This window comes from Sarcophilus harrisii, chromosome 2 (assembly GCF_902635505.1).
Source record: "Sarcophilus harrisii chromosome 2, mSarHar1.11, whole genome shotgun sequence".
NCBI lineage: Eukaryota > Metazoa > Chordata > Mammalia > Dasyuromorphia > Dasyuridae > Sarcophilus > Sarcophilus harrisii.
In genome coordinates this window covers 288318985-288463163 of record NC_045427.1, presented here as the reverse complement: position 1 = coordinate 288463163, position 144179 = coordinate 288318985, and the positions used below count along the sequence as shown (strand labels likewise).

General features: G+C 35.3%; 1 protein-coding gene across 2 annotated transcripts; it reads right to left on the bottom strand.

Moving 5' to 3' along the window:
• Positions 1-58488: 58488 nt before the first annotated feature.
• GALC (galactosylceramidase) lies at positions 58489-122776 on the bottom strand. 2 transcript variants are annotated; one of them, XM_003758827.4, is made up of 17 exons: positions 122478-122776; positions 113911-113979; positions 113590-113653; positions 109158-109271; positions 104388-104527; positions 103560-103598; positions 95024-95154; positions 88316-88471; positions 87620-87744; positions 83783-83910; positions 79445-79534; positions 77669-77761; positions 75973-76117; positions 73586-73766; positions 63978-64141; positions 61726-61802; positions 58489-59012 (listed from the first exon to the last, which is right to left on the bottom strand). In XM_003758827.4, the coding sequence occupies exons 1-17, from the start codon at positions 122703-122705 to the stop codon at positions 58857-58859; spliced, it is 2100 nt and encodes a 699-aa protein (XP_003758875.1). In that variant the 5' UTR covers positions 122706-122776; the 3' UTR covers positions 58489-58856. The 2 variants fall into 2 exon arrangements, with proteins under 2 accessions (XP_003758875.1, XP_031808267.1); XM_031952407.1 differs by lacking the exon at positions 122478-122776 and adding an exon at positions 114638-114714.
• Between the last annotated feature and the right edge of the window lie 21403 nt (positions 122777-144179).

Genomic DNA, 144179 nt, shown 5'->3' with positions numbered 1-144179 from the left:
TCTCTTCTCCCCATCCCTTCCCCTAAACAGTGAGTAATCCAGTATATGTTAAACATGTGTAGTTCTTCTATACATATTTCCACAATTATCATGCTGCACAAAATAAATCAGATCAAAAAGGAAAAAAAATGAGAAAGAAAACAAAATGCAAGCAAACAATAACAAACATGAAAACACTATGTTGTGATCCACACTCAGTCTCCACGATCCTCTCTTTGGGTGCAGATGATTCTCCTCATCACAAGACCATTGGAACTTGCCTGAATAATTTCATTGTTGGAAAGAGTCATGTCCATCGGAATTGATCATTGAATAATTTTGTTGTTGCTCTGTACAATGATCTCCTGGTTCTGCTCACTTCGCTTAGCATAAGTTTTTATGTAAGTCTCTCCAGGCCTCTCTGAAATTATCCTGCTAATCATTTCTTATAAAACAATAATATTCCATAACATTCTTATACTGTAACTTATTCAGCCATTCTCCAACTGATGGGCATCCATTCACTCAGTTACCAGGTCCTTGCCACTACAAAAAGGGCTACTACAAACATTTTTGCACATGTGGGTCCTTTTACCTTTTTTATTATCTTTTTGGGATACAAACCCAATAGACACACTGCTAGATAAAAGGGTGTACACAGTTTGATAGTTCTTTGATCATAGTTCTATAATGCCTCTCCAGAATGATTGGATCAGTTTACAACTCTACCAACCAATGCATTAGTGTCCCAGTTTTCCTATATCCTCTCCAACATTCACCATTATCTTTTCATTTTATTCAATCTGAGAGGTATTCAGTGGTACATAAGAGTTGTCCCAATTTTCATTTCTCTGATCAATAGTGATTTAGAGCATTTTTTCCATCAATATTCACTTTTATAAGATTATAATTTCCAAATTTTTTTCCCTTCCTTCCTCCTCCCCAAGATGACAACCTATCTTATACAGGATATACATGTCCAATGAGATTAAACATATTTCTATAATAGTCATGTTGTGAGAGAAGAAACAGAACAAAAGGGAAAAGCCACCCCAAAAAAATATTCAAAGTGAAAACATGCTTCTGATGGGAAACGGGATTTGAACCTCAAAATATATTGGGTTCCCTGACTCTCCTCACACAGGCCACCAATAATGTGGTGAAGGATTGAACCAAAAAATATATTGAAGTTTGGGGCTGGTGTTGCAAGGTATCTCAGAAGAATCTGTAAGCCTAAACCATTTCCAAATAAAGAGGCCCAGATTCTATTACACTTTGGGCAGTGGGATAAATTCCAAAAGGGAATTAGCAATTAACAAGAAGATCATGGCTAAGTTCCCTAGTGGAACTTGTTGCCATAAGGCAGCAATGACCCATGATGTCTAATAAGTGGGCTAAATTCTTAAAAGAAGTTATTAAAAAGGTGGAGTATCTGTAGGTTCTTTTATAGGAGAAAAATAACACTGGGGGTTAACAGTAATAGCTTGACCTTCTATTTGGAAAGAATAACTATGGGGTCATGATAATTTTGTCAATGTAAAATTCAACAAAGGCTCATTGCAGCAAAGGTCCACTTAAGGGCAAGGTAATCCCATTGATGCTCCTTCCTGCTTGCCTCAGGAAATAGCTTTAGGAATTCAACCAGAGTCCACAGCCACATAGGCCCACTTAAATTCAACGAAAGCCATCTTTAGTCAATTGCCCCTCTCTATGGCTCACTTACCTACCAAGGACCTAGAGCCTTTTTGCTAAGGTCTTATTTATTCTGCTCTCAGATTCATTTCAATCTGCTTTCAGATTCCATGATCCTTTCTCTGGATATGTAGCATTTTCTATCACAAGTCTTTTAGAATCATCTTAAATCATTGATCTCCCCTCTCCTCACATCTTCCCCTTTTAGAAATAAGCTCTTTGAGGACAGGGACTGTGTTTTTACTAATTTTCTTTTTTACTCTCTAATTCTTAATATAATACTTAACACATTTTTATTGTTGTTGAGTTTTTCAGTCATATCTGACTCTTTATGACCCCATTTGAGGTTTTCGTGGCAAAAATATTGAAGTGATTTGCCATTTCCTTCTTCAATTCATTTTACAGTTGAGGAATAGAGACAAACAAGAGTTAAGTTTCTTGTCCAGGATCACATAGCCATAAACTCTAAGACCAAATTTGAACTGAAAAAGATGAGTCTTCCTGATTCCAGTCCCAACACTACATCCTAACCACTTTGAGATACAATAGGTACTTAATGTTTGTTGATTCCCTTTTCAGTAGCATAAAAACTTTCTGAAGTTCTGGGGTACCCTTCCTCCTGACTACCACCTCCCATTTACTCTAGATGCAAAAATTGCTAGATTTTTTTCTAGATATTGCTGGATACATATTAGTAGATATTCTTGCTGGACTTCAGTCCCAGGCTTATAATAAGAGGAGGAGATCTGGCCTGTGTAAGAGAGTGTGATTCAATCACCTTTACCATGGAAAACATTGAAGAAATACTGACATTATAAGTGGCATTATCTTCATATACTGAGGCTAACATTTTGGTTGTGATTACTAGACTCTTTCAAAAATCCTTATCAACATTTGCTATTATACTCTCTGAGCTCTGGGAGGCTTTTTAACCACTGGTCAGTCCACAGGGAATAGTATGCTTAACACAGCTAGTCAAGCTGTCACCTTCCCCAAAGCACTAAAGAACAACTCAAGGAAGAATAATGAACCAAGAGCAGCCTGGAAAGCCCTTCCCATGTGAGCCCTTACAGTCCCAGATATGGTCATGCTTGGTGTGTGGCAAGGGCCACAGGCTGCTAGAGGACTGTAGTTCAAACGCAGACAAAAGCAAAATAAAGACTCGTAGATGAACAAATTGACCTGCACAGAGATTATATAGAAGACACACCACCAAAGATGACCTGGAAGATAAAGTTCACAAGCAACCGAACTCAGCCATTCCACCTATCTCAAAGTTATTGCTTGTGAATCAGATAAAGATGAGAATGGGGGCCTGCAGTAGGTCGTGCGTGAAAGCAGCAAGATGAGGTTTGTATTTGTCTGACATTTAAGAGGTAGCTAGAATTCGACCACTTACCATCTGCTTCTGGCAGATAGGAGATGGCAGCTCAGTGAAGATAATAGGGAAGAGATTTAAAAAAAAAAAAAAAAAAAAGAATGTGAGAGAGAGGGAAAGAGACGGAGACAGAAAGAGGAGAGAAAAGAGGAGGGGAGGGAGGGAGGGAGAAGAAAAAGAGGAGTGGAGAAGAAGAAGAGGAGACACATAGACCTGGAACTGATGAAAACCTTGGTGCAATAAACAAAGTTACTTCATAGCCTAATGATAGATTTTAAGGGCTGGAACAGAAAGCACATAAAAACCATGTCACATGAAGAAAGAAAGAGAAAGAAACAAACAAACAAACAAAGGAAGAAAGAAAGAAAGGAACGAAGAAGGGAAGAAAGAAAGGAATGAAGAAGGGAAGAAAGAGAAAGGAGGGAAGAAAAGAGGGAGGGAAAAAAGGAAGTAGGGAAGGAGGGAATAAAGGAGGAAAGAGATAAGAAAGGAAGAAAGAAAGGAGTGGAGAAGGAAGGAATGTAATGCCAGAGAAATTGAGGCAAGACAGAGATTAGTTTTTAATATTTTAATTATGGAGAGCTTTAGACTAATCAAGTTTTGGGCTAGCCTGCTGTATGGGACTCTTGTCCAAAGCATTCAAGAGTGAGCAATTAAGGCAGGGAACTTATACAGCTACAATCTTATAGGGGAAACAAAGGCAGATAAGGAGAGTGAGGTTACTGGATGAGGGGACAAGCCTTAAGTCCAGGAAAGGATCAGAACTTAGTCCTGACAGGATAAAGATCAAGATAAGAAGATAAAGGGCAGGAGACAGCAAGGCAAGAGGCAATACTCAAATGGAGGGGGAATTATCCCAGCAAGGATTGAGATAAGACACCTGGAGTTTTATGACTATGGTCATAAACCACAACAATGGTATGTTGACGCTTCTTTTCTGACTCAATTCTCCCAGTCCTAAAAGCAAGGAAAAGGGGAGGTTATAATAATTTTATTCAGGGCATTATAGAAGGGAAGAAAGAAAGGAGGCAGGGAGGAAAGAAGAAAGGAAAGGAGAGAGGGAGGAAGGAAGAAAGGAAAGAAGGAAAGGAGGGAGGGAGGGAGGGAGAAAAAAGGGGGAAAAGAAAAGAAAAAGATTATTATTATTAACTAATGGGAAAATGATTACAGGGTAAATGGAAATTCTCAGGAAAATTGAAAAGAATATGTATCATTATGGCAAGGAGAAAGTTATTTTGGCCAAAAGCCTTATAAAATAAAAAGTAGAAAGATTGATGGAATGATACAAAATATTCTCAATAAGATACAGTGTTTGGCTGCTGTCACCATTTCACAAATGGATAAATTCAGTTTTGCTTGATAAATATCTATTCAGTTGTAGCTACCCTGCATGATTAGACATAGAGAAATAAAGAACCTTCTCATGAAGATTCTATCATTTACATTTAATTTTTTGAATGAAGGATCTTGGGCATAGAAGTAGCCTGTTGTAGAAAGAGATATATGGGGCAGCTAGGTGGCACAATGGATAGAACACCAGCCTGAAGTCAGAAAGACCTGAGTTCAAATCTGGTCTTAGATACTTAATACTTCCAAGCTGTGTGACCCTGGGCAAGTCACTTAACCCCAATTACCTCAGCAAAAAGGAAAAAAAAAAAGAGATACATGAAGATCTGAATATGTTTATAATATGAGGATGAATTAAACAAAAGTTTTGATGAAGGGCAGAACAGAGAATATTTGGAATGCATACTATTTTCTGCCTTCCCAATCAGTCTCATCTCCAGAATCCTCGAATGAAATCAGATCTCACCCTCAAACTATTTCTTACATCTACTAATCTACTTGAAAACTGAAAACTTAAAAATACTTCCCAAAGGATACTAGAAAATCTAAAAGGAAAATATATCATATAAAACCATATGCCCTGAAGTCAGGAGGACCTGAGTTCAAATCTGGCCTCAGAAACTTAAAACTTCCTAGTTGTGCTGACCCTGGGCAAATCACTTAACCCAAGTATCTCAGGGAAAAAAAAAAAAAAAAAAAAAACATCATGTACCCTGGCAATGTCTTATACATATTTATTGACCCAATGACAAATGATTTCAAGGATTATTTTCCCCTTAGCAAGAGGCTGTTTGGAATCTATATGTGTTTTCTTATATGCAGAGGGAATTTTGTCAGAAATAGATGGAACCCTTAAAAGTCATGGCAAAAACACTTCAATGCAGTTTGCCAAGAGTTGATCATATTTGTGATACTCATTTGCCCAGTTTGGATGTAGTGCCCAGTTTCAAGCACAACAGGTGATATTTTCACCTGCCATTGATATTTGTAGTCTGTCTAATGTGATTTTATTGGGAAATGCAATTTAATATGTTTATAGGTTAGTTCCATAATAAATATCTAATCCATTTGAGTATTGGAATGTCAGTGAAACATGCAAGTTGTAATTTTTAGTGTACTTCACTTTAAAGCCATCTTAATTAAGTATATACAGGTTAGATTTGAGAACTAGTTATGTTCTTTATGATCATGACCATGTCACTTTTCTTCTCTGGGTCTTGGTTTCCTCATCTGTAAAATAAAGAGATTTCACTGTTTGTCTTCTAAGATCCTTTCTCATTATGTCTATGATATTATAACCTAATGATCTTATGCACCAGGCAATGTGGTAGCCCCAGAGAATACAAAAATGAAAATAAAACAGTCCCTCAAGGAATTTATATTCGATCCAGGGCAGTATGTACACAAATAAGAATACAAAATAAATTTTTAAAAGAACCAATGAAAAGTATTTTGGGTTAGAAAACATGCAGATGAGAGGAATTAGGAACTCTTCATAGAGCTGATGACACTTGGACTAGATTTAAAGGAAAATACATATCCTAAGAAGCACAGATAAAGGGGAAGGGCATTTCAAGGATGGAGAAAAGTCTGCAAAGACATAGAAAAACAGCTTAACTTAAAATAATGACCTGGTAAGACTATTTCAAGGCCTATCATCTGAAAGAAGGATTGAAGTTGTTCTCTTTAGGCCTAGAGAAGAGAAATTGGACAAAAAGATCAAATTAAGAGGGAGGAAATTTTGACTCTATATAAGTAGAATAATTGGAACTCTCAACAAATGAAATGGATTACTCTGGAAACTAGTGAGTTTTCCATCACTGGATGTTTGTGGGGTTTTTGTGGGGGGGGGGTTGTTTTTTTATTTTTTTTGTCTTTAAAATCCCTTTAAAAACATATTTTATTTTTTCCCCAAACACATAAAAAGATAATTTTTAACATTCCTTTTTTCACTTCTGATTTTTTGAGTGTCTTTCCTTGATCATCAGAGATTTCGTTTTTATTATTGAAACTTTTTATTTTCAAAACATATGCAAGGATAATTTTTCACTATTGACCCTTGCAAAACCTTGTATTGCAATTTCCCCACACACACACCTTTTCCTACCTCCTCCCTTAGATGGCAAGTAATCCAATATATGTTAAACATTGTAAAAAATATGTGTAAATCCAATATAGGCATATATATTTGTACAAATATCTTGCTGCAAAAAAAAAATAATAATAAGATCAAAAAGGAAAGAAATTAAGAAAGAAAAGAAAATTCAGGAATGTTGTGATCCACACTCAGTTCCCAAATGTCTGGGATATAGATATAGATGGATATAGATGGCTCTCTTCATCACAAGATCATTGGAACTGGCCTAATCATCTCATTTTTTTAAAAGAGCCATTTCCATCAGAATTGATCATTGCATAATCTTGCTGTTGCCCTGTCTGCTCATTTCAATTAGTATCAGTTCATGTAAGTCTCTCCAGGCCTTTCTGAAATTATCCTGGTTCTTGTTTCTTACAGAACAATCATATTCCATAACAGTAATATACCATAACTTATTCAGCCATTCTCCAACTGATGGGCAGCTGCTCAGTTTCCAGTTTCTTGCCACTACAAAAAGAGCTGCCACAAACATTTTTGCACATGTGGGTCCTTTTCCCTCTTTTAAGATATTTTTGAGATATAAGCCTAGTAGAAACACAACTGGATCATAGGGTATGCAGTTTGAGAGCCCTTTGGACATAGTTCCAAATTGCTCTCCAGAATGGCTGGATCAGTTCACAACTCCACCAACAATGTATTATTGTCCCAGTTTTCCCACATCCCCTCCAATATTTGCCTTTTTCTTTTCCTCTCATCTTAACCAACCTGAGAGGTATGTAGCATCACTGGACATTTTCAAGAGCAATCAAGATGACCATGTGCCATGGGATAATTAGTTGATGACACTGGAGAATTTATATAAGGAGGAAGAATTATTTTACTTGTCTGATACTAGTGGAATTATTACAAAGGCAAACCCCAAGGTCGTTTGTCTGTATATGCAACTCAAAAGTGCTATGAATCTTTTCCAGTGGGTAGTTCTTTCTTGAAAAGCACAAGATCAGAGGCTTTGAGGATTTGGATTTAAAATGGACTTTAGAAAACTACCTATCCAACTTTTTATTCATACATAATAGTCATGGAATATATAAGTTGTTCAGTTGTTTTATAGTTATCTAATGCTCCATGACTCCATTTGGGGTTTTCATGGCAGTGATACTTAAGTGGTTTATCATTTTCTTCTCCAGATCATTTTACAGATAAGGAAACTGAGGCAAACAGGGTTAAGTGACTTGGTCAGGCCCACACAATTAGAAAGTCTCTTACACCAGAAACTGACCATACAGGTACAAGCACATAATTCTCACTAGTCCATGCAACATAACAATGTCAATCATAGGATATAACGAAACCCTATTGTAAAATCATTAAACCTGTGCTAACACTGACTGGCTAATGGTAACTGGTTGGAAACTAAATATCCCCTGTGATTTTTTTTCACTTTAGGTCATGTTTTCACCAAACTGGTAAATAATGTTATTAGATCAGATACACACATACTTGAGCAGATTAGTGAAGGCAGTTTTCCTCTTCTTGAATTGAAATTGTTAAACTATTCCTCCAGGTGATGATTTCCAATTCCTTTATCAGTGATACAATGCAAAGAGCAATGAACCTGGAGTAAAGAGCAATCAACCAGGAAAACCTGGGTTGAAGGTCCAGTTCTATCACATAGTGCCTGAACATCTTAGATAAATTAGTTATCTGCTCTGAAACTCAATTTCCTAGGAAATTTGTAACACTGTTTTGGAGATTGTAACATTTTCACTCCCTACCTCAAGGAGTGGACTCTAAGGATCAAATGAGATAATTTGTATAAAATGTTCTGGCACTGAAAGCACAATATATTTCATTACTATATTCAACAAATATTTCCAAACTGCTTAGGATGTGCCTAGAACAGTAATAGGTGCTGTGAAATATTTTAAGAAGTAAATTCAGATTCTCTGATTAGTATAAATTTATAATCTAGTTGGAGAAATAAAATAGACATGAGAAGTTGAAAAATCCAAGTGCCATTTTATTTAATACTTTTGAAAAGTCATTCAAATATGGAAATATGTCTAGAAGAATTGCACATGTTTAACCTACCTGTATTGAATTGCTTGCTATCTTGGGGAGGAAGGAGAGGGGGACAGAAGAAGAAAAATTTGGAACACAAGGTTTTGCAAAGATGAATGTTGCAAACTACATTTGCATGTATTTGAAAAAAATAAAATACTATTAAAATCAAAAAAGAAAAGAAAAGTCATTGTTGATATTTCCAGATTTTTTTTATATATTATTCTCCCCCCCCCCAAGCCTGGTCATACTGGTTTTCCTGCTTTTCCTAATACTCTATCTCCCTTTACCATGATTGTACATCATGTTTTGACTACTTCTCTTCCATCTCTTGGACAACTTCTCACGTGTCACTTTCTCCAAGAGAAGCTAGTTGGTTTAATAGATAGAACACTGGTTCTAGAGTCAGAAAGATCTGAGTTCAAATTTTAGCTTCAATTACTGCTGCATACTAAGCAAACTATTTAACTGTTGTCTGCTTCAGTTTCCTCATTTGCAAAATGGTTATAATAATAGCACCTATCTCCTTGGGTGGTTAAAAGAATAAAATGATATAATATTTGTAAAGCATAATGCTTAGCACATAGTAGGTACTTATAAATAGTTGTTTCTTTCCTTCCAGAAGGAAGAGAACCCTCATGCAAATTCTTTTCCCCTAGACCAAATAGTTTTGTATTTATTTGTATACATGTTTTCTTTGATTGAGACCTTAAAATACTGGCAGGCAGGAACTGTTTTCACATTTTTTCTTTGTATTCCCCAGCAATAAGAAACCTCTTTGTGTAGTAGATAGAAAGCTGATCTTATAGCCAAAAATACTTTAGTTTAAGCTCTGCCTCTGACAGATACTAGCTATATGAGTGAAAAAGTTTCAGGTTTCAGTCTTTAGTCCATTGTTGTCAAATATGCAGTTTGCAGTCCAAAACACTCGAAGGTGTGCCTGAAAGAAAGGGAAATTTAATTAGGAAATATTTAACAAAATTAAAAATATAAAACATTTATAACATTAATATGTAATTTTCCTTTTTTAGAGACAATTAGGCTTACATGACTTGCCCAGGGACATACAGCTAGTAAGTCTCAAATACTTAGTTTGAACTCAGATCCTCCTAACACTAGGGCCAATGCTCCATCCTCAGTACCACTTAGCTGTCACTTAATATATGATTTTCTAAGCCAATGTGTGCCTACAGAGATCTCTTCGTATAGTGTAGTGATCAGTGGCCCCATTTCTATTTGAATTTTATATCACTGCTTTAGGCAATTAGAAAATTGCAAACTAAGATTATCAATCTTAAAGGAGGTGCCAACCTGAGGAGTTTCATTACCAGAGTTCCCCATACTGGTAAAATCACAGTTCTAGTGCTTATCCCTCATCCTCAATGCCTAACATGGTGCTATGTACACTTATTGTAGTTATCACCTTTATTCAGTCATTTTCTGATTCATGACTCCATTTGGGGTTTTCTTGGCAAAGATATTGGAGAGGTTTACTGTTTCCCTCTCCACCTCATTTTACAAATTAGGAAACTGAGGCAAATGAGGTTAAGGAACTTTGCCCAGAGTCACATTGCCTCTAAGTGCCTGAGGCCAGATTTGAAATCATACTTTCCTGATTCTAGGCCTGGTACTCTACCCACTGTGCCACCAAGCTGCTTGCTTGTTACAATGTAGATGCTTAATAAATTCTTACAAATAGCTTGATTACTCCTTTCATTGATGTTGATTATGTCCTCACTACTCTTTCATAAACAGTTTTCATGAATTGCTATGATCAAAAATTCAAAATCTGTCACAAGGCAGTCCATGGCAAATGCCCAATGAGTGCCCCTAAGAATAAATACCATTTCAGAGGAAGGAAGGAGCAAAATAGATGAAAGAAGATGACTACACTTTTACTAAGCTACAAACTTTAATTACACATCTGGAATTATCCATGTAAAGGGAGACCAGAAAGACAATGCTCCCTTCAGAAGAAAATAAATCACTGCAGAACATGAGAAAGAAGAAGCTTTTGATTTGCTATTTCTTCAGGGAGAGAAAAGCCCATATGAAGAGCTAATATTCTTGGCTAAGGCCGCTACAAGAATATCTTCAACAAAACCAACAGAGCCAAAGGGTAAGCCTTTTATAAACCTTTGTCAAGCACATATTTGAGAGAATAGCAACACAGCAAATATAGTCTTTTATGGTCTCCAAGATTTTCTGCTATATTCCCAGCTAATGAGCATACATGCATAGCTACTACTTTTAATTAACCAAAAGACAGAGCTATTTGACCTATCTTCTGTTAGTGAAAACATTACAAATGCAAGGCTCAGGGTCAAGGTCCTTGGATTGCTTGACTGCATTGAATATTATGTCCCTCCAGCATGAATGACTAGTATAATGAAAAGGTTATAGGAATATGGAATCAGGCAACTTGGGATGGAATCCTAGCTCTCTCTGCTACTTAGTACACAAATGTCCTTGAGAAAGTTATTTAACTCTCAGACTCCATTTCACATTTGCAAATAAGGAGGCTGAATTAGATGATCTCTAAGCTCTCTCCCTGTTACTTTTGTCTATTATCATGCCCATATTTTGCATGAAATGTTCCTTCATTTCATTAGTTTTCTTGAAGAAGTCGTGCATTCCTGTTCTATTGTTTTCTTCTATTTCTTTGAATTGAATGAAAAAAAACTTTTGAAGGTGAAAAAGGAGAGTGTAAAAACTGGCTTGAAGCTTAACATCAAAAAAGAAGAAAGAAAAAGAAAGGAAGGAAGGAAGGAAGGAAGGAAGGAAGGAAGGAAGGAAGGAAGGAAGGAAGGGAGGGAGGGAGGGAGAGAGGGAAGAAAGGAGGAAGGGAGGAAGGGAGGGAGGGAGGGAGGGAAGGAAGGAAAGAAGGAAAGAAGGAAAAATTAAAGTTAAGATCTTGGCAGGTGATCCCATTACTTCCCAGCAAATAGAGGGAGAAGAAATGGAAGCAGTATTAGATTTTATATTCTCAGGCTGAGATACTGCAGACAACGATTATAGCCATGAAATTAAAAGACACTTGTTGGAAGAAAAGCTATGGCAAATCTGGACAGCATACTAAAAAGCAGAAACATCACCTTGCTGACAAGGTCCATATAGTCAATGCTATATTTTTTCCAGTAACAATGTATGGCTTTGGGAGCTGGACCCTTATGAAAACCAAATGTTGCAGAATAGATGTTTTTAAATTGTGGTACTGGGGAAGACTTTTGAAAGCCTTGGACAGCAAGGAGATCAAATCAATCAGTACTTTTAAAAATTAGTTCAGGTTATTCACTAAAAGGCCAAATTCTGAAGTTGAAACTTAAATACTTTGGCCACATAAAAAGAGGATTCATTGGAAAAGACCATATGTTGGGAAAAATCAAAGGCAAAAGGAGGAAAGGGATAATAATTAATAAATTCTTACAAATAGCTTGATTACTCCTTTCATTGATGTTATGTCCTCACTACTCTTTCATAAACAGTTTTTTTCAGAAAATGAGATGGACAGATAATGTCATGGAAAAATGAACATGAAGTTGGACAGACTTCAAGAGATACTGCTCCATGGGGTCACAAACAGTCAATATGACTGAATGACTGGACAAAAAATCTTTTCCAGTTTTAACTCAAATAATCCATCTTCACATCAACATGTCTAAAACTAAACTCACTATCCTCACTCTTTCTTTCCCACCACATACTCTGCGGGTGAGTTATGCTGACCTCTTTGCTGTTCCTTAAACATTTCCAACTCTAGGGATTTTCGCCAGCTATCCCCCTTGGCTGGAAAGCTCTCCTTGCCTCATCTCTGCCTCCATGATATCCTGGTATGTTTCCATTCCCAACCACAATTCTACCTTCTACAAAAAGTATTGCCTGATCCACCTTAATGTCTTCCCTCTATTGAGTACCTCCAATTTATCTTGTGGAGAGACTGGTTGTACTTAGTTATTTTTATTCATCTCCTTCATGAGATTTTAGGATACTTGAAGGTAGGATCTGTTTTTTGCCTTTCTTTGTATATCTAACACTTTAGCACAGTGTCTGGCATACAGTAGGTGCTTAATAAATGCCTGACAATTGGCTGACAAAGTGTTTTATACCTAGAGTTGGATGAAAAATACCTAAACTTGTAGCATCATTCTGTTATTTATAATTAATATTCACAGCTGTGGTGCCTTCCCCACCATCACCACTTTTTCTAACAGCATAGAATACTAAAGTGAAAGGAAAATAATTTTAGAATAAATTTCTAAGTGCTGCTGAAGGCAAGTTATGATCCTAGGAGACCTAGACACCAAAAGTAAAAATGATTTCCCCCTCAATATATGGTCTCAATAAATGCTTCTTCAAAAAATAGCCCAATCTTCCCGTTCAGTGCAACCTTCCAAGTTCAGAATGAAGAAGAACTCATTTAAGAGCAGTTGAAAAATTGTAAACAATAGTTAAGCACTGTTCATTTTACTCCCAAAGTACCTTACTACTTTTCTGCTCCTTTTTCTAAGCCTTTATATCACCAGGAACAAGAACAAGTTTATTAAGTAGGGGCAATTAGTTAAGAGTCCAGGACCTGGAATCAGGAATATCTGAATTCAAATACTGCCTTATTATACTTAGTAACCATAACAATTCACAAGTCATTTAACTTCCTTGTGCCTAGTTTTTTTTTCATCTATAATATGGAGGTGATAATAATAGCACTGACTTCACAGAGTTGTGAAAATAAAATGAAATAATATTTGAAAGACCTAATCATGCAGTATAAATGCTAGTTATTATTTGTATATTATGTATGTTATATATATATATTGATGCTGTTCATAAAGACACTTATTGAAAGTTTATAGACTGATTAATAAACTGATTGAATTACCCCCAAAGGCTGAAAAAAGTTAGGGAAAAGGACAAAAAGTAAAGAGAATGGTGACCTAGTAAACAAGCCATCTGGATAGAATTTATTGCAGATATTCCCAAGTCAAAAAATTTCTGTTATCAAGGAGCAAAGAATCTCTTTAGTTTTGTTAGATACATATAAAGTGCTAGGCTGCCATTTCTCAATATTGACACACTAAACACCCACATGCCACCAATTTGTAGCTTCATAAGCCCCAGGAGGGAAAAAGTGAGTCAAAAGCAGTTTTGTTTTGTTTTTTCTTTTGAAAAATTACTCAGTGTTTCTTTTTGTTTTTTAAAAACAAATTTTTATTGATGGGGGGGGTGTTAATCACATTTCCTCCCATGTCCTTTGCCTTTCTTCTCATAGAGCACCATCCCACATAACAAATGGTATTTTAAAACACAAAATCATAAAAAATTTTATAAAAAGGGAAAGAATTGACACACCTGATCAATAAAGTGAAAAAAAATCTGAAAACATATACACACATGAAAACATGTACAAAGCCTCTAAACCTCCCACCTCCAAGCAGTGGTAAGTTGAGAGTATCCTGTCCTATTTCTTCTTTTGAGACAGGTTTGATGTTTATCATTTTGCTGTCTTCATTTTTGACTTTTTGATTTTGTGTGTGTATGGTTATTCTTTCCATTTACATTGCTGTAATCATTAAGTATATGCATTATGTATTTTCTTTGCTCTGTTTTACCAAGTATTTCTTTCAAAAGCAGTTCACAGATGATTTAGTAATACAAAAAAAAAAAGGAACTTCAAATTGATGGACTACCATTTTCAAGAAACAATTATATTTACTCAAAGAAATTGAAGGAAAATAGAAATAGTTCTTTTTCTTCATTTCTGAACAAAAGACATTTTTTCCTTCTAAATAAATTTGTTTAATAATGACAACAGCATTACATCAACATCCAGGAGAACCATACCTAAAGTTCTACACAAAGCCCAGTTTTGATTTGTTGTGGCTATCACAGTGGGTAGAGTCACATCAATACCTCTGCCTCCTGAGTCAGAATCCTAACCTATAGAATAACATGCAAGAGAAGTACTTAAAGGGCAGATAAGTGGCATAATGCTCTGAAATCAGAAAGATTTGTGCTGAAATCCAGCCTCAGACATTTACTAGTTGTGTGATCCTGAACAAGTCATTTAATCCTAATTGGAGAGACAGAGACAGAGATAGAAGGGAGGGAGGGACAGGAAGAAGAGGGGAGAGAAAAGCAATATGAAAGATATCTTTAGAGATCTGTGACTGATGGAAAAGCAGTTAACCAATCAATCAGTTGACAAGGAGAGATGAGCATTCTGTGTTAGTATTCCCTACTAGCAGTGTAATATCATGAGATCCGGAAAACAGAATACAGGGACTTTCCTCCAAAAACCCTGTGGAGGATTTGTGGAAGAGTATATTTGATATTTCTAAGAGACTTAGGGGACCTGGACATGTTTCTTTCTGATCTATACACTAAGCCATTAAAAACCACCCAAAGAACTCAGTATTATTTCCTGAGTTTGCTCTCCCCATTCAGTGGCTATGTTTTAAGTCTATAGTTGCTACCTCCCTGGTGACTGAGGAATCAACCTTTCTTTCTAGGAGCTTGTAGATAAGATTTTTCTGAGACAGTTAGGCCTTTAATGCTGATACTGCATCTGTAGGAGATTTTTGCCCTCTCTCTCTTAGAAGATGTTAGTTTCAAATATAAAAATTTCCATACATACAGTAAAACATGTTTAAGCATTTAATAGAGAAACAAAGACTAATTCAAAAAGTCACTAAATTGGATATACCCTTTGACCTAGTGATATTACTGCTAGGCCTATCCCCCAGAGATAATAAAAAAGGAAAGGAATCATCTATATGCAGCTCATTTTTGTGGTGCCAAATAACTGGAAACTAAAGACTGTACATCAATTGGGAGAGTGATTTTAAAAATCCTTGCATATGAATGTAATAGAGCATTATTGTACCACAAGAAATCATGAAAGGAATTGTTCAGAGAAATTTGGCAAGACTTGTATGAATTGATGAACAGTAAGGAAAACAATCTATACAATAACAATAACGTAATGACAAAAATCTTTGAAAAAACTTAAGAATTCTGATTGATGCAATGATCAAGCATGATTGGTTGACAGAGAACTAGCAATAAAACATGCTACCCATCTCCTGACAGAGAAGTGAAAGACTAGAGATGCAAACAGATACAAGGTTTCAAAATTTTAAGCTGTTAAATCTTAAACCTTCACTAAAATTTTTGGGACAACCTGTATTTTTTAGACAATAATTAGACAAGAATTGTTTAGACATAAACAATGAAGAAATTTGTTTTCTACGTCAGGCATGTTTATTACAACAGATGATTTCTAATGGGGTGGGCAAGAAAAATAAATATTTGCTAATTTTAAAAATATTTTTTCCAAAATAAATGTGTTAATAATAGAATGATCAAATGTCAGGCAGTAGAGGTCTTTGGAAATGTGTTTTAATAAGTAAAATAGAATGATTATTATTATTAACTTGTAAATAGATGTTCCTAAAAGCATTCAAAACAACTTTTCCTCATACATAGGTTAAATAGGTACCATATGTTTTTTTTTCATTGTTTTTAATCACATATAAAGCAAAAGAACATTTCAAGCCAACTACTATCTGAATTTTTGCAAAGAATTTTTGCAAATTTTGTATTAAGTATGAATTAATGGATTCTTGCTATAATGTGAGATCTATATATTTCATATCTGAAGAAAAATAAAATATTATTTTCTGAAGTTGAAATAGAAAAGGCAATATAGTTGTTCTATAGTGGAATGATGAGGTGACAGTTATTTCAATAGATAAGTCTACTTGTTTTTCCATCCCTACAGAGACAAGTTTCATTGGGTTATATAAGGAAATAAGTAAATTGTAGCATTTGCTAAAATGAAAGTCATAAATCTGTTGTTGCTAAGTCAGCACATGCAAAGAAAACATCGCTTCTGAAATCAAAAATCCCCTTCGATCACTTAATCTCTGGGAAACTGTGGCCAATTCTGGTTTATTGTTCAGTTGTAGCTGACTCTTCGTGACCCATTGACCATACTGTCCATTCTTGGCAAAGTCACTAACAAAGTGGTTTGTCATTTTCTTCTCCAGTACATTAAGACAAACAGACATTAAATGACTTGGCCAGGATTACACAGCTAGTAAGTGTCTGAGGTCAAATTTGAAGTCAGAGCTATCCTGACTTGAGGCCCCAAATGTACTGCATGGTTTACTCATCTGTAAAATGAGGGATTGAGATGCTATACCTCCTCAGATCTCTTCCAGTTCTAAATTTATGAGCCTCTTAGGAAGGAAGGTACTAGAACAAAACCCAGGAGCAATTCTAATGAGCAACTGAATTATGGTCTTCAAACTACCACAATCTTCAAGCCAACTTTGAAATCAGAAAAACATGCATTTTAATCCTGCTTCTGATTCAAAGTACTGTATGACTCTAACCAAGTCGCTCAACCACTCTGTCACCCTAGCAAATTTTTAAAGATTTAAGTTATAGGCAAATTGCCTGACTATATCAGTGGAAGGATTTTCCATGCTGGGAATTTCCAACATGAATGAAATCACAAATGAAGACCATTAAAAACTCTGGAAAGGAAGAATTATCTTGTGAGGGAAAAAACTTATATGACATAGAGGTCAATAATGTATTACATTACAGAATTAATTACAACTGCTTCCAGACTGCTGAATCTTTCAGAGCAGATTTCTTAGAGGAAGAATATTTTTATGAGAAATGATTTGAAGAAGAAAGTGATGTGACAAGTGAATAAACTAATTATAAGTATGAGACCACATGGAAGAGTGGATAAATATAGGACAGAGAGGAGGAAATGAAAGATAAAAGATGTGGTTGATTTAAACAGGAAAATAAATAGAATATAAGTTAAAAAAGAAGGAGGTTAGGAAGGGAATGAGCATTTATTATAATGGCAGCTAGGTGACACAGCAGGAAGAGCACCTGGAGTCAGAGAGACCTGAGTTCAAATTTAACCTCAGATACTTACTGTGTGACCCTGGAGTAAATTATATGATCTCTGTTTGCTTCAGTTTCCTCATCTATAAAATAGAGACAATAATAGCACCTACCTCCCAGGTCTGTTGTAAATATCCAAAAACATAATAATTGTTAATTATTGGCCTAGAACACTGGAAGATTAAGTGAGATGCTCAGTGTCGTACAGCCAATATGTGTCCAAAATAGTTTTTGAGTTCAGTTTCGTTCCAAGACCAACTTTCCCTTCATCCCACTTGCCATTCCTTTTGGTCCAGTTATCAATGAACTGAATTTTGGAAAGTGATACAGACTCTTATTTCTATTTTACCCTCAGAAAAATTGAGGCACAATTTCCAAAATTCAATTCATTGATGATTGGACCAATAAGAAGGGCAACTTAAAAAACACAAATCAAAAGCTTTGGGTTTCGGTATTGTTGGGGTTTTTTTTTTTTAACATTTTTTACATTATTCTCATCCCAGATATAAAATACTGTTTTGAATTTTAAGATGATTGTGTCTTGTGTTTTCATACAATAGTATTTTGTATGGTAACATTAAATAGCATGATTGACATAGCTAAAGTTGCTAAATGTATTTTTAAAGGAAGGAAGGAAGGAAGGAAGGAAGGAAGGAAGGAAGGAAGCATTTATTAAATGTCTACTATTTGCCAAGCATTGTGCTAAACTAAATGCTTTACAAATATTACATTATTTGATCCTCACAACAGCCAACTACCCTAGGAAATAGGTGCTATTATTATCCCTAGTTTATTGTTAAAGAAACTGAGAGTCAGAATTTAAGTGACTTGCACAGAATCACACAGCTAGGAAGTATACAAGATTGGACTTGAACTCAGGACTTTCCAATTCCAGGTTCAACAGTTCCTTGCTCTGTCTAGCTCTCTCCCCACCCTTCAAATGATTAACTATATTCCTCAAATCCAAAGAAAATATTTGACAATGAGATATCATTGGCCCTCCCTGCCCCCCCCCAAAAAAAAAGAGGAAGAGAAAGATTATTTAATCCATAAAATCCTGGATGGGTAGATCTATTAGAAAAAGATTCACATAATTGTGATGAATAAATAAAGAATAGAAAAAGAACTCATTTGGCAGTCTCGCTGATCAAGAAAACCAAGATGGACTACATCTTTTTTTTTCATAAAGAGAAGAAAAGTACTCAACTGGTAGAAGAAATCTAATATGATTACAATTTCTACACTGATTCAGTGCTAACTCTAGGCCAGAAAATTCTGAGGCACCTTAGAAATCTATCCAATAAACTTCTAGACAGAAAAAGATTCAACCTCCTGTCCTCAGTGCCATTGCTGTTAATCACTCGAATCTGACTCTTCATGGTCCCATTTGGCGTTTTCTTGGCAAAAATATGGAATGGTTTGCCATTTTACAGCTCATTTTACAGATGAGCAACTAAGGCAGAAGAAAGGGTTTGTCTTGTCCAGGGTCACACAGCTATTGGGCCCGGAGCTCTGTCTACTGTGAAGCTATTATTAATATTCCTTTCTGCAACAGGTTATCCCACCTTCTCAGCCTTTTAAGGCCAACACTGCATCTACTGTATTCCCAAGTTGCTCCTAATATTAGATGTCCTCAATATTGCTACAAATGGTTATTCTTTTTCGGGGTTTTCCTAGGATAGAAAATTTTATTTTTTCATTAAAGCTTTTAATTTTCAAAACATATACACAGACAATTTTCCAACATTGACCCTTACTAAAACTTGTGTTACAAATTTTCCCCTCCTTTCCCCAGCACCTCCCCTAGATGGCAAGTAATCCAATATATGTATACATATTTACATAATTATCTTGCTGTACACAAAAAAATCAAATCAAAAAAGGGAAAAATGAGAAAAAAATGCAAGCAAACAACAACAGAAAGAGTGAGAATGCTGTGTTGTGATCCACACTCATTTTCCACAGTTCTCTCTCTGGGTGTAGATGGATCTCTTCATCACAAGATCACTGGAACTGGCCTCAATCAGGTTAGGAAATTGTAAACCTTAGCATAACCAGAGCCTTCATAGCAGGTGGTATTTGATAAGATTTGGACAGTTCCTCCAATTGAAGATCAATGATTCTGTAAAAAGTTTGGAACTTCCTGTTCCTCACCCCCTACACACACACACACACACACACACACACACACACACAGTTCAGTTCCCACCAACACTGATCAAATGAACACACCTTTCTACTTACCATGGACATCACAGTTGAAAGAATCATTTGGCAAAGAAAATGCCTGAGAGCAAAGAACTTTCCACTGTTCTCTGATGTCAGAAGATTTATTGTGCTGAGGTGAATTCTTGAAAAATTTTGATGTATTTATGGCTCCATTCTTTTGTATTATGTCTTCAAAGAATGTGATGACCAAATGTCACTAGGTCTCCTCAAAAAAATGTTCCATGGACCCAATAAATACATAAATAACCTGACATTTGCTTGATGTTTATGACTTCCTAGAGTTTCATAGTATATGAAATATACTCTCTTAAATTTTAAATAGTATCTACCTAAATTTATGTTGTTTATATTTGTGCTGGATATTTGTTATTTTTAAAAGACTTTATACATATTTCCTAAATCTAATAAATTTAGGACAAATATGAACTTTTACAGATGGCAAGAGACAGGTCTGTCAGAAAAATCAGTGTATATCCTTAGGTTCCATGCTAAGATGTATGTAGAACAAATATTGCCAAAATTTTGTTGCATGCAAACCCAGTAAGATTGAATTTTATATAAAGTAAGCAATTTCTTAAAAACAGTCTAAGAGTGTACTAGTAGGTATCAACTCAGAACACATAGGATGCAAGTGTTTTCCCATGAAACTACCTGTTTCAATATATTATGTCAAATCCCCATGGAAATATATCAGGTGATACTGATTTATCAGGTGACTTGTTGGTATTTACAATTTGTTTATTTTTTTCTGTCTTCTAAAAACATGATTTCATATCTCAGGAAGACAGGACTTTGGTTCAAAGGACCATGGTTTTCATTAAAGAGCTTAGCAAATATCATTTGTAATTGTAACCAGGTTGCCAAAGAATGAATTAAAAAGCATTTGCAGTTATGCCTTCCATATCAAGACTTTTCCCATTGAGATTTTGATACATTATGAGTTGGCATAAGAAATTAAATAGGAATTTTGTGGGAATTTTGCAGAAACTGTAGATGAAACACAAAGGCCAGCAGATGACACAGAAAATATTTAGAAACTCAGAAATGCATAAAATATATGTATATTATTGCATAATAGCAATATATTTTACTTTTAAATACTATAACAATTCAGACTTTTTCTCTGGTATGGAGGGCCAAAAATTTTATTCATATTTTTCAGATTTCAGGGGCACCATAATCCTAACCCCTATGATATAGAAGGGATAACTGTCTTAAGTATTTATCTTGTTCCACAGTATTCTGCTAGTGTTAGAGATACAAATACCAAAAAAGTTATCTCCTGCCCTCAAGGAAAGTGTTTTCTAATAGGAGAAGATAAAATAAACAGGGGGCTATTGCCTAGGGAGGAGTATTTGGGTTTGGGAAGTCACAGTCTGGTTGAATTAAGAGTCCATGTTATAAATATGGGCTAGGATTAACAAAATTTTGGATAAGATCAGAAAAACTAGAGTGAAACCTCACTATTCAGAAGTCTAGAAACCTAGGACAGAGTTAGAGGACTGGATTTAAAAATGGAGACCAGAATTCAGAAGAAGGGCTATAGTGCCTTTAACAAAGGTAAGCATCCCTATAAAACAATGGCTTCATAAAATGATCACAACCTGACCCTGTGTTGTAAATGCTTATCCCTAAAAGTCTGTATTAGATTAAAATGCCATGGGGACAATACTGATGTAATGTTTCAGAATCATAAATGTGGGAGGAGGGATTTGAAAGTTGGATAATGGCAAGTGTGGAATAACTCAATAAAAGTCTTGCTCAAACACGGACTTGGTACTATTTGATTTATCACTTTAATAAAATACTGTAAAGGCCATGTTTGAATAGAAGGCCGTATTTTATTTATCTAATTTGTTCTGATACAAAATTTTGTTGGGTGTTGTTTAAAAACAGCCTTGTGTTCATGACAGTGCAGTTGAAGAAGTTTGAAGTAGGTGGTCCATTAATTGCTGCAAGAATGTAGAAAATTAAAGCATAGTGTGAGCAGAGATAAAGGGTTGTCTCTGAAGGTCCAAAGGATGCGCTACCTTTGAAAATGAATTTTATAATTTCACACCTATACTATGATTTCTAGAGCACATTATTTTGTTCTCAGGACATTTTCTTCTATCCCTTATATATACAGCATCAAGGATGCTTTTATTTATAGTTATGAGAATTTAAAGGATGCTGAGTAAATTCCTCAAAGCTATTCTGAGTTTATACTTTGGTAACTCTTTGGTAACATTACCTGTTACATAGGAGTGCAATTCTGTAGAGGTAGGTGAGTCATAGGATCATAGAATCATAGATTTCGAGCTAATAACTATTAACATTTATATAGTACCACTATATGCTAGCCTGGGCAACTTAGGTGGTACAGTGGGTAGAGTACTAAGTCTTTAGTCAGAAACACATCTTCTTTCTGAGTTCAAACCCAGTCTGAGAAATTTAGCAGCTATTTGATTTTGGGCAAGTAATTTAAGTTTATCTACCTCAGTTTCCTCAACTGTAAAATGAGCTGGAGAAGGAAATAATAAATCATTCCAGTAATTTTACCAAAAACAAAAACAAAAAACCCAAATGGGGTCATGAAGAGTTGGACACTACTGAATAACAACTCTTCTCTTTCAGATTGTCTCTGTTTTACTCACGTGTTAAATCTCACCTTCCCTACTATAGCAAAGGACTATTCACTGTGGTACTATGAGTAAAGCAATGAATTTGGAAACACAAGATCTGAGTTCAAAGCACAGCTCTGAAATTTATGTGACTTTAAGTAAGTCACTTAACCTCTCTAAACCTCAACTTTCCCATCTGTAAAATGAAGAGGCTGGATCAAATCACTTCTAAGATCTATTACCGTTGCAGATCTACAATTTTATGATTCTGTGACCCCTTTATCCACCTACTTCCTCGGTTATTATGAGAATCAGATGAAATATTTGTAAAGCATTTAGCATAGTATCTGGGCACATTGTAGATACTGTATAAATGCTAGCTATTAAACCTATTACATCTATTATTATTATTATTAAATGATGCATAATGTTTTGTGTGATATGCACACACACACACACACACACGCCTCATTTCCCCAATTACTGAGTCCAGGCTAATCCCATTGATAATCCCCCTTCAGTCTGCTTTTCAACTGTTGAGACTCCTAGGAAGAAAATATATTAAGACCTTTATGTCTTAATATGAATGAGTTCTTAGTTCAGTTTTCTAAAGGAAAGAAGAGTAACATGAGAATACCAGAACCTTGGGAGAAAAAGATTTGTTTTGATAGGGAGCAGAGAAAGTAAAAGCCAGGTTTGTAAAGACAATCTTTACATCCTATGTCATTTCAAACTGGGCTATCCTAGTGAATGTTTTTATAAGAAAACTAGGTATCTAGGAGTTATCAAACATGGATATTAATAAATCAATGCACTGTTAGGATGATTTTTGGTCATTCAGAATGGAAAGAAATTCAAACTCACTCTTTGGAGCTTTCTAATTATTATGGGACACCATTACAAATAATGAGAAGGGAGGTTAAGATTATAAACTATCATAGCAATGATGGTGGTCGTGGTAATGATGGTGATGGTGATGTGTTCATGTACATTTGGTTTCTCAGAGAGAAATTTGGGATCATTAAATTCACAACATTGATTCTATAACTTCCAAAGGTAATTTTTCATGCCTTTTTCCTCCAGATCAATTTTGAGTCCATTGTATTGTTGATCCAAAATAGATAAGACAAATTCTGTGTATTACCTTTCCTTCCTATCAAAATTTAATCCAGTGGTCTCCAAAACTTTTTGATTGCATGCCTCAACAGCAAAGAAAAAATTTAATCCCATTCAGTTTATAATCATAAGCATATATTAAATGCTTATGAGCTAGTTTGAAGCTGAGTCCTACAGATACAAATACAAACTGTTTCTTCCCTAAAGGATAGCTCCTTTTAGGAGCTCCATATTTTAGAGTGGCGAAACAACATCAAAAAAGGAACAGAAGAATAATAGGAAGAGAGGGAAAGAAGATATATGTTCCAACTTGGTGCTCAAGTCCAAAATGTCAGAAGCACAGCCAGAGGAGGGTGGTGAAGCATTTACTTAGTAAAAAGTAAATATGGCAGAGGGGCCTTTGAAATAATTTGAACTGATGTAAATAGAAATTTGATTTTTAAGAGAGAAAGAGACAGAGAAAGAGAAACGGAAACAAAGAGAATGAATGAGGGTGATTTCTGGAGTTACTCAAAATCCTAGCATTCCAAGTAGATTCAGTACTATAAGTATACAGCAATTCCCACTATTTCCTTGGTGTGTTCAACTTATTTATACACCTAAGAGAAAGGATCACTGAATATTCATTTTAAGCAAATAGAAGAGTAAGGAAGGAAATAAGCATTTATGAAGCCCCTAATATATACGAGGCATTGAGTTAAGTGATACTTTACAAATATTATTTCATTTAATCTTCACAACAATCCTTTAAATAAGTATCATTATCATTCCCATTTTTACAGGTTAGGAAACTGAGGCAGACAGAAGTTAAGTGATTTATCTAGGATCATTTAGCTAGTTAGTTCCTGAGGCCAAATTTGAACTCAACTCTTCCCTAGCTCTAGGTCTATCACACTATTCACTGAGCTATCCAGCTGCCTTTATAGAGTTCTATAGAAGAATTTACCCTATTCAATCTATTCAATCATCCCTTAAACTGTTTCTTTTCCTTTCATAGACATGGCTATTTTAAGAAAAAGAATTTTAATATGGGTGTGTAAGTCAGTGGTCTTTAATAGCCACCTTAATATCAATTAATTATGATAGCTACTGATATGGTAATTTAAGACAATTTGCCTTTTTTATAATAATGATATCTTACAATAATTTAAAGTTTCACATATTTCAAAACATTCTCATTTGAGCTTTGTGCCTGAATTTAAAAAAAAGCATTTATTAAGTATTTATTAAATGTCAGGCACTGTGATAAGCACCAATCATGCAAACCAAGTAGGTATGTTAGTCTCTGCCTAAAGGAACTGACATTCTGTTGGGAAAGGCCAATACTTGGAAGAAATCTAGTCTTGGAAAGAGGCAAAAGCGGCAGTGAAATGTGGAAGCTACTCAAACAGAGCCCAGGATCCATGGGACTCTTCACTCTGAGAAGTCAAGGAATAGATATTTTATAAAGACTATGAAGCCTGAAATGTGATTTGTCCAAGTAAGTAAGAGAAACTGTAATGTAACTCAAATTTTCTGACTCCCAGTTCCATGATCTTCCCCTCTACTATTTTTCTTTGATACTATTCTTTATAGTCCTTGATTTAAGCCCATTTCATGTCATTGGGGGGCAGGAGGGAAAGGATGCCCTAAATCTTCAAAAAATTAATTCCTCTTTTCCTCTCCCCCAATCAAAAAGATTACAATTCCCCATATATGAAGTCTCATCGCCTACTCTTTTATAAGAGGTTTTATCCCAACAAGTAACTCTCCTTATCTCCTAAGAAACAGGTACCTCTCTCAAGTAAATTCCTTCACTATATAAACTATAAAGTTCTCTTAAAGATTGAAGCCACAGAAATAGCAAATGCTCTACCACACTGCCAAGCCTGTAAGAATTAGAAATCATATCCTTGCTGTTATCTTTGCTTATTGAGGCTCTCCCTCATAATTCACTGACTTAAAAGGTGTCTGTAAATAAACACAGCCCTTCAAAGGAGCCAAAAGAGGCCCTAGGACCTCACAGCTTTGCAATTCTGCATTCCTACTTTACCCAACTGTCTTACACCTGGGGGGTACCCTCAAATCACTGTATGGAAAATGGAAAAAACCCCGTAGGATTTGGATATCATTCCAACCTATCTCTGTTTAAAGAAATTGGTTTTGGCCTATTCCTTGTATATGCAGAACCTGGAAGGAGAATATAATCATTGGGCAAAGTCTTTTGTAGTTTAAACTGCCACAAACTATGGATGAAAGCAAGTGATGGGCTGGAATGGGATGAAGGGAGGAAAGACTACAGCAAAGGAACGCATGCCATCAGAGAAGACAACAGCACTGTCTAATCAAAAAACAATTCAGTGGATTTCATTGAGGTTCCACATTAAAGAAAAATAAGCAAAGAATTAATATTAGGAATTTGTCGAGTCCTTTTAAGCATGTCTGAGCCTTTGTGACTGCATTTAGAATGGTTTGACATGTCCTTCTCTAGCTCATTTTGTAGATGAGAAACCAAGGAAAACAGTATTAAATGACTAGGCCAGGCCAGAGTCACACAGTTAAGTAAGAATCTGAACTTAGATTTGAAATCAGGTCCCCCTCACTGCAAGACCCATACTCTATCCACTCCACTACCTAGTTGCCCTGAATACAGTGCTCACCTACACCAAACTCATATTCTAATAAGAAAGTAAGCATAAATATAGTCACATATGTATAAGATATACACATATGTACTTTTATGTACATGCATGTATACATGAACTGAGACGTATGTACACGTGTGCATATAATATATGTGAAAAGTATGTACATTTATGAATTATACACACATGTATATTATGTATATAGTATATGCAATATGTGTGTGTATTTTTATATACCCATTGAGAAGAATGCTTTTTTTTTCTTTCTGGAGAAATTCAAGGGAAAAGTCAATCAGAATCATTTAACACAATGTCTCAAGGTATATAAAACTTCCAAATAAAGGTGTCTCCTTTTAGAAGAGAAAGTTGGATGTTGTTACTTCCACTTCTGGAAGTAGTGGAAAACTATATTAATAGTTTTTAATTGTGTCCTACTCTTTGTGAACCTATTTGGAGTTTTCTTGGCAAAGGTACTTTAGTGGTTTGCCATGTCCTTCTGCAGTTCATTTTTAGAGATAAGGAAACTGAAGCAAGTTAAGTACTTGTTTAAGGAACAAGTCAGTTAAGTGACTTAACCAGTGTCACACAGTAAATGTCTGAGACCAGATTTTAATGCAAGATTAGTCTTCCTGACTTCAACCTAAGCCACTATACCACCTGCCCAACCTAATTGTACTCTTCATATTTCACTCAGTTCCTCTATGTTTTCATTTCTCTCTCTCTTTTTTTTTTTTTTTTTTTTTTTTTTTTTTTTTTTTTTTTTTTTTTTTTTTGCTAAGAAATAATAGAATCCTTGCACTTTAAAAAACTGAAGGCATTTTATATATTAAAACCCTTCTACAACATTTCCAGGAAATCAACCAACCTTTGTTTGAAACCCTCGTGATGGGGTGCTTCCTTTTTGACATTACCATCCTTCACCTCATGAGGCAGCCCATTCTTATTAAGTATACCTCTAATTTTTAAAAATTTCTCCCTTTTATAGAATTGAAATCTGCTTCTTTATAACTTTTCTCCACTGATTCTAACTCTCCCCTCTGAGGCCAAGTAAAATAAATCTAATACTTCTTCTAAAAGATCCTCTTTCAAATCATCAAAGGTAGTAACCATGCCTTTTCTACAATGTCTTTTCTCCAAGTGCAAATTCTCAATTCTTCTGATAAATGTTCATGTGACATGATTTTAAGTCCCCACAACATTATGGCCCATTTTCTCCTTTGAAAATGCTGCAGTTAATCAATGCCCAAACTTATATGAAGGGTCCAGAAGTTTAAAGTAGTGTTAAAGTAGTGTTAACTTAAAGTAAAGTTAAAGTACACTCTTTGTACGTGAAGAGGACCAAAATAACAATGTCAGTCAAGGTACAGTATGGGTCTGACTGTGGTTGAAAGACCAATACAAGTTCAGAGGGCTCTATCACAGGTCAAGCACAAATAGTCCAAATGAACATCTGGAGTGAAGATATCTAAATTTTCACATCTCATGTTTCTTTTCAATTACTGCAATTCTGCTTTGCTCATAGAGCACAGCACCTTTTTGATGAGGACATGCGATATTGGTCCCCAGGGTGTCCCCCATCTCCCAATCAATTCCAAAGTTCTTCAGAGAGACCTTGACTTGGACAGCTAGGTAAATAGAGTCCTGAGCTTGGAATTAGGAAGAAATTAGAACGACTCAACTTCATAAGTTCAAATCCAGCCTCAGATACTTATTAACTGTGAAACCCTGGACAATTCACTTAACTGTTTGTCTCAGTTTCCTCAGATGTAAATGAAATCTGTAAAATAAGCTGGAGAGGTATATGGCAAACCACTCTATTGATTTTGCCAAGAAAACCCCTAATGAGTTCACAAAAAGTCAGACATGGCAGTTTTTTAAATGTAGTGTAGTATGGTGGACAAAAACTTGAATTTGAAGTCAGAGGACTTCAATCCTGTCTCTACCACTTAATATTTGTGCAACCCTGAATAAATCACAACCTTTTGGGGTCTCAGTTTTCTCATCTGTAAAGTGAAGTTTATAAACTAGATCGAAGGTGTCAAATATGATTGTCTGTATTGCTCCCAAGTACAACCCAAAACAAATTAAAATGTAATTGTGAATAATTTAACAAAAAAAGAACATAGATGATATTAACATGTAATGATTTTCTAAGTCAATATATAGTTCATGATATTCAATTTTAAAGGTGCAAATTGCTTAATTTTCAGACTATACAGTAAAAAAAAAAGTTTATTGGGTTTATAATAACACATAAAGACAAACTAGATTCTATCTTTTTCCCTACTTGTCACTCTTTACCTTCACACATGCAAATCAGGCAAATATTCTCACATACAAAACTCTCCTCCCCCTAACCAAAATTGAAAGTAAGCATTCCAAAGAGAAGATTTTGAGGAATTATCTGGTGAATTGTGGGTCCTGAATATAGAACCCTGAGCTGGCCTGAATTAACCAGATTGTTTGTCTCTGTGTCTTGACTGGATATATCCTAAAGCTGACAGATGGTATCAATAGTTAGTTGATAGCAATGGTAGTAGTCTTGGGACCTAATGGGCAGGCCTGGCCTCACTCATGATAATCCTGGGATTGGGAAAGGGGCCAAGACTGTTTGTCTTACTTTCATTTCTTTTGCTCTTTTCTACTGATCCCAGTTATATCTGGAAAAATTTTTCTCAGATGATCAAATAAAAAATAGCACTTAAAATCCTTATTTTATACCTTCCAAAAGAAAATACATAAATATATACAATACATATATTGTATGATATGTATATGTGTGTGGAAAGGCTTAACACATAAGGACCCAATGATTGACTGTTGGAGCTAAAACTGGAGAGGTTCATCACTAGAAGGCTAATTGGTTACCAAGTGAAGCCAAAGTCAACAAGCATTTATTAATTGATTTTTATGTGCCAGGCAGGAGATAATTTTTTTTAATCATACCCTTTGAAAAAAAGAATTTTAACAAAATATGGCAGCATTTTATGTATATAAGTAGGATTGTTCACACCAACGAAACTACTCATTTTTTTTTAATATCTACTCACCTAAAAAATAGGGTATAATCATGGCTGACTAGGCAGATTAGGCCAATTTTTAATCATAGAAGATAAACAGAATTTTATAATATTGTATCATTAAGTTTTTACTGTTTTGCTGTTGTTTGCTTATATCTGACTCTTTGTGATCCTGTTTAGGATTTTCTCGGGAGAGGTATGAGAGTGGTTTGTCATTTTCTTTTCCAGCTCATTTTACAGATGAGGAAACTAAGGCAAATGGAATTCAGTGACTTGTCCAGGGTCAAACAACTAGTAAGTGCCTGAAGCTATATTTAAAATCAGAAAGATGAGTCTTCCTGACTCCAATCCAGGCACTCTTATCAACTCTGCCCGTGTCATTAAGTAAACAACATTAAAAATTACCCCTGATTGAATTTACTGGTAAATGAATAAAATTTAAGCCAATATAATTTACTTTCACTTGTACCTGCTTTAAATTAATGTTTTAGACGCCATGTAGATTACAATGATGAGAAAGATGAAAACAGTACCCCTCATCTATTTAGAAAGTAGTTTCCTGCTCACAAAACCTTTTGAATTTTACTTCTAATTATCATAACCAATGCCATTAACTTTTCATTTCTTCAAATCTTAGCTCTTTTGTTTTAAACATAATAATACTGCCATCTCGTGGGCATCTCTTAAAGCTGTAGTTATTCTGTTTTAACATGATGGGGGTGGGGGAAGGAAGATTAGCCCTAACCATTGGTGTCAAATCTCTATTATTCTTTAGCAGACCAATCTTTCTGGTGCCTCCATAGATTTTTCTGATTGCAAATCAGAATTGCAGTAATGAGACTTTGTTTTGTTTTATAGCCTGAAGTATGAACAAACCCTCTCGTCTGACTTAGTCGAATGGTATTTTCAAATATTGTGTCAGTCACACTCAATGAGCTGGAAGAGTATTTTTGTTTATCTGCTTCTGGTTAGGGCTAAAGAGCTCCGTACAAGGGGAAAATGTATTTCTTTGAAAATGCATGCTGTTAGATAAGCAGCAACCTGCCTTTTGTTTAGTTTAATTGATGTGTCTTTGAGAATGAGACCCTAAATTGGAATATAATAGCCAAGAGCTTCTTGCTCTTTTTTTTTTTTCATTATTTTGTATATGTATGTGTGTTATTCTAAAACATCCAGGTGCAAATCTGTGTAATACTCAATGACTGAAGGGAGAAGATTTTATTTTTCTTTATTCACAAACATAATAACTCTATTTCCTATTAGTTACTGACATAATTAAAAAGACAGTGGGGAGAAGGGAAGGAGAGGAGGGTGGAAGGCAGATCTTACTCTGTGCTGAACTTCAGCTTGTACTGTCTATATCACTCACCTGGTGATTAATTAATATTAATTATTATTAATCACATATTTCCTTGTGACATCTTTTATATATTGTCTCTGGGTCATTTGACTCATCTTTTCCTAAATTTGTCATTTTTCCCTCAGAGAAGCAGTGCTCTATAGAGATTATACCACTGGATTTGGGACTGGGAGAAAGCTGTATTCAAAATTAAGGTGTACGTTTACTTGTGACTGTTTCTTCTCAATTTCTTCATCTGTATAGTAGGAATAATAATACTTGTTCTACCTACTCTAGCTCTATGGGCTGGCCCTGAGTCAGGGTGGGAAAAGATAGAGAGTTCATAAAAGAATCAGAATACCACCACATATAATACTACATAGATTTAGAACTGGAAAGCGCCTATCATATATTAAGATCCAAAATGCTAATTTTATAGAAGAGGACTCATATAGAGAGACTAGTTAAAGTAGAAAGGTATTAGATGCTAAATTTTCTACTTCCAAATCCTAGGTGAGTTCTTGCCATTCTACTTATCCCTCCTCCCTAATATAGTTTTCTTCTTAGTAGTGGTCCCAGGATCCCATGATCTCAGCCCACATAGACTTTCCTTAGTCCCCTTCCCATTTCATCTGATTTTGGCCTTATAATTCTGTCACTGAATATCCCAAACCCCTTCTTTGAAACTCATTGAAGATACAATGGCCTCTACATTCCCAAAAATCCATACAACCTTAAATAAATTAGTGAAAAAGCATTTATTAGGTACTTATGATGTGCCAAGTACTGTGCTAAATGCTGAGGGTACAAATAAAATATCAAGGCCTCCCTTCAAGGAGCTCATATTCTAACTGAGAAGACACATTTAGTAAGATTCAGTTATATGGCAACGGAAAGGCTCAGTAGTCCTTGGAGTGTGTGAATTCTGGTAACAAATGACCAGAGTCACAGAGGTTTTGCAAGCACTGTTAACTCCAAAAATACCAGAATTCACACAGGTTATAAGCAAAATTGGGGAAGGAAAATTAGATACATGTGTTGTAGAGTCCTCCTCTAGTAGAAAACTCCATTGGGAAGGAAAATTAGATACATGTGTAGGGCCCTCTTCTAGTAGAAGACATGAGGCAATGGGTTTAAACCTTGATTTATATCTTTGTGGCTAGACAAATGTGACTCTGGACAAGTCATTTAATCTCAATTTACATCAGTTTCCTAATATGTAAAATAGAGATAATAATATCACCTACCTTATATAGGGTTATTATGAGAATCAAGTAAGATAATAATTATAAGACAATGAACACAATGCTTATAAAAGAAGCACTATATAAACATTATTGTTATCATTATTATTATTACTGTCCTTGGTCACTTATAATGTCTTAACATTTTACAGGATATATTCTTAATAGATCTGAATGATAGCTATTAACAGGGATCTAGAAATATAAAGTCTTGTTACACAGACACAAACCAAAGAGGCCAGTGCCATTGTGAAAATTTACACAATTTACATTTTGTAAATCCCAGGTTTTTCAATTACACAACATAGTAGCTATAAACAATGTAAAATAATGGACAAAAGCAACATAGCATAAGGAACTGCACTTGGATTCAAAAAGATCTGCATTCAAATCCCATCTCAACAGTTATGCGACCCTGAGGAGAAAATTAATGTCTCTTGAGACTCAGATTCCTTCTCTAGAAAATAGGGATAATAATGGCAACTACCTCACAATGGGTCAAATGAAATGAATGTATTAAAAGCATCTTGTAAAACTGATCTATACCATAAGTACTATACTATACTATATACAATATGGTCTACAGTGTCCTTGAATGCTTTGCTTGAGTTAAACTCCTTTGAAGATTCTTATCAATGTGACTTAAAAGCTAAGAAGACTTTTTTTTCAATTTTTAATTTAATATATTTTATTTTCTCTAATTATATATTAAAAGAATTTTTAACATTTTTGCTTTTAAATTTTCAGTTCCAAATTCTTTCACTCTCTCCCTGAGATTGTAAGCAATCAGATATAGTTTATATACATACAATCATGTAAAACATTTCCATATTAGTCATTTTGTACAAGAATACTCTAATAAAAGAAAAAGAATGAAACAAAGTGAAAAATGGCATATTTCAGTCTCCCTTTGGTGGGAAATTCTACTCCAAGTAGCATAGGAGATAGTGATCTGTCTATCACCCAAACAACTCCTCTAGCCATAATCCCTGGGGAAGCCTTGATGTCTGAGATGCTTTAAAAAAAAAAAAAAAAAAGTAGAATAAAATTCCAACACTAAAACTGCTCCCAGATATTTGTAGTCGACCTGGGCATATGTGTACTAAGTGACAGAGATGAATGTCTAACCTAGAACTTCCGATTCCAAATCTAGTAGTTTTGTTTTGACTAATTTTATTTTTGCTTTACTGTACCTCACCAATAATATATGTGATACATACAAATATATAGGTATAATCTCACTACTGTGTTTTCATATTCTGTCTTTTAGGAATATTACTTTAAAAATATTACAAAATTTCTTCAGCCCTAAATCTTGAAGCAGCATTTGTCCTGATGTGAAAGATGTCAAAAAATCAAAAGAAGCCCCAGGGATCCAGCAGTCAGAACCAAAGATAATTCAACAGATTATCCTCATTAAAATCATCAAATCTTAGCTTTAGGCTTTCTTATGCAATCCTTAATATTTTTGAATTGCCTAAACTAGTCACCTCAAATATTCCTCTAGTGTCTTCACATAACAGATAGACCTCTCCCAAACCACTTTTAAGTATAGTTATCCCTTCCATATCACTAGGGTTAAGGGCAGGGCATGGCACCCCAGCAATCTGGAAAATCAGCATAAAAATTTTTGGACTTCTTTTCATGCCAGAGAAAAAGTCTGAATTTCCCCTTTTTCTTTTACGGATGTTCACAGTATTAAAAGATGGAATATGTTGAATTATACTATACACATATTTTATACATTTTTGAGTTTCCAAACTTTTTCTGTGTTGCCTTTGTTTCTGTAGCATCATCAAAACTCCCCCAAAATTTCCAATTAATTTCTTATGACAATTTATGATCTACCAAAACCCTGAAAGTCACAATGTGGAAAAGATAACAGTATTGTTTCTCCACTAAAGAGTCTAATTAAACATATCCTAAGCCTATACTTTTTACTTTTCCCCTATCCTAAAAAGGAGACCAAGGAGATCTCATTTTCAGAGATCTTATTCCTTTACCTCCCTCCTGAGGATTCAAAAAAAAAAAAGGATATCCTGAGGATAGTTGTACCCTAAAAGTCTAGAAAAGGGGTTCTTAAACTTTTTGGGTATGTTTTAGATCCCTTTGCAGTCTGATGAAGCCTATGGACCATATTTTTTGCACATGTTTATCCATATCAGATTGCTTGCAGGTTTGGGGAGGGTAGAAAGAGAGGGAGAAAACTTTGGAACACAAGGTTTTACAAAAGTCAGTGTTGAAAACTATCTTTGCATGTATTTGAAAAAAATAAAATACTATAATTTAAAAAGGAATAACGTTTTAAAATGCATAATAACATGTTTTGGACATAAAATAAAGCAAAGATTTCAAGAAATAAAAAAAACCTAATCATTAGTGAAAAATAAGACATGTTATGTTTCCCATCCAATTTTACCAACCTCCAAAAAGTATCCATAGACCCAGGATCCATAGCCCCCAGTTTAAGAACCCCTAGTCTAAAGACATTCTTGTCTGCTCCTTCAAAGAGCTCCTGATGGTTCCTAATTTAGAGGACTCTTCAAATTAAGAAACAAAGGTCCCACATCTACAGAACTCCAAATTTCAAGTGGTAGCATTTCTTTTAGGCCAATGCAGATCAAACATGTCAGAGACACAGCCATCTGGGAGGTGCTGACCTACCCCAGGAAACATTCTGAGCCTGCTCACCTGAGAAACCTTTCAGGTATTAGCAATCTTGTTGTGCTATTTTAAATTTTATTTTTCAATTAATAAGCATTTGTTTTCTATCTTTTTCATCTTACTCTCCCCAAACACCACCGCTATTGAAAGGAAAAAACAAATCCTTTTAAGAAATGTGTTATATTTATGGAACAGTTCTGACATGTTACTAATCTAGATAAGGATACTTTGTTGACCCTGCTTTTAGTCTGTCGACTTCCTCCCAATATAAAGTGTTGTTATCTAATCAAGAGAAATCAATAATTACCTCTCTCCTTTCAACACCCACAAACACTTTGTGAAGCACTTTATTTTGAAAATCTACAGTCCAATCAAATCTAAATACTTCAACTGTACTCCAAGCAATCAAAATTTCTGATAGATTGCTAAGTTTTGACGCTATCATCAACAAAACAATATGGCATATATGGTGAGAGAGGCTTCTGAATTACCTCATCTACAAGATGGTGGATTACACTTCTTTTTTTCTGATCACATCAACTCTCAACCCATTCCCTCATCTAAGAATTATGCACAAGAGGTAAAATAACAGCAGCTCAAGACACCAGGAAGCCTACTTATGAATGAGCATCCTCTCCTGCACTAGTCATACGTTCTGGACCTCCCCTACAACTGGACCCCCAAGCTTTTGTACTCTGGGATCTCCTCAGCAATTTCCTTGATGATGTACAGACAGACTCAGCCATTACATCCTGAGCCTAGTTATCCCCTACCAGTCTGTGACAACACGTACTCCTGATATACAAAGGAAATAGAGATTTAGAAAAGGGGAAGAGATACCTGATAGCCATTCACTAAATGCATCAGTGCTCATCCAGGAAAATAAAACCCAGAGAATTGAATTGGAAGGCCAGCTTGTGTTGGGAGTGTGCCAGGTCTGAAGGAGAGTAACTGGCATTCCTTTGTGGCCTATTCCTTTCCCTCAGAAGTCACTTGGGACAGGAACTGAGGCCAGAGAAAAGGGAATATTCCAATATGGGAAGTAGCGGAAACAGCTTTGCAGTCCAACTCTGGGAGATGCACTATAAAAGGAGGAGTCAGAGAGTTAGTTGTAAGAGAATATTTACTCAGATTGAATGTAAATAGCAATCATTTCTGCTTTGGCCAGAAACCCTGTGGGTCTTGCCCTCCTTGATTCATTCATTCATTTAATTAGAGGTTTATTTGAACCAGGTGAAAAAGATTTTTTTTTTTTTTTTGCTTCAATTGCTACCTAGTCTTAATCACTGAAGATAATCAGTGAAACTGAGACCTGTTGAAGATCTTAGCTTTAAAAGGCCAAGATCTCTTATTGCATCTAGGGCCATTTCTAATCATCTTGATTTATATCTTGCCACTGAACCTAAATGGCTCTGGAGGGGAAAGTGAGACAGGTGACCTTGCACAGCCCACCCTCACTCAAATCCAATTCATTTGCATGTCATGTTATCATCTTTCTAATGTCATGGTTCTCTTCCAGAGCAAAAGACAAATAATAACAATAAGGGGAAAAGATTGAAATTACAGAAAATCTTCAGAGGAAGAAAATAGTTATAAATTTTGAGCATAAGCAGATGAATCAGCAGAGAATATATTAAAACCAAAGGGAAGATGGTCTCTAAGGTGTAAATAAGTCCAACTCTAAATAAATCTAAATATTTTCAAATATCATATGACAAATATTACAAGACAAAAAAACAAGTAAATCAACTTTTAATGAGAGGATTCCCTATGGATTTCCAAAGGAACACTGAATTTCCATAGGATATTCTGAAATGGTTTGAGAGAAATAATAATTATGAAAGCAAAGCTTATGGTATGCACAGAAAAAAAAATCCAAAATAAAATTAAATGCACAATTGCATGTCTCTTCAAAGAAGCAAAAAAGAGAATTGAAGAATAATTTTTTAAAACTTTAGAAGCAAAAGGCAATGAAGAGAAAAGGGGGAAAAGCAATACTGGTAAAAGAGCACATGATCTCCATTCAAGCAAAACATATTGATCTTGATGACAAGATGCCCAGAGTTAACTTAAGGATCATCGGCTTCCCAGAAGAACACAACTTAAAAATAAATGAACACATAAAGTTTGAAAAAAATACAAGAAAACTGTTCAGAAATCTGAACATAGAGGACAATTGAAATAATTCGCACATCACCTCTCCCCATCACGCACACACACACACACACACACAGGACAGGAAAAAAATTTGACACTTAGTAGTTTAATGAAACAGTCTCAATGACAAACAATATTCTTCAAATAACCATGAAAAAGATCTTCAAATATTAAGGAGAGGACATTTAAACATACTCTTTGTCACATACCTCTACCTACAATTGGTCTTGTTTTTGCCACCTCAGGGAGGAACTGAGATTCAAGGGCCCTATATCTCCTTTACAGAAGTGGACCCATCTGAATTATTTTAGAGTTAAAAATTATCTCCATACTGAAGGCTTTGCTGAACTTCAATAATCATTCTGAGGATGTGTTGCTATCAACATACTGATAATAAAAGCCTCTTAATTCTCTTTGTTCTGATTTTGCCTCCTTAATCAAGATGAAAGCCCAGATTTAAAAAAATATCTCTTTTAATACTATCAAAGAAGAAGAAAAAGAAGAAAGAAGATTATGCTGATTTGCAAACGTCCCAAAACAGAAACAAAAGAAAAATAATTAAGTACAGCTAATAAGGAAAGTAAAAGTAAGGAAATTAATTAATCCCACCCACCCAAAAAGGGTGTGTGGGAGGGAAAATAGAGAAAGATAACTATAGAGTTGAAAACAATAACAACAAAACAAACACACAGGGAAGAGGAAAAAATATCTTTTATGACCATGGGCTCTGTAATGCTTATACTAATCAATTAAAGATGCTAGAGCTTCCTATTTTCACAAGGAAATCAGACAACAGAGTAGCACTACAACCAGCCAATCAGGAGGATCTCTGATGCCTAAGGCTGCTTTGATTCTTAGCAAAGTAAACTTGAATCAAATTCTGCAACTCTGAAACCAGTCTTAACCAGCTCAGAGAGAAAAGCAAACATATTTTTGATGTAACTAAATGGAAGAAGATATCTTGGTTTCTGACTTATCTAAAAAGCAACTAACATGCTTATTTCTGATTCATTGTATTTACAGATATTTTGTCCCTAGATTCCCACATTACCCTGACTTCCCAATTTATTTTGTTTCTCCCTCTACCCTGACTTAGCCATAAAAACTTCAACAAGTCCTAAATACTTCAAATATGTTTAAATATCTCACTTTTTCCCACTCCACTTTGAGCAGAGGAGAATGTTGTCTCACTGCTCCAGTTTGCAAGCTTCTTCTTCTCAGGTAATAAATATAATTATTTAACTTTGTAAACTGTGAGCCAGAGTCTTCTGGCTCATTCCAGATCTTTTAGACTAGGGCTTTCTTCTGTTTTAGCAGTTCACAGGGGTTTTTATTTTAATACTTTCTAACAGCAGACAAGAAGGTAACAAAAGTAGAATATAAAAAGAAGGAAAGGTAGGGTACTAGGCTTGAAATAGTGTGGACTAAATATCTGATCTACAGAGGAAGCAATGTCTTTGTGGAGTTGAAGTACAGAATGGCAGGGTAATTGAGAGGGTCCTCTCCAACAGCATTTGGATAAGGGATTGTATCAGTTAAAAGACCTTTTATTATTATTCTTTGATAGTCCCAGGCATAGTACTTGGCACCTTCCACACATGTACCAAGTAGGGTAGGATCCTTCAACTAAATGAACTTGAGCCTGAGCCCCTGGTTTGTTTGTTTATTCTTTCCAGACCTTAGAAAATAAGTATCCTGAAATGGGCATACCCAAGCTCAGAGTCAATTTTGTGAATTCAAAAGAGCCAGAGGTTCTGGGTTCTTTTGGACTTGAGCTGAAAGGCAACAGAAAAAGAGTTTCTGGCAATTGCTTACTCCAGATTTCTGGGAGGCTGATGCTGAAATTTTATCAAAGTGTAAAACATAAAACAGGGCTGCTAATTAGACACTTACCATTTCACTTTTCCTTTGCACTGTTTGGATTCATAGTGTATGTGCCCTGGTAAAGCAGTCAGGCTTAGATCAAATCTTTCCTTAAATGCAAACTTTTATAAGATCTTTTCTTAATTTTTTAAAATTTATATGCATTATGAATGTATGCATGTTTAGCATTTGGGTGGGGAGGTATGGGTATGTGTATTTTGTTGTGCAATCATATCTGACTCTTCACAGCCCCATTTGAAGTTTTCTTAGGATAGATACTAGAGTGGTTTGCCATTTCTTTCTCCAGCTAATTTTACAGATGAAGAAACTGAGATAAATAGTTAATGACTTACCCAGATTTACACAGCTAGTAAGGATCTGAGGTCACATTTGAATTCAGGTCTTTCTGATTCTAATCTCAGAGTTTTTTACACCACCTAGCTATCTTATGAACTGAGAATATCTTTTTTACCATTTGTCCCTGGAACAATGGAGGTAATAAAAGTAAGAAAAGAGAGCCTAAAGTCTCCCATTAGAGTCAAGGTTCCCCCATACTGAACCTAGCCCAAAATATCTGGGGAAAGGATTGGCTTAGTATCCCAGGCTCTGTCCCACAGTAGCTTCTTCAAGATTAAATGAGTACTAAGTAAATAAGCAATATGAAATAAAGATGAAATGTGATGGAAAGGTCTCCACAAAATGCTAAAAGAAATTTGAGACCAAAAAATACCATTTTCAGATATATCCATATAATTACACTCACATACAGCCCTTCAGAACTTCACTCAGAGCCGATATATTTTTATTTTACATAAAATTCTTGCTTATTTCATTTCTCAGTTTACAACAGATTAGGAATAGTCATTTAGATGAAGCTAGTCTGGTAGCTAGAGGCTTCGCACATTGAAGAAGTGGCAATTTACAACCTGACAGGGAAGGAAGAGAAAAAAAACAAACAAATAAAAATCCCTCAAAAAGCACAGCAATCTGGAACCTTTTAGTTTGAGGATCACTCTTCTACACCTTACCTATGGGGCATCATTATGTAATGGCTCAATACCTAAAATGATGGCCTTGAAAAATATACAAAAAGTTAGATCACATTTAATATCCTCTAAGAAGGCAAGGAAAGGAATAATCTGTTTTTAAAAGATTCCTAGTAAAAACAGTTAAAATGAAATGTTTTGGTGCTTAAAGGGGATAAGCTTCAGTTACCTGGAAAATCCATTCTCTTGGGGCAGCTCTACCAATGAGGCTGAATAAAGGAAGTGTTCCTGGAATATGAAACGAAAGTATAGCAACAACATTTTCAACATGGTTTAGTGGTGCAAACATGCCAAAATTCTTCCTTTGGGAAATGCATATTAGTAGAAAGGCACTTAAAATCAGATTACCAGCTTGCACTCACATCTCTCCAAAATACATTTAATGTGCTAACAGTAAAACTGGGTTTTACTTATTGATAGAGACTTTTATTAAATTCTAAATAACTTCTCTTGGATTAGCTGTGATTTTTTTCATTTAGGCTGCATTTTTTACTCTGAAAATATAATTAACGATTCCTTACTAATAATATAATATCTGATTATGTGATTACTCAAGTTCAATAACTGACATTTTGCTTAATGGCTGCCAGAATGCTCTCAGTGAAGAGTAAAGAGGTAGCTTCAACTAACACATCGATCAAGAAGCATTTATGAAATGTTTACTATGTATCAGAAACTAGGCACACACCACAAAAATGAAATTGCTCTGCCCTCATGAAGCTTATAATCTATAAGAGAGGCACATATCCACAAATAAATAAATATGAGATGAATGTAAAATAAATAGCAAAATAATTTGGTGGAATATAGAGGGACATGACTAACATTGAACTTGGAGTCAGGAAGATCTGAGTTCAAATCAAACCTTGGACTCCTACTTTGTTACATGACCCTGGGCAAAACACATAACCTCTATCTGCTTCATATTCTTCCATTGTCAAATAGGTATAATAGCCCATACCCCCCTAATCAATAGATATTTAGAACACTTCTTCATAAACCTATATATATTTTTTATTTCTTCATCTGAAAACTGTTATATTCTTTATATTCTTTCACTTTATCAATTGCGGAATGACTTGTATTCTAACTTTAATTCAGTACTTTACATATTTGAGAAATGAAGCCTTTATCAGAAATATTTGCTGTAAGGTTGTTCCCAGCTTTCTGCTTCCCTTCTAATTAATCTTGGTTGCTTTGGTTTGTATGAAAGCTTTTGTATGAAATATAATTAAAATTATCTATTTTGCATTTTTATATGTTCTCTATCACTAGTTTGGTCATGAATTTTTCCCTTCCCATAGATCTGATAAGTAGACTTGTTCTTCTAATTGCTTATGACTTAGTTTCTTTCTTGTTTATTTTTTGGTGACCAATTTTTGTTGTTTATTTCTTCCAGTAACTCACTTAAATTCCCCTTTAAAAATTCAAACACTATACCACTTAGTTCATATTTGTTTAGTTGTCTATGGTGCCCTTTTCAAAATATAGTTTCCTTACTCATCTCTTTTAATTAGGTCTATTTTTGCTTTTACTTTGTCTGAGATCAAAATTGGCATATCTCCTTTTTTTTCCCCTTCAGCTGAAACATAATAGATTCTGCTCCAATCCTTTATTTTTACTCTGTGGGTGTCTCTCTGCTTCAAGAGTGTTTCTTGTAAACATGATTCCCTTTGCTATGTGCTCCCATTTTGTGGGACAGTACATCCCATTCACATTCATTGTCATGATTATTACTTGTATTTCCCACCATCCTATTCTTTCTTCTGTTTGTACTCTCTCCTTTCACCTTTTACCTCCTCACTTGTGTTTTGATTCTGTCTAACATCTCCCCTAATCAACCCTCCCTTCTATCAGTCCCCACCTCCCCCTCTACTCAATTTTCTTCTCTCCTGTTTCCCTGTTGGGTAAGATAGATTTCTATATTTAACTGATTACTTTTATTATTCCCTCTTTGAGCCAATACAGATGAAAGTAGGCTTCAAGCCTTCCATTTTTCCCTTTCATTGTTGATAGGTCTTTCACATCTCTTCATATGAAATAATTTCCACCATTTTACTTTTTCCTTCTTTCTGCACCCATTTTACTCCTCTTTCTCTCTCTTTTTTTTAAATTTTAATAGTCTTTTATTTACAAGTTATATACATGAGTAATTTTACAGCATTGACAATTGCCAAACCTTTTGTTCCAATTTTTCCCCTTCTTCTCCCCATCACCTCCCCCAGATGGCAGGATGACCAGTAGATGTTAAATATATTAAAATATAAATTAGATACACAATAAGTATACATGACCAAACCATTATTTTGCTGTACAAAAAGAATCAGACTCTGAAATATTGTCTGTGTTATCTTGGTGTACGGTGTTAAGTGTGGATCAATGCCTAGTTTCTGCCGTATTAGTTTCCAATTTTCCCAGCAATTTTGTCAAACAGTAAGTTCATATCCCAAAAGTTGGGGTCTTTGGGTTTGTCAAACACTAGGTTGCTATAGTTGTTGACTATTTTGTCCCTTGAACCTAACCTATTCCACTGAGAATTTGGTTGAATCTCTATGTCTCACAGAATCACTTGCTCAATTCTGACTTTGAAGATGTTGTTTGCCTCAATTACCTTTTGTACTTTCTTTTCCATTGGCCAATTGTACTCTTTAAGGATTTGTTTTCTTCAGTGGATTTTTACATGTCCTTTTCCTGTTTGGCAAATTCGACTTTTTTAAGCCATTGATTTTTTTTTCATAATTCTCTTACATCATTTTCATTTCTTTTCCCATTTTTTCTTTTACCTTTTTTATATGATTTTAAGCTCTTTTTTTTTAGTTTTTCCATGATTTCTTTCTTTCTGGATTTGAATTCACTTCCCATTTTTCTTTGGGTTTGCTCACAGAATTTTGACTTTGCTGTACTTTTCTGAGTTTGTGTCTTGATTTTCCTTATCACATAATAACTTTCTATGGTCAAATTCCTTTTTCCTTGTTTTTTGCTCAACATTTTTTTTTCCCTGAGGCGATTGGGGTTAAGTGACTTGCCCAGAGTCACACAGCTAAGAAGTGTTAAGTGGCTGAGGCCAAATTTGAACTCGGGTCATCCTGACTTCAGGGCTAGTGCGCTATCCAGTGTTCTATCTAACTGCCCCTTACTTACCATTTTTTTAAAAATTGGCCCTTTCCTTTTCTTTTTAAATTTGAATTCTGTTCCCAGGGTTCTCAGGTTTCTTGTATCAGTGGCTGCAGGCCCTAGCTATTTACCTGGTGCTGCTCTAATATTACACTGAAGCCCACAGGGAACTCTAATGCTGTGCTAAGAAGGCATATGGGGATGACTAGTGCTGCTGAAGGGTGTAGGGGTCTGGAAGCTTACCTGGTGCTGAGCTGGAATTGTAGTGGTGACTAACCTGTACTGAAGCCAGAAGAGTTGTTCCTAATTTTCCCTGAGGGTATACTGAAGTACTTGATGGTCACCAGACCTCTGTAGGATGCCTGGGGCTACACCCAAGCATGTGGTGGTTTAACTGGAGATTTCTGACTCTCCTGGCTATGCCAAAATACATGGGGGGGGGGGAGGTCCTGGGGTTAGTATTTGACTGCCAGAGCTCAGAATCTTCTGGTAGTTTGCTGAGGTGGGGCTTTCTGCCAGCTCCCTGAGCCCCCTCTTACCTGAGTGAGACATATTTTTCCTGCTGATCCTCCAACTTTCCTGGGCTAACAGATTGTTTTACCTTACTCCTTGCTGTTTCCATATCCTACAGAATCTGTCTTGTAGTATTATCTTGTGATTGCCCAGAAGTGAACATGGGAGAGTTACAACAATAACTGCTTATTCCACTATCTCACCTCCTGGAAGTCCCTATTTGGGGTGTTCCTGAGAAAGATATTAGAGTGGTTTGCCATTTCCTTCTCCAACTATTCTACAGATGAGGAACCTGAGGCAAATAGAGTTAAGAGTCACATAGCTAGTAAGTGTAGGAACCAAATTTGAACTTAGATCTTTCTCAACTCCAGAACTAGTATTTTATCCATTGACTACCTAGCTGTGAACATAGTCAGTGCTTAAGAAATGGTTGATTCAATGCTTACAGTAGGTATGCCATACCAAGGACAATACCCTATCATATCAAGACCATAGAAGGAAGAAGCCAAATACTGTCAAAAGCAGAGCCTTGTGGACATATTGCTCAGCATTAAGGGAAACACTGCCAAGTGCCAATATTATTGATAAACAATAATAATAATTAACATTTATAAACCTACTCTATGCTAAACCCTTTACAAAAATTATGTCATTTAATTCTTATGACAACCCTGGCAGATAAGTGCTATTTTATCCCCATTTTTCAAAAGAGGAAACTGAGGCAAACAAGTTAAGTGACTTGCCCAGGGTCACATGGCTAGTGAGTATCTGAATCTGGATTTTAACTTAGCTCTTTCTAAATGCAAATCTGACATTCTATCCACTGAGTTATTTAACTGCCCGACTCTGTAAATATAAAGCAATTGGAATGAAGATAATGGGAATAATTGGAGTTTGATTTTCAAACCTCAATTAGTCTTACCACAAACTGAACACAGCAGGAGACCTAGAGAGAGAGAACATGAGCTTGCTTGCCTATGCTACTATTTAGCCAATCTCATCCTTGACAGCAGTGAGAAAGGGACAAGATATAATATCCATCAGAATACTCACTTTGAAGAGCTATAATTCTATCAGTGATTAAATTCAAAAACCCATTTGTTAAGTGTCTGCTGTGTGCAAGGCATTGACCCGGGTACAGAAGATACAAAGGCAAAAATAAGAGCTTATATTCTATTAGGGGTTATGACCCAAGCATAGATGAGTTCTAATTACAAAATAATTTGAGGAGGGACTATGTATCAATAAGCTGTGAGGAGACGATTTTGGAAATCTTCACTAAAAATTAAAGAGCTTCCTGAAAGATTAGAAGCACCAATGAAGAGCATAGATTTGAGGTATAGAAGTGGAGAAGGAAGTAAATTGAGCACATATATGGAGATAGAAGCTGGAACACTGAATTTGGAAAATGGAAAGTAGTCCATCTTAGTAGAAAAAATCAGTGCTAGAATGGGAGAAATAAAAAATTAAGTTATAAAATAGGTTGGAACCAGTCTCTGCTTTAAATGCCAGTCTTGTGACTTGTATCTTATTTTTTTTAAGCAGAGGAGAAATGTCTGCAGCTCTGAGTCTTATAATAATTAATTTAGTAGTTTTGTGAAAGGTATGAAATCTGAACTAAAGATATCCTAGATGAGCAATAATGAAGATCTGTCTTAGGGTGGAAGCCATGTGTGTAGAACAAAGAAACAGATTGGAGAAAATGTTGAATCAACGGTCCAGACAACTTATGTGAAACAAAATTTGAGGCAGGGAAGGGAAGAAAGGAGAGAGAAGAGTTGAGGATATTCTCTCAGGTTATGGCTGGGAAAATGATGGTATCCTCATCAAAGAAAAAGGGAAGTTTGGAGGATTTAACAAGGAAGAAAATGAGCTCCGTTTTGGATATGTTGCATTTGAGATGTCAATAAGACATCCAGATGGAGATGATTATTTTGGGTCACTGATCAAAATATCTAGGAAACTTTGGCAATTGTTTTCAGAGCCTGTTTACAAGCCTGAACATAATTAACATGAAACTATTCCCTTATTTTTTGAATCTGCAGTTCAAGAAAGTGGAAATTCTCACAGTCAATCTTTCCACTTGGACCCATCACACTTTGTTCTTTGCCTTGAGAAAGACCATCAGAGGCAGGAGGGTCAACAGAAGAGTCTCATGTTTTATGTAACTCCCTGTGAAGGAGAGTCACATTCCTCAATGGTATCTTAGCTCTGTGCTGTTGTTGCCATGGCAATCTTTGAGGGAGCTTGACTCATTAGACCCTGTACAACAGAATGTGGTAGAGTATACTCTGCTTCCTTTTAAAGAACACATGATCCTGTCAAGTATTTATGTTTTGTCAAAACAGAGAAAAGGGGAAGAAAACCCTGGCTTCTATTTTATAAAGAAAGGAGGAATACTTGACCCCCTCCAAGAAAAATGTATAAGTTGTTTTCATTATTGTCAGCTCTGAATACTGACTTTGATTGTATATTTGTCACATAGGCACTCCCTTATTGAACACAGAGCAATCTGTTTGCTCTAAAAAAAAAAAAAAAAAAAAAAAATCCAGTACAAACCATCTTATTACAGATACTAGTAGCTTCACAACTACTTACTGTTTCACTGCTCCACATAAATGAATTACAAAGGCAATAAATAAACAAAAAAAAAAAAAAATGAAGAAAAGTCCTAGTAAAGAGGTGTTAATGAAGAGAGTCTGTAATTCAATTATACTCAATAGTGTTTCTTAAATACATACTAGCAAACAAAATGATGTTATAGTAGGGACAGAGAAGGCTTCAAAGTCAGAAAGATCTGGTCATATCTTACCTCTTAAACAAACATTGGCTGTGAGACTCTGCTCTAGCCAGCTCTCTAAGCCTATAGATTGCCAACCTGCTTTGCTAAATTATTTCCTCTAACTGGGAGCTCCTACTATCGGTGAAAACACAGATCTATGCCCCTGTTCTATCTCTTCAATGTGCCAGGAAATGTGCTAAGCATTGGGGATATAAAAACCACATATCTCTCCATAAAGATTTTTTGAGCCTCAGTAGCCTTATCTGTAAAATAAAGAAAAATAAAAATCACGGTGCTTAACACAAAGAATGCTGCAATAAATAAGAAAATATGTGTATACATACATGCACACACATATCTTTTTGTTATACCTTTTTAGGGGATAAGTTTCATTGATGTCTTTTTTGATACCATTTGACAACATTTCGTAAGGAATTTTCTTCAGATAAGTTCTGTTTCCTTTTCCAAACCTTCTTGCAAAGTTCTCATTTCCTTTCCCTATTTTTCTTCTAATTCTTTTTTAAGATCCTTTTTGAGGATATGAACAATTTTCAGATGAAGAAATTAAAACCATTTCTAGTCATATGAAAAGGTGCTCTAAACACTATTAATCAGAGAAATGCAAATTAAGACAAATCTGAGATACCATTACACACCTGTCAGATTGGCTAAGATGACAGAAAAGATTGGAGGGGATGTGGGAGAACTGGGACACTAATATGTTGTTGGTGGAACTGTGAACGGATCCAACCATTCTGGAGAGCAATTTGGAAGTATGCTCAAAAAATTATCAACCTGTGCACAACCTTTGATACAGCAGTGTTTCTATTGGGCCTATATCCAAAAGAGATCTTAAAGGAAGGAAAGAGACCCACGTGTGCAAAAATGTTTGTGGCAGCACTTTTCATAGTAGCAAGAAACTGAGTGGATGCCCATCAGTTAGAGAATGGCTGAATAAGTTATGGTATATGAATGTTATGGAAGATTATTGTTCTATAAGAAACGATCAGGAGAATGAATTTAGAGGGGCCTGGAGAGATCTACATGAACTGATGCTAAGTGAAATGAGCAGAACCAGGAGATCACTGTACACAACAACATCAATATTATATGACGATCAATTCTGATGAATATGACTCTTTCCAACAACGACATGATTCAAGCCAGTTCCAATGATCTTGTGATGAAGAGAATCATCTACACTCAGAGAGAAGACTATGGGAACTAAATGTGGATCACAACATAATGTTCTTACTCTTTTTGTTTTTGTTCACTTCCATTTTGTTTTCTTATTCATTTACTTTCCTTTTTGATCTGCTTTTTCTTGTTCAGCAAGAGAATTATACAAATATATTTACACATATTGGATTTAACATATATTTTAACATGTATAACATATATTGGATTGCTTGCCATCTGGGGGAGAGGGAAGGAGGGGAAAATCTGAAACACAGGGCTATACAAGGGTCAGTGTTGAATAACTATCCATGTATATATTTTGAAAATAAAAAGATTTTTTTTAAAAAGATCCTTTTTGAATTATTTGAATTTCTTGTGAGATGGGGACCAAGTCATATCACCCTTTGGGGTTCATTTGGAGGCAATCTGCTTTTAGAGTCATCAGGGTTTGAAATCTGTTCTCTTTTTACATAAAAACTATCCCCAGGATAATACACCATGATCAAGTAGGCTGGTTCAACATTAGGAAAACTATTACCACAACTGACTATGTCAATAACCAAACTAACAAAAACTATATGATTATCTCAATAGATGCAAAAAAAGCATTAGATAAAATCCAACACCTATTCCTATTAAAAACACTAGAGAGTATAGGGGTAAATGGATATTTCCTTAAAATAATCAGTAGAATCTATTTAAAACCATCAGCAAGCATCATATGTCACAGGGACAAACTAGAGATATTCCCAATAAGATCAGGAGTGAAACAAGATTACCCACTATCAAATATTGCTATTACTATTAAATATTGTATTAGAAATGTTAGCTTTGGCAATGAGAGAAGAAAAAAGAGATGAAAGAAATTAGAGTAGGTAATGAGGAAATCAAATTATCACTCCTTGCAGATGATAAGATGGTATACTTAGAAAACCCTAGAGAATCAACTAAAAAACTATTAGAAATAATCCATGACTTTAGCAAAGTTGCAGATACAAAATAAATCCACAGAAATCATCAACATTTTTATATATTACCAACAAAATCCAGCAGCAAGAGATACTAAGAGAAATTCCATTTAAAATAACTATTGATAATAGAAAATATTTGGGAGTCTATCTGAAAAGGCAAAGTCAGGAACTATATGAACAAAACACTTTCCATACAAATAAAATCAGATCTAATCAATTGGAAAAAAATCGAATAGGCCAAGTGAATATCATAAAAATTACAATACTACCTAAATTAATCTACTTATTCAGTGCCATAACAATGAAACTCCTAAGAATTTTTTTTTTTTGGCTGAGGCAATTGGGGTTAAGTGACTTAGGGTTACGACAGGTAGGAAGGGTTTAGTGTCAGAGACCAGATTTGAATTCAGGTCCTCCTGACTTCAAAACTAGTGCACTATGCACTGTGCCACCTAGCTGCTTTAAGAAATTATTTTATAGATCTAGAAAAAAGTAATAACAAAGTTCATCTGGAAGAACAAAAGATCAAGAATTCCAAGGGAATTAGTGGGGGGAAAATGCAAATGAAGGTGGCCTAGATGTGCCAGACTTAAAACTATATTATAAAACAGTGGTCATCAAAACCATTTGGTACTGGCTAACAAATAGAGTAGTCAATCACTGGAATAGGTTAGGCTCACAGAACAAAGCAGTCAATGAATACACTAATTTAGTGTTTGACAAACCCAAAGACCCCAGTTTTTGGAATAAGAACTCACTATTTGACAAAAACTGCTGAGAAAATTAGAAACTAGTATGGCAAAAGTAAGCATTGACCCACACCTAACAACATATACCAAGATAAGGTCAAAATGGAGTCATGATCTACACATCAAGAGTGATATTATAAGCAAATTAAAAGAACATAAGATAGTTTACCTCTCAGATCTGTGGAGGACAAAGGAATTTGTGAGTAAAGAACTGGAAATCATTATTGATTGCAAAATGTATAATTTTGATTATATTAAGTTAAAAAGTTTTTTTTACAAACAAAACTAATGCAGATAAGATTAGAAGGGAAGCAATAAATTGAGAAAACATTTTTACATTCAAAGGTTCTGATAAAGGCCTTATTTCTAAAGTATATAGAGAATTAACTCAAATCTATAAGAATTCAAGCCATTCTACAATTGATAAATGGTCAAAGAATATGAACAGACAATTTTCAGATGAAGAAATTGAAACCATTTATAGTCATATGAAAAGCTGCTCCTAATCACTATTGATCAGAGAAATGCAAATTAAGGCAACTCTGAGATACCACTACACATCTCTCAGATTGGCTAAGATGCCAGGAAAAAAATAATGATGAATGTTGGAGGAGATGTGGGAAAACTGGGACACTAATACATTGTTGGTGGAATTGTGAATGGATCTAGCCATTCTGGAGAGTAATTTGGAACTATGCCCAAAGAACATTATTAAACTGTGAATACCTTTTGATCCAGTTGTGTTTCTACTGGGCTTATATCCCAAAGAGATCTTAAAGAAGGGAAAGGGACCCACATGTGAAAAAAAAATGTTTGTGGCAGCCCTTTTTGTAATGGCAAGAAAGTGAAAACTGAATGGATGCCCATCAGTCGGAGAATGGCTGAATAAATTATAGTATGTAAATGTTATGGAATATTATTGTTCTGTAAGAAACGATAAGCAGGAAGATTTCAGAGAGTTCTGGAGAGACTTACATGAACTGATGCTAAGTGAAATGAGCAAAACTAGGAGATCATTGCACATGGCAACAACAGAATTATACAATGATCAATTCTGATGGACGTGGCTCTCTTCAACAATAAGATGATTCAAGCCAGTTCCAATGACCTTGTGATGAAGAGAACCATCTTCATCCAGAGAGAGGACTGTAGGAACTGAGTATGGTTCTCAACATAGCATTTTCACTCTTTTTGTAGTTTGCTTGCATTTTATTTTCTTTCTCATTTTTTTCCTGTTTGATTTGATTTTTCTTGTGCAGCAAGATAATTGAATAAATATGTATACATATTGCATTTAACATAATATTTAACATATATTGAATTATTTGCCATCTAGGGGAGGGGATAGGGGAAAGGGGAGTTTGGAATACAAGGTTTTGCAAAGGTGAATGCTGAAAAATTATCCATGCATGTGTTTTGAAAATAAAAACTTTAATTTAAAGAAGTAATTTTCCTTCACTCTATCATATTCCAGTATTTTCTTTTCTTTTTTGTACTTGAAGCAGTCTTGAGAAGTGGCTGGGATTCCAAAGTATGTGATCTGCTTTTTCCTAGCCATTTGTAATCCTTTATTTTTCTTTTCTTTTCATTAAATAGCATTTTTCCCCATTTACATGTCAAGAAAAAATTAGCATTCTTTTCTATTTTATAGTTTAATAGTATTTTATTTTTCCAAATACATACAAAGATAGTTTTCAACATTCACCTTTGCAAAACCTTGTGTTCTAAATTTTTCTCTCTTCCCCTGCCCGACAGCAAGCAATACAACATAGATTAAACATGTGCAGTTCTTCTAAATATATTTCCATATTTGTCATGCTGCACACACACAAAAAATACAATCAAAAGGGAAAAAACACAAGAAAGGGGAAAAAGACAAATGAAAGTATTACACTTTGATCCACATTCAGTCTCCATAGTTCTGTTCATTGTTGAAAAGAATAAGTCCATCACAATTATTCTTCACATCTTGTTACTGTGTACAATATTCTCTTGGTTCTGATTGCTTCCTCAGCATCAATTCATGTAAGTCCTTCCAAGCCTTTGTGAAATCATTCTGCTGATTATTTCTTATAGAACAATAATATTCCATAGCATTCATATACCATGACTTATTCAGCCTTCACTCAGTTTCCAGTTCCTTGCCATTACAAAAAAGGCTGCTGCAAACATTTTTGTACATGTGTATCCTTTCTCCTCTTTTATGATCTCTTTGGGATACAAACCCAGTAGATACACTGCTAGATCAAAGAGTATGCACAGTTTTATAATACTTAGGCATAGTTTCAAATTGTTCTCCGAGATGGTTGGATCATTTCACAATTCCACCAACAATATTTTAGTGGTCCAGTTTTCTCACATCCCCTCCAACATTCATCATTATCTTTTCCTGTCATCTTAGCCAATCTGGGAAATGTAAAGTGGTACCTCAGAGTTGTTTTAATTTCCATTTCTATAATCAATGGTGCTTTAGAGTATTTTTTTATATGTCTAGAAATGGCTTTAATTTCTTCCTCTGAAAATTGTCTGTTCATATCCTTTGACCATTTATCAACTGGGGAATTAGCATTCATTTATACAAAATTATGGACTCCAATTTTTTTTTCTCTTCCTTCCCCTTTGCCAAAGATAGTAGGCAGTTTGATATAGTTTCAACATATTTCAATATCAATCACAGTTATGAAAGAAGAAACAGAACAAAAGAAGAAACAATATCAGTGGTACAACAAGAGCATATAGGGACAGCACAACCTAGATGGCAATGTACATGGCGGTGTTTTAAGTCTGTTGACTTCACAAATTAGTGGGGGGCTTTTGTGAACAGCACAAAGTGTTTGTCAGGGGCCACACAGAGCTCATTGTAGAAATTATGATGCTAAATCTTCTCCATGTCATCCCAATTGGTGACAATACCATGTTCAATGGGGGACTTCAGGGTCAGAACCTCTTTCTTGCTTTAAACTTCAGTCATTCTGACCCATATTCATCATCAGACCCTGATATATGGGGCTTCTAACAATGGAAACAAAGACAAAGCAAGGTTTGCACATCCCAAAGCCATTGTCAACAAGAGCAGCAAAATCTTCATCCAATGCAAATTTTGAAGTGGCAACTTTAAACCCTTAAAAAAAGAGAAAAGGGAGTGCCGTTCCTAGATGCATTGAGGAGGCAAGTGCACTCTGGGTGGAAGAATTCTCAGTTCTCTAATGTTTTTAATAAGAATAGGTCCTGTATTTTGTCAAAAGCTTTTTCACCACCTATTGAGATAACCAATCATGATTTCTGTTGTTTTTTTTTTTTTAGATTAATAAAAGAGGTTTATTACTGAGTTTAGAAGTAGGAGATAGGTGAAGGTAGAGATAAGGAGGGCACTGGACAGAGGGTCCAGTGGACAGAGGGTCCTCACATGGCGACCATGTTTGGAATCTCTGCCGATTTCTGTTGTTTTTGTCATTGATGTGGTCAGTTATGTTGACAATTTTCCTAATATTGAACCAACCCGGAATTCCTGGTATAAATATCATCTGGCTATAGTGTATAATTCCTGTGATAACCCTTGCTAGTAATATTTGCCAGTATTTTGTTCAAAATTTTTGCATCAATAATTGTTGCAATTGTTATTTGCATTAGGAAAATTGTTCGATAATGTTATTTCTTTGTTTTAGCTCTTCCTGGTTTAGGTATCAGCACCATGTTTGTATTACAAAAGGAATTTGGTAGCAATCCTTCTTTGCCTATTTCTCTAAGTAGTATGCAGTGTTGGAATAAATTGTTTTTTAAATGCTTGGTGGAATTCACTTGAATACATCTGGCCCTGAGATTTTTTTCCTGGGGAGGTCATTAATGGCTTGTTCAATTTCTTTTTCTAAGATTGGATGTTTTTGGATTTCTATTTTATCTCAGTCAGATTTATTAGATATAATTGGGAAAAATATTTCCTAATGATTGCTTTAATTTTTTCTTCATAGTAGTGATCTTTACCCTTTTCATTTTTGAAACTGGATATATGGTTTTCTTCTTTCTTTCTTTTAATCAAATTAATCAATGCTTATCTCTCTTACTGGGTTTGTTTTTCAGTTTACCTGGTCTAGGAAAGCTGAGCTGGGGTCCTACTAGTGGTGACTAGCATGTACTGAGGCCAGGCAGGCAGAAAGAGTAAAAGGTCATAGTTTCTTTCACCCAAGAACGCTGAGATGCATTTCCACAAGATATACTAATAAAGATATTTTACCATTTTTTTAAAAATATGAACTTCTTTTTATGATCCCTATTTCACTCTATTAAGTAGTTTTGTAGTTACTTATAAACTAATACAGTATTAAATACTTGAAGAGAAAATATAAATACTGAATAAACATCATTTTATAATAAACTTATTTATTATAATACAACAGTTCATTTTAAAATTTTAACAGTATTTTAAACACATAAAAAACTTCTTCCACTAGTGCAAAAATCAGTGAACTGTCTTTTTAATGAAATAACCAGATTGATTCTGTCTTTTTTTAATGGATCCATTTTGCAGTTAATTGATTTTTGTCCTACAACTGCCTAAGTCATGATTCTTTGTCTCTGAACTTAGTTCAGAAATTCTGTTGCTTTGTAATGAGTTAAGTTTAGAAATCCAATTCTCCTGTCAATCACTGTTTTATTTCTATGTCAAGAAAATGTATAGTTCTTCAAGAAGGCAGGTAGACACCAGGGTGCCTGGTTTAGTATGCTACCAAGATATCCTTCAAATATGTGTTTTTTGTTATCCAAAGAAATCTGGTTTGTCATCTCTGTCTTGGCAAATGTAGCTGGACTCAAAACATTTCTTAGTCACAAGAGGAAAGGAAATGGTTTTTGGTAGCCCTCATTCCCAATTTCTATCTCATTTTCTTCCATCTATGCTGCTAGCTCGCCTATTTTCCATACTTTCCTTAACTATAAAATAAAGATTCCCCCTTCATTCAAGAGTTATAGCTTGTGGGGGAAGCTAAGATTCTATTTATTGAATACTAAATGACAGATATATGCTTTACTCATAAATTGTGCTCAGAATTTTGTGTCTCAATCTACCTTAATTTTAACTGTAACATTAGACTAATCAACAATAATAAGTTATAACTTTTGTGTTTTAGATATGGTGTCAGTACCAGTGAGAGAAAGACAAAAACAAACATCATCCACCTTCAGAGTCTACATTATATTAGGAAGGAAACAGTATACATAGAAACCTAAATAAAAGATATATTAAAAGTTATTTTGGGGGGCAGGGAAGTAGTGACAAGGGTGGTACTAGAAGCTGAAAGTCCTATAGGATTTTATTTGAAGCTAAGGATTCTAAGAGGCACAAATAAGTTAGGAAGTAAATTCCAGGCATGAAAGACACAGAGATGAGAGATGGAATGTCATGTATGAGAGGGTAACAAAGATGGTTCACTAGAACATAATGTGAATAAAAGAAATTAATGTGCGATATAGTTATAGAGAGGGCCCAACTGTGAAAGGCTGTAAAAGCCCAAAGGAGAATTTTTAACAAGGGACTGGGCTTAAGAATTATGAATGTGCAACATCTCACAGCCTATAACAAGATTAGATCAAAATGGACACATGATTTAGACATAAAGGTGATACCATAAGCAAATCAAAAGAGTAAGGAATAGTTTATCTGTAAGATATTTGGAGAAGGGAGGAATTTATGACAAAAGAACTAGAGAACATTATGAAATGCAAAATGGATAATTTTGATAAAATAATAAAAAATTTTGAAAATAAATTTTGATAATAAATTTTATAATAAAATAAAAAATAAATTTTTATAATAAAAAATTAAAATGTTTTTTCACAAAAGCAATATAACCAAGATTAGAAAGGAAGTAGAAAAGTGGGAAATAACCTTTATAGCAAGTGTTTCTGATAAAGGACTCATTTGTAAAATATATAAAGAACTGAGTCAAATTTATAACAACATTCTCCAATTGATAAATGGCCAAAGGATATGAACAAGCAGTTTTCTGATAAAGAAATTAAAACTATCTATAGTCATATGAAAAATGCTCTAAATCATTATTGATCAGAAAAATGCAAATTAAAACAATTCTGAGGTACCATCTCACACCTATCAGATCATCTAATATGGCAGAAAAGAGAAATGTTAAATAATGAAGAGGATGTGGGAAAACTATAACACTAATGTATTGTTAGTGAAGTTGTGAATTATTCAACCATTCTGAAAAGTAATTTGAAATTATACCCAAAAGATTATAAAGCTATATACCCTTTAATACAGCAAAGCCAATACTGGGTCTGTATCCCAAAAAGTCGAAAAAGGTTAAAGGATCCATATGTACAAAAATGTTATAGCAGCTCTCTTTGTGATGGCAAAGAATTGGAAATTAAGGAGATGTGCATCAATTGGGGAATGGCTGAACCAGTTGTGGTATATAAATAATTTTGTGCTATAAAAATGATGAGCAGATGGATTTCAGAAAAACTTGAAAAGAAATGAACTGATGCTAAGTGAATAGAAACAGGAGAACATTGCACATGTTTACCACTAACATTATGCAATAATCAACTTTGATAGTTTTGGCTCTTTTCAGCAATACAAACAATTTCACAAGATTCATCATGGAAAATCCTAGCCACATCCACAGAAAGAACTATGGAGTTTGAATGCATATTGAAAAATACTTTCACTTTTTTTGGTTGTTTTTGTTTTCTCTTTCTCATGGTTTTTCCCTTTTGTTTGTATTCTTCTTTCACAACATTGTAGAAATGTTAAATATAATTGTACAAGTATAACCTATATCAGATTGCTTGCCATCTTGGGAGGGAAGAGGGAAGAGAGGGAGAAAAATGGAAATCAAACACTTACAAATGTTGAAATAAAAATATCAATTCTACCTAAAAGAAATGAAAGAAAAAGGATTGTGACTTTGGCAGAAATGTGGAGGATGGATTGGAGGTGAAAGGTTTGAAACAGAAAAATCAAGTAGGAGGCTGTTACAATAGTCAAGGCAAGAGGCGAAAAGTTCCTGAATTGGATAAGGGCTGTGTGAGCAGAGAGAAGGGGATAGATAGGAGATAGAATGGGAAGTCAGAATTGGCTAGTCTTGGCTTTCATTTAGACCTGAAGGGTCAGTAAGAGGGCTGATTCCAAGTTGAGAAACTGTGTAATTGAAAGGATAGTATCCTCAACAGAAAATAAAAATGTTAGGAAAAGGGAGTACGTTTGAGGGAAATGAGAATGAACTCTATTTTCAATATGGAAATTTAAGATAGCTTTTTATTTATTTTTATATTTACATTTTTTATATTTGCATATTTACAGTTGGAAATGTTCAATGGGTGATTCATAATGCTGGATAGGAAACCCAGAGAGGGGCAAAAGATGGATATGGAAATTTAGGAATCACTTGTGTTTAATTGACTCAGTGTGCATTTTTCCCCTTCTTCCAGGTGAATTTCAGAATTTCTGGGAGAATGAGAATAACAGTAACACAGAAATTTCCTCTGACCTCTCCCCAAATGGCAGCATTTTGCACTTTCTAAGGGTAATTAAAACTTAGTGGTCCTTATTGGAGGTAGAAGGGTGATGGGGAAGAAATAACAGAAATTCTAATTCTGCATGAGCTAAAACTTATAAAACATGAATATTATTTCTAGAGAATATAGTAACTATAAATATAACTACATAAATCCTCAAGTTTTCTTACATTCCTATATGGAATTCAACAAATATTTATTAACTATCTACTGTATACAAAGCACAATGCTGAGCTCATGAAATACAAAAATAAAAAATAAAAATAAAATGACAAGACTCTGCCATCAAGTACCTCATGTTGTGTTGGGAAACAGGTAAGACTCATGGATAGGGGAAGAAGTCCACAGACAAAAACAAGGTAGGCTGTGAGAAATAAAAGTGTACCCAAGAGCTCTAGGGAAACTTAAGGAAAAAGAGACATATTCTTTAAATTAATGAGTTATGGGCAACAGATTAGCTATTACAGTATTTGACAACTTTCACCTTAGGCAAATGGTATAAAACCATTCTTAAGCAGTAGAATCAGGAAGACTCATCTTCCTAGGTTCAAATCTGGCTTTAGGCACTTAGTAACGATGTGACCCTGGGCAAGTCACTTAGCTCTGTTTGCCTCAGTTTCCTCATCTATAAAACGAGCTGGAGAAGGAAATGGCAAACACTACAGTATCTTTGCCAAGAAAATCCTAAATGCAGTAACAGAATCCAAATGATTGTAAAATGGCTCAGTAACACCACTAATTATAAACAGTGTAATTAAATGCATTATAAAATGTTTATTACAAGGATACCAGGAATGTAGGGTACTTTCTCTTCAGCAGACTACATATCTAAAACAAAGTAACTTGCCAGACATCCTATTCCTGATGCCTTTGAAACAGAACACAGGGCTTGTTATCATCTTTTGTCTTTTAGTATCAGTTAAGCCATTAAGATATATTTAGCATTTCAGTAGATATGATGACCTTTAGAAAAGCATCACAAATTTGAACAAAATAGTATCTGAATTAGTGAAAAGGTCTTATAAGTTTATATAGATAAAAGTAAAATATGTTGAATTGTTCACTTATACCTTAATTGCTAATGAAGGGTTTCCAAATAAATGTTCATTTAAACTTTAATGAATAGTCACCTACCTCTAAGTATCAGTGTCCATTTATATACAGTTTTTGTGAGTAAATACAACCAACAATTGAAAATTTACCAAGTACATATCATTCAGATAGTGCTGTGCTAACTACTAGAGGTGACACAGCAATAAAATTTCTCCTCAAAAAACCAAAAAATCAGCTGGAAGATTTTGTCATTAAACTATATCAGGCAGGGTCTATATTCAATTACATTAAGAAGAGAAATCAATGGAAAGATAAGTAATCAGGAAAGGTTTCATGACTTAAGCTAGAAATCTTAAATAGTTCATCTTCTTCATTAGGATAAATATTCATCCTAAATTTTATTTAGCCTTCAAATTTGAAAAGCAAACATTTTCTTCATGGATGAAAGACTCTAGCCAAGGTCATATCATCAAAAATTGTAAAATTAGTGAAATATTAATTAAAATAACAGAGCTATTCAATCTTTTGGCACTAAAATAGGTATCCTATAGTGCACCTGAGTCTAAACTCTTCATTTTTGTAGTTGAGAAGTAGTGAAATGACACATTTAACCTCTCCTAGAATCAAGTTTTACTTTTTTTCTTCTGAACTATACAAGAAGTGTATTCTACATAAATAAGTGAGATATTCCTAAAGCATGCCAATTTTTAGAAGCAAATTATATTATAAAAAATACATGTAACATTTTGCAAATATAAATTGATCAATGTATTAAAGATCTGTTAATTGTTGCTGATGTGGTGACTCAAAAGGTCATTCAACAATTTCATTTTTTGTTATACGCCAAGACACAATTCTCCCCCTCTTTTTATGAGCAAAAATATTGGCTATACCAAGAATGAAGAAAAGAACTTTAAAAAAAAGTAATTAAGAGCAATATTACATAATCAAGATCCCAAATTATCTAGTCATTTCTCTATTACTGACTGAAGAAAGTTTAGGAGGTAGTTTACTAATAAGGCATTTTAGAAATGGTTTCCTTTCATTAGCATTTTTTTTAAATCCATTTAGAACGTAAGGATAAAACACCAGTAATCCATAAAAGACTGCCCTTGAAGCTTTCCTGGGCATTTAATGAAATTATCTGGTAGAGACAAAAGTTTCTTTGAAGAATAATAAAACATTTCTTTCATCATGACATGAGACACATGAATGTCAAACAATAATAAACAAGTTATTAAAGTTATGTTTATTAGTATTATACAACAGAGAAATCCTTCAGTACACATATCATAAAACTAATTACAAACCAGATAAAAGGGTACAATTCCTTCAATATCAGAATACAATCACTGTGAGATCTCAATGGCAAAATCATTAAAAAAAGGAAGTAATATATACTCCATGAAGTGACATTTAAATATTAAAATAATTGTAAGAAAAAAATAAAATATACAGTAGTATAAATATGCAAATATAAATTCCTTCATTGTGTTCAGTCTCAAAAAGCCCAAAGAATTAACTTTGATTCCAAACTCAAAAGAAGAGTGGATGAGAGAAAAGTCATTATCTGAGTTTCAAGAATGCACATTTGTAGCCTCTATATGAAAGTTGTCAAACTGTGCAAACTCAAAGCTATGTGTTCCAATTGCTGCCCAACCATTCTTGGGATATAAGGGTAGCACACCTTCCCAGAGATGTGTATTATCTAGTATGACATTAACAGAAGAGTCCTGTCAAAAAAAAAAAAAAAAAAAAATCAATATATTTGTAAATTTTTTTCCTTAATGCTATGTAAAAATTCAATTTTATTAGTATTTAACCTAGTTAGTTATATGCTTATCACTGCATTTTTATAAAACAAAATCTAATTTAACAAAATTTAACTAAAGGTTAAAATTAAAAGAAAGAAGATATTCAGATAACTTTCTTCTTCCAGTGCCATATGTCTGGCACATAGGAGATACTTAATAAATACTGATTTATTGACTTATCATTCTCTTTCACATACATATGCACAAATATATATAATTTGATGTCAAAAAACTACTTTAATATTTCATCAATTAAAAATAAAATAGTTAAAAATAGTTAAAACTGGAGTCGAATTTAGTAACAAATTATCATGCTTTCCAGTCACATAGGAAATTAAAAATAAACACTCAAAATTAATTCATATTTCATATTTATGTTAATCTGTTTTTGTAGACTGATAATTACTAAATTAACTTCTAGTCATTGTGAACAATTCCATTTCAAAAGACCAGTAGCACATCAAGAGGTTAAAAATTAGTTTTTTATCACAAAAGACTAGGACTCAATGAAAAACTGAAAGCCTCTTAGAGGAGAGTCAATACTCCAAATATTAAGTTCTAATTACTAAGACATTTTCCCTTACACTGAGTGAAAAATCTTTCTTTAATTTTCTTCCACTGCTCCTAGTCTGGCCTTTGGATCCAAGCAAAATAAGTATAACCCTTTTTCAACAAGACAGCTATTTCAAGTATTTGAAGGATTATCACCCCCATATTTCTCCTACTCTCCTGGTTAAATAACCTCAGCATCAAACAACTTTCCTAAACACGGTTTCAAGAATTTACTATTTTAGTAATCTTGCTCTGGATGTATTCAAGAATGGCAATATTCTTTCTTAAATATGGCATCCAAAACTGACATAATACTTGATGCAGGCTGATCTGGGCAGGAAATATTGCATTGCCAACTCCCACGTTCTGAAAAGCATTTATTTGTTTGTTTGTTTAAATGAAAAACTATTTACTGAATGTTTTCAATGTGCCAAGTATTGGGGAAAAAAATGAAAACAGCCCCTGTCTTTAAGAGGCTCACATTCTAATAGAGCAAAATACTACCCATAAGGGGCCATTGTGAGGCGGCAATGCCAATATATGCAAACCATATTATTTGGCTAGCCTATTGGTAAAATGCCTCTTTGGACCCAGTTCAAATCCAGCCTCAGAAACTTACTAACCTGATAGGTCATTTAACCTCCGTTTCTTCATCTATAAAATGGGGATAACATTAATATTTCCTATCTCCTAGGGTTGTTGTAAGGATTAAATAAAATGATTATAACATATTGAGCACCATATCTAGGGCACCCAATAAGATGCAATAAAAGTTATAGTCAAAGTCATGATAGCATATTCCCTATTCTACACTCCTTTCTATGCTTCCTGACAAGACTACTCATAAGACCCAAAGTAAGCTACTTTACATTAAAAACCAATTGTGACCCAAGATCTTTGCTAACTCTATCTGAGATACTAATCATTTGGAACTGCCCAGTTTTTGAACTTAAAATGACTGTCCATTCCTGAAAGTTCACTGCTATAATTAGTATAAGTTGGGAAAATAAACCCCCAGGTAGTGCTAGTCAACTAGCACTTCCTCAATAGCCAAAAAGCAAAATTTCTGCTTTAAAAATAGCATCAATTGTCAAAGGATTCATATACAGGCCCAAAGCTATTTACCAACATTCTGTAAACAGGGTTTACTAATGTACAGAAATCACCTGGTACCAACCTAACTAAACAGTTTATCCAGTTTCCTTTTATTTAAACCAGTGTTACTTTTCACTGGCAAAAATAATGAATCAAAGAAATAAAGAGATACTACTGACAGCTAAGTGGCACAGTAGATAAAGCACTGGAGTAATATTCAATATTACTGAATATTTACTGAATAACTCAAATCCAGCTGGAGTTCGAATACTAACTGACCCTCTTCCTAGATTTCCTAATCTGCAAAATGGGGGTTATAATAGCACCTACCTCTCAGAGTTGCTGTGAAGAATAAATGACATCATAATTGTAAAGCACTTAGCAAACGTGCCTGGCTCATAGTGCATGCTATATAAATACTAGCTATCATCATGTTATGCCTCAGTTTCCCTGAATTGTTCTGCCTCAGTTCCCTGAATTGTTTTGCCTCAGTTTCCCTGGGAGCAATTCCCCTTCCTGATCATTAGGATGGAGATAATTAGAGCTGAGAGTCCTGGCTACTCTAGCATTTCAAAGACTCATAAAACTCCAGATGGCTTATCTCAGATGTTTGGACATATCTTTCTGGTCTCAGACTCCTAGCTTCTTCCTTCCCAACTTATCAGAATTTATGGTCCTTCCTGGAACTTCCACTCACCAGTGCTCTATCCTACCCTGCCTTTGTTTCCCTGATTGCTGGAGCCTTATAAGAGTCTCTACAATCCCTTGCTCGTCGTTGGCTTCTTTGAGACTAGAGTCCCATCCACTTGGCTAGGGTTGGCCATGGATCCTGTTTGGCTGTCCAACTTTCCCTCTAAGAAAATATTAACCCTCTCTAATCTCTTTTGTGCCTCAGTTTCTCCAGAATTATCATCATCATCATCATTATTAGATATTACCTGAAAAGAATGTTTTAATTGTGAGCCCTTTGAACATCATTACTTACTTTAATATTCAGAGTGAGGGTGTACCATTTCCCAGCACTAACATTAGCATGTCCTTTCTTTAATATCAACAGTCTAGCTGCAAAAGAAAATAGAGGATACAGATGGATTATTTTCTTTTCCTGCCAAATCATAGAAATGAGGGTCAGGTTAAGATCTTAAGAATGATGAGGTTCAGCCCCAGATGATAAGGTTAGGGTAGCAATTCCTAGTTTGAATACAAGTCACAAAGTGCAAGGCATATGTGAAGAATTCACAATGACATCTTTTTGCCAAAAGGTACTTTTATTTATAAAAGGTCATGAACAAAAGGAAGTGGTAAATATGAAACAGATTCTGGAGAACATGTAGTTAGTGAGAAAAGAAGTTTTTAACAATTAACAAGGAAGTTCCCCAGGGCAACTCTCAATTAACCAGGAGAAAGAAAATACAGCAGGAGGTGGGAATATGCCATTAAATGACAGGCCAAATCCAGAGAGGAGTTTAGCAGATTAAAAAGGGTTAGCAAGGGAAGGGGATGACATCATTGCTTGGCAGGAGAACCCTAAAAAGGGTTGAGCACCCTAAAGGAGTTAGCTATAACAAGCTACTGTATGATAATGTAGTGTGTGGTAATGTCCCCTTTATTTCCACCTATTGTTTCCCTTGCATAGATTTTTCTTGCTCCTCCACCAAATGAATTGTTAGCATTTTAATTTGGCTTTTAAATTATCTCTTTGGTAGTTCTGAAGTTTTACTATGATTATTTTCTTTGCCTGTTAAATTTGAGGGGTTTTTTATGGATATTATTAATTTGGACTTGGTCATTATTCTTTTAGTATGGTTTTTGGGTTTTCTTTGGCTTGATTTATTTTCTTCCTGGAAGACCTATATTTCCTAGATTATCTCTTCAAATTCAGTTTTCAAATTTGGTATTCAAGTTCATGTCCTTCCAATCTTATTTGGTGTTTTAAAGGTTTTTTCTCTCCCATTACTTTTTCTTTTGTCTCTTTAGTCTTGCATTCTAATTCTGCTTTCTCTTTTTTAGAGAATCTACTGTTTTCTGAAAAGAATGAAAAAATGTCTTCTGTTCTAAAGTCTTTATCATTTAGTTAGACTTGCTGATTTATGTGCTTATTACTTTGATTTTTTTTTTCACTTGACTTGGTCTTATTTGCAAGCTTCACACTTCCCAAGAAACAGGCATTCTCTTGGGATTATAAATGAAAGGGTAAACTGCAATAGTCTGTGCTTAAAATCACAATAGCCACAAGGGTCACAAGGCCATCCTAGGCCATTTTTCAGCCTGTGAACAGAAGAAAGGGATGGAGGGTGGGGAAAAGAGTGGCCAGGAAGGGACTGTGAATTGTAGACTTTAAGTTGATATGAACTCTCTCCAATATTGTCTTTTACCTAAATATTTCAAATGATGCCTAATTTTATTAAATTATTTTTTTCTCATAATGCAAATAACAATCCAAACATACCTTTTCAACCTATGGGACTAGTAAAACACTAGGAACCTAATAGGTGCTTAAAAAATCCTTACTGATTGTCTGATTTGATGAGTATGCAACATTTTTCCATATCCTATAAGTTTTCTTTAAGGGGGTCTATCTAATGAATCAGAGGCCTTAATTTAGATCTCTTAGTATCATCAGTTGTTATTAATAACAACAATAATAATTAGTACTCATACTTGTATGAGTATATAAGGTAGTAGTACAACACCGAAGCTGACCCTGTTTTTATTCCTCACTCTCACTAAATGACCAGTTCTAAAAGAATCTAGTGATTTTATGAGGCAGAGAAGGTCAGGGTATAATACGTTCTAGGTATAGGGATAGCCACTGCAAAAGCAAAGAGATGGGAGAATGAATAGGAATTATGATTGAGGAACTGCAGCATCAGTTTGTCTACACTGAGAAGTTCTTGAAGGGGAGTATAAGTATTAAAAAAAATAGAGCAGAGCAAAAATGTATTAAACATCTACAATGTGCCAGGTACTATATAAAATTTAGCTTAGGGTCAGAAAGATCTAAGTTCAAATTCATCTTCAGAATCTTCCTAGCTATGTGATCCTGAGCAAGTCACTTAACCCTGTTTGCCTTAGGTTCCTCATCTATTATGTAAACTGGAGAAGGAAATAGCGAAGTTTCCAATATTCTTGCTGGAAACTCCAAATAGGGTCACAAAGAGTCAGACCCAATGAAAAAACTCAATAAGAATAGTCAATAACAGTAGTTTATCAAGTAGCATACAAATAATTACTTACCAAGATCATTTGTAACTTGGTAGGTCCCATCTGCAAAAACCCAGAAGAAAATTCCTGCAGCGCTTCGGATGACTTCCCCACCTTTATTTACTCTTCCAGCAATGAATACACCACCACTATGTGGTGTCTCTATGTAGATATCACAACTTATTACCAGATCCTTCCTAGGGAAACAAAATTGACCATTAGTTCCCCCAAAATTATACTTCTCTAAATAGAAATTAAGTATATTATGTAAACATCTGGTTTTTTATTTATATTGGGCAGGAGAACTGTCATTTTCTAAAAGTTAATGACATCTTGTAGTTAATTCTATTATTAATAGTAAAAGTTAACATATATCGTCATCCAAGATTATGTGATGATCAACTGTGATGGACTTGACTCTTTTCAAAAATGGGGTGATTCAAGGCAATTCCAATAGATTTTGGGATGGAAAATGCCATCCATATCCAGAGAGAAAAGTATAGAAACAAATGTGGATCAAAGCATAGCATTTTCACCTTTTTGTTGTTGTTATTTCTTCATGTCTTTTTCGTTTTGTTCTAATTTTTCTTTCATAGAATGACAAATATGGAAATATTCAGAATAATTACATGTGTTTAACCCATATTGGACTGTTTGGGGGGGGAGGGGAGAGAGGGAAAAAAATTTGGAACACAAGGTTTTGCAAGGATGAATAGTGAAAACTATCTTTGCATGTATTTGGAAAAATAAAGTACTAAAATGTGTGTGTGTGTGTGTGTGTGTGTGTGTGTGTGTGTACATACATACAGTTATCCCTTCCAGATTGTGACTTTTCCCCATCACAGTTTCAATATACTGCAGGTCATCATAAGAAATTAAATGGGAATTTGGGGAAGAGTTCTGTGGAAGCCAAAGATGACATGTGAAGACCAGCAGATGACACAGAGCCTATGACCAAATACTTAATACAAATTTTACAATAAGGTACTACAATACCTCATAAAAGAAAAAAAAAATTGGTTTCTTCTCTGGTACAAAAGAAGAGTCAAAAAATTTTGTGCGAATTTTTTACTTTGGGGGGGTGCTATGTTCCTAAGCCCCATTATGTAGAAAGGATGACTGTATTTATACAGCACCTTAAGAATGGCAAAATGCTTCACACACACACACATACACATGTGTATATATATAATTTCATTTCATTCAGACAACCCTATGAGACAGGTTCTTTTTATAGAGGAGGAAACAGAAAAAGACAGAAACCAAGTGATTTGTCCAGGATCAGAGAGCCAAATAAGTGTCTGAAGCAGGATTTGACCTCTGGTCTTTCGATTTAACATCTAACACTCTATCCACTGCACTACTTCATTGTTTCAAGAAGACTAGACAGCACAACTGCTCTCTTCTTTTAGTTTTTACAATTTCTCATATGAACTAAGCTAAATAAATTCATTGTTTTTGCTATTGGGTCACTGGAGGGAAGTATTTACCTCCAAACTTAACCATACTCAAGAGAGAACATACAAACTAACAGAAGACAACTTCTTGTAACTAGGTAAGTTCTATCTGCAAAAACTCGGAAGAAAATTCCTCAGGCACTTTGGATGACTCCTCCATGAAGTTCTATTCTGAAGCAACGTTATGATGAGGAGACCCTGGATTCTAGCTTTAGTAAGCTCTACCATTCAGAAAAAGTTAGAAGTACTTAGGTCCTGCTCAAAACTCTGAGGTCTGCTCTGGACAGAATCACCAACAGAAGACTGACTAGTGGTAAAGAAGTTTTTGGCCAGAACATCTCTGATGAAACAAAGCTTTGATTGGCAGCTAATGGGCTCCCACATCCTAAATTGTTAGCTAGGTGGTGCAGCTGATATGGCACTGAGGCCTGTCTGACAGGGACTTAGGTTGTTTGCTTCAGATTCCTCAACAGTAAAATGGAGATAATAATAATACTACCTACCCTTGTAAGGTTGTTGTGAGGATCAAATGAGATAATTGTAAAGGACTTAGCACAATGTCTGGCATACAGTAAGCAATATATAAATGCTTATTGACTTCTTTTTCCCTTCTTCCTTATAATCAATATAAACATGAATCTAGTCACTAATTCTCCAAGAATATATTTTTAAAATGATAAAAACTAAAGAGAAGCCAAACTCAAGGTAATTTTATTTTTTAAAAGATGATGAAATATATGAAACCTCTTCCTTTGAGCACAGTTGAGGGGGACTATTAGGGCTAAACATTAGTTATGTTGTCAGATGTGATATTAGATGGGGTGCTTTTGCCTCACTGTTTTTCTCCTTTACAAAGAAGGATTCGATTTTGAAGTGGGAGGTGGGGAAGATGGAATCAGGGAGGTGGAGGGTGGGATTGTTAGTAAGAAATGTTGTCAAATGATTAAGACATCAATGAAACTTATCCACCAAAAAGATAATAAATTTTTAAGTAATATTTAATAATTATAGCTTTCACAATGAACTTTCCCTGGATTTATTTTATATCATCCAATCATTTTATTCAGTTGTGTGACAAAAGACAAAAAAACAAATTTATTGTCTCTGAATTTGATTCGCATACTATTCAGTGACAAACATCTCCTCCAAATTGTAAGCTTATGAGCAAGTAAATGACATTTTTGTAATGAAATTCTGAGTAAGGTCAGCAAGAAGGCAAGTGGGAACCAGGACTAAGTGGAGGGTTTTGTTAGCTCTAGGAATTCCTTTTTACTGAAGATCTTCAATCAGTAGACAAGTATTCAATAAGCTCCCATGGTATTACAGATACTATGGAGAGGTGGGTGCTGCCACTAAAATTATTTTTCACACACTGAAAATGACTATTTTATTCACAGGAAAATAAAACTAAGGCAGCACCTTGAAATTGAAACTGCAATTAATAAAATCATCTCCCCATTATAAATAGCTAAATGGGGAAAGGGAATACTTTACAGAAAAGCAGGATGTCCCTGCTTCCACATCTGTAAAATAAGACTAGACTAGATAAACTTTAGGGTACCTTCTAGTTTTATCAAACTATGGCTTTCTACAACTTCATGGCAAAAACTATCTTAGTTTTCACAATTACAAATGTATATATAAGAATAAAAAAATTGCTCTTTACTACCTAACCTGTAAACCTACTGAGAAGAGACCATATTTAATCAATTATGTACTTAATACTCCTACTTCATTCCAGCTACTCAGATAATTTTAAAAGGGCCACAAGTAATATAGGCAGCACAATAAACTCATCTTTCTATTTAAATGGAGAGAGATCTTACATTATTCTTCTGCTTCACATATCACAACCCATAATAAGTGATTCTGGATTCAGCACTTATCAGAAAATTTTATAGATAATGGATGAAATAGAAGAGAGTACAGTTCACTCTTCCACAATCATAATTCCTCTGTAGTGCTGATGAAAGCAAAAGAAAAAATACATATATCAGCCAATAAACTAAGTAAATTTGATACTCAGGCTGCAGAGTTCAGATATATGCAACGAAAGGCAATTTTCTAGTTTCCAATCTGATTACAATCAATGATTGCTAACAAGATGGAAAGTTTTACATGGCTTCAGTTAAAGTTATTCAGAGTGCTAAAAATTACTGTGTTGATACTCCATGAAAGCCAAACAAGTGAGGGGGGATAGCCTCCAGAGAAATGAAGCACTTTTACTTTCTGGTGGCACTAGTTCTATAGTTTTCTTTAAAAAAATGAGGTTTGATTTCACTTAAGTAAAACTTCAGATACATACTTTAAACCTCTTTCTCCATATAACAATTTTTTAAATTAGCTTTCTTTTCTTTACCAGTCTATGCCATCTTAGAAAGTAAACAACAAAATCAACAATCCTTCCTAAGGTGATAAAAGTGAGAGCATACTGGGGGATAGAATAGTCAATAGCAAAAGACTTTTGAGGAAGGAAAGAAAAAGGAGAATGAGAAAAGAATAAATATGGGCAGCTAAGTGGCACAGTGGATAGAGCAATAGCCCTGAAGTCAGGAGAACCTGAGTTCAAATCCGGCTTCAGACATTTAATACTTCCTAGCTGTATGACCTTGGGCAAGTCACTTAACCCCAATTGCCTCAACAAAAACAAAGAGAAAAGAATAAATGGGGGGACATATAGTCAACAATAGTATTTGTAAAAAGTATTTTGAAGCAAGTTTCTATAAATAAGGCCTTATTTCTCAAATATAGAGGGAAGTGAGTTAAAATTTATAAAAAATAAGAGCATGTTCCAATTGATAAAGGCTCACAAGATATGATCTATAATGCCCAAAGGGCTATAAATTTATGCATATGCTTTATCCTAACAATACCACTAGTAAGCATGATTACCAAGAGGTTTAAAAAGAGGGGAGGAAAGGAAAGGATCTATACACATAAAAATGTTTGTAACAGCTCTCTTCTCAGGGCAAAGATTGGAAATCGAGGGATGTCTATCAGTTGGGAAATGTCTGAATAAACTGTGGTGTATGATTGTTATGGATTATTGTTCTATAGAAAGTAATGAGCAGAATGTTCTTAGGGAAAAAACCTCCATGAACTCAAGCAAAGTGAAATGTACTATACACACTTACTGTGTATCTAATTTATATTTTAATATATTTAACATCTACTGGTCATCCTGCCATCTAGGGTAGGGGGTGGGGGGGTAAGAGGTGAAAAATTGGAACAAGAGGTTTGGCAATTGTTAATGCTGTAAAGTTACCCATGCATATAACCTGTAAATAAAAGGCTATTAAATTAAAAAAAAAAAAAATAGTAATTGCAACAAAAAATAAAATAAAATAAAATAAATAAATAAATAAAAAAGGAAAAAAAAAAAAAAAAGAAATGTACTATACACAAAATAATAGCAACATTCTGGGATGACCAGCTGTAAATGACTGTGCTATATTCTCAGCAGTACAATGATCCATGACTACTCTAAAGGACTTATAATGAAAAATTCTATCCACACCCAGAGAAGAAATTAATTGTGTCTGAATATAGATCTAATCATACTCTCTTTTTTTAAAACTTTATTTTTCTTGAGGGTTTTTTTTTTTTTTTAGTGGGGTGGAAGATTTATGTTTTCTTTTATGGAAATGTTTTTGCACAATTTAATATGTAGCTTCTTAATGGGAGCTGGGGATGGAAATAAAGGGAGAGAATCTGAAACTCAAAAGGTTTTTTAAAAAAATAAAAGAAGTTTTAAATGTAACTGGGGAAAATATTAAATAAATGAGATTTTAAAAAGACATTTAAAAAAAAAAAGAAAGAAAACTAAAAACAGAAACGTAAAAAGTTGTTACGGTTAACAAGGAAGAGTCATTGTTAGCTCCTGAGCAGGAAAGTGATATGATAAAAGTAATATTTTAGGAAGAACAATATGACAATAAAACAATAATGGCTAGAGGTAGAAGAAATTCAAGGCAAGAAGGTTATTTAGGGGGATTAAACTGCAATTTGTGCTTTCAGGTTTCTCTCTATATAGAGATATTAGGACATAAATCATGGAATATTAGAACTGGAAGGGATTTTCCAGTTTAACCTCATCATTCAGATAAGGAAATTACTATTTCTACTTCAAAAAGCTATAATGTAAAGCTACAGGTTAAATGTTCCTATGTATTTTGTAAATGCTATGGACTATAATTAATAAATTGGGGATTTGAAAAAATGTAATAGCCCCCAATTAGATTCTGACTTTCCCATCTAACAGTAAAAGTGAACTGATGATGACTCAAGACTATCACAGCAAAGTCCATAGACTGGGATAATGATCTCTTCCAAAACTATAATTAAATTACTATAAGTTTAAATACATTGAAGATAAGCAACTCCTACTTGTCAAGTATCATCTCAATTCAAAAGAAATAACACCTGACTGAGATAAAGAAATCTGGATTCTAATTCCAGCCCTGCAAATTTAGCTAGCAGTGTTCAACTATTTATCTAACCTCTCTGTGCCTGAATTCATATATAAGAGGAAGGAAGCTGGATTAAATGTGCCCTAAGCACACCATCTTTTGCCTGGACTACTATAGTATCCTCTAGACTAGTCTCCCTTTCAGTGCAATCTTTACAGGTCAAAAGGCTACAGCTAACCATGTAATTCCTGTGCTCAGAAATTTTTAATAGTTCCATAGGTAACAAGCTTCCTAGCCTGCCATTTACAAAACAATTTTGATCCAACTCACCTTTCCAGCCGGATTTCATGTTACTTCCTTTTATGCCTTCTATACAGGAACCAAATTTCCTTATCTTATTCTGCCCCCTTCTGCCTCTGTGTATTTGAACAGTGTGCTCGATGGCTAAAATATATTCTCTCAAAGCTTGAAAAAGGAAACAATTCATATGCTATCATTCTCATCTAACACAAAGATGCAATCTTTTCAATAGCAGTGAAATCCTATTCTGATGCTTTCTAGTGATGTAGAGGTAATCCTAGACCCTCAAAAGCTAAGGCAGCTAGACCCTGAGCTCCAGAAGGTCCTACTCTAGCTGGGGAAAGCTTCAAATACAGTGATGAATCACATATCATTCAACGATTAGCTTAGTCAGTTAGTACATTGATCAGCAACAGCTAGTACCTTTACTATGTAAGTACTATGTAAGTACTTACATAGTAAAGCACAGTACATATCCAGTGTTCCAAGCAGTTTTAAAGCTTTTATTTTTTTAATTTATTTTGAAGCTTTATAATCTTAAAATTGCATTCCAATTTTTGGAATATACTTCATTACCTCACTGACACCCACAAAAACCCTGGGAGGAGTGTGCCCTTAGTATCAAGGACTAGCCATAGATCACATAGCAAGCTGATTTTCCTGACTCCAGAGTCAGCCCATTGTACTACTTAGTGTCACACAAAGTTGGTATTTAATAAAAATTTATTAAATAGAAGGGTCTGAGAGGATTCTGGGAAAATGGTGGAATAGGTTAGTAAATTTCAAGCTCTTCAGATTTCCCCCACAAATAAAACAAATTTGCATCTCAGGGCAAATACAGACTAGTGAAAAATCAAGAAGAGTTGGAGTAAAATAGGAGTCCTCCTGGTACAATCTGAGAAGGCTGGGGATTAGCCAGTGTGAAGTATAAACATCTCTAGGCTAGCTCCATAGAAACACCACTTGGGGACCCCTGGGACTAGCTGGGTTTGGTTGGAGCCTCAATAGGAGCCATAGAAACTTTCACCTCCTGGACAGCTTGCAGAGTTGGAGGTCTGAGTCTGGGAAGACTGATTAGGAATGCCAGCCCCACCTGTGCTGCAGGGATGTGGCCCTGAGAGAGAAGGAACCAGCACACCTTTGAGTGGAGAGGCAGCAGGGCAGGAATGCTGGCACTTGCAGGAGGGTAGAGTTTTGGGTTTGGGGTTCCAAGTCAGAGAGGAAAGCTGAAGTGAAACTAAAGGCACCATCCCCCCCAACCTCATTATTAGAGGTGCCTACAATAATATTTCTTTAAAAAAAAAAAAAAAAAAAAAACCAGCAAAGAAGAAAGAACTCAACCATAGAAACTCAGTAAGGGAAGAGGAAAAACCAGCATTCATCTTCAGAGGACATGGAATGTAAAACAAGCTTCTTCTACTCCAAAGAGTTATGTTAAATGGCTCCTTGCTCAGAGAGAATTTATAGAACAACTCAAAAAAAGAATTTAAAAGTCAAATCAGAGGGGGCAGCTAGGTGGCATTAGTGGGGGGAGGAGGACTCGTAATTCTGAAAACCTATTCATACTGGGAATGGTCATAGGCAATACTATATGTGTATATATATATATATATATATATATATATATATATATATACATACATATATACCTTGAAGGGTACAGCACCCTCCAAAACCTATAAAGAAAAAAGGGGAAGGGAAGGGGAGAGCTGAGTGAAGAGGGAAGCAAAGGGTGGGGAAGAAGACAAGGGAGGGATCCATGGGTGAGGGAAGGTTAAGTAATAGCAAGGGTAGTTAAGAAACAGAATTAAAGGGAAGCTAGGTGGCACAGTGCACTGGCCCTGAAGTCAGGAGGACCCAAGTTCAAATCTGGCCTCAGACACTTAACCCTTCCTAGCTGTGTGATCCTGGGCAAGTCGCTTAACCCCAATTGCCTCAGCAAAAAAAAAAAAAAAATTGATCTTAGACAAAGTCAAACTTAAAGATTCAATCAAATGAGAATCTACACTATATGTCAGCCATACTAATATCGTTCTAAATGCCTGTTTTCATATGAATAAATGCATGTGTGTATTTGTGTCTAGATATATGTAGATATGTATGCATGTTGCTCTGTGTATGTATGTACACAGATATATGTATGTGTGTGAATCTGTGGGTGGGAGTGTGGGATATATAGATATATATGTATGTGTGTATGTGTATATGTGAGAGAGAAAAAGGGAGGGGGGTGCCTGTGTAGCTATATAATATATATAATCTCTCTAACTATAGCCTGCTTAGGGAAGAGGAGGGGAGGGGGAGTTAAGAGGAAAGAAAGAATAAAGTAAAAAAGTGCACAACAGAGAACAAAAGAAAAATTTCTAAAGAAGCAAAAAAAGATGGACACTTATGAATGTAATTTCTTCTATTACTATATATCCTTTCCTGAAGTGGTCATTTACTGTTATATATTTTGAATCCTCCCTGATGTTCTGCTGGGCACATGACAACATTCTGTTTTGTTTTGTTTTCCTTTTGCTTTTCTTTTTTCTATTTTTTTTAAATAATTTTTTTTTTTAAATTAAATAGATTCCTCTCAGTTACAAGTTACAACATTATGAGTTCAAATAGTAGGTGGTATTTAATAAATATTTTTCAGTTGACCAGAAAAAAACAAGTGTCAGACTATGCGATAAAATCTTTATTAAAAAGAGCTTGTATATTTGGATAAAATTAATGGCCTTAAATTGAATTCCCTTTCTAGCCTGGGAAAAGCCCATGGCCACAGAGGAACAAATGCTGATGCCAGAGTTTTAACCGATATTTCCTCAGGTTTTACATTACATCTCTCTAATCTGATATGATATTGCAGTAGGTAGGGAAAACAATGCCGTTAGTTTGATGGTTAAAGTTCCACCTGGAAACGCCGCTTTTGCCTCTTACTAATGCCACCTCCTGGACAAGGACAATAATTCACCTTAAATTCCACAGCATGAATTATCAGCACAATCCTAAAATTCATCCAGCAGGTGGAGATCTAAGACTAACAGCTACAAAACGTGACTTAGGGACCACTATCCAATGAATGGGATGTTTCATTCTAGGATTCATTAACCCAAATTCTCTTTGTAGAAGTTTAACTGTCATTGATTTCCACGGATGATCACACTCGAGTTCATTTTCACACTCCAGTCAAAATGCTTCTACAACACTAAACTGAACAACGAGCAGCAATGGCACTGTTCTCTTCCTCTTCAAAAAAGAAGGAACTTGCAATTTTGTCAGACAGTCAGAGGGGAGAGCTCCTATCTCTGGGACTGTCTCGTTTAACTTCCTCATCTCAGAGATGAGGAAATTGAAGTCCAGAGAGAGAAGAACACAAATCTTGATATTTAGAAACCAGTGCATAGTAACGCAAGCCTGACCGCTGGAACTGTCTCAAGGTGGGCCACAGAGATAGCAAGGCCGTTACTTCCAGTACCGATGTACTTACCAGTTATAATCCCCTATAACACTGATGGTCTGATCTGCATCAGCAGCCCAGGTGATAGGTCGCTGAGTGAGCACTTGGCGTAAAGTGAAGGCATGGTCCCCCCCTTGCTCGGGATTGGTGAAGTACTCAAAAACTCCCGTCTGATCAGCAAAATTCGGAGCTTCACTAAAAGGTGGAGTACCTGTTTTGAAAATAAGTCATCATTTCATGTATAGTAAATATTTTGGATTTATGTTTCTAGTCATTCACAGAGCAAATTTTTAAAAATCTTTCCATTAAAATAAACATCATACATATAAACATGCATATAATTATATGTGTGTACATGTACACGTGTGTGTGTGTACACACGTCTACACACATACAAACTGACCAGGGCTTAACATTCCACAATAACAAGGAGCTAGCAATTATTATCTTCTATGTAATAAATTAAATATATTAAATTCTGTATAATAATTTAAACCTATTTTTTTTGAAATCACATATTCTTTGCCTTTACTAGGAAACAATCACTGCAATTTAATTTTAATGTCTTTTCAATGCACTTCTCATAATCCTTTTTCTAGCAAAAATTTTTGGTTTTATTATAATATGTGTAGAAGGACCATAAAGAACCAACAACCTAACCCTAGAATTTAGATATTTTCCCCCCATTTTTGAAAATGAATATAAGTTTTTTGTCTCAAGTTCTACTTATATCAGGACATCCACCAGCCTCTCTTTACTGTTAAATAAGAGCTTCTCATACTTGCTGAAGGCAACGGAAAGCAGTTTTAACAATATCTCACATTTATTTATAAGGAAATTTATTTGAGTCCCATAACTATCTTATAAGATGGTTTCAAGGATTACTTTTAAATTCTAACTTTCATAGCTTTAATAGTTAATTAATAATAGCATGAGTTTTAGGTCTCAGCATAGCCTCATAGCTTCAGAGATGAAAGTAAAAGCAGCCTCTGGTACAGCATAAGTTTTATAACATCTGTAGCTCAGATCTCACAGACTCAGTGAGAATCCATGGAAGTCAATGAAAGTTAAACTTCTACAAAGAGAATTTGGGTTAATGAATTCTTCCAAAGAGATACAAAGCCACTTTTTAGAAAGCTATCTAACCAAACTACTTTTAAGGGTATTAATAGGCAACCACTAAACTTTACTGAACATTTGTGGACATTATGGTGGGCTTCTATTATGATATATCTTGATGGAGACCATTTTGCAACTAAGGACATCCTGGATATGAGTCCTGATAGCCTCACAACAGCAATGAGGTACACAACTTCAGTAGCATTTAGACTCTTCATTCACAAGCATCCCACACATCCAAATCTTGACTTTTCTACTTTCACAGTATTCTCCTATGAATACTTTGTCTATATTCACCTGACTAATACTTGTATTGGAGCCTTCATTCCCTCTAGTCTGAACTATTACAATATTATTCTATATGATCTCCCTGACTTCTGTCTCTCTGAGATCAATCCACTATCCACTCAAGTGATCTTTACGTGACTATATCACATCCTGTTCAATACATTCCAGTGGCTCCCTGTTACCTTCAGCATCAAATATAAAATCTAAAGTTTCTTTCCTGAAGAGGGCCAAAGAGGAAGAGGGCTACATTGTTAGCAGGTTTCCTCCAGACTGAAGGATCTTATACCTTACCCAGAGTTGCCCCACTATCTGCAGCCCTCTACATTTTCCTTTCTTGCCCATTTTCTTATACTTTATTCCCCTCCTCAAACTCCTATTTAACAGCCTATTTAAACTCCTCAAACAGTCTATTAGCTGTTCTTCCAGATCCTTCCTATCTATGTGTCTCTGAATTAGCCATTCCCTTATACCTGTAATGATTTCCTTTTTACCTCTGCCCCTTAGTTTCCCCAAGTTTTCACTCAGTTAAAGCCCACCTAGGACAGAAAACATCTTCTAATCCTTCCAGCATTGTTTTGTTCTCCCCTTTCAGATAAACTACTATCTACAATTTGGACATCTTGTACATGTTTGAAGACAGAATCTATTTTAAATTTTTCATTCTGTCCTCAGCGTTCTGAGCACAATACCTGACATATTAATAAATTCTTTTTGATTGTTTTATTGCCAGTGATAGTCAGCAAGTCTCATAGGATTCCCTTGCCATAAAACTCATGAATCATCTACTCAAACACCTATTCAAAGCTAAAATTGGATGTCTTCAATGAAGGTTTAAAGTTAACTTTACTCTTGCAAAGAGATTTTTTTAAAAATAAACTAAAGGATTAATCCATTTATGATTGAGATTTTATACTGACTTCATGATGAAAACAAACCAACACATGGCCCCGATCTAATTCTAAAATTAAAGACCATATTAAGTTACTTAAAAAAAAAAAAAACCCACTCACGAATGTTGAAATCATCTTTATAGCTTGTTGGAAATGGTTGTGACTCTGGAGGAATAGGATAACTGCCTTTCTGACCTGTAGTGATAGTTGTTAAAGTATATACTTCATCCAGACCCAATTTTAATGTGACTGTACCATCATTAATCTGAAAGGAAAAGGGAAAACAATGGTTAAATCCAAAGAGGGCTCCTATCTGTATAGGCTTAAATCACAAAAGACTTTAGGGGTCACTAGAAGAACTTCAGTTAGAACTTCCTAAGTGCTTGTGAGAATCAAACATGTTACCTTAGAAAACTATAGAGCTTCTTTCCCTAAAGGATCTGTGAAAAGCACAGAAAAAAAATCAGACAATTAAGTTATTTTTCAGAGCAGCCTCAAGGAGAAGAATGTGGTTGTGAACTCAATGAAAATAATAAATCAAAAAACACTTTACTTAGAGCAACTCTTTAAGGAGACGACAGTAAAAAATATCATTCAACTGATGTGACAAGTAAGGAAGAAAGTAAAGATCATGAGAGAAGTGACTTGGCCAAGGTCAAACTAAGATGTTAGGCAAACTCTGATATATGTTTTTCTGCACAAAACTCTGTGTGTGTGTATGTGTGTATCCATATGTACATATAAAACATATATACACACATGCATATACACACAGAGTGAATAAGAGAGACACACATATACACACACACAAGGATACACACATATAAGCACATATACATAAAGAGAAATAGATTTCTCTGATTTCAGAGAAAGAGGAAAGAAAGGGAGAGAGGACAAAGAAAAGAGAAAAAAGAGGCACAAGGATACATATAAACACATATACATATATACATAAATATACAGATAGATGTATATATTTAGATGTTCTCTACCCCTCCTTTCCTGTCTCCCTCTTTCTTTGTATGTTGTCTGCTCCTCCCTTCTTTTATCTTACCTTTACCCCTAACCCTCTTTTCCTGTTCTTCTCTCTCATCCTCACTCTTTCCTGCCTATCTCTCTCACATACACACACAAACTCCCCTCCTCCTTCCCTCTTCTCCTCCAGGGCCTCTACCTTCTATTTGTTTGCATGATCATACCTATCTTTATGACTCTACCAAGGTGGATAAGACCATAAAATGCTACTATTTACTAAGAATTTGTTAATTTTAATATTTTATATTTACCATAATTAGTGCATAATTTTTAGAATTAATTTATGATAGCTGTGTTTCTATATTATATATGCACTTTGGAGTACATTGAATCTCTTTTTAGAATGCACAAAAATAATTTATGTCCATGTTATAGGGCCTGAAGCAAAAAATTTTACTCTTTTAAAGCAGACAGGTTTGCAGTTTTCCTAACTTTACTTTTGTAATCAATTATTAAACATAGTTATAATATTATGACAAATCCCTGGTTCAGAACAAATTTCCTGATTAAGACATTGATACCATGGAAAAACCACCTATTTTACAATAATTCATTTTACAGTCTTGTTCTCAGATACATACTACTTCAACTGAAGACTATACACACATACACATAATATTTTACATCAGAAGACAATGCTAAGACTACTAAGAGAGTCAAATTTCATCAAAAAGAAAGTAGATAAAATTCAAAGACACAAAAAAGCTTGTTTCCTTAGAATGCGAGGCCTCTTTTGCCTTGGAAAGAGTTTTGCTTTCTATAAATTATGACTAATCCCTACCTTTAGAGGAGGTAGTTGTTTGAATAAGATAGAGTTATTTCCAGTTTTGTCCCCTAGTTTGGAATACCACACCTGTAACGTTCTTAATTGTTTCTGGAAAGAGAAAAGCATCAAAAAAGATAAGAGTTTTTCTTAAGCTAGACCAGATTTACAATTTCTAAAATTATAAAACAACTAAAAGTAAACAATGATGAAACATGCTAAATTTATTAGTCACCTTCAACTTCAAAATAGGTTTGTTTATTTTTTCTCCTCTGGACTCTTTTCCAAATGCAGAAAAAGATAATGCTGAACCTCTGAAGGTAGAATCAAAGCAGTAGTTGCAAAAGGTAAGATTTAATGTAGCTATTTTTCATCAGCAATATATAGACAGTTGGCAGTCACTGAAATGTTAGACTTTGTGTGGGATGCTAAGATTTTAATGCCTGTCTCCAAGGGCTTCTGCAAATAAAACAACATGTTTTGACAACAATGAGTAGTTAAAGAGCTAATTTAGCTCAGTTTGAATCTTTTGACAGTGGCGTAGCTTAAGTAATTTTTTCTGTCTTTAAGACCAGAAAGAAACATGAGGAAGGGCAAGATGCTACTCCTTTATTCAAACTTTGCTACTTATAAGGAGTTTGGGTTTTCCATCAACAAATCTCTTCACAAAACCTCCTGACTGAATTAGGGGGTTTTGTCCACTAAAAGAATTCTTTTCTTAGTGAAAAAAGAAATAAACTTTCCTATTTTTTGCCACAGATACTAGGGTTCGTGAATTCTTGTCACGTGGACTCGCGCTCTGTCTGTCTCTCTTGTCTCTCTTTCTTTTCCTCTTTCTCTGAGGCCAGCTTCACAACTCATCATAGTAGTAGCCCTTTCAGTGGTGGCAAGGAAATGGAAAATGAGTGGATGGTCCTATCAATTGGGGAATAACTTAATAAGTTATGGATGTAAGGGAATGGAATACTATGATGAAACAGGCTGATTTGAGAAAAGCCTGAAAAGTCTTACATAAATTGATTTTGAGTAAAGTGAGCAGAATGAAGAAAACATTGCATATAGGAGCAACAAGACTGTGTCCTGATCAACTAATCTGAGACAATTCCAATAGACTTAAAATGAAAAATGCCATTCATATTCAGAAAAAGAACTGTGGAGACGGAATGCAGATCAAACCATGTCTTCACCTTCTTTTATTTTTTTTTTATTTTTTTATGGTTTTTCTCTTTATTATAGTTTTTCTTTCCCAACAATGCATATGGAAATGTTAAAAATTGATTGTATATATATAACTTATATTAGACTGCTTACTACCTTGGGGAGGAGGAAGTAAGAGAGAAAGGGGAAAAAATGACTTCAAAATTTTACAAAAATGAATGTTGAAAACCATCTTTATTTGAAATTGGAAAAATTATATATCATTAAAATATTTTTTTTAAAAGCTTAGTTCTAAGTTGTTGCATATATGCTTCACTTAAGTTCCCATAAAAAAAAAATCAGTCTGAGAAGCATTTATTTTTTCAATCTTTAAATGCAACTCTTATATAAAATGTAGCAATTCCATTTCTTCTTATGGACAAAGTTCTCAGGATAACTTTTCATGAAAGGGTTCATCTAAGTGATTAATGATTATTAAAAAAAAATTCAAAGCACATGACCTTGTAATTTTTCTGGGAATATATTTTAAAAGACAGTTTCTATAATAAGCTTCTCTGCAAGGTGACTAACATTACTCAAATGAGATAACACATGACTTCTGGTACATTTGTCTTGTTATTTCATATATATACTTACAAAGGATCCACTAAGAGAGAAATTTGCAATTTGTTCTGACACATTGAAGAAAGGAAGAGGTGGCCTTATGCATTTTGAATGCTTATGAGTCTGAAAAAAAAAATCCAAATAAGATCTAAATTAACTAAACTTCCCTTGTCTAAAAAGAAAAAAAGAATAGTACTGATACTTGTGTGGAACTTTAAGGTTTATAGTTTACATGCGTTATTCTACTTGATCATTAAAACTATTATGCAAATTGGTACCATAATTATTAGTAACTCTATTTTACAGATGAAGAAACTAGAGCTGAGAAAGTAAATGGCTTGATTATGGTTAACCAGTATCAAATATATACCTTGATCATAATTCCCACCTTATTTATATTATACTAAGTCATCTTTATTGCTATACTTTAAAAAAAAAAAAGGAGAGGCAGCTAGGTGGCACAGTGGATAGAGCAATGGCCCTGGACTCAGGAGGACCTGAGTTTAAATCTGGCCTCATACACTTAACACATCCTAGCTGTGTGACCATGGGCAAGTCCCTTAACCCCAATTACCTGGGGGAGAGAGAGAGAGAGAGAGAGTTGGGGGGAGATCCTTAAATGAAAAAGGAATGAGGAAAAGTAATTAAATATTTATTGCTCCAAATTTTAATGTCACAAGATTAGTTGTCCAAAACAAATTCACTTGAAAAATATATTTCATTAATCTCCCATTGATTTATGTCAGAAAGAAGCTCAACAATAATTTTATGAAAAAGATTAAAAATAGTTAATTCCCAATTATATATGAAATATGTATTAATTTTCATTTTTAACAGATACTGGCTTATCCCTTTCAATTAGGTATATGGCCACAAAGATATCCAATAGAGTAAATCACTCATATACATCAGGCAAATTGCATGTATTGTCAATCAGCCCTGGCCGAGGTGTCACTAGTTTTGTTGAATTGCCTTTCTTCCTTCTGTCCTCACTTGTCTTGTTCATGAAATAGTTAAAGGTCAGGGTCACTGGATAGAAGAGTTCAAGGAGGGAAATAAGATATAAGAAGACTGGAAAGGAAGGAGGGGCTTACAGGTTGAAGAGCTCTGAATGCCAATTTTATATTTGCTCCTAGAGGCAATAGGAAGGTGCTGGAGTTTACTATGTAGAACAGTAACATGATCAGACCTGAGCTTTAGGTCAGTTTAGTGACTGAATGGAGGGATGGACTGTAGTGGAGAGAGTTTTGAGACAGCAGGCCCACAATTCAGGGGTGAGGTAACAAGGGCCTGCACCTGAGGCTTCTTCTGGAGACGTTCCAAGATGAAATCACCAAGTGTTGACAACAGCTTGGACAGAGATCATGAGAAATCCAGGATGACTCCCCAGCTGTGAGCTTGGGGGTCAAGGAGGATGGGGTGCCCTCTACAGTAATAAGGAAGATAGGAACAGAGAGGAAGGATTTAGGGGGAAAGACAAGTTCTGTTTTAGACATGTTGAGTTCAAAATGTCTACTGGAAGTCCAATGTGCGATGTCTAAAAGTCAGTTAGAGATGCAAGACTAAAAGCCAACAGAGACATCAGGGCTAAACGGGTAGATCTGAAAACTGTCAGCCCAGAAATACTCATTAAATCCATGGAAGCTGATAAGATGACCAAGTGAAACAGTAGAGAAGAAGAAAAGAGGCTTCAAGACAGAACCCAGAGAGTTATCTGTGGTCTGGAAAAGGATCCAACAAAGGAGACAGAGGAGTGGAGAGATAAGCAGAGAAGCAGAAGAAGAGTGTCCCAAAAGCTTGGGGAAGATATTCTCAGAGGAGCAGATTATGATTGTGAAAGGCTGCAGAGAGAGAGCCTTTCTCTGGAAGGCCAAAAATTAGGCAAGAAACTACTTAATAGGAGACAAGAGTCCTGCCTCCCCTGCCTTTTTTTTTTCCTCTCCCCTCAAGCCCAGCAGCAGGCCTGAGGCCAAAGGGAAGGCTGCTCCTCTTTGCAGTCTTTTTGTATTGAGTTGCTCCACATTCCCCTTGGATGATGAGGAGAGCAGCAGAAGTTGCCTTGTGTTGGCAGAAGCCATTGCTCCATCCTTTTGTCTCCTTCCCTCAGAGGACATGCAGAAGGAGATGGAAGAACTCTACATGCTTTTCTTTCTTTTTCTTCTATACTTTCCATTAAAAACTTGAGTAGAGTAAGGTAGAGAGAACAGGAGATAACATTAAGGTATTTTGAGATAGAAAGTAAGAAAGAGGGAAAACTCAAATGGCTTCAATTTTCTCAATAAAATATATTGTTCTTTTGGCCCTGCTCTCTTCTCTCTACAACATTTCATGCAAGTCTACTCAATTTTTTCTAAATTTTATGTATGAAAAAGGAATAATTCATTATATTCACATATGATAATTTCTTCATCTACTTCCCAGTGAATGAGAATATATTTTTGTTTCTAGCTTGTTATAAAAAAATAATGCTCCTATGAAAAAAATTGTTCTTGGTGTCTATGTTCTCTGCAATATAAGATACTAATAGTGGAATCTCTAGTCAAAGGATATGAACAAGTGATTAATTTTTCTTGCATAACTGAAAACTGCTTTTCAAAATACTTGTACCAATAGGTTTGACTGCATTGAGAAAACTGTGTGATTCTGTCATTTTACCAGTAAATTGGATAATACCATAAATAGCATGCGCGCAAAGCAAAAGGGTTAGGGTTAGATGGAAAGCTAATAAAATGAATATCTGAATCAGGATCCAAAAAGATCATCAGGCAAAACAATTAGCCAAAAAGAATATGATGATATTAATTAGAGATAAAAGTTCTATACCTAGATTCCAAAAAAAAAAAAAAAAAAAAATCACCTACATAATTTTAGAACAGGAAAGATGAAGCAAGACAGAGTTCACCTGAAAAATATCAGGGGAGGGGAAGGGATTGGTTAATATGCAACTGATATTTACTAAACCTCTCAGTATATGAGCTCAAAATTAAATCAGTATGAAATGACAACTCCCCTAACTGACAGTAGGAGGGAAATATGTCTGGGAGCATTATGTTCACTTCTCAAAGTCATAGTCTAGTAAAGACACTGACAAATTAGAGAAGCTAAAGAAAGGCAAAGAATTGAAAAAAACTGATAATATTTGGCCTGGAGAAAAATAATAGTTGCCTCCAAATGTCTGAAAGACTGCTGAATAGACAAAATGTATTGTCATATACTCTAAGCCCCCAGAGGGCAACAGAAAATGGTAGAAGTTGGGAAATTGCAGAGAAGCAAATTTAAGTTTGATTCATGGGGAAACGTCCTAATAATTAAAGTGGAATGGACTCCCTCCAGAAGTAGTAAGTTCCCTCTCAATGGAAATTTTTAATCAAAGATTGGATGACTAAAATGTCAAGACATTTAATAAAGGAACCTGGGTTAGGTATGGAGTTTTGTGTCATACTATATACACCTTCCGAATCCTCTCCCACCTCTGAGATTCAAAGAATCTGTATCTATATACAAGAAGCAGCATAAAAAATATTGTCAAGGTTCCTGTCATTCTGTGCCTTCATATCTAATCTTTCATTTTTACCTGTGTGACATCTCTCCCATACCTCCCCTTCTCTATTCTGACACTGCCCCTCTGACACTGCAGTCCATCATCAGCTCACACCTAGATTACTGCAATAGGCTGCTGGTGACTCTGTCTACCTTCGGTCTTGTCCCCATTCTAGTCCATCCATCACTCAGCTGTCAAAGTGATCTTCCTAAACCTCAGTCTGACTATTCCACCCTCCTACTCAGTAAACTCCAGTGGCTTTCCATCATCTCTAGCATCAAATATTAAGTTCTCTGTTTGGCATTCAAAGGTCTTCATCCTTCCCCTCCTTACATTTCCTACTCTCCTACACTTCCTTCTATTACATACTCTGAGATCCAATGACACTGGCCTCTTTGCTGTTCCTCATATAAGACATTCCATCTCATGAATCTACTATACACATAGGAAATCTATAGGAGTAAAGAAGATGTAGGCACAAATGTAAGGGGGGGAAGGGAGAGGGGGTAGTTACAGAACACTTCACATAATAAGCAAGATTTAAGCTGATTATTAAAAGGAGAGATAAAATTTTAGTAGAGAGGAAGGATATACCAGGCAGATGGTCAGGATATGAAGCAAAGTAAGGGGCAGGAAAGTATATATTTAGAGCACACAATAAGAACAATTTAGCTGAAGGAAAAGCCTCAGAAAGGAGGAGTAAATAAAGAAAACCATGCTAGAAATGCTTCAGTAATTGTGGGAAACAAAATTATATAAGAAAAATATTTTTGTAAATACTAATCCTCTCTATAGCAACCAGTTAATTAAATAAGCTTTAAAAATCTTACCATGGTTTCAATGATAATAGTGAGGTTACCTAAGCCATCAGTAAGAGCAACATAGCTTCCACCTTTCACTAAATGGCCAACTGTTTTTAGATATTGCCATCCTGGTTGAGCAAATTGAGTGGTGTGAGCTGTGGAAAGGCAAAAAGAAATTTAAATACAAAAGCTCAAGGTTTGTTTCAAAAAAGAAATGAGCATCATTTCGTGTTAACTATATTTTTTGTTCTAACCTAATTATTTCCTACTTGTGTAGAAATAATCTATTAAAAATCTTATTTCAACTTACTAAATAAAAACAATTTGCAACTTATTTCAGATAAATTTTGCTATATCTGAGTTCTAAATATCAAATGATATGGAATTGTCCCTAATAAGCCATTGCACCCCACCCCAAATACACCCATTGTGTTGCCTGGATTTTTGTATTAGTGTCCCAGTTTTCCCATCCCCCAACATTTATTATTTTCTTTTCCTGTCATCTTAGCCAATCTGAGAGATGTGTAGTGGTATCTCAGAGTTGTCTTAATTTACATTTTTCTGCTCCATAGTGATTTAGAGCATTTTTTCATATGACTAAAAATGGTTTTAATTTCTTCATTTGAAAACCATCTATTCATATCCTTTGATCATTTATCAATTGAAGAATGGCTTGCATTCTTATAAATTCTTAATTTCTTCATTTGAAAATCATTTGTTCAGAATCCAACCATTCTGGAGAATAGTTTGGAACTATGCTCAAAAAGTTATCAAACTGTGCATACCCTTTGATCCAGCAGTGTTTCTACTGGGATTATATCCCAAAGAGATTATAAAGAAGGGAAAGGGACCTGTATGTGCACGAACGTTTGTGGCAGCCCTTTTTGTAGTGGCTAGAAACTGGAAATGAAGTGGATGCCCATCAGTTGGAGAATGGCTGAATAAATTGTGGTATATGAATATTATGGAATATTACTGTTCTGTTAGAAATGACCAACAGGATGGCAGTAATGAACTGAACCAGTTACGCCCAGAGAAAGAACTCTGGGTGATGACTAAAAACCATTACATTGAATTCCCAATCCCTATATTTATGCCCACCTGCATTTTTTATTTCCTTCACAAGCTAATTGTACAATATTTCAGAGTCTGATTCTTTTTGTACATCAAAATAACGTTTTGGTCATGTATATTTATTGTGTATCTAATTTATATTTTAATATATTTAACATCTACTGGTCATCCTGCCATCTGGGGGAGGGGGTGGGAGGGTAAGAGGTGAAAAATTGGAACAAGAGGTTTGGCAATTGTCAGTGCTGTAAAGTTACCCATGCATATAACCTGTAAATAAAAGGCTATTTAAAAAAATAAATAAATATATATATTCCAACGAAAATTATTTGTTCATATCCTCTGATCATTTATCAATTGGAGAATGGCTTGAATTCTTATGAATTCTTATAAATATATCTCTATTTATTTTAGAAATGAGGCTTTTATCAGAATCCTTAAATGTAAAAATGTTTTCCCAATTTACTGCTTCCCTTCTGATCTGGTCTGCATTAGTTTTGTTTGTACAAAAAAATTTTAACAATATAATCAAAATTATCTATTTGGTGTTCAGTAATGAGTTCCAGTTCTCCTTTTGGTCACAAATTCCTTCCTTCTCCACAGATCTGAGAAGTAAACTACCTTATGTTCTTTTAATTTGTTTTTAATAACACTTTTTATGTCTAGATCATGAACCCATTTTGACCTTATCTTGATATATGGTGTTAGGTGTGGGTAAAAGCCTAGTTTCTGCCATACTAGTTTCCAATTTTCCCAGAACTTTTTGTCAAATAGTGAGTTCTTATCCCAAAAGCTGGGGTCTTTGGATTTGTCAGACACCAGATTGTTGCCTGGATTTTGAAAGAGGGGATCAAGTCCATTTTGTATCCCTAGTATCTAACAAAGTTACAGAGAAAGTATTTGATGAATAGGTATGATCATCTCTTTTTAATTATAAGATAAATGAAATCCAAAATGGTAATCTAGTCAAGGTCATACTGCTCATAAGAGAACTTGATTTAAATCAAGAAAGGACCAGCTAACTCAATCCTTTCATTTTAAAGATGAGGATATTAAAGCCAAGAAAAGTTAAGTGATTTGGCCAACTTCACACAGACAGCAGTCAGTAAATAAAGTGCATTCAGAGTCTAAATACAATGGTAAATTCTGACTAAAACCCAATTACTTTGGCTCCTACTAAATTCTGCACTATTTCAATTACACCTAGCTGGTATGTTTATACCTTTAATCTGGAGTTTGGACAAATAGGATAAATTAATTTAGTGTAGAGTGAAAGGCAGTATGGTACACTGTAAAAGATAACCATGACTGGAACATGTCCACATGCATATAATGTGAAACTTGTATTGTACATCTAAAAGAAGATCACTAATTAGAAAATATTTTTGGTCAGCAGCATTGAGATCAGATGGTTTTAAGGAGAGGAAGAACCCACTTAGGGTATAGGAGGTATCCCCTCCCACTGAATAAAAAATATTGATTTATCTTGTATACATGCACGCACACATGCACACACACCTAATTATTCTAGATATCTTCTGCCAGAAATCCCATAAGCATCACAAATTCAAAATGTTTACAATGGAATTCTCCCCCAAATCCATTCCTTCTCCAAACTTTCCTATTTTTATTAAAAGCCCCAACATCCTTCAAGGAAACCAAGTTTACAATCTTGGAATAATTCTGAACTTTCCCCTTCCTTCACATGCCATTCCTCCCCCATCTAATAAGGTGCCAAATTTTATCAAATCTACCTCCATAATAATTCAGCCATCTGTCCCCCTATCTCCACTCACACTGCCACTTACCCATTACAAGCCCTCATCCTCTTTACTGAAATTATTCCAACACCTTAACTAGTCTCCCAGGTTCTAGTCTCTCCCCTCTCTGATCCATTTTCCACACAATAATAAAATAATCTTCCTACACCACTATTCTGGATATATCATTACCCTGCCCCTGAAGTTTCTTTAGCTTCCTATTAATTAATCTCCAAGATAAAATAAAATATTTTAGGTTAGCTCTTACAGTTGATTATAATCTAGCTTCTGACTCCTATTGGAGTTGACCTTTATACTACAGATTAGATTGAGGTCTATGAATAATCAGTAGGTTAGAATAACTTGTTACTGAATTAATTTGGATTTGAATATTATATTTTAAATATCCTCTTTTTAGATGAATAAAACTAGTTCTCAATTTTTTTTAACCAATTCAATACTCTACAAGTTACATTTTTTTGTAACGCATTATTCTCATTAAATGCTGTTTTAGTTGTGAAATATGGTGTAACTTTAATTTGTGAAGGAAAAGTCATTCAACAATTATATCCAACAAACTTTTATTAAGCACTAACTGTGAGCCAAACAGAATTGAAAAATAACCTTTTTACTGAAGTTTATATTCTACATACAACCCTTACACAGATAAATAAATGAAAGATAATTGTGGCGAAGAGTGTGGTCAACCACAGTAAAGGCTCAGTAAAGATTTTTCTGAGGATTGCATCTGAGCTAATCCTTGAGGAAAGCAGGAAGTAAAAGTGAGAAGAACGTATATAGTCCAGGCATAGGAACAATAGTATCTACAAAGTAGGAGATGGAACTGAAAGTTCAGGAAACAGAAAATAGGCCCAGTTTGATTGGTTGAGAGTTTTTGACTAAACACAGCATCACATAAAATCCTTGCAATAAAAGCTATTTCTTTGGTTAATTTGCCCTAAGTCTATTCTAAATGCCCTAAGTAAATTCTATCTTTTTGAAGGAAGATTACCAGGAAGAATCTGATACCTACCTGAAATCCAGATAGGACTCTCTACAACATAATGTCCACTCCAAGGCTCCTGAGCAGTCATCAATCCATCTCTCCCAAAAGGTAGTTGCTGGTAGTAACTAGCCACCAAATTCCAAGCAATTGTGCTGAAAAATTGGTTTGGCAAATGAGAAAAATCAAAATTGCTTTATAATACAACTTAAGTTTGCAGAAGCTTAAAGGTCCCCAACACCAACAGTTTTAAAAACTCTTAGATAAACTTCCTTCTTTTCAAAGGAAAGAAAAATAGTAAAGTTAAGAACTGTCAAAAACTGTAACCAAAAAGGTTCTTCTTTCCCCACTTCTGATACTTCTCACTAAACAAAAGTGAATTTACATATTGTTTTATATTTTTTCTTTTGAGCTGCTAGTTTATAGCAAATTATAGATCACTATACACATGAATATGCTGGTAAATGTTTATCAACCAGCTTTCCAGGAGGGAAAATAAATGCACAAAACACTTTTAAGTTTAATCTGTATTATTAACATTTGCCACATCCCTTTTTTAAGTCTAGACAGTCAACAAAACAATAAATCAAGCCTGATCTACAGCATTTGTCAACTTATAAACATTCATAATGTAAATTTAACAATCAACTCTCCTATGGCATTTGAGAGGGTTTCAGGACACCCCTGTATAGCTACTTAAGTGTACTGTTATATAAATGTGCTCACGCAGTCATGTTGCCATTCACATAGTTCTGATTCAAAATACGGGCCCAGCAGCCTCCACCCACTTCATCATTGAAAGTGCTGTAATCTTCTGAAGACCAAAGTATTTTTTGGGTCTTCAGTGCTTCAGGTATAGTATGAGTTCCAGGATAATGAGCCCTAGGACAAAAAAGTGGGAGAAAATGAGCAATGACTAAGGCTATTTGTGCCTTAGTTTTCCATTTCAAAACAAATGGTGAGAAGTGTGAGAAACAGTTGTAAATAAGCATAAAATGTATATTTAGAGATCCATACTGGATACCTGACAAACCTAAAATATGAATTAACTAAAACAGTCAAATTTCAAATACTCAGGACCCTTGAGGAATGAGTCATTCTGGAGACCTAAATATCCCAGACAGCTCAGGACTAAACCTTTAATGAAATTCCAAACTTATTTTGTTTTTAATGAAAACTTTGTAAAAACTGCATTTAGGGCATATTTTAATTCTAACCAAAATCATTTCACAATAATATCACTAATAGACTGTTATTAAACCCCACAGAATCACAAAACCCAAAAGCAATGTTGCTTGGACAATAATTTGAGACACATATTTATGAATCTAATTTCATTTTATAACTGTTTCACCTAATACTGTACTTTTATGAAACCAATTTATATCAACAAATATTAATTAGTTATTATATATAAGGAGCTAAGTAAACATGATAATAAAAGAATTTTTTAAAATGACAGAATCCCTGCCCTCAAGGAGCTTTTTCCCTCTTCTAGCATAAGAATCACAGGACTGCTTTTATGAAGTGACAACCTCAAAAAGGTTGAGACCAAATCTTGATTCTGTAAATACTTCTGTGAAAATGAGAGGAATGAGAAAGCTCCTGTTTTGAACCTAGATACTTTCTGATGATGTTTTTTCTTTTTAATCAGTATATGCTAATATAGTTTACAGGGATTACTCTCCCTAACAAGGGAACTTTTAGAAAATATTTAAAAAGCAGTGGGAAAGAGGTTTCTCCATGTTTAATAAACATCAGTGATATTTCCATATGACTCACTCAGCAATGAAGCATTTTATCTTGTCTGGGTAGACAGATTTAATGATAGGAAGATTTGGTTCCCTCCCTCTCTGTCTGTTGTTTTCACAATAAATTATCAAATCCCTATCTGAGATATAATGTGGATAGCTTTGTTTGGACCTGCCATCTCTCTCAGGCTCCATGCATGCTCAAGATTCACTCAACAAGTAGTTATTAAGTACCCAGTGTGTCAAGCACAGTTCAGTTAAATTCAGAGGATACAAAGAAAAAAGCCAAAATAGTTCTGGTTTTCAATTTATACTTAACTAGGATAGGTTTCAGGGAAGAAAGCAGACTATTCTACAATCTGTTCCCAAACCATCATTTTCTATTGCATATACACATCAGCTCTATATCTCAAAGAAAAGAAATGAGGAACAAGATCACAGTTAAGGATGCAGATAATTTTCAACCAAAGAAGAAACATCATGGAGCAATGGGAGAAAATTAGTTACTATTCACTTGTGTTCAACTCCTTGGAGTTTTCTTTGGCATTTCCTTCTCCAGCTCATTTTACAGATTAAAATTTGAGGCCACAGGCTTAAGTGATTTACCCAAGATTACACTGCTAGTAAACGGCTGAGACCAAATTTGAACATGGGAAGGTAAATCTTCCTGACTCCAGGTCCACTATGCCACTTATAGCAGCCCTTTTTGCTATCCACAAACCTAATTTTGATGAGGGGAGCTCCAAAACTCTTTCCCTTTCTCTCTCTCTGACTTAGGGAATCTCCTTGAAAGAGAGATTCTCCTAGAACCCTGCCTCTGTGAGAGACAGCCCCAGGGAATCAGATAAAGTGGTTTATCTTGGTGGGACTGGTTGAAGTAATCTCATTTAGCTGAACATCTAGATTTCTATTGACCCCTATTGTTGGCTCAAAACCACTCCCTGTAAGTGGTCTCATCTAGGCCTGGGGGCAGTGACAGCATTGAGGGAATCTCATTCGACTGAAACTTCTGTCTCAGATTTCCTTATAAAAACACCAACTTGGGGCTCAGTCCTTGCAGAGGACCTAACGTGTCCTGCCATGTCATGCTATGCCAAGGAACTCTCTGCCCACTGAAATAATATTCTCTTTCAGTGTTACCCTCTCTTAACTCTCTCACCTAAGACTTTATACCTCTCTGTCAGGATTTCCCTACTAGAAACTTTACTTCTTTGCTGGGACCTTGCCACTAAGGAATTCAGTCTTTATTCATGCATAGCAAAGGCTGACTTCCCAATGCCTGTTGATCAGTCTAGCTTTCAGGTTTGTAAATCCTTTTACAAAGGACCTCTGTGCCGCCAGAAGGGGGTTCCCATAACTCCCTACCTTGTGCCGAATCCAAAGAGGATTTAGGGGAGCCAAACCTCTTCATTTAACTCCCTGACCACCAGGAACCCTAACCTCATCATTTTGGTTCCTTGACCAGGAATCCCAAAACCTAATCTCATCAATTTCACTTAGAATTTCCTCTTCATCTTACATGCAAGACAATGGTCAAAACCCATAAGAAATAAACAGACAGACAGACAGATGGATAGATAGATAAAAGTATTCTCTGTTCTGTCACTTTGTAATATTTTTATTACTTTTTAAATGTTGTAAATCCTTTTCAAAGGCAAAGATTCTATAAGTATACAGAAGTCCTTATGTAGATTAGAAATCTACATAAATTTTATCAACTGCCTTACAGCTTGTGAAAAGTCAGCCTTAACACAATCTATATTAACATTTTTCTTTTCATGCAAATGTTTTGTTTGCCTTAAATATCCTCACTGGGGCTCTAGGTTGATGAAGTGTATTTCTAAAATTAGCCCTAGAAAGGAGTAAACAAACAGATTTATCACATTGTTATGCTTAAACTCTACTTTAATGAGCTAACACTCCCTAATGAAGATAAAAAAAATCAACTGAACACTTAGGTTGCAAATAAATGTGTCAACTCAGAAAAGCCAGTTTTTTAGCCTATTGCTAATTAGAAAAAAAAAAAAAAAAATGGACAGCACAGTGAGAGTACCCAGTATGGAGTTAGGAAGACTTATCTTACTGAGTTCAAATAGAGCCTCAGATATTTACTGTGACCCTGGGTAAGTCACTTAAACCTGTTTCCTCATCTGTAAAATGAGTTGGAGAAGGAAATGGCAAGCCACTCCAGTCACTTTGTCAAAAAAAGCCCAAATAGGTTCATAAAAAGAATGGGACACAACTGAAAAATGAACAACAACAAAAAAAAAATCATAGAAAAAATAAAAATGCAAGGGCTGGAAGGAGGAACCTTGGAGGCATTCTAGTGTGATGCTCATATTCAGAAATAAGAGAATTAAACCTAGAGAAAGGAAGTGACTTCTTCCAAGACCACCCTATACATTAGTCAAAGAGTCAGAACTCAATTCTGGGTCTAGATCTGATCAAATTTCCCCTTTCCACTCTACCTATTTCATGCATCATTATCTTGGTGAAAACATAAGAGAATGATGCAATATAGTTGCTAGGGGAGACAGCAATAATTTTAAGGTCCCCTGGCTATAGGGGGCTTCTGTTTTAAAAATAAGTCAGTGATTCTAAATCCTCTGGCTTCTGGACCCCTGAGGCCTCCCACATCCAATATGAATAGAACTATTGTTCTAATTATATATCTATTGACAGATGAATAATCTGTTGGTCAGTGATAGCCAAATTCCAGAGACTACTCTTTGGTTCTACTATCTCAGGGTCATAAAATTAGCACATCTAACATGAAGAATTAAATAAATGTGTCTCTATGCTTCTGTTTCTTTGCTAAATTCTCTTGGAATTAAAACCACTTCAATGGGTGCTACAGTTAGCAAAAACATTGCCCTTCGACTAGGAAATTCCTGCAAATTCTTTTGAGATACCTTGTGACACCAATCTGTGACCCAAAACCTTTTGGGAGTACCTTCCCAATCTCAACAAGAACAAAATAAATGAGTATCACTGTGTGCATTTACTTAATCTATTCTAACTGCAGAGGATCTTAGGATTCCATTTAATGTGATTACTGACTTACAATTATGTGATCTAACCCCCACAGTTTACATACGAGGAGAATGAAACTCAGTGAGTTTCAAAGATTGCCTGAAGTTATACAGGTCAGGGATTTGAACCCAAATCTTTTGGGCTCCGAATTTGTTTTTCTTTCTATTTTGCCATGCTTCCTCTGTCCATCAATTAAAAGCAAGAAGTACTTAGTATGGATATACCCAAGGGGCAACATGACAAAGTAGAGAGAAAGCAAGGCCTAAAAGCAAGAATCTAGAACTCTAATAAGAAAGTTCTAGTCATTCAAATGTTAGCATCCATTTCAATGCTTAGTTACTAAAAAGTACATGAAGTGAGATACAGAAGAAGCTCCTCTACTAAGGAACACCCAGCTGGTCCCTTCTGCCAAAGTAACTGAGATTGGTAGATTATCTGAATTTAGGAAATCTAACCAACAATAGGGCAAACACAATATAAGGTATCTGTGTTTGTGAGTGAATATGGTGGGGAAAGATGCCTAAAGAAAAATGAACTAGGCCAGGAGGTAGAAAATGGTTCTATTGCTTCCATGTCAATCATCAGTGGGATCAAGGAATCAGCTTATAAGTGGTCTCTGTTCTTTTAATCTGGGTGAAATAGGGATAAATAAAAAGACAGCCAGATACACAGGCAGACAGATAAATAGATAGCTGGCTGGATAGATAAAAGCAAATTTAAATTTTCAAAAGGAACAACCAGTATAAGAGTACTGAGTAACAAAGTTTCATGAAATGCTTATTTTATTTGACATCTGTAAAATTTAGAATAAAAATAAAATAGCAAAATTAAAGTTTCATGAACAAGATAAATGTAGATGTTTAGTTATCCCTCAATAAAATGAAGGAATTAGATCTCTAAAGGGCCTTCTACCTCTAAATCATAATAAAGGATTCTATAACTCTATGCAAACAGAACAGTAAATATATCACCTCAATAGCCTTCTAGAAATAAAGTACTCTAAAATGAAAATAGATTTTAAAATATTTTATAGACTTTTTACTCATTTTAATGCAATGTCAACTCCTGAAGTTACTTAATAAATACCTACCAGCAATAGTACTATGAATGTCATTACTACTACTTACAGGGAGGAAGAAGCCATTACCACTTTTATTATAGGATTAAAATTCATGGTCAGAATTTTTTCCCACAAATAACAGTGTGAGGGACAGGTACTAGATGTCCTGACCAGCCAGCATGGCTTATTATCCAAGAAATTAAATAGACTCTTTTAGAGATGAGAATTAAGCCTAGTGGAACTGAAAAACATCTAAGGTCACACATAATATCAGTTGACCCAGCACGTTTATTTTATGCTGTTGTTGCAGCTATCTAGTTTAACTGAGGTAGTAAGACACACCCAAACATCATGCAACACATAGAAAATAGGTCATTTTTTCAGGCTTAAAATTATTTTTAACATCTCACATGAATACAAAAGATATGACAGCAAACAGTAAGTCAGAAGATATTTCTCCCTTCTACACACTCAATTTATGATATTCCAGCCAAACTTGTCTTTTTGCTGCCCTTCATATACTATATCCCATTTCCAATCTCTACACCTTTGTACTGAGTTTCTCTTCAAAGCCCAGAATACTCTCCCACATCCCCTCTTGCCTCTTAAAATCTTCTGTTTTCTATTCTGTACCTTCTATTTGTGACAAATGAAAAAACCCCATGAGACAGTTTCTGGGTAAGTAATTGAAAATCAACTTTTTAATCAAACTGACTAATAATCACTAAATTAAATGTATATATATGACAGGATAAGGCAAAATTATTTCATTTCTTTGTATTCCCAGCACCTAGCATGCTGTCTAGGACATAACAATTATTAAATAAATCTTTTTGATTAATGAACTAATAATAGAGGTAGGGACCAAGTATCTTTTTTTTTTTTCAATTTTCATATCCTTCCCAGAAACTAGTAGTATTTCCTATACAAAGTAGGCATTTAATAAATGTTTAAGTTTTCTAATTTGTCAGTCAATAGTGATTTAACAAGTGTTTATTAAGCGCAAAGTGCTAGGCACTGTGCTGACATTTAAGACTTTATCTAAGATCACTTCTGCTTGAAAATGCTAAGGTTTTAAACTGGGATTAAAGAGCTAATTAACAAGAACAGAAGTAGTGCATAAGAGTTGGGGAGAACAATAGAAATTGAATCAAGGCAAGATTATGAACCTAAATAGTCCTAAAATATGCACATCAAAGGAGGGAAATTTTACCTAATAAGAATTTTATAGTACTAATAGTGAACTATGACCACAAACCTTAACACAGAACTGTTTCTGTATCCTATATTAATGAACTGACTTCTTTTACCAAGTCTCAAAAGATTTTTCATAGATTTACAAATTCTTAAAAACCTCTTAGCTATACTTATACTATGATAAAAAAAAAAAAAGAGCTAAAAATAATACTAACATGCTAAAAACAAAAGCACCAACCTTTCTGGTATAAATGTCTTATCAAAAGTATATTTAATTAAAGGAAACAGATAAGAGATGACTTTGTAAAGTTGCAGTCTAATGTGGAAAAAATAAATAAACTCAAAATATATAGGGCAAATACAAAAAAATAACTGGTTTCAAGAATTTCCTACCCGATAACATCGACAGCTTTCATGAGTTCATAATCATGTAGCATAGCAATGGAAATGGGCAGCCAGAGGTAATCACTGGCTATGATCTTCACTCTTTTCAGGCCATTCTGAGAAAGCACTTCTCTTAATACCTTTAAAGAGACAAAAGTCACACATATAACAAAACAAAAAGTAAAAATATTAAATGGATTTTCAATTTTGTTAATAGCTCTCAGAAATAGCTAATGATTTATTTTTTTAAAGAAAAGAGTAATAGGAGCAGCTAGATGGCACAGTGGATAGAGCACCAGCCCTGAAGTCAGAAGGACCCAAGTTCAAATTTGATCTCAGACATTTAACACTGCCTGGCTGTGTGACCCTGAGCAAATCACTTAATCCCAATTGCCTAAGCAAAAATCAAAACAAAATCCCAATTGCCTAAACAGAAAACAAAACAAAACAAAAGAGTATGGAGATCCTACCATAAGGTAGTATAATATAGCTCAAGGAGATCAAAGAGAGAAAAAAAAAAAGGTCCCATAGATATAAAAATTTTGATAGCATCACTTCTTGTAGTAGTAAAGAACTTAACAAAAAACAACAACAACAAAAAGCAGGTGTTCGCTGACCAGGGAACAGCTTAACAAATTGTAGTACATGAATGTAATGGACTATTGCTACATGGTAAGAAATAATAAAGGTGAATAATTCATGAGAACAAAGAAAAACCAGTCGAACAATATACATTATGATTACAACATAGGAATAAAAACAAAACTACAACTGAATATTGTACAACTATAATTTCCAAACTGGACCCCAAGGAAAAGTTGGGGAAAATGTAACTTCTTCCTTTAACTATAAGGTGGGTTCTAATAAGTAGTTATGCTGAACTATTTTTTTCCTTCTCTATTTTTTTTAGTTATAAAAGAGGTTCAAGGAAGAGCTATGGTATGGGAAAATAAAAGATACTTTAAACATTTCATGTATGTACACAGATTTATAGTTAAAATGTTTAATTTTAAGTCTCAATACAACTTTACCTTAAAAAAGATAATTAATGTCATTACTTTTAATTTAATCTACACAATGTGACAAAAAAAAATCCAAAGATGAAAAAAATTGCTCTAAAAATACTAATGTTCTTAAGAGAAAAATCATTTTATTCTATGCTGAAGGTGAAAATGCTTGTTCTTACTTGGGGGGGTGGGGGTACAAAGTAGAAATGTAATCTCTACTCTTAAGAACCCGAGCAAAGAAAAATTAGCACATTAATATTTTATTATTATTATTATTTTATAATTATATTTATATAACAATAAATTTATTTTATAATAGTTATTAACTTAATTTAGTGATTATGATTCATAATTTATTATTTATTAATAGGGATAGCCAATATTTATATGGCAGATAGGTGACTAGAATGTGGGACTTGAAATTAGGAAGACTTATCTTCCTGAGTTCAAATCTGGTCTCAGACACTTAGTACATATGTGAACCTGGACAAATCACTTAACACTATTAATCACTAACACTTAACACAATTTCCACATCTATAAAATGAATTGGAGAAGGAAATGGCAAACCACTCCTGTATCTTCACCATGAAAACCTAAATGGGTTCACTGAAGTCAGACATAACTGAACTATATTTAGATAGCATTTATTATGTGCCAGGCACTGTGCCTAGTGTTTTAAACATAAACACAATAACACATTTACAGATAACTTGTGGAATACTGTTAAATGTGGCTGTTTTATAGTTTTTCAAAAAAGAAATCTATATAAAGTAGCTAAAGAAATCTTTTTGAAGGAGGTAGATCATGAAGGATGACTGGGATTTTTATAAGACAAGTTTTTTAGGTAAGAATTCCATTAATACTTCCAGTTAAAGATGGTGACATGAAAAGATATAGAGAAGTTCAGCTTTCCCATATAAACACCAACAAATATATGAAATAAAGAAAAGATGAATGTTAAAGGAAACCAAAGAAAAAAAGAAGTAACCTCGCTTATCCATCTAAAACTGCATTAAAAAAAAAAGTTGGCAGAAATGAGTTTTACCAAGGAAGCCAGCAGCAATTCTATGGAAATCTCAAGATCTAAAAAGTGGATCTATTACAGGGAAACCAATGGGAGCACAAGTGAAAGAAAGGGACTGAGAGTACAGGAAAGAAGCTGCACTGGGGAAGGCAACATGAGTTCCCACAAAAGCACATAAAGACAGTCAGCCTTTACTCCTGAAAAATGCAAGCTATTGCAAGCTAGGGGCCTTCAGTCAGATCCTAACCTGTCAAAATAGAAAGGAAGACAAAACCAGGTCTTAGAAACCATCAGTCAGGAAGCTATTACCTCACTATGCACTCCTCAAAGCACTGAAAGCTGCACAAGACAGAAAGATGCTAACAAATAAACCCTAACATGAGCATCTCTGTCTGGATTGTCAATGGTAATGGCATCCAGATGGTTATCAACAGCACCCTGTTAGGGGCGTTTTTCTCTCTCTCTGAGAATTGCTATGTATGCCATGTCAGCTGGTAGGGCAGGCCCAGGAGATAAAAATGGTTTGGCCTGTGAGGCAAGAGGTTGTGTCTGGCAGGTGTTAAAGGAACTGCAAATAGATTCCTTGAGATGGCAAGGGGTGTGTCCTCTTGCTAGATCTCCTCCTAGGATGCTACACTAACTCCAGGTGTCTCCCTTCTGCAGATCCACCTATGCAGTGGAGTAATCCCAGAGGAGAGTAAGTATAAATAAACTCAGAGAGAGATGCTGGCAGATGCATACGCACACTTGCTCTTGCTTCCTGCCAACCACTACTGAGATTACCAATAAAGAAAGGCTGTTTTGCACCTCAAGACTGGCTCGTCTTCGTGTGTATCTGGGAGTATCCAGAAGACTGATAGGTATGGCCCTGGCAGTCTAGAATAGTGTGCCTGGATGCTCCAGTACAAATGGCGCCCAAATGTGGTGTGGAATTGTCCAGGGACCCTATGAGTTCGACTGGTCGATTCATGGAAAGGGAGACGAGACCCCAAAACTGATAGTAGGTCCGGGATGAAAGATGGGACAGGTTTTTGTTAGGATTCTGGATTGAGAGGTGCTGGGGAAAGAAGTTTATAGGACAGTAAAGCAAGCCAAAAGTAGATGTGACCTCACAGGAAGAGGTAATGAGGAAGAAGCAGGATGGGAACATAAGGAAGCAAGAAATAGATAAGATAAAAAAGAGAAGGCAGGGATAAGATGGGGAATGAGGAAGTAAACAAAGGGAGGTATGAAAAAAAAAAAAAAAACAGATAGGGCCCTGGGAGGAGGCAGGGATAAGATGAGGGAGGAAAAGGTGAACAGAGGGAAGGTGGCCTCCAAGGTATGGCCTACTTTCCCACCCTCCACCTTCCCTGAGGAATACTTCCCTTCCCCTCCTAACAGAACTGAAAGAGGCAGTTAACACTTGAATCTCCATATGTTAAGGAGCTGTTGGCTCTTCTAGCCTTCAGCAGTTTACTAACCCCAAATGATTGGAAGGCTATGGCTAAAGTCTGCCTTACACCTGCAGTCTGCAATGGATGACTTTTTGCAGACTTAGCATAAATCTTTGTAGAGACATGCAGAGCCACACTCCCTCAATATGATTTCCATAAAGTAGTAGGAGTTGGAAGGTATGAAAGAAATGAGGATCAAATGCATTATGATGTAGCTGTGAATGCAGCTGTATCCCAATATGCCCAAGGAGCATTTAGCAAAATCCAGGCTTCTGGAAAGCAGAGGACCTCAATGACAAAAATTAAACAGAGGCCCAAATGAACATTTCCCTGATTTTGTGGCTCATAGGTAAAGGAGAAGCGGCTGGTCTTCTCAGGAAATCAGCTAGGGAGAATGCTAATGCCCACTGCCAGAAAGCCATGCTCTCCTTAGATGGGGACATGAGCCTTAAGGAGATGATAAGTTATTTCTAAAGGAGTCCTAGAGGGAATGAAGGTTAGGGAAACCAAGATATGTTATCAGTGTGGGAAGACTGGTCACTTTAGAGCCCAGTGCCATCAGGCAGATAGAGGAACTTGCCCAAAAGGCTTATGCCATAATTGCAATAAACCAGGACATTATGCAAAGGAATGCTGAAAAAATAATTTGGGAAATGGTGTAAAGGGCTCCTCGAGGGCCCTGCAACAAGCTTAACAGGTGGAGGAAAGGCATTCTCTAGCGATTCAATCAGGACCACAGCAGGAGTACCTCAGGCTTCTGCCAGGTGGTTCAGGTTTCCCCTTTTCAGTGGGGGGAAGTTTCCAAATTGAACCAGGACATGACCATGCTAGAGCCAACTCTTAAGAGTGGCGCTTGTGGTGAGCTTGACAATCTATACCCAGTTAGAGTCCACACCATAGTGATTACAACAGAACAATCTCAGGCTGTGGAAACAATACACATGACACACCAGCATTTTAGATAAGGGTGAGCTAATAGCACAAGTACTCCCTCTCTTAGATGGGCCAGACTCTGATATTAATTGGGTGCAGCATATAGAGCAAGGCAAGGCTTGGGCCATTATATATATTAAAGGAAAAGCATTTAAAGGACTACTTAACACTGGAGCTAATAGGTCTGTTATCTCACAGCAATTCTGGCCCCCTATGGCAGGTTTGTGCAGATGCTTAACGGGGTGGGAGGAGCACAGCAGGCATGGGTTGCAGAAGACCTGCCCTGGCAGTTTGCAGACAAACGGGATATTCAGACCCCTGATGGTTGCAGGTCTCAGGTATAATTTATGGGGTAGAGATATAGTGATGGCTTGTGGAGTTTATATACCACCAGCACAGGATTTTTAATTGGGGTCATTGAGTATTTGGGCACTACCTTTCATACGCCCACACCATTAACATGGAAATCTAACACACTGGTTTGGTACCCCAATGGCCCCTCCCATGGAAAAAGCCCTAATGGACCGGCCCATCGCATACTAAAGGCCACCTTTGTTAACAGAAAAGGGGAGGAAATAGAATCTTTAATGGCCCACACAGACAGATATGGATAAGGCCTTATATACTTATAATTTTTGTGCCTGGATAGGGATACATGGCTCTCTCCAGGAATGATACATTTGGCACATCTTATAGACAAGACAGAAAACTAAGCTCCATGAAAACAGTGCTTCAAGCACCAGAGAATATTCAAAAGGTCCTTTGGAAGGACGAGGAAGGACACTGGCAAGATCTATCCTTAGTGCTTTGGAGAGGGCTGGGATATTTATGTCTTGCAGGTCCTGATGGGGAAAGCAGCTGGAGCCCAGAAAGAAGAACAAGGAGAGTCGCTTCTTCCAGACTCTGAATCATGAAATGCCAACCACTTGGTCAACCTGAAATCACCTGAGACCTGATTCTGATACTCAGCACTGGACGCTGCTGCCTATAGTCACTCATCTCCCCTCTTCAGTCTGGACCCCACTAGGCAGGGCCAGCTCCACGCCCCTTGTCAGCCTGAAGCAGCTCCATAAGATGAGACCTTCGACCCTTTGCCACAGATGGGTCTGGGTCTGTACTGCTTGAGATGGCCCCTTATAGAAAAGTTGAGGAAATGCTTCCAGAGCTCCACCTAATTCTCTGCTACCAACACCTGCCTTAGTGGCAACATGACCCTGATGATAGCAGCTTATTGGATCAAACATACTTCCTTTCCCATCCCCTCTATCGTATATTGTTGCTTCTTCTGCTTTCGCTTACTATGTTTTCTATGTATTTTTAGAAAATCTACAGAGGTACTTAAGATATAAACATAAGAATACCCAGCCTTATTAATAAAAAAGGGGGATATGTTAGGGACATTTCTCTCTCTCTCTGAGAATTACTATGTACGCCATGTCAGCTGGTAAGGCAGACCCAGGAAGTAAAAAAGGGCTTGGCCTCTGAGGCAGGAGGCTGTATCTGGCAGGTGTTAAAGGAACTGCTGCTAATAGATTCTTTGAGATGGCATGGGGTGTATCTTCTTCTGCAGCACTAACTCTGTTTGTCTCCCTTCTGTGGATCCACCTATGCAGTGGGCTAGGCTCAGGGCAACCCCAGAGGACAATAAATATAAATAAACTCAGGGACACAGGCTACACTTGCTCTTGCACTCTCTTGTTCATTTCCTGCTAACCCCTGATGAGATTGCCAATAAAGAAAGGCTATCGTGCACCTCAAGATCAGCTCATCTTCATGTGTATCCAGGAATATCCTGAAGACTGGTATGTATAGCCCTGGCAGTCTAGAATAGAGTGCACGAACGGTCTGGCACAGGACCCAACAAGGCTCATTTGACCTAGTAAGAAGACTGGGGTGGATTAACTACGCACAAAATCTCAAACCCAGAACCAAGGCTGAAAAGAATATCCAAAACAAGGGACAAATACTATCAGGTAAAAACCAAAAAGACAATCCAGAAGAAAAAAAACAACCCTACAATAGCAGAGCCCTGGAAGAAATAAAAAATATGACATGGCCATACAAACTATAAGGCTAGGAAGAAAAAAATGTTTTTAAAAAATGATATTAGAAATGAAATGAGTATCTCAAAAGAAAAAAACTGAAAGGATATTAGCTTAGAAGACAATACTTTACTCAAGCAGTGAATTCCCTGAAAAATAAAATGGAATAAACAGAACTCAATGATTTGCACAATAAGAAATATTAGATTAAAGTTGAGACTGGAAAAATAGAGGGAACTAAAATTGACTTGGAAAAGTTAATTCAAGAATCATTAGATCTCTGAAAACCATGACCAAACAAAAAAACTTAAACACCATATTTTAGGAAAACATAAAAGAAAATTGACCCAATCTATTAAAACCAGATGGCAACTATAAAGAAACCACCCATTACGTCTAAAAAGCACCAAAATGAAGATACCTAGAACATTATAGCCAAAATCAGAAACTTCTAAGTCAACGAAAAAACACTGCAGTTAAACAGAAAGAGTTCAGATACCAAAGAACCAGAATCAGGATCATGAGTTCTACTCTCCCAGAGTCCTGAAGCATTAAATTATCTTCCTAGGGTTACACAACCAGGATTTATCACACTCAGAATATGAATTCAAGTCTTTTTAGAGTTGAAGTATTCTCTATCTACCATATGCCATGTTTCCTCTCATCTAACGCTAGGATCATACATTTAAAATTGAAGAACCTTAAAAGTCATTTCCTTTATTTTATAGAATCAGTAACTGAGGACCAAAAAAGATCAGCAGACTTATCCAGTATCATTCAGCTACTAAAAGTCTGAAGAGAGATTAGAACTCAGGTCTTCCTGACTTCCTGTTCAGTGTTCTATCAATTATACCAAACTACCTCAAACTTTTTTTAATTAAAGTTCTATCATAAGATAAATGAAATTTATTTAAATCACTATAATTAAGCTAAAATGAGAAAAACTATTGAGTCTTTGAAATAAAATCAATGACTTTAGTAATTACAATGGACTCATGATCTCATTTGTTATGAGTATTACCTACAACTAGTGCATAGCATATATAAATTTAATCCATGCCTTATCATACTATACAATTCTGGTCCAATTATATATACAGAGAGAGAGAGAAAGAGATACATAAAAAAAGATTAGCAAACAAGCTGACACTGGAAAGGAAAACAAAGTGATTGCAAATACAGTCTGAAACAATGGATGGGAGAAAAAATCCATTTTAAATTTTATGTTCAATAGAGATGCTTCAGGATTTTTTTTCAAAGTTTCCTAACTACATGAAAACATGGTTCTGATAATAATTTAGGCACATCTTTAAGAATCCAGCTAGAAAACAAAAACTTATAAGACAGGAAAAAAAGCTATTATTTTTTAAAATAACATTAAATAAAAGTGTTTTATTTAATTTAAATTTCACTAAGGAGAAATGTTTCAATAGTCTTAACTCACACCATTTTTTTTTCTTGATTATTTCAAAGAGTAAATTATGAGTTTATTTTCATCTTTTCCTTTTGGCAGGTAGCTTATCTACTATCTTTTATTCTTTTGCAATACTGAGTACTTTTAAAGAAATTATTTCCTATAAATACAAACTTACAAGTGTTCAAATCTCAATACTGAGAATGATTTGACAAATAGAAATCATTCCTCTAGGAAAGAGGTGGCAAGAGCTGACCTAATACTCAGAAAGACCACTAAATCTCTCTCTTTCCCTAGCATCCCTCTAAGACTCTAAGTTGCAGAACAGGAGACATTTGCATGTAGAGACAAAGACTTACATTAATGAAATAAAAAATCTAAACTACCTCTATTTCCTATCCCTGCTTTCCCCCTAAAAAAAATTATTCCTATCTTTTTTAAAATTTTCTTTGCTGAAATATATCAGCACCAAGGGCTGAAAAATTATTGTCCTCTATGGAATTAATTTGTCATTATAATATGAAACAAATGCTAAAACAACAAAATGAAAGGAGATTTTTTACAATAATTTTACAAGCAACAAAATAAATGTTTTGGAATTGCCACAGCTTAAATTTCAAGGGATCATAAAGATTTTCTTCTGCCAACAACAGCAAGGAAATAAAACCTTTCAAGATACTACAAACCTTTATATATTTACTGTCAAATGTTCTCTCATTCCAAATCTACAAAACAAAATTTTTAAAGATAAGGTTAAAATATAAAAATTTGAATATAAAACAAAAGTCATCATAAAGATCATTCCCCTCCCTTTCCATATTTCATATTATTTGACGGTTGCTTTTTTTTACTTTCCCTCCTCATGGAATTCATACATTTATGGTTCATAAGGCACCAAGATGCCCGTTTAAAAAAAAAAAAAACACTTTGTTTTAAAGGAATTAAGCATTTATTACATGATTTACTAGAATCTAGACAGCAAGCTAAAAATACTAATCCCAGGCCTAAAACATTAATCACGAAGCCACATTAGAATTAGTCAGGAAACTAAATGGATACCAAAAAAATGTATTAATGAGCCAAATGGAAAAATCAAATACTTAATGACCATGGGAAGAATAGGAACAAGAAATAGGAACAAACTCCATTATAATTAAACAATCACAGAGTTTTAGAGGCACCATGTTCCCTTTGCAGAAGGGAATCAAGGCCCATAGGGTAAATAACTTGCCCCAAATCTCAGTTCTTCAGTGGCAGGAATAGGACTAAAACATAGCTTTCCAGCATTCAAATAAAAGCAGAGAGGAAACGGGGTGGCATTTCCAAAAAAGTAAATGTAATTGTTATCTTATTTTATTTTATTTTATCACTATCAACTATCAAAGGAAAAAGTTAGCCCATGACAACAAAGACCAGTTAAAAAATAAAATGTAAATTGGGTCTAAATATAAATATAAAATCTTAAACACATATAGTTAAAAATAAATCAGAAATACTTTAAATATATTACTAACCCCAATATAATCAATATCCAAATTGTGATGTTGTTTAGCACCCAATATCCAAGACACAACATATAGAGCAGTAGTTTGGGGTTGGGCATAGGGCCAGTTTTGACCGTGACCTATCCAACCAGGAAATGACCACGGCAACCCTAAAGAAAGAGATTATCAACAGATAAAAGGTTAAATTAATAGATCAACTCTAATCAACATACTAAGTAACACTTAGTTTTATACATATATACATAGGTAATACTCAGTTTTACACACACACACACACACACACACAAAATCAGTTAATATATTCTCATTTGGTGAATGTCATAGAATAAGCATCCATGTTCTTTTCCAATAATAATCCTGAGTGCTAAGTTTTTTTCTAAGTTGAGAACAAAACTTTTTTTCATGCCCAACACCTTCCCAACTCTTTCCACAGCTTCTATGATGGAGTCAAGAAGGTAGGGAATTTGGTCAAAAGATATGAACAGATAATTTTCAGATGAAGAAATTGAAATGATTTCTAGTCATATGAAAAGATGCTTCAAATCACTATTGATCAGAGAAATGCAAATTAAGACAACTCTGACATAACACTACACACCTGTAGATTGGCTAAGATGACAAGAAAAGATAATGATGAATGTTGGAGGGGATGCGAGAAAACTGGGACACTGATGCATTGTTGGTAGAATTGTGAATGGATCCAGCCATTCTGGAGAGCAATTTGGAATTATGCCCAAAGGGCTATCAAACTGTGCATATACTTTGATCCAGCAGTGCTACTACTGGGCTTATACCCCAAAGAGATATTAAAAAAGGGAAAGGGACCTGTATGTGCTAGAATGTTTGTGGCAGCCCTGTTTGTAGTGGCCAGAAACTGGAAACTGAGTGGATGCCCATCAATTGGAGAATGGCTAAATAAGTTATGTATATGAACATTATGGAATATTATTGTTCTGTAAGAAATGATCAGGAGGATAATTTCAGAGAGGCCTCGAGAGACTTATATGAACTGATGCTGAGTGAAATGAGCAGAACCAGATCATTATACATGTTAACAACAAGACTATATGATGATCAATTCTAATGGGCATGGCTCTCTTCAACAATAAGATGATTCAAACCAGTTCCAATTGTTCAGTAATGAAGAGAGCCATCTATACCCCGAGAGAGGATCTTGGGAACTGAGTGTAGACAACATAGCATTTTCATGCTTTCTGTTGATGTTTGCTTGCATTTTATTTTCCTATTTTTTTTTTTTCTAAATTTGATTTTTCTTGTGCAGCAAGATAACTGTATAAACATGTATACATAATCTAAGTTCTATTTTAATATATTTAACATCTACTGGTCATCCTGCCATCTAGGGGAGGGGGTGGGGGTGGGGGGTAAGAGGTGAAAAATTGGAACAAGAGGTTTGGCAATTGTTAATGCTGTAAAGTTACCCATGTATATATCCTGTAAATAAAAGGCTATTAAAGAAAAAAAAAAAAAAAACATGTATACATATATTGGATTTAACACATATTTTAACATATTTAACATGTATTGGACTACCTGCTATCTAGGGGAGGTAGTGAGTGGAAGAAGAAGAAAATTTGGAACAGAAAAGGTCAGTGTTAAAAAAAAAAAAAATTACCCATGCATATGTTTGTAAATAAAAAGCTTTAATTAATTTTTTTTTTTTTTTAAATAGAAGAAGAAGAAGATAGGGCATTAAACTCCTCTCAAAGCTTCCTTTTTCAGCAGGCTTAGAACTTTCCAGTTAACTGTCCATTTTCCATTTGTTTCCATCAATGTTTACATTGCACAGACTATCACGCCCGATACTGGGTACCTCCTAGAATTGTCCTCCATTTCAGCTTGTCTTTTCTCATTAGATTGTAAACTCTGTTAAGGACAAGAACTTTCTTTTTATTTGTATCCCCAGTACTTAGCATGGTGCCTAGTATACAGAAGGCATTTAGTAAATGTTTATTGATTTAAATTTATTGAAAAAAAAAAAAAACAATTAGGAAACATGCCTATGGCTTCAAAGGGAAAAGGGGAATATTTTAAGAGTTTGCATCTATCTAATTTATTTGGATCTACTTTAAGAGTTAGATTATCTAATTCTAAACTTCAAGTTGAATGTTAGTAAAAATTTGATTAGTAAATGACAAGAGATCATTAAATGATTACTATGTTACTATAAAGAGCGACTGATTATATATTGTCATTACTCTTGCTACTTGATGGCAAGATTCTTGCCAGAGTTTTCCTTAATAGGCTGATTGATCTTTCACCTGAAAGACAGTCATCTACCTCAGAACCATTGTGCCTTCTAAAAGGACTAAGCAATATGGTGTTTGCTGCCCAAGAACTTCAGGAGAAATGCCAGAAACAGAACAGAGGTCTATAAAAAACATTTGTTGATCTGGCCAAGGCCTTTGATACTATCAGTCATGAGGGCTCATTAAAAATTATGTCAAAATTTGGTTGCCCAGAGAAGATGTATGCCATAAGTATGCCACATTAATGATGGCATGCTTGCACAAGTTCCAAATAATACGTGAGAAGCTCCTGCACTTTCCCAGTCATCAATAGAATGAAGCAAGGTGGCAAATGGCAGCAGTTTGAAGATCATTGGTAGGATAAGATACCAGACACTAAAATTCTTTTTTGAGCTAAATTCCAAGCATTCAAACTCAACTTCAGAGAGTACAACTTCAATGCACTGGCCATACATATTTCAACGCCAAACATAAGTTTTCCTAAAAGACTATTTTATGGAAAACTCAGATAAGAAAAGTGCTCATGTGGCAGTCAGAGGAAGTAATACAAGGACATGTCCAAGGTCTCGCTGAAGAACTCTGGGATCAATTATATGACACTGGAAACTGGCAAGCCTAACCAGCATGGCAATGCCCACATCCACCAAAGAAGGGGCTACACTTATGGGTGAAGCAGAATTGCAGTAGCCCAAAGAAACACTCCAAATGTTCACATAGACTCTTTGCCGGACCTGTGCTAGAGCCTTTAGAGCTCATATTGGTCTGATCAGCCACAAACAGATACACTGTACCCTGACTCCAACACAATGATGTCATTTTGGTCTTCTTTAAGAACAGACAAGAACCAACCAACTATATTATATATACTATTGTACATTAAAATTTCATATTTCAGTAAAATATTATTTCATATATTTGTACTATTACATAGTATATTATGTATAATATAATTATATATTTATATGTAATATATATATTGCATGTATTTTACATATTTTATAGTGTGATAATATACTAAGCATAATATAATGTATAGACTTACATGTACTTTTAATTTATTTTTATATATGTATTATATTACATATTTTATAGAATGAGAACATATATATTATAATATTATAAATATTATGGTGTATATATGTTATATATTATAAAATATGTATAACCTAGTAATTATATATACATAAATTACTACTTATATGTAATATTCATTTAATAATCTCTTAGTGAATTTATACCAATATATTATATTATACTTTATTGTTTTATATACATCACACATACATATCACCTGGAGAGGGGAGGAAACAGGCATACAAATAAAATGTTTGAATTTTCCTCAGTCCCTGTGTGACTTTAAATAAGTCAGTTCCCTTATGGATGTAACTAATATAGAAAGACTTTCCCATGGCGCAGATATCCTATTTCCCATCAGACAATTCACACTGCAGAAAGCTTATGAATGTAAGCAATGTGGAAAGACTTTGAAATACAAAATAGTCTCGGAAAACATCATAGGATCCACATTGGGATGAAACCTTATGAATGTAATGAATGTGGAAAGACTTTTCACATGGCGCCACAGTCTTGGTAAACATGAGAAAATCCACACTGGACAGAAACTTCATTGTTAAGGACCATGCCTAAGTGAGGGGGCAGGTCAGTTCTCCAAGAACTTCCATTACTGTGAATCATAATACTTGAAGGAGTTGCAAAGCAGCCTTTACTAACAAGATGTTCCTTGTGGGTTGGGAATGAAATAAATTGGAGGCAAGAGGGAAGAGGAGAGAGGTCAGAGAATGCAACTGCCTCTCAGTCTCCTCTCATCATTCTCTCATATGAAGAGATCCATTCTACAGGTCTGAGTTAGACCTCCAGCAGCCACTGGCAGGTGGCTCCTATATCACAACATAGTTAACCTTTCCAAGCTCCAGTTTCCTCACTTTAAAAATAATTGGCCTACAAGATTTCTAGGCTCCCTTGCAGAACTGGATTAATAACATGAAAACAGAAAATAACTGAGTTGATTTAGCAAACATACCAAATCAAAACACATAGTGAACATCTCTAATATACAAGATGATATCCCTGAGAATCTATTAACTGAGATCTCTACTTACGACACCTTGAGACTATAATTATTCTCATAATCCTTTAATTGTGGATAGCACTGTTGGACGTCCTTTACTATAACTATTTTGAATTTATGAAACATACTCTTAAAAAATACCATGTGACTTTATAATCACATTTTATTCTAGCATTAAAAATTGATATTAATGTTCATCCTTTGAGAAAGTTCATTTCAGGAATCACCCAAGTCTTCTGAGGCTGTGTCCAGTAAATATGTGAGTTAACCTATTAGACATGACTCCAAATGACATTTCATTGATTTTCAAAATCAAACTCCTTTTGAAAACTAAAGAGTAATTCCAGTATAAAAATAAGGCCTTTCCTCATTAGGATCATAGGCAAGCTCTGAAGGAGAATCAAAAGTTAAAATTCTTACCAATAAGCTTAATATTGGGATTCCTCTTCTTAGCTTCCTTCATTAGCCACCATTCATAGCCCCGGAAATAATTCTCATCATTTGCATAATGCATATGAGAGGGTTCAGTGCCATCTAAATAGGACAGAAGGGAAAAGGGAAGTAAGTTTATAGTTTACCGCACTTCAAACTAAGCTATACTCATCTAAATACATATTTTTAAGAAACAACACCTGAAATCTGAAAATACTTCATAGGAGAGTTTCTTTAATAATCACAACTTAATATTTCATATCTTTTCTTTGAAATTAAATAATCTGCACACAACAAATATTTAAAGTCTGTTGTCTTTAGAATTTGCCTTACACTCTAATTCTACATCTCTGCTCATGAAGTTTTTACTCTACCTGGAATATCTTCTACTTTTTTTCTATCCACAATCCAGTCTTTTAAAATGTCAATATTATTAAAATGAACAATTTTGAAAATTTTTATATGATGAAAAAGGAAATGAACAGAACCAGAAGATAATTTATACAATAACAATGTCAAAATAAAAACAGATATCTTTGAAAGCTTTAAGAACTATGATCAATCCAACAACCATTATCACAGAGCACCAGCAATAAAACTGTATGAGCCATATATTGACTCAGAAAATCACGTTTACTATGTTCTACTGTATTATTATTTTGTTAACTATTTCCCATATACATTTTAATTGGGTTCCAGAAGCAGGGGGAATGTTGCTGACTGCACTGGCCCACAGGGCACATGTTTGACACCTCTAATATTATCCTCATTACAGAGAAGTGAAGAATTTAGGGAACAGAATGAGATATGTACGTGCAATGGAGGCAGGAAGGAGAGTTAAACATCTGACTGTGTATGGGTATGGATATATTATGCAGCCATTAAGGGAATTTGCTTTGCTTGACTATATTTTTATATATATATATTCCTCAGAATATTTTTTTTCCTTTTTTTTTAGTGGAGTAGGGGTACAAATGAGAAAGGAGAAAAAAAATAAGTCTTTGTTGGTTTTTTTTTTTAAGAAAAGAGGGTGTTACAGAGATAAGGAATATTGTACTCTGTATTTTTATATTAGGTTTCTGTACTATAGAGGGCCGCAGATAGTGAGGGAACTCTGGTAAGATATAAGAACCTGTCAGACCTGCTGACAAGGAGGTTCAGCTCCCCATCTCCCTTTGGTGCTTCTCACCCTTTCTGAGGGGTCAAGGAGAGCATGACCACCTGTGTTCTACTTGAAGGCAGGGATATTTACAGTAAAGAGGAATTTACATATCAATAAGTGCTTATTGTTAGCACTTGCTCAGTGTGCTATTAAGGTATTTAGGGGCTGCAAGGACTTGAAATAAAGGGACTCCATCTTTGACCATCCTCATGGGTCTTCTGCCTTCTTCACTCTTCCACTAAGACCAAAGCTGGTCCCAAGAGCCTCCAGAGAGCTAGTCCAGATGGTATATTTTGGCAACCTAGTGTGGGAGCTCTAGAAAGTATAGTACATTTTGGCACACTAATTTGGGGGGTCTAGAAAGCATACTATACTATACTATTATACTTAATTCTGTAATCTATAAAAATTATGGAGAAATCTGTAAATGTCTATAGTGTAAAAACAAACAAAAAAAATCAATAAAATTTTTAAGATGACAAATAGTAATAACTACTAACATTTATTTAGTGTTTACTATGTTCCAGACACTGTACTAAGCACTTTATAATTTTTATCTAATTTGATCTTCATCTATATATACATATATATACTATGTGAAATCTCTAAAGTGTTACTCTTAGCCTTTCTCATTTAATTGAGGTACAATCCATAATTTCATTTTCATTCTCTTCATAAGTGTTGAATGTTTCCCTCAGTTTTCAGTTTCAATTTTGAGCTTGGATGAAAAAAAAAATTTTCCATCCTATATGAGTCCCAATTTAGAGTTCCTAATGGTCTTAGAAGCTATAATTGTTTGGGGAAGACTAAAAGAATATAAGGAAAAAATGTACCAAAAAGTAGTAGGCACAAGGTGCTTTTAATTGGCTCCAGCCAGCCCTTAAAGGCCTTATTTTATAATCACAGTTATCTATGTGTGCTCTTGAACGAGATGAGGTGAGATCTTTCAAGACAGTTGTGAAAATGGAGTAAGGCTTCATCTATTTCAAAGTCTGAGTAGGCCTGAAAGACTTTAAACATTAAGTCTATTCTTCTGAGGGCATACTTAAGACCCCTTCTTGTTATCCTCTCTATTTCAGTCAAATATGGGCAACTATGTACTTATTGGTCAAGTTCAATTTCTTGGGTAGTTCCCGCTTTTAGAATGTAAGATCCTCAGCCAATGAGGATGAGGGTCAGTGGTGGGAGGGGATATTTGCATTAGGGATAAAAAGTGTTGACCCTGCCCCCTAGGGTGCCTCCTCCCTTCCACTGTCTGCTTGATGGGTGGGACGCCAGATTCTCCCAGATGAGATGTGAGATCGTATAATAAACTTTCCTTTGCTTCTAGATATCTTTCCAGCTTTTTTTTTAAATATTGTCTGAACCACACACTGTCTTCCTATAAACCTATCTTTACTAACTGAAAAAGGAAGCAATGAATTTTGAAATAGGATTATGCATGCAAACTAAGGATTATTTGCTGCCAAACTTATTTTGATTTTTGGTCACATGACTAGCATCAGGCTGGATGAGCGGAGGGAGAGGGTGAAGGAGAAATGAGTAAAAACAGTGGCTAACCTATTTTCATCCTCTGTTTCAGTGTAGACTTTTTGTTCCCATAAGTAGCAGACTTCGGTTTTGGGAAGGAGACTGTTAGTTCTGACTAGGTTTGTAATCCGAACATGAAAAGCCTTGTGACTATCAGCCTCAAGAGTGGGTAGTAGGCATATAAGTCCCTTTATATCCATATACACAATAAGGATTGCTTTTCAGTTTAACAATGACAACTGTTATAAATGATAGTATTATGATAGCTAAAGGAATTCTGTGACCTTTGAATTTCTTGGCATTTGCAAAACATTTCAGTTTTTAAAACAATTAAAATTGTTCTCTTTTCTCTTTCCTCACTTTTAGGATTAATGTTTAAATTCATTGCATGTCATATGGCTTTCATCTATCCTATATGAGGAAATGATCTGCTACATCTTGACTTGATAAACTACTTTGGCTACCACTGTCCTAGATAATAATCTGAGGAATTTTTGGTGTCCCTAAATCAAGCTCTGCCAGGAGGAGATGAGGAGTTCTGTTCCTAGCCTTAGCTCTATCCGCTATCTAGCCTCTTAGCTCTATCTTGCACAGGCCACTTTACAACTTTAAGCCACAATTCTAAATATGCAAAATGAAGGGATTAGACTAAATGACTTCTAAGACTCTTTCTAGTTCTCAATCTAGATTGGTTCTATTTATAGGTTTAAGCTTTGGCTGAAAAATAAACATATAACCTCCTTTTTATGCCTTTGGGGAGAGTCACAGTTTAATTAGTCTTTTGGTCCTTTATTATTCTTCTCAAATACAAAAACAAATTATGTTCATGAAAAAAAATTATAGGCCTCCAATACTGACCTACTCATTATAAGTAGGTATTCTTTGTATAAAAGTGAATTTCCATGCAACAAAAATGAATGTTTCCCATAGAGCTTTTCATAATTGGATCTAGCGCATAAAATTATCCATAACATTTTTTTTAATTTGAAGTGCAAGATTCCAAAAATATTAAACTAATAGTACATAGCATACATGTCTAATCAAAACAATAATATCAAGAGCATGAGGTGTTCTAAATTTTGCATAATTCCTTTACAACAATTTTATTTTCTTTGAAAGTGTTAAATCACTTGTTTCTATGAGAAATGTGATTTTAAGTGACTGACCTTTCCTTTTTGGCATTTTTCTATCATAGCTGTCACTTTTTCAATTTCTCAGTGAAATTTCAAATTTTACACTTTTATCTATCATATTTAAAGCCTCTTATTTCCCATTAATGATTTAATTTCAGTTTTAATTTCAGTTAACTTGGAATCAATCTATGGTTCTTAAATAGCAATAAACTTTAAACAAAAATAAGTGAGATGATAAAGATTTCCCAATGGAGATAAAAAGTTTGATTGTCTTTCAGTTCCATCAGACTCTTTGTGATCCCTGGAGTTTTCTCAGTAAAACAGCAATGATTTCCTTCTCCAGATTATTTTTTTGCAGATGAGGAAACTGAGGCACATAGGATTACATGACTTGCCCAGTGTCACATAAGTAAAGTCTGAGAACAAATTTGAACTCAGATCTTTCTCGACTCCAGACCTGGCACTTTATCCATTGTGCCACTTAGCTGCCTCAGACAAAAAGTAGGGATGTCTATATTCCAATACAATGAATGTACTTTAATGTTAAACACTAACTGCACTGCTGAAAAAAATCTCATTTTTTCAAAACTCTTACCTGTTGTTTGTCCATCACCTCCTATTTCCACTTTCAGAATATGCAAAGATGCACCAAAGTTTGGCTAGGAAAAAGAATTAACAGTATCAATAATATCCTTTATTGTATCATGCTCAAAATGCTTTAAGAAAAGTTATCACCCAGGTTCTATAAGCAAGAAAAACAATATAAAATTTAAAGACAGAATTAAAATTTATAACCATTTTTATGGCAGTTAATTCCAAATGGACAAAAAAAAAAAAAAAAAAAACACATCATTTGCAGAATTTAAAGTTCCAAAACAGCTCTTAACACAACCATTAAATGCCCCTTTAACATTACCTTAAATAAATAATCCAATATTTCAGAACGATATGGCTCAGGATAATTGACTAGAAGTCGGGAGGTTGCCTAAAAAAGAGATTTCAAAGAAAAAAAAAACTAAATATAGAAAAAATTTTAAAGCAATTAAAGCTCCCTAACCAAATACCCAACTTATCCATATTTAATCATATATTAGAAGTAGAAATGGATTCAGTTTAATAGAGTGATATATTGCTAACATTAAAATTTGGGGGAGTGAAGAAGAGTCAAAAAAGATATATATATTATTCAGTTAGAAATTGAAGTCAGCTTTAATCCAGGCAAAATAACAAAAAACAAAAAAGGGAAAGAAATACCAATAAGGTAATCATTTTCCTAGCACATGAATAAGTTCCTAGAAGATTGTTGATATAACACAATATTTTCTTATGTCTTTTTAAGAAATTATAAGCATTTCAAGGGGGATACATCAAGACAAGTCTCTAACACTTGAATAAGAGTAAGTCCTAGGTTCCAAGTTGCCTATCTAGGCTTATTGTATCATCTATAAATCACAGCTAGGGTTTCATTACATGATACTAGATATCCATCTACATTTAACACTAACTGATTTGATTCAACTGATAGTTCTGTTGGGGATGAACCCTGAAACCGTGTCCCCTTTAATTTATAAAAGAAGGGTGTAAAAGAAGGGTCTCACGTTCTCCCCTGGGAAAAGCATACCTGCCTTGGCAAAGCTACCTACCAGGATTTCTGCTCGTTGGGGATATTCTCTTCTCAGTGTTCATCTTTGTTGTCTTTCTGACAGGATCTTGCCACTAAGAAGTCTGTCTTCCTAACAAAGCTGACTTCTCATTGCCAAATTCCTAATAAGGAGTTTTGCCCACTAAGAAAGCTTCCTTCTTAGTGAAAATAAAATTCCCTTTTCTGCCACACAGATTTCGGGTTTTGAGAATTCTTTCGCATTGAAGCTGCAGGGACCAGAGGGGATTCCCCACCCAAATTCCTCACTCCTCCCTACTTCTTTACTACCACAAACCTCATCATTTGCACCTCATCATTTCTACACTTAACTTGAAGACATTCAGCAAATATAAACTTTCTATTTCCCAAGCAAACCCAGGAACTTGTCCTCCTTTGTTTTTTTATGTCTTCAAAAATTTAAACTGATTAATGAAATACTTGTGTATCCACAATGAGTTCATCACATAAGTCCCTCTTTTTCCTCCTTTTCCAGAATTGTTTGTTTCTCTTTATTTAAAATTTCATTTTATTCCTTGTAGATTGACATCTCTTGTAGAATCTTACAAGTCTTTTCTTTGAATCTTTTGAAATAAATGTCCTCAAAAAGAGGATGTATATATGACAAACATTCACTAGTTTTCCTGTACTTTCCTCTCCTCTCCTCAAATTCTAAGATGAAGTAGTACTTTCTGCCCAGGATTCCCTTCAACAACTAATTCCTTCACGTTGATAAGATTCATCTCTAGGATAAGAGTCTCCTTGATTAGTTCCTCTACCTATTAAATGATGTTTTATCCCGTTAAGATGAGTAAAAAAAATTACTAGCTGCTGTCTTGAACAGAGAGAATTCTAATTGCAGTCTTTCATCCTTAATATATCATGCTTGGGTTTAAGCTTATGAATTGTTTACCAAAGATCTTTCTGCCCAGCTACTCTGTACTACATCAATAATAACAGTACTTATTTCTGTGATGTTTACTCCAAATATTCACCGTCACACTTCTCTATTTTATTCCCTATTTTTTTTTTTCACAAAAGTATATCAACTTAAAATACAATACTGCTCTCAACATGACTAGTGGTCAAATATAAACAAAAATTCTCTTAAAAAAGAATTGAAAATTATTAACAACCACATGAAAGAATGCTCCATAGCATTAATAATAAGAGAAATCCATACTGAAACAACTCTAAGCACTCCCAGCAAATTGGTAAAGATGACAAAAAATAGAAAATAATCCACGTTGGAATGCTTTTAAGACAAGAATACTAATACACTGTTGGTGAAGCTATGAATTAGTACAAATATTTTGAAAAAACGATTTGGAATTACACAAAATGAGTAAAATATCAACACACTTTGACAAAGAGATTCTCCTACTAAGCATATACCCCCAAGGAGGTGGTTGAATTATTACAAAGTCTCCATAAATACCAGCAGAAATTTTTGTATTATAAAAAGAACTGAAAACAAAACATGCCCACTGACTGGGGAAAGATTAAACAAATAGCAGCACATGAAAATAATGGAATAATATTCTATTACAATGAAAACTGAAAAGCATAGAAACTTAAATGAACTGATAAAAAATGATGTAAATAGAGTCAAGGAAACAATGAATGTGAACAAAGACAGCTGCTATGTAAACAGAAAGAACAACCACAAAACAACTGACAGTGAATTTGCAAAAGAGCAAAGCTCAAGATTGGTCCCAAAGTTATGAGAAGCCTTTCCTTTCTGGAGGAAAAAGGTGTACAAGTGTGGAATGTTCCAAAATTTTTCAGATTTTTTTTTTCATTTGATTGACTTTGCTGACTTTTCTGCTTTTTTTCATTTAAAAAAATATTCTTTGTTATATGTGACAGCTCTTTGAAAAGGCCAGAAAGGATAAAGAAGGAAATTGAGGCAATTTTTAGAAAAAATACATAATTAATGGTCAAAGGATATGAACAATTTTCAAATGAAGAAATTAAAGTCATATTAAAAAATGTATTAAATCACTGCTGATTAGAGAAATGCAAATTAAAACATGTAGCAGATTGGCTAAAATGATAAGAAAAGATAATGATAAATGTTGAAGATGTGGAAAAACAGGGATACTAATGCATTGTTGGTGGAGTTGTGAACTGATCCAGCCATTCTAGAGAGCAATTTGGACCTATGCCCAAAGGGCTATCAAACTGTGCATACTTTTTGATCCAGCAAAGTCTCTATCAGGTCTCTATCCCAAAGAGATCATAAAAGAAGGGAAAGGACTTACATGTGCAAAAATAAGCATTGGCACCAACCATATTCCTCCTCTAGGAAAAAAAAAAAGTAAGAACATAAGAAAGAAGAGAATACATAATTATGGGAAGTGAATGAGATCAATTCACTTATAAAACAAAAGGGGATAGCAGAACGGATCAGAAATCAGAATTCAATGTTTCAACAGAAGCAAAAAAAAAAATGGCAAGTCTAGCAATCACAATCAAAAATAAAGTTAACCAAAGATATAAAAGTGGAAACTACATTTTGCTGAAAGATATCATAGACGATACAAAGAACCAAATGTTTAAAGGAAAATTTAAACAACTTGAGGGAAAAATGGATTGTAAAACTATGTACTTTTTTGATAAATTTAACCATATGGAAGCAAAGGAGCAGAGTAGCCTTGTTTTTTGTTGGCTTTTGGAGTTGTTTTGTTTTTTGTTTTTTTTTTTTTAAGTGGGAAAGGAGTGATAATACAAAGAGGCAAAAATTTACATCAAGACCTGAAAGCAATCCAGCAGAAATTAGGTACAGCTTAGTATGTTACTTTGTAGATCAAAATAAACTCCAAATGGATATACAAATTAGATATGAAGTATGACATCATAAACAAATTAAAGATATCTGATCTATAATAATAATAATAGCTAATATGTATATAGTCTACTGAAGAATGGGGATATAAACAGAGGCAAAAGTATACTTACCTGCTCATAAGAAGCTTGTATTTCAAAGGGGAAAGAAAACAAATCCAAGGAAGTCTAAAAGGAGTTAAACATAGTGCTTAAAATGGGGCAAGTTGACAAGATCAGAAAATGAATCATAGTCTGTCTATATTTTTCCTCAAAACGGAAATGTCAGCAAGTCAACAGTGGAAGAAAGAGGCTGCAGGAAAAGACAAGGATATAGGAAAAGCCTCTGGACTTGAAAAAATCTAGAGAACAAAATCATGGCTTAAGGCGGGGTAGGAATTCCAAGCCTAGAATCAGAAAGTAAATTTAAATTCACTCTCAAACACTTGTGTGTGACCCTGGGCAAGTCACCTAACCAATCTGCCTTAGTTTCTCCATCTATAAAATGCCCTGAAGAAGGAAATGCCAGCCCTCTCCAGCATATTTGCAAAGATAAGTCCACATGGGATATAGAAAGTTAGATATGACTGAACAATAACAACAGCCTCTCTCTAAAATTGAACTTCTAATAAATTTCCATTATTATATTTATTATAAAGATTTTGTTTTCTCTTTTTCAATAGAGGTGAGAAGTTGAAGGGAGAAAAGATGAAATGTTCCATTTATTAAAAAAATTAAATTTTGATACACACACACACACACACACACACACACACACACACACACTGCTACTCAGCTCCATTTTACTGCTCTTATTTGCTTTTAAAAAACATTCCCTTCCAGAACCGTTTTTTAGGGAAAGAGCTTTATTAACTTTCAGTGATTCCTCAACTGTCAAATTTGCTTACAGATTAGATTCTAGTTCTACTGGTTTATTAGAAATGTTTTGTGCATCTCAGAAAAGAAATGTTCCCAAGAGATTTAATGGTAAATCCTTTCTTTGTCTCTCTCCCCTATTCCCTTTTCTTCCCCTCCCCAATCTTTCCCTCTTCCTTCCTCCCTTCTCATTTTTTAGGTATAACTTATGTCCTTATGTAAAATAAATACTAACACATCTTCATAGTCATCTCATCAGTATTCTTCAGCACACCACTAGTTTGTCTTTCCCTTTTGGAATGGAAACTCCTTGAAAGCAGGAAGTGTGCTTTTTTTACTTGTGTGTACTGAGTATTTATAACCCCATTCTTCTTTAATAGACACCATAAATTATTATTACTATTATCATTATAAATCTAACTAGTAACTTTTATACTTAATTTATTTATAATGTCACTGTCTACATTAAATTGGAGCTTATCTTGTACACAGTTTGACTAAGGCTGTACCTAATTTTTGCAAGACTGCTTTCAGGTTTCCCAATAGTTTTTGACACATAGTGAATTCTTGCATCAATAACTAGATCTTTGACATTTTTTAATAAAAGCTATTAATTTTTAAAATATATGCAAAGATAGTTTTCAACATTCATCCTTGCAAAACCTTCTGTTCCAATTTTTTCTCCTTCCCTTCCCCCCACCCACTCCCCTACACAGCAAATAATCTAATATACATTAAACACGCGCATTTCTTCTATACATATTTCCACAATTATCATGCTGTACAAAAAAATCAAATCAAAAAGGAAAGAAAAAAAAGCAAACAAACAACAAAAAAGGTAAAAAATTAGGTTGTGTTCCACATTCAGTTCCCATTATCCTCTCTGGGAGCAGATGGCTTTCTTCATCACAAAACCATTGGAATTGGCCTGAATCATCTCACTGTTAAAGAGCCACATCCATCAGAATTGATTTATCATATAATCTTGCTGTTGGCCTGTACAATGATCTTCTGGTTCGACTCCATTTAGCATCAGTTCATACAAGTCTCTCCGGGCCTTTCTGAAATCATCTTGCTGATTGTTTCCTATAGAACAATAACATTCCATAACATTGATATACCATAACTTATTCAGGACATTTCCCAACTGCTGGACATCCATTCAGTTTCCAGTTTTTTGCCACCATAAAAAGAGCTGTAACAAACATTTTTTTTGCAAATGTGGGTCCTTTCCCCTTCTTTATATCTTTGGGATATAGACCCAGTAAGAATGCTGGATCCAAAGGTATGCATAATTTTTGATTTCCTTCACGGGCTAATAGTACACTATTTCAAACTCTGATTCTTTTTGTACAGCAAAATAACTGTTTGGACATGTATACTTATATTGTATTTAATTTATAATTAACATATTTAACATGTATTGGTTAACCTGCCATCTGGGGGAGGGGATGGAGGGAAGGAGGGGAAAAATTGGAACAAAAGGTTTGGCAATTGTCAATGCTATAAATTACCCATGCATATAACTTGTAAATAAAAAGCTATAATAATAATAAAAAAAAAAAAAAAAAAAGGTATGCATAGTTTGATAGCCCTTTAGGTATAGTTCCATGCTGTTCTCCAGAACTGTTGGATCAGTTCATAACTCCACCAACAATGAATGTACTAGTGTCCCAGTTTTCCCACATTCTCTCCTACATTTATCATTATCTTTTCCAGTCATTTTAGCTAATCTGAGAGGTGGGTGGTGGTACCTCAGAGTTGTCTGAATTTGCATTTCTCTAATCAATACTGATTTAGGGAATTTTTTCACATGACTAGAAATGATTTTAATTTCTTTCTTTGAAAGTTGTTTGTTCATATCCTTTGACCATTCAACTGGTATTCTTATTCTTATAAATTTGAGTCAATTCTCCATGTTTTTTAGAAGTGAAACCTTTGTCAGAATTCTTGGATATAAAATTTTTTCTCAGTTTTCTGCTTCCCTTCTAATCTGGGCTGTATTGAGGTTTTTTGTACAAAAATTTTTAATTTAATATAATCAAAATTATACATTTTGTACCTCATAATGTTCTCTAGTTCTTCTTTGGTCATACATTCCTTCCTTCTCAACAGATCTGAGAGACAGACTATCCTTTGTTTTCTTAATTTGCTTATAGTATCAACCCTTATGTCTAAATCATGAACCCATTTCAATCTTATCTTGATATAGATTGTTAGGTAATAACTGGATCTTTTAAGTAATGTGCTGGTTGATTTCAGAAAAGCCTAGAAAGACTTACATGAACTGATAATAAGTGAAGAGAGCAGAACCAAGAGAACATTGTATACAGTAACAAGATTATGATTAATTGTGATGGACTTAGCTCTTGTTAACAATTTGTCAAGACAATTTCAATAAATTAGTGATGGAAAGTGCTAGCCACATTCAAAAAGAGAACTATGGAAACTATGTGGATCAAAGAATGGTGCTGCATCTTTTTGTTTTTTTCTCTCATGATCTTTCCCTTTTGATCTGATTTTTCTTGTGCAGCATGATGAATATGGAAATATATTTATAAGAACTGCACTTGTTAAACCTATATCAAATTGAGTGCTGTCTTGGGGAAGGGAGAGGAAGTAACATTTAGAAAACAAGATTTTGTGGGGATGAATGTTGAGAATTATCTCTTCATGTATTTGGAAAAATCAATACTATCAACTGGGGAAAAAACTGGATCTTTTAGGTTATCAGAAAAACACTGCTACTGTGTTCTTTGCTTATTCTACTGATCTACATCCCTTTGTCTTTCCCAGTATTACAAGATCTTGCTGATGACTGTTTTGAAAACTTCCCACTTTTTTTCATCATTTCCCCAGATCCTAGACCTTTTGTTACTCCAGATGAACTTCTTGATTATATACTTTAGCTCTATGAAGTAGTTCTCTTGTAGTCTGATCTGTATGGAACTGTGTAAGAAAGAGAGGTAGTACAATTTCTAAAATTATTCTGATCAAGTCTACCCAATAACAATGACTATTTGCAATGAACATCTTCTGATCATTATTATATAAACTTGTTATCTGACATAACATGTAGATCATATTACTACTCAGAAGACAAGCAACTCCTTCCTCCTAAGATCACAAATAAAATCTTCTTCTGGCATTTAAAACCTTTAATAAGTTGACCCTTCCACCCTATCCCCCCATAACCACTTTGCAACATTCCTAGACCTAATAACCCACCACAGTATTCTTATAGGAGTGCGGCTAGAGTTTGGATCCCTTCTTATTGGAAAGGGAAAATGTTCAGGTAGATGTTGATGGTATATACATATGAATATAAGTTTCTTTAGGGCAAGGAATTGTACTTTTCCCCTAGTAGCCCTAGTGCATAGCATAGTGTCTGGAACATAATAAATGCTGGTTGATTAACTGCTCGAGTCCTGCTTCAATCCTTGAAAAGTCAAGTCGATCAGTCAACTGGCATTTACTAACTACTTTGTGTCAGACACTGGTCTATATCCTGGGGATCCAAAGGGGGAAAAAAAGTTTAAAAATAGTACCATCGGGTTCTCTCCAATGCAGGCATTTTCACTGACTATCCCCTGAATATTTGAAATTCTCATCTCCGCATTTCCTTCAATTCCCAAGATGTCTTTTCAGATCTCCCTTAACACTAGTGCCTTTCCTCCACTGATTAATTTCAATTTATTCTGTGGATAGTTTGTTGCAATGTAGTTTAAATATTGTCTTCTCCTCTCCCCTTTAGGTGTGTGGTCCGAGAGGGCAGAGACTAATTATACTGCCTTTATTTGTATTCCTAAAGTGTCTATCTTGTGCATAGGAACTAATGACAAATGCTTATTTGAGTTTAAATTTATACCGGTTTTTCAAGTTTGCAATAGACTCTACCTTCATTACCTCACACAAACAGCTGCGGAGGGGGAAAGGGGAGAGGAGGAGCAGGAGATGCCCTCTCACAGGGGAAGGAACGCAAGGTTGCAAGGGCACTGAGGGTGGTATGTTTTCTCCATCCAAGACAGACGCCTCCCAGGTCGCTCGCTCCCTCGCCCTGCGCCGCCTCCCTCTCCCACCGCAGCTGAGCGCTCCCGGAGCAAGGGAGCTCAGCAGCGTCTCGGCAGCCCTGGGGCGCTTACCCCGCCGCCGCTCAGCCCGCCGATGCCGTCAAACACCCGACCAAGGCCGGCGACATCCTCCAGGACGTAACTGGGGTCTGGGCGCAGACTGTAATTGTCAAAGTATCGTAAGCTGGAAGCTCCCGCATGGCTCAGAAGCAGCAGCGAGGAAAGCAGCCGCAGCAGCAACAGCAGAAGTGACCGACCCTCCGCCCCCGGGACGCCAGTCCCAATCTGGCGCGTCTTCATCTCTCAGCAGGCTTAAGCCGGCTATTGCCGGGAGGTTAGAGATCGGCCATTATGTGAGTCACATGATCCCGCCGCCCAGGTCACCTGACCAGAAGAAGGCGGGAGAAGGAGACTAGGAGCTGGGTCATCACCTGAGTAAGCTAGCGCCATCTTGGCACAGGATAATAGGGTAATTGTGGAGGGGCAAATGATAAGGAGCAGTAAGGAGCCCTAGGCTTTAAGGATGGAAAGAAAGGGAGGAGGGAGGGAGGAGGAGAGAGAGACAGAGACAGAGACGCTTTAAGGATGGAAATGGAGTAAGGATAGATGGATGGATGGATGGATAGATAGTCTTTAAGAATGTAAGGGGAAGAGAAAGTTATGGTGGCAGAACATTATTGGTGGAGTTATGAACTGATCCAACAATTCTGGAGAACAGCATGGAACTTTTCCCTCTTTAAGGATGGAAAGGATTTTTAAGGATTGTCTAAGAAAAGAGAAAAATATAATGATGAATGGTTGGAGGGGATTGGGGAAAACCAGGACACTAATTACATTGTTGGTGAACTGATTCAACCATTGTGGAGAGCAATTTGGAACTATGCTCAAAGGGCTATCAAACTGTGCATACTCTTTGATCCAGCAGTGTCTCTCCTAGGTTTGTATCCCAAAAAGATTCAGAAAAAAGGGGAAAGTATTCACACGTGCAAAAATGTTTGTGGCAGCCCTTTTTGTAGTGGCAAGAAACTGGAAACTGAGTGGATGCCCATCAGTTGGAGAATGGCTGAATAGGTTATGGGATATGAATGTTATAGAATATTATTGTTTCATAAGAAACAATCAGCAGGGGCAGCTAGATGGTGCAGTGGATAGAGTGCTGGCCCTGAAATTAGGAGGAGCTGAGTTCAAATCCAGCCTCAAACACTTAATAGTTTCTAGCTATGTGACCCGGGGCAAGGCACTTAACCCCAACTGCCTCAGCAAAAAAAAAAAAAAAAGAAAAGAAAACAACCAGCAGGATGATTTCAGAGAGGTCTGGAGAGACTTACATGAACTGATACTAAGTGAAGTGAGTAGAATCAAGAGAACATTGTACACAGCAACAAGAAGATTTTAAGATGGTCAATTCTGAGGGCTCCTTTCAACAGCAAGGTGATTCAAGATGGATGGATGATTGGATGGATAGATAGGTAGGTAATAGGTAGCCTAAGGATGAAAAGGAAGTGAGGATAGATATACAGACAGACTATAATAGGGTAGATAAGTTGGTCTTGGAGTCATCTGCATCCAGAGAGATGACTGGGGGAACTGAGTTTGGATCACAACCTTTTTTATTGTTGTTGTTTACTTGCATTTTGTTTTCTTTCTGATTTTTTTTCCTTCTTGATCTGATTTTTGTTGTGCACCATGATCATTGTGGAAATATGTATAAAAAATTGCACATGATTAACATATTAGATTGCTTGCCATCTAGGAGAAAAGGTAGAGGGAAGTGAAGGAAAAAAAATTTGGAGCGCAAGGCTTTGCAAAGGTGAATGTTGAAAATTATCTATGCATATGTTTTGAAAATAAAAAGCGTTAATAAAAAAAAAAAGAGTGAGGAGGGATGGATGGATGGATGGGTGATTGGATGGATGAGTAGATAGGTAATAGGTAGCCTAAGGATGGAAAGGAAGTGAGGCTAGATATACAGACAGACTAATAGATAGATAAGTTGGTAGACTAAGTAGATAATAGAAAGAGCTTTGGATCAATTGTTCAGCAAGGCTGAGAGAACAAGCTCTGTCATAGAGAGCTGGACTTTTGAGGCATCTTTTTCCTGTATTGTTTTGGGGCTTTTTTTGGTGGGGGCTGCCTTTCTTTGGATTCCCAGGACTTAGTACAGTTACTGGTACAGAATAGTTGATTAATAAATGCCTCTGGTGCCATCTTAGCTACTGCCCCAGTCCCAATAATACTGTCATTTTCTTTTTCTCATGGATTTCATTAAAGCAAAAGGGCCCTTTTACCTTTTCCATGCATGTCTTAATCCATTCACTTGGACTTTTTTGAGTATGTCCAAATTCTCCTCTGAAATCATCCAATTTTCTTGCTCCACCCAATTCTCCTGTTTTTTTTTTTCTTCTTTTTTTCTTCTTACTTCTCTCTCTTCTCACCTGCTGGGTTGCCTACCTCAGACCTGAAGGATGCATCACCTCTTACCCCAAAAGTATAAATGCCCAAATCAATACCCTTGCTTGATTTGGAAACATTTGAAGCCTGAATTCTTTCAGAGATGATATCAAAACCCATGTCTGTTACCCCAACATCTTGCAAACCCTAACAAGTTGACTTGACAACTGACTGACAGTCACTTGCAGGATTGAAGTAGCAGTCAAGCAATTAATCAACAAGTATTTATTGTGTGACTGCTACATGACAAACATTGTGTTCTGTATAAGCACATACAAGCACTACAAGGAAAAAATACAACTCCCAGCCCTCAAGGAACTTACATTCAAATATGGAGAAAATGAACATGCACATCTAAAATTATTGGCACCTGAGTTCAAGGAGATATTTTCCCTCTTTACTAAAGAAGGATCCAAACACACTGTCCAGACTGAGTTTTGTTCTGAAGGGAACCTGTTCACCTTTGACTTTTGCACTACCCCTCCAACTATAGGAAAAAAACTTACAGCCTAAGTTTGGCTCATAATCAGTGTCCCCAAAGAGATCTATAGAAAGTTAATCAGTATTTAATATGAATCAATTACAAAACACATGATTTATATTCTTCACATAAAAGAACAAAAGGTTCTCCCACTGACAGAAACTTAAGCAGAAAGTAATAAATAAAGTTCACAGTAGATTGAGACTTAAACATCAGAAAATGGAACAATTTGCAGGACTGTTATATAGATATTATTATATTTCACCTTAGCTCTGGACAGTATCCAAACAATTCCTTCTGGGTCTATATCTTCTGAAAAGACAAGACAAGACTTGATCCCTCCTATGTTAGTAGTATCTTCTCTAATGTAGAAACACCTCCTACCATCAGTAAGCTCTAAGTGAAGAGCAATTGAACTCAAGATTTCTGTGAACTCTAAAAAATAAATGACCAAAAGCTCACAAAGGTTGTATACTAAATTGTTAGCTCTAAAAAAAATTGGAATACCCCCCCCCAAAAAAAAAAAAAAAAACCCTGACAAGTTATAAGCAAAAATCTTTCTTAGAATTACATTAGAAGAGGGAGATTTAGATACATGTGCCAGGGTCTACTTTAGGATCTAGAGACCCAAGGCATTGAGACTAAGCCTTGATACATATGTGTGGCTCCACAAAGAATCAAGCAGTGATATGTAATCACAGCCATGAGATAACAGCAACAATGAGACAAGTTTGCCTAATTTGTCTTTTAGTCCTTTGCCTAGCAGGGCTTCATGACTAGTATACGATTCCTTCAGATACTTGTCTGAGATCGGTTACCATCTGGGGCTGGTTTGGGCCAATTCTGTAATTTTCTGTGATTTAGCTGCAGCAGAGTTCATCCAGAGAATGAATGAAAGGGACTGTTATTCCAAGCTCAAGAAACAGTTGTCCTGCTGAGTCTTAGCTCTGGTAAACAAGGTGTCTCCTAGTAGTAAGAAAAGAAAGGAATGGTTTGGGGTTCCTGACACTTTCATGACTGTATACATCTATCCTAAGCTAATTGATGACCTATACTCAGAAAAGGAAAAACAAGAGGCAGCCAGGGCTCCCAAGGACTAGACTCAATTTATCTATATACCTGCTCTAGCTACCTCATGAAATTAGTTTCAATGCAGCTGGGTAGAGAAGTAGAACAGTCATTCCCCCCACTCCTATAAGATCACTACTTGGCACATGAACCTGCCACCTACCACCCCATTTCCCCTTTCCAGCTTCACTTTAAATGTGTTGTTTTCTACTAATATGTAAGCTTCCTAAAGGAAGGAACTATCTTTGTGCTAGGATTTGTATTCCCAGGACTTAGCACAACACTTGGCACAAAGTAAAAATTTAATAAATGCTTATTGACTTGGCTTGTCTCTACTCTCTACTGCTGTCATTTGATAAGATCATAGTACACAAAACACTGAAGAGATCATCTAATCCAGTGGTGTCAAACTAAAATAGAAATTGGACCACTAAAGTACACACAACCCCCAGAGGCCACATACTGACTTGGGAAGCCACATAATAACATTATCTGTTTTTTATTGTATTTCATTAAAAAGTTCTAAATTATATTTTAATCTGGTTCAGGGAGTCCTTGGGAGTACTGAGAACAGAATAATGTAGCTGGAAACATGAGTTTGACAGCTCTGAGTCCAACCACTTCTTTTATAGATGAGAACTAAAGCCTTGGAAGATAAAATGATTTTCTCAATCCTAGAGCCAAATCGCAGAGTACTGGAATTGAAATCCAAGTCTTCCACCACCAAATCCAGTGTTTATTTTCTTACACTAATTGCATAATTCTTGCCTATTCCTTTGACTCAGTTGGCATCAGGAAATTCCTGTTTTGAAATCACTGTAACATTTCAGCAATTTGTTAAAGTTACAGTTTTAACAATAGCACTACCTACCTAGGCATAATCTTATTTTCCAGGCCCCTTGCTTGCCCTTAATCACATTTCTGGAGTCAGCTCCCCATCCAATCAACCAATCAACTAGACATTTATTCTAGGCATTCATAGGCCAGGAAAAAGACCGAGATGGTGTGTCTTGTTTGTGGAACTGCCAGGCCAGTGTCACTGGATCAAATAGTACATGTTCGAAAATAAGGTTTAAAAATGGAGAGAGAGAAAGATTAGAGGAAGCTAGGTTATTAAGGGAATTGAACACCAAAAAGAGAATTTTGCATTTGATCCTGGAGGTGAGAAAATTTATTGACTAAGGGGTGACAAGATAATTTGTGTTTTAGGAAAATTACTTTAGTGACTGGAGAACAGATTGCAGTGCATGATGGAAATTATGTCTAATCGTTCCCTTGTTCTTATCAACCAGTGTTAGAGGTGGCTTTACTGGGGAAGGGAACAGCAAGTATAAAGCTTTCTGTATCAGCAGCTTTTTGTCACATACCCTTAACTGCACATAGTCCTGTTCTTGCTACTGTGGGGAGTAAATGAGGTTCAAGGGCCCAACCTCTTTTCCTGAGATAGACATATCTGAATTGTCTTAAAGTTACAGTAAAAGCTGTCCCTGCCTTGAAGCCATTGCTGATCTTCAGCGTTGCCCTTGGCATACTTATAATTAATCCTTTTAATTTCCTTTGTCCTGAGTTTGTTAATCAGGGTGAAAGCTCAAATGAAGAATTTTACTTTCAACATAAGTAGAGGCTTGAAGCAGGCAGACCCATCAGTAGTCTGTTGCAATAATAATTGTATGAAGGGATGAGGCCCTGCACTAGTGTGGTGGCAGTGCCAGGACAGAAGAGGGCACATTCAGGAGATGTTGCCAAGGTGAAATCAGCAGATCCTGATAGCATCTTGGAGGGTGGGGGCAGTGGGCAAAAAGGTGAGAAAGAATGAGTAATCCACAATGACCTGGATTGTGAGCCTCAAGGACTGAAAAAATAATGTTGCCCTAAAGAGTGATGGGGAAGTTAGGACAAGGGAGAGTTTAAGGAGAAAGATGAGTTTTGGACAAGTTACATTTAAGATGCTTGCTGAACATCCAGTTTGAAATGTTTTTAAGACAGTTGGAGATGTGAGATTGTAGGTCATCAGATAAATTGAGATAAAATAGGTACATCTGTTGATGTTGATGAGCATCACAACTAGGCTATTTACAATTCTGTGTTGATAAGTATCTTGGTATTGATAGTTGATGTGGATACTGAAATGTTAAAGTATGGAATTTGCATTAACCCTGGAATGATAATGAGGTCAACTGAAGGTAGCTAATGTAACACTAGTCTAAACAGGTATATTTGAGACACCATATCTTTCATCTGGCCTCTGGTACTCACACTCTGGGTTTTCTCTGGAGCTGGACTCCAACAGAAGGCTCCTGAACAGGGATGGACTTGAATGTCTAATAGGACCCTCTTGGAGCTCACAATAAAATAAGGGGGGAGCAGTTTATAGAAGAAGCAAGACAAAGTAAGGAAGAAGTGATTACTAGATGAGAGCTAGACCCACTTCCCCAAATTAACTAGTTAGATACAAAGAGAAAGCATTTATTTAGTCCCAGGAGGAAGAGTCCCAAGCACACCCAGGAAGCATCTCAGGTCCCAACATGTGCCTGACCTGACAAGCTGGAAACAGAAAAGCTGGTTAAATAGCAAAAGATCCAAATCTTTTCACTGCATGGACTAAAAAGAAAGTAACCATCACTGACCAATGGTCACCAATGTTGTCTGCTTCCTGTGGGTCACTTCCTGCAGTTGACTTAGGGTTTGCTCTTTAGAGACCTCTAAGCCTAAAGATCATGTGACTTCCTGCAATCTGGACCCAAGGACTGATCTTTCCCCCCCTGCAGACCTCTGGAAATATGGTTCACAATGTAGGTCTAGTCCAACCTACCCCATCTCATAGACTCTGAGAAAACTTTACCTGGTCTCAACCACTAGGAATAAGATATAAATATAAATGTATAAGGTATAGAATATAAGATATTAGATATCATTTAAATATATGTCTATCATTAGATAAAATTTATAATTGATTCTCGTCCAGCTCATATCAATACAGTGCCTATACTGAATCAGAATGGGGCAAAATCAATCAGGTGGTAGTGTAATGTTAAAAGAAACTGAGCAAGACAGAGATTAAAGACCAATTCAATAGTTTATTAAATGGAGAGAAATACTGGGACCAATGGATCCCAGGGCTAGAGGAGACTATCATCTCAAAGGGTCTAGCCCCAAGTATCAGGACAGTAAGCCTTTTATGGAATAACATTAACAATGACATAATGCAGATACCTAGGTGGGTCGCCTCATAGATGGAGGTTACTGATATTCTAAGGACATTAAGGAATGTCTATAATACGTTTATCTCAACCATTAAGAGGGGATGGTCATAACCTTAAGGCAGAATACGAAATAGGACAAATGGAGGAACTGATCACCCCATTAAAAGTGACCTTTAACATTACAGTAGGGACTGAGAATATTATCTGGAAGTATTTTAAAAATTAGTTAAAGAAAAAGAATTGGTAATTACCCAGGACTGTTACATGAATTTTTGGAGTCTGTAGAAATATATACTGTCCTCGATTTCCTCAAGAGGGAATGATTGATTTGGAAAAATGGGATATGGCAGAAAAACAGAGAAATATTTCAAGGAAAAACAACCAGGGGTTCTTCCAATTATAGTATTTTTTATTTGGAATATTTTGAAAATATGTCTTCAACCTTCAGAAATAGTTCCCTTAACTACAAAAATCCTTAAAGTAGATTCTTCTACTAGTACTCTGGAGGAAGAAGAAATGACCAAAATTATAGAATGTTTAAATGCTAATAAAAAGGGAGAGTGAGCACGACTTACAACTCCCTTACCTACTTCCCTCCTCCTGGTTCCTTATATGAATCTGAACAGGGACCTGATGTGACTTTTGCTGAGACAACTTAAATTTTATTGGAACAACTTGCCTCTGAAAATGCTAATGCCAATTTAAAAAAAAAAAAAGCATTAGCTGGGGGAAAATCAAAAAAAGAATAGGAATGATTTAAAGGTGTTAGAATATTGAGACTTCTTATCAAGTGGCTGCATTAAAATGCAGAAAAGTTGCTGAATGGGACTCATTGGATGAAGTATTTCTCAATATTGAGTCACATGATCCCAGTTCTGGGAACAGGGATCTTGGGGAGGTCATTTGATCTCTAGAGGGATGAACTTTGAACCTGGAGATACAGGAAGTTGCAGTAAGTGACATGACCTGTGGAAGGCAGCCAACATTGGCAACATTGGTGACCATTGGTCAAGGATGGCTACATTCTTTTAGTCTATGCAAATGATAAAGCTCAAGTCTTTTGCTTTTAAACCCTGGACAAGCAGGAAGCTGGCCAGGTTCCAGGAACACATGGCAGGAGTTGGAAAGGCTCCCAGGTATATCTGGGCCTCTCCCTTAAGGGACCAAATAAATGCTTTCTTTTTGTACCTGATGATTAGTTAATTGGGAAGGGGGTTTTGCACCTGACCTGTCCCACACAATACTATCAAAATTTTTTTCAAATTCTCAAGAAAAAATTGTATTACTCAAAAAGTTGCACTTCATCACAATTCAACAGATACCTTCTGGTATGCTACCTATTATTTTAGGATTAGTTCACAGGCATTGCTAGGATTCAAGGTTATGCCTGGAGTAGTAGATTCTGATTTGGGGGGAGAATATGTATTCTTTTCTATGCCACTCCTCACCATGATATTTTTTTTAAAGGGGACAGGATAGCAAAGTTAGTAATACATTACAAAAAAATTAAAAAAGCATAAAAATAAAACATATACATAATTTAAAAATAAAAATTCGGGGTGAAGATTTTGGAGGTACAAGAAAAGGAGTGTTCTGGATGCAATCTATCACTAATTCTAGGCCAATTTAAAAATAGAAATTAGGGATAATTTAGTTACTCTAAATGATTATCAAAAATTGGTGAGGGATAGTAACTAGATAAAACTGTATTTGAAATTGGTAACACATGTATTGACAAAATTATTCAAAATTTTAAGAGGAGATTCTAACCTTAATTCAAAAAGAAGTCTGAGGATCAGCTGCAAGTAGTAGATGGTTTTTACATTTACAGATGCTACTAATAAAACAATCAGTCTCTTCATATATATTCAATCTCCTTCTAAATATGTTTTTAACACTTTGAATATACACAGCAGAATGAGTTATATGCAATTATTACTACATTATATACTGTTCAAGAACCTCTTAATATTTTTCAGATAGCAAATTTGTTGTTTATAAAACAGCCTCAGCCCTGGACAGCTTGCTGGTTAAAATGAGATCTCTTTAATAGTAATTATTTCTTTTGTGTAAAAGAATGGTTTTAATTTGCACAATGTTAATGACTAAGTAGTTTTTATTTTTCAAGTTCATGGCTTTCCGCAGAACTAGAAGTCTTTTTCCATGTCATTTTTGTCTATATCTATGTTTCTGATCAAAACATTTGTGTCATGTTTGTTCTGTGAGCTAGATTTTGTGACTGGAAAGATTTCAAAGGCAACCAGTGAGAAAAAATCTCTATGCTGTAGTTAGAATGCTGGAAATATTTCTTAACAAGCCTAACTTTTTTCTGTGAACTTCAGCTCTGTCCAAGCTAATTAAATTCGCACTTGTTAGTTAGCTAATTAAAATTACAGATTCTCAGTTTTTGAGAGCAAAACATTTTAGCAAATTCTCATAATCTTGAGACACATTGATTAAGGAATTTGGCAGCTAATAAAAACAACAATTGGGAAAATAGCAATTTTTTTACTTCTATTTTGTCTGGAGTCCCTTTTTACTCCATTGGGATTAAGGATTGCTAACAAGATTGATACATCCCAAATCTCTCTATTTGCTAACTTCTCTCATCTCAGATCTGATTAAAACTCAAATTCTGCCTTACTTGTAGAATTAGGGAAAGTAGCCCATGGGGACCACACAAAACTTTGCCCAAAACGCCTTAACCCAGCTTGGAAGAATGGGGATGGAGTGGGGGTCAGGTCCCATGCTCACCATTCCCTAAGACTTTGGCACCTGAAATTACCATCCTGGTAACCAGTCACTCCAGCCTTCATCAGGTTCTGTCCAACAACTGCTTGAGAAAAATCTGGGTGCTCCTGGCAGTACCCAGCATAGCAGCATGATGTGAAAAAGCCACTCAGCCTCTGTTTTCAGTAAACTCACCATTCTCTATTTTAATTACAGAAATGTATTAGTTATATAATTTATGGCAAATTATTTTATCTCTGCCCAGTTTTTCTGATTTGCAAAGATAACTAATAATGATGTGAAGATCACACAATTGTAAAAGTGTTTAACAACAAAAAAAAATGCTATTTGAATGTTAACTGCTTTATTGTATAAAATTGCTTCATATATCATAACTTTATGGGTTTTTAGATGTGACCAATATACAATGCTAATGTTGAGAAATATTTTTGGGGTGTGTATAAATTAGATTAAGCAAATTCAACTAAATTAAAACCTCACCAGGCCTAGGAAGATAGTGCATAGAATCTCTTTCTCCTCCTTCTTCCTTTCCTCCTTCCCTGACTGGAAGAAAGGGTAAAAGGGAGAAAAAGAAAACATACATAATTCACTGAAATATGTTATTTGAGATATAATCGTAAAGGCAATTTTAACATAAAGCCCACAAATTTTTTTGCACTGATAGTTTGTTAATAGTTATAGAAGAATAGTTAATAGAAGAGTTTTGAAACCCTAGAAAACAGAAAAGAAGTTTGTCACTACTTTTAAAACTCTATAGTTATTTTAGGTCAGACTTCTAAGGGCCCTGTAAGTAAAAACTGGTACCTTAATCTTTTTCCTGGCTCACAAAAGAGAACTGATTAGTGTGAATTGGAAAATATTCAAATAGCAATTCAGTTTGTCTGGAATATTTAATTGATATTTAGGAAATCTCATGAACTAAAGTTAAATAAATGTCAAAATCTGTTCTATCTCAATTAAAATGTGTGTGAGTGTGTGTGTGTGTGTGTGTGTGTTGTCTTGTTTTCTCTCTAAAACACAAAAGAAAATTATTTAATGGAATGGAAATTATCCCCAAGAACTTCTCAGTTCAGCAGTTTGGAGGCAGAATAGATTTGTCAACTAAAAGAAGGTGGAAAGTGTATTTAGTCTTGCTCATCCTGTTTTATATTATTTTGGAAATGTAATTTAGGGAATTGGGTATTTTCACTGTTGCTAGAAAATTAAAAGGAAATTACAACTAAAACTATTTGGTTATTACTTAGGAAAAATCTAAAATAATTAACTAAGTTATTTGCAGCTATTGTCATCATGTTAAACTTAAATCTGATAATTACTGTATATAGCACAGCCTATAAAAACACTAAGAAGGCTGGGGGTTGACCAACAAACAGTTCAGTTCCTTCCCTGGGGCCACTGTCAACTCTTTAATTTGTAAACTTGACAGTTTTCTTAACCTTCAGGATAAGTAAGGTCATCAGCCCTGAGAGATGAGCTTGTTTAGGAGATACAGTAATATGTATCTACAAGGAAAGTATCTACAAAAAAATCTATAAGCTCATTTAATGATTAATCCTTTGCACCAGGATGAGTTTTAGCATATAAAACAAGTTAAACAATCTCTTATAAGTCTAAGTGTTGATAAACTTTTCAAAAATAATTTATCTAGCCCTAAGTTGTAATTAGTAGAATTTGCTATTAGAGATAAAATCTCTTGGGACTATAACTGATATACATCTACATCTATATATATATATAATTATCATATTCTACCCAGAAAATTATAATTATCATAATTTACCCAGAAAAAGGTGATTCTGAATTAGGTAGGGGGTCTGTATCTGGACAAAAGCTGGGAATTTCTGCTCAAGGTGAGATCCTTCAGACTCAGTTTCCCAGTTTTGTTTGTTTCCCACTTGATCATTCCTGAGTCTGATAAGGTAAAACTATTATAATCGGATAACAATTTAAAATAAGGAAGCTTTATTTTGTCATGTGTGTGCTCTCCAGGCTAAGGTGTAAAGAACAAGCTCTGATGGTATTATCATACTCCCTATAACAAATTTCTATGATCAGAGCAAATGGTCAACACAAATTCAGTTGTATAATATTGTATTGCTTTCAGTAGGAAAATATGTAGTAATTATATCCTAAGTAATTTGGTGAATGAGTATTTTGCCTAGCCATCTATTTGTTATACATGTAGATGTTTGTGTGAAATAAAGTTCTTCTAGGTTTCCAAAATAATGTGAGAACAATTAGCATGATTGTCTGGAAGACCTGTTATTTTATTGTTTATTGAAACTAAAGCTGAAACATCTTTAACATTTGTGTCCTATGACACAAATATATTTCATTACATGAAAAGTTGCAGGCCAACCTACATTAGCCTTTTACATCTTATAGCAGTTCTTGTGGATTTGTTCTACCTCAGATTATCCTAGCCTCTGTTTGTTAGATTTGTTTTGTATTCTAGATTTTGGTCAGTTACAGCTGCATTTGATGAGGGAAAGATTCCAATCTTTGATTCCCAACCCCCCCTAGCTAATGTAAATTACCCTTTGACTCACAAATCCTGGTCCCTTTGAATTCCAATAGAAGGTCCGGACCTGTCCCAGCCCCACCCGGATCTGAGCCAACTTTGGGGCTGCACCCCAAAGCCCCTCGAGCTAAGTCTCCGACTTAAAAGGACCACACTGGGAACCCCTCTTTGCCTAGATTCCAAACATGGTCGCCATGTGAGGGCCCTCTGTCCAGTGCCCTCCTTATCTCTACCTTCACCTATCTCCTACTTCTAAACTCAGTAATAAACCTCTTATTAATCTAGCTCTCTGGGCCAATAAATGCTTTTATTGGGAATTCCGCACCGCTTCTAGACCTCAAATACCGCCGTATCCTTGCGTCAAATCTAAGGGGGTTGCAGGGGAACTCTGTTTGACTCCCTGTACCCCAAACCTGCCACTAGACCTTAACTAAACCCTAATTTCATTTAGGTACCTCAAATGTAGACCTCAACACATGGTCTACACCTCAACACATTGGCCAACTTGAAGGAGCTGAATCATACATTGGATAATTCAATCAGTTCCAGTTTACCCCCCCCTCCATAAAAGACTGGGACTCTGCAAGTGACTGAGCTCTGCACCCATTCTCAGAAGGAAATACTTTCAGAAGATGAGATCATTGCCCCTGCTCCCAGAGGATTTTGAGCCTCATTAGTTTGGAGAGAAACTGGAATTGATTGGTGATTGGATCCCAAATTATCCAGTATCTGGATGGATCTCCTGGTACAATATATTTGGGACTTAGGATGGCACAAATTTTCATATCTCAGATATGGGATTCCATGATCTTTTCAGGCCCTCAATAACATACTGTATAGCATGTTTAAAAATATCCACAGATGTTTCTAACTTCAGATACTGTTTTAAGGAATGGCCCTGAAATTCAATTCATGAATGTGCTAAGAGGATATATTGTAAAATGTTACAACTATATTTTATCCTAATGTCTTACTTCTATCCAAATATCTTCTAATTCTCTACCTATGGTTCTTATTTTTGGACACCCATCCTATGTGATGATGCCTAAGATTAATCACCATTGGTACAGATCAGCAGGTGAACAAGTTTGAGATAACATCAAAGGAAAAGGAGAATTGATGGATTACTTATTGCTGGAGTTCTAGCAACTATATCTATTATTATATCACTTGCTATTTCAGTTTCAGTTCCTAACAGAATCTATTTTAGACTGCCCAATTCTCAAATCAGTTAGCAAAAAATGTATCATAAGCTCTTAAAGAACAAATTAATATAGATGATTAAAAAAAAAAAGACCAAAGTTAATGGAAGAATCTTATTTATATACAGTTAGGGGATCATGTAAACACTTTGGAAACTCGATCACAACTAACTTGTGATTACAAAATCACTCATGTATGGTATGCCACAGTTCTCTTTTATTATCCTGACTCAGTTTCCCTAATTTTTCTGCCTCAGTTTATAATTGTTCTGCTCAACCACCCTTCCCTCCTAATCATGAAGATCCAGATAAGGAGAAAGACCTTCTATCTTAGGTATCATCAGACTGTTAGGTGCTCCTCCCCATTCTGTAATCCCAATTATCAGATATCCCCCATACCTCCCCTCACCCAGTCAAAACTCATATAGTTAGTCCCTTGTTCCGGCTCTCAGCACCCTGACTCTGTCCCTGCCTCAGTCTACCCCCTATGTCTGAGCCATTGAGAACTCACATTGTTTTCTGGATTCTTTGAGACAATAGGACTCTGACAGGGTGGGGTGAGCCATCAGAGATGGGGATGACATAATGGGAGGAGGCACCTCCCCCCCCAGATGGGGAGAAGCATTTTGATAAGACAGTATCTGATATTCTAATAACTTGGGATAGGGAGAGACATTCTGATATTCTAAAATACAAAATTTTTATCCTTATCAAATATTCTGATTAAGAGGGAGGGGTGGCTTTGCAGGATTGAGCAGAATAATTATAAACTGAGGAAGAACAATTAGGGAAACTGAGGCAGAGTAGAGAAACTTGAGTCAAGATAATAAAAGAGAACTGCGGTACAGTAAGGAGACAGAGAAGTAGTCAGATAAGTAGGAGAGAGGAGAGGAATCAGGAGACGGTACTATCCTGAAAACCTGGTGGAGAATGTTAGAGGGTGCAGAAAAGGCAAGGAGAATGAACAAAGAAAAGGATCTGGTAAATAAGAGATCACAGGTAACTTTGGAGAGATCAGTTTCAGTGGAATGATAGGTCAAAAGCCAGAGTATAAGGGGTTAAGAAATTGTAGACAATCCTTTCAAGGAGTTTAGTTACTAGGGGCAAAAGAAAACAAGATAGGAAGCAGGGATGGATAGAAGGTTTAAATAAGGGTTTTTTTAAGGACAGAAAAGAAATGAAGGCATATTTATAGATAGTAGGCAATGAGCCAATACACAAGAGACTGAAAATTGATTAGAGCAGAAAGGATAGAGAAAGAATGGGATCACTTTGGGAAATGGAAGGGTTAGCCTTGTTAACCTCATCATGTGAGAGAGGAATGTCAATCTTTGGACTATGTACATTGATAGCATTGTTGATTATTGGTTTCATAGACCTAGTTTCCTCAGCTCATGAAAGTCATTCATTGTACTGTAACCATTCTGAGGTTTTTGTGTCTTGTTTGCAAGGCTAGATCATGAGGGTAAAAGTATCATGGCAGCTATAGATGATCCAATCTGGAAATTTGCTGGATGAACTCTGAAAGCTCCATTGTTAAATTTTCAGGTGAGTATTTACATCTCAGAAATGAATAATTATTATAAATTGATTATTTTACTAATTGTCTAGATTAAAGAGTCTATTCATAAAGAAGATTAAACTTTAAAAGAGTGTATGTGTTGTATGCAGCCCCACCCTCACCTCCTCACACTCTTAGTTAAACATTTACAGGAACACACCTAGATCAATCCCTTCTTTCAAGTTTGTAAGCCCTGAGGATGCACTCTACCTCAGCAAAGAGCAATGCTGTCTTCTTAGTTCCTGGGATAGCAGGGTCCTATTGTGGAATTCTGCTAGATCATGGATTTTAAAGAAATTAGTCAAGGAAGTCCCCAAATAGGTGAGCCATCTATGACAGGAAATAAAACCTTATCTGAGACAAATAGTCTTGATCCCACCTTTACCCACTTAATACAGATAGCAATCCATCCAAGGTAGGACAATTCTTATCTATGTTCTATTAGCTTACCACATAGGTGTCACCTAAGGTACTTGGGACATTTCTCATGTTCTCATAATATCATCAGGATACCAAGGAAGAACATAGTCATCTATCAATTATCCTTCATTCTCATTACCAGATTAATCCCTTTTATTTTTTGACCACCTATTTTTTGATAACATTCTTTACACTGCTTCCTCTAAATAAGCATTTATCCATAAGAGCATACATTTATAGCTAAATAGCCTTAATGTCATCAAATTCAGTCCTTCCATTTTATAGAATAAATCCCTAGAGAAATTAATTGACTTGGCCCAGATAACACAGCAAGGATGTGGAAGAGAGGCCTTGAATCCACACCATCAAACTCCAGAACTCTTCATTCTTAATACACATATATTTAACATGTATCAGATGCTAATTGAGATACATATGATATCAAGACACAAAGGAAACAATTCTTGCCCTCAAGAAGTTTACATTCTGTGGGGTGGACTTGAGGGAGGGGGTACAGCTTATGAACACAACTAAGTAAATGGAAGATGACACAAAGTAATTTGGAGGGCAAGGGAGAGTCAGCAACAATTGAGGGTGTGAACTAGCTGGAAATGGCTTCTGGACTGTGGGTGGCTTAGAACCATACAGAGCAGGCTAGAGAAAAAAGTTAAATATCAAAGTGAAGGAAAGACTTGCAAGCAGAGGCAGATTAGACATGTGCTAGAGCCCTGTCCCTTGTTAGGGCAGCGTAGGGAGGTCTCAATAATTCTACCCATGGCAGCTTAGTGAATTGTAGCGCTGATAATGAGCCATAACAGCAACAACGTGCCAAGTTTGATTCACAGCAGGGTTTCTAGACCAGAACATGGATACAGCAGGGGCTTGTCTGAGCTCAGAGAACACCTGGTGCTGAAAGCAATATAATAATTATGTGAAGCAATTCTGAGATTTGCTGGAGAGTGATATCATCCAGAATTTCAGAACAAAGGATTGTTGTTATGTGAAGCTCAGGGCACAGTTTGCTTTCTAGGCCTTAGCTTTGGAAAACTGAGTGTTCTTCATATTTTGACAAGGGGAACAGAAAGGCTTTATGCAGAAAATGGTCCATAAGCTAAACTGTGAAGAAATTAAGAATTCTATGAATCAGAAGTGAGGATCTCATTGAAAATTATGGTAACTCACCCAGGGAAAGAACTCTGGGAGATGACTATGAACCACTACATAGAATTCCCAATCCCTCTATTTTTGTCCACCTGCATTTTTGATTTCCTTCACAGGCTAATTGTACGCTATTTCAAAGTCCGACTTTTTATACAGCAAAATACCTTTTTTGGACATGTATACATATAATGTATTTAATATACTTACAGGGGTCCTCAAACTACGACCTGCAGGCCAGATGCGGCAGCTGAGGACAATTATCCCCCTCACCCAGAGCTACAAAGTTTCTTTATTTAAAGGCCCACAAAACAAAGTTTTTGTTTTTACTATAGTCCCGGCCCTCCAACAGTCTGAGGGACAGTGAACTGGCCCCCTATTTAAAAAGTCTGAGGACCCCTGCATGACATATTTAACATGTATTGGTCAACCTGCCATCTGGGGGAAGGGGTGGGAGGAAGGAGGGAAAAAGTTGGAACAAAAGGATTTGCAACTGTCAATGCTGAAAAATTACCTATGCATATATCTTGTAAATAAAAAGCTATAATAAAAAAAAAAAAGAAAATTATGGTAACTCAGTATTCCATTTTTACCAATCCCACTTCTCAATCAGTTCTGGGGCTGACACCGGTAGGGAAGTCTACAGATTTCTGAATTACCTGCTTTTTGTTATATACCCCTATCTACAAATTGTCTCCTTCCTATCTAGGAGAGGAAATGAAATGCAAGGACCCAGCCTCTTCTGCTAAGGTGGACCTATATGGATTGTCTTAAAATTACCCATAAAAGCTGTCCCCACATTGAAGCTAGTCTTGGTCCTCAGTGATCAGCCTGTCAATTTGTTGCTTTCTTGATGTACTTAGAACAAAATTGTTTAAATTCTTTTGTCCTGAGTAATAAAATTCTTTTACTACTTCATCTGAAAATTGCCTATTCATATCCTATGATCATTTATCAATTGGAGAATGGCTTGAATTCTTATAGAGTTGAGTCAATTCTCTCTATATTTTAGAAATGAGGCCTTTATCAGAACTTTCGAATGTAAAAATGTTTTCCCAGTTTATTGCTTCCCTTTTCTTGTCTGCATTAGTTTTGTTTGTACAAAAACTTTTTAACTTAATATAATCAAAATTATCTACTTGGTGTTCAATTATGAGTTCCATTTCCTCTTTGGACACAAATTTCTTCCTTTTCCACAGATCTGAGAGGTGAACTATCCTTTATTCTTCTAATTTGCTTTTAAGATCACTTTATGTCTAAATCATGAACCCCTTTTGTCCTTATCTTGGTATATGGTGTTAGGTGTGGGTCAATGCCTACTTTCTGCCATACTAGTTTCCAATTTTCCCAGAAGTCAAATAGTGAGTTCTTATTGCAAAAGCTGGGGTCTTTGGATTTGTCAAACACTAGATTACTATTGTCATTGACTATTTTGTCCTGTGAACCTAACCTATTCCACTGATCTACTACTCTATTTCTTAGTACCAAATGGTTTTGATGACCACTAATTTAAAATATAGCTTTGATCTGGCACAGCTAGGTCACCATCATTTGCAGTTTTTTTTTTTTTTCCATTAATTCCTTTGAAATTTTTGACCTTTTATTCTTCCAGATGAACTTTATTTTGTACTTATATGCATGTAGTTCCTGACTGCCTTGGCAGATAGATTCCCAAATGTTTTATATGATCTACAGTTATTTTAAATGGAATTTCTCTTTGTATCCCTCGCTGTTGGACTTTGTTGGTGCAATATAAAAATGCTGATGACTTGTATGGATTTGTTTTGTATCCTGCAACTTTAATAAAATTGTGAATTGTTTCTAGTAGTTTTTTAGTTGATTCTCTAGGGTTTTCTAAATATGCCATCTTATCATCTGCAAAGAATGATAATTTGATTTCCTCATTACCTGCTCTAATTCCTTTAAACTCCTTTTCTTCTCTTATTGCTAAAGCTAACATTTTTAATACAATATTGAATAGCAATGGTGATAGTAGGCAACCTTGTTTCACCCCTGATCTTATTGGGATTGGTTCTAGTTTGTCCCCATTACAAATGATGCTTGCTGATAGTTTTAAGTAGATGTTACTGATCATTTTAAGAAAAGTCCATTTACTTCTATACGCTCTAGTGTTTTTAATAGGAATGGGCATTGGATTTTATCAAATGCTTTTTTTGCATGTATTAAGATAATCATATAATTTTTGTTAGTTTGGTAATTGATATAGTCAATTCTGTTAATAGTTTTCCTAATATTGAACCAGCCCTGCATTCCTGGTATAAATCCTACTTGGTCATGATGTATTATCCTGGGGGTGACATTCTGTAATCTCTTTGCCAATATTTTATTTAAGATTTTTGCATCAATATTCATTAGGGAAATTGGTCTGTAATTTTTCTTTCTCTATTTTTACCCTACCTGGTTTAGATATCAGTACTATATCTGTATCCAAAAAGGAATTTGATAGGACTCCTTCTTTCCATATTTTTTCAAATAGTTTGCATAGTATTGGAATTAATTGCTCTTTAAATGTTTGGTAGAATTCCCATATAAATCCATCTGGCCCTGGAGATTTTTTCTTAGGGAGTTGATTAATAGCTTGTTCTATTTCTTTTTCTAAAATGTGATTATTTATTTAATATAATTCCTTTTCTGTTAATCTGGGCAATCTATATTTTTGTAGATATTCTTCCACTTCACATAGATTATCAAATTTATTAACATATAGTTGGGCAAAATAATTCCCATTTATTGTTCTAATTTCCTCTTCATTGGTGGAAATTTCTCCCTTTTTATTAATAATATAATTTCTAAGAATATACAATATAGATATTAAATACAGCAAAGCTCACATAAAAACCATCTTGTCATAATGCTCTAATCTAATCAATGAGGTAGCCACAGATTTACCCACAATTTCAATAAAATTATAAAACAGTTTAGTATCTAATATTGAGCAACTTCTTCCTTTTAAACCAGGGGATCATTTATCTGAGAAAATGTATATTATAAAACATTCTAAGGTAGCTAGTTCATAGATTTTGCAACCATTAGGATTCTTTGAAAAATTATGTAGGAGGAATCAAGACTTGGATGTTATTTTGATATAAACTAGTAACTATATTTTTCTGCCCCATCAAGCTTAGACATTCTCTAACTTTGGAAATTGAGATTTTTAATATTATAAGATTAGCTCAAGTAAATTATTGCTAGGTATGAGAAAAATTATAGGAAAGGAAGCAGAGAACAATGGTTTAATCATGCAGAATAGGAAGTAATCACTGAGTAAGAATATGGTATTCTAATATTAGCTCTAATTTATATAATGTTTTCTTCACAAAAACACAGGTTCTGTCTTGGAGTGTTTTAATCATCTAAACGGCTTGTGTTTGCTCCCATCTAGGACTCAGTTCCTGGAAACATCTGAATTTGGATTTTTTTGCTGTCCCCAGGGATCTTTAGTTCTCTTGCAAGCATTAAAGTAACAATAGAACATTGAATAAATTTCTTATACACAACAAAGTATGAATCACTTTTAACCAAGCCCATAGACAGTTGTATGGCTATAACATTCACTAATGTTCCTGACCCCTGGGACAGAGTAGTTTTGCCTTAAAAGTCAGAAAAGATGCTTCTGAAATTGGACTACTTTAAGGGACTAGGGCTCAAAACATTAACAATACTTTCTAGTCACCTGAGGCCTAAAAAAAAAAAAAAGGTTGTCCTTCAGACTTATTTCATTCCAATCCTGAGCTTAAATTATAAAATCTAGCTTAATTCAGGCTTGGTTCAAAAAAAAGTCAAAAATACTTTCTTCTCTGGTGAGTCTCCCCTTGCTCAGGGATCTAAATGGTCATTCTAAAGCTTTTTATCACTACCCCTGGACTGAGCCTTCCCCACCCCATCATAAATGGGGAAAGAATCAAAGGGATCAAAGGGGTCGAGCAAGCCATGCCTTTGGGTAGGATCACTTTACATAAGGACCTGTATAGTTACTCTAAAGTTCCACCCAGGGATGAAGGCTCTCCTCAAGCAAGGATAGCTGGATGGTTCAGAGATAGAGTTCTGGTCCTGAATTCAAATCCACCTTTGGGTATTTACTGGCTATGTGATCATGGGCAAGTCACCTCACCCTGTTTGTTTCAGTTTCTTCATCTGTAAAATAAGCTGAAAAAAGAAATGGCAAATCATTCCAATATGTTTCCCAAGAAAACCCCAAATGGGTCCATAAAGGATCAGACACAACTGAAATGGCTCAACAATAAGGAGGAAAAGCACTGGTTACTAGAGAGACAAGCCTTATCTCTTTCTCCACATTACTGATAAATACCATTTTTTCATGGACCTGGATCTAGGTTTTCTCCTTCACATCATAGTTCCATACTTAATGCTTCAAGGTTCTTACCCTTCATCCAGTTCTTGGGTCAGGGTTCTTCTACCATGGTAATTTCTCTATCTCTTTCACCATTGCCATTTTACCACCACCCTCTTCAGGTCCATGTGATATTTGTTTGTTTTCTGTTGTCAGATTATGTATGAGTCAGTACTAACTTCACTATCTTGTTTCCATTGAGTCTTAGAGGTTCCATCACTTTACTATCCTGCCAATGGCACTGCCTCCATCATTGTTGCTTCCAGCTGTTTCCCCTTCCTCAGGAAATTTTTATAGCCCTTGCAATAAAATAATCTGGACCACATGCACTAGGACTAACACGTTTCCACTTTTTTGTTTTTATTGAACTCCTGGCCCTGGCTAAGCATTCCCAGAAAAGGGCCCTTTTTGTGTCTGTGAAGATGACTCAACTATTTAAAATCTTTCCTTTCTAGCTGTAGGCTAACTGAATTCCATTTATTTTTTCCCAGACTTTGCAACCACATAATATGTCGCCCTGTCAAACCAGTAATTCACAATGAGTTTTTGTGGTGGTGGTGGTGGTGGGTTTTGTTTGTTTTTTAAA

What these genes read in the sequence shown, in the direction of transcription:
- GALC (XM_003758827.4), bottom strand. Translation starts at nt 122,705, where the DNA reads ATGAAGACGCGCCAGATTGGGACTGGCGTCCCGGGGGCGGAGGGTCGG. An exon ending in TGGATATTGATTATATTGGG is followed by an intron (nt 103,599 to 104,387) that starts GTTAGTAATATA and finishes TTTGTTTTGTAG; the next exon opens with ATTTGGAATGAGAGAACATT. An exon ending in TCTCTCTTAGTGGATCCTTT is followed by an intron (nt 77,762 to 79,444) that starts GTAAGTATATAT and finishes TTCTCTTTCCAG; the next exon opens with AAACAATTAAGAACGTTACA.